General features: G+C 40.1%; 2 protein-coding genes and 1 pseudogene across 7 annotated transcripts in view; 2 read left to right on the forward strand and 1 right to left on the reverse strand.

The window, feature by feature from the left end:
* Window positions 1-35,981: 35,981 nt before the first annotated feature.
* On the reverse strand, window positions 35,982-87,790 carry actr3b (actin related protein 3B). 3 transcript variants are annotated; one of them, XM_051686849.1, is made up of 13 exons: window positions 73,848-73,994; window positions 73,702-73,758; window positions 71,216-71,271; window positions 69,445-69,569; window positions 64,805-64,915; window positions 64,320-64,415; window positions 64,039-64,146; window positions 62,382-62,525; window positions 50,639-50,812; window positions 50,457-50,549; window positions 40,382-40,507; window positions 38,872-38,955; window positions 35,982-37,389 (listed from the first exon to the last, which is right to left on the reverse strand). In XM_051686849.1, exons 2-13 carry the CDS (start codon window positions 73,743-73,745, stop codon window positions 37,294-37,296), a joined length of 1,257 nt encoding a protein of 418 aa, XP_051542809.1. In that variant the 5' UTR covers window positions 73,746-73,758; window positions 73,848-73,994; the 3' UTR covers window positions 35,982-37,293. The 3 variants fall into 3 exon arrangements, 2 of the variants coding, with proteins under 2 accessions (XP_051542809.1, XP_051542810.1); XR_007896006.1 differs by lacking the exon at window positions 35,982-37,389 and having other exon boundaries at window positions 40,382-40,529; XM_051686850.1 differs by lacking the exons at window positions 71,216-71,271; window positions 73,702-73,758; window positions 73,848-73,994 and adding an exon at window positions 87,723-87,790 and having other exon boundaries at window positions 35,984-37,389.
* On the forward strand, window positions 80,345-87,339 carry LOC127434210 (DNA repair protein XRCC2-like; annotated as a pseudogene).
* A 13,882-nt stretch (window positions 87,791-101,672) lies between the features above and the next one.
* Window positions 101,673-144,179, forward strand: part of LOC127434229 (histone-lysine N-methyltransferase 2C-like) — a 255,749-nt gene continuing 213,242 nt past the window's right edge. For 2 of the 4 annotated variants that reach the window (XM_051686800.1, XM_051686802.1), the window contains exons 1-2: window positions 101,674-102,052; window positions 137,276-137,440. In XM_051686800.1, the coding sequence (XP_051542760.1) occupies window positions 137,277-137,440 (164 nt within the window). In that variant the 5' untranslated portion in view covers window positions 101,674-102,052; window position 137,276. Of the gene's footprint in view, window positions 102,053-137,275; window positions 137,441-144,179 lie in introns of all 4 variants that reach the window. The other 2 variants (XM_051686799.1, XM_051686801.1) reach the window with 2 other exon arrangements.

Below are 144,179 nucleotides of genomic sequence, written 5' to 3' on the forward strand. Positions count from 1 at the left end.
TTCCTTATGTCCCCGCTTCTCTGATGTGTTTTTTGGCCACTCTCAAAGGTCTGGTGTTGTCTAATGAGCCCCTCTGGGTGCAGTGTCAGATGCCTGTACAGTATATACTGACCTTATCCACAGGCAGTCAGACCCTACTACTGTGTGTATGTTTTACAAGGACATAGAAATGTGAGCTATAGGACAGCAGTAGCTATATCAAGAACTTGAGCAAATCTACTTCATATGATACAATATGATACATCGGATATCAGATATGATACTTTCCAGTGTTGTAGTACTCGAGACCGGACTCAATCTCGGACTCGGTTTCAAGACCGTATTTTTATGGTCTTGATCTTGTCATGGACTCGGGAGCATTTGCACTCAGTCTTGACTCAGAATCAAACAAGTGCGGGGTCTGACTTTACCCCAAGACTAGTCCAGTCCCTTCAAAATATATAACATGAGCGCTCCGACCTATCTGGAAAACATTTCTCTGACTGACAATATCAGCAATCTTGACGTGTTTCCCATATTTCTGTCGACTGTTTAGAATAAAACTAGTGATGCAAGATTCACGAATGAATCATTCTTTTGAGTTGATTCTTTGCAATGATTTATCCAAGTTAGCAAAATCGATTTGTGATTCAGTCCGATTAATTCAGACTGCTATCTCAATAATTCAGTTGCATTGGTTTATTACTCAGTAAAACAGTATAAGGATATTGAAGAAAACTTTGCTGGATGAAGTGGATGTTCACCTACAATCATTTGAAACAAAAGGCTACATTTCTGAGAGGTAACTTTGAGAAACTTCAACTGGTGCTGTGTCATGTGAATACAGTATGACGTTAAAAAAACAAAAAAAAAAACAAAAAAAAGAATCTAAGATTTCGAGAATAATGTCATTGCATTATTAGAATAAAGTCGAAATGTTTTGAGAATAATCTCATAACATTCATTTTACGAGAATAAAGTCATAGGGTGGGTTGCACCAACCAGGATTAATCTTAATTTAGATTAAATCAAGGTTTATCAAATAATTCTGTTGCACCAAACTTTAAACTTTGTTTGAAAATAATCAGGGTTACATTTAAACCATCATTTTGAGACATGATGCGTTCTTTCAAATCTGGGGTGTGATGGCTCATCTCTGTGGTTGCACAAATAATAAACAATGTCTCGAGTCACAATAGAAACAATACAACAGTTTCTATATTATACAAAATAACTTTTAATATCTGTGGAAAGCACCCTCACACTCCCTGTCTTTCGCTGTCACACACTCTCACATGCAGACACACACCCACATGAGCAACAAACAGAGCCTTCTTGTCAGCGCACCCCTGCGACTTAGTGGGGTTGTAAACGTCTGAGTTACTGGTGTAACCCCTGTTCCCTGATGGAGGGAATGAGACGTTGTGTCAATGTAGTGACACTAGGGGTTTGATCTTGAGAGCCCCAATCACCTTTGCTTAAAATAGAAAAGGCCAATGAGAACTGGCGAGTGGAATTTGCATGCCACTCTCCGCCCCGGACATATGGGTATAAAAGGAGATGGTGTGCACCACTCATACATATTTATGCTGAGGAGCCGATAGAGAGTCCCGGTCATGTCAGCGGCCGGTTCAGCGCCACGGCAGGAGGGACACAACATCTCGTTCCCTCCATCAGGGAACAGGGGTTACACCAGTAACCCAGACGTTCCCTGTCTGTCACTCACTCAACGTTGTGTCGATGTAGTGACACTAGGGGTTCCTATAGGAAACGCCGCAGGCACTGAACCGTGTCACAAGGTATGGAAGAGTGGACACAGGCAAGCTGCTGCGTGCCTTGCAGGGAGCACTCAACCACTTCATGACATTCCAGTGAGTTGGGCAAGGCATATCCCTAGTCCCGTTAAGGGGGGAGGAGGCACTTTCCCAAGGAGGCTACAGGCGGTGGCATTTCCTGAATTTTTTTTATTTTATTTTTTCTCGCTGTTAATCAATTTCCCATTGAGCACCTTCTAGAATAGCACTAGGACATGCTCTTCCCTCTCCAGGAGGGAGGGCACTATGGAGACCACATCCTACCAGAGGGAGGTTAACATGTGGAGAATAGCTCACATAGACTTACCAGCGGGGATGTATGCATATGGAATGATACCACCGGGAGGACCCTATCTACGGAGAGGGTATACAGCAACAGTGGCCGAAGCAGAGCGAAGGTCTGATGAGGGGAAACACAGGGTTCACCTGAGGGGAAACCAAATAGTGGAATGCGTCACACGGGATTACTGAGGGGGGAATCACCACATATGGAGCACTGAGGGGGCATACCACGAGTACTTGGCCTGGTGGCGTCACTCCTCTGCCGAGTTCGTCACCGAACAGTGCTTAAGACTTAAGAGGCATCCAGGGTTCACCAGTTACGGGGAACTGTTGTGGACAAAATAGTGCACATTATCACCTTGAAAAAGGTGAAAGGTGTAAACGCAAGTGGTACACCCAACCGGCTGCCCGGCCTACCTGCTTTTACCTCGTAACACTCGGGATAAAACCTGTTCTATGCGTAGGTTGTAATACCTCACAAAGGTATTGGGTGTATCCCTGCTTGGGTGCAGCTCTGTATATGTCTGCTAGAGAGGCCCCCCTCGCCAGTGCCCAGGAGGACACAACAACTCCAGTGGAGTGCACCCGGACTCCCAAGGGGCACGGCAGGTCTTGCGACTGGTAGGCCAAGGAAATGGCATCCACAATCCAATGGGCCAACCTCTGTTTGGAGACAGCTTTCCCCTTCTGCTGCCCTCCAAAACAGACAAAGAGCTGCTCTGATCATCTGAAGCTCTGCGTGCGGTCCAGATAAATGTGCAGAGCACGAACTGGACATAGCAATGACAAGGCTTGCAGGTTCACCACCTGATCCCGGAAGGGAGTGGTGGGAACTTTGGGCATGTAATCAGGCCGGGGTCTCAGGTCCACGTGAGAGTGTGCCGGCCCAAACTCCAGGCATTCGCTGGTGACAGAGAGTGCCTGTAGGTCCCCCCCCCTTGATGGAAGTGAGCACTACCAGGAGAGCCATCTTCAGTGACAAAGTGCTGAGCTCAGCCTGCTCCAGGGGCTCAAACGGGCTCTCTGTAGGGCAGGTAGGACCACAGAGAGATCCCAAGAGGGAATCAGGCACGGTCTAGGAAGGTTCAACCTCACGCCTTCGAGGAACCTGGTGACCAGGTTGCGCTGTCATGAGGGTCTCCCATCCAGTGTATCATGTTACACTGCCATAGCAGCCACGTACACCTTCAGGGTAGGGGGAGACAGCCGTCTCTCCAGACTTTCCTGTAGGAAAGACAGCACAAACCCGACCACGCACCTCTGTGGGTCTTCCCCATGGGGAGAACACAAGTTCGCGAAGAGACGCCACTTCAAGGCATACAGCCAGCTCGTGGAGGGGCTCTGGCCTGAGTGATCGTATTTCCCACCACTGGCAGAAGCTCTGCTAGGTCTTCCGTGACCCGTCTAGGAGCCAGACGTGGAGGTACCAGAGGTCTGGCTGCGGGGGCCGGAGCGTGCCCTGCCCCTGAGTGAGAAGATCCTGCCTCTGGGGAATGCACCAAGGAGCATTCTGCCAGGAGCATCAGATCTGAGAGCAGAGTCTGGTTGGAACAGTACAGTGCAAGGAACAGGACTTGCTGCCCATCCTCCCTGAATTTGCACAGAGTCTGTGCAAGGAGGCTCACTAGAGGAAACTAGAGCAACTCCACACCAAGAAAAGAGATGCTCACAATAGATCTCGTGAGTGAGCTAGGGTTAGCCAGTCATCAAGATAAGTCAAGGAAGGATCGATACGTGGAAGCACGTGTCCTTCAGGTCGATGGCCGCGAACCAATCCTGATGACAGGAATGAAATGGCAGAAGAGGTTGGATGTGTTGGATAAATTTAAAAAAGACTAAACTGTGTATTGCACATAGTTGCTCAGTGGGGCAATTTAACTGTTCATGAGATGGATAGCCTGACGGACAAAACTGTTCCTGTGCCTGATGGTTCTGGTGCTCAGAGCTCTGAAACGTTGGCCAGAAAGCAACAGTTCAAAAAGGTAGTGGGCAGGGTGAGTGGGGTCCAGAGTGATTTTTCCAGCCTTTTTCCTCACTCTGGAAGTGTATAGTTCTTGAAGGGGGGCAGGGGGCAACCAATAATCCTCTCAGCAGTCCGAACTGTCCTTTGTAGTCTTCTGATGTCTGATTTCGTAGCTGAACTAAACCAGACAGTTATTGAAGTGCAGAGGACAGACTTAATGACTGCTGAGTAAAACTGTATCAGCAGCGCCTGTGGCAGGTTGAATTTCCTCAGCTGGCGAAGGAAGTACAATCTCTGCTGGGCCTTTTTCACAATGGAGTCAATGTGGGTCTCCCACTTCAGGACCTGTGAGATGGTAGTGCCCAGGAACCTGAAAGACTCCACTGCTGCCACAGTGCTGTTTAGAATGGTGAGGGGGGTCAGTGTTTTGAGCGTGTTCAGCTCAAGGTTGTTTTTACTGCACCAGACAGCCAGCTGTTCAACCTTCCTTCTGTATGCAGACTCATCGTCATCTCAGATGAGGCCGATAACAGTGGTGTCATCTGCAAACTTCAGGAGCTTGACAGAGGGGTCCTTGGTGATGCAGTCATTGGTGTAGAGGGAGAAGAGTAGTGGGGAGAGCACACATCCCTGGGGGGCACCAGTGCTGATTGTACAGGTGCTAGAAGTGAGTTTCCCCTGTCTCACAAGCTGCTGCCTGTTCGTCAGAAAGCTGGTAATCCACTGACAGATAGACATGGGAGGGGGTGTAATTTATTCTGGAGTATAGCTGGGATGATGGTGTTGAAAGCTGACCTGAAGTCCACAAAAAGAACCCTTGCATATGTCCCTGGTCTGTCCAGATGTCACAGGATATGATGCAATACCATGTTGACTGCATCATCCACAGACCTGTTTGCTCTATAAGCAAATTTAAGGGGATCTATAAAGGGTCCAGTGATGTTCTTCAGGTGGGCCAATACCAGTCTCTCAAATGATTTCATGACCACAGACATCAGGGCGACAGGTCTGTAGTCATTAAGTCCTGTGATTTTTGGTTTCTTTTGGACAGGAATAATGATTGAGCGTTGAAGATCTATTGAAGATCTGTGTGAAGATGGGGGCCAGCTGGTTAGCACAGGATCGAAGACACTCTGGTGAGACGCCATCTGGGCCTGAAGCCTTCCTCGTCTTTTGTTTCCGAAAGACGCGGTATCACATCATCTTCACAGATCTTAAGTGCAGGTTGAGTAGCTCGAGGGGGGAGGAGGGGGGTTGCAGGAGGTGTTGGTGTTTGTGTGAATTGAAGGTCAGAGTGGGTGTGGGGTGTGAGATTGGGCCTTTCAAATCTGCAGTAGAACACATTCAGATCGTCAGCCAGTAGTTGGTTCCCTACAGGGTTGGGGGTAGGAGTCCTGTAATTTGTGAGTTGTTTCATGCCACTCCACACTGATGCAGGGTCATTAGCTGAAAACTTGTTTTTCAGCTTCTCAGAGTATCTACCTTTAGCCACTCTGATTTCCCTGTTCAGTGTGTTCCTGGCCTGATTGTACAAGACTTTATCCCCACCCCTGTAAGCATCTTCTTTGACCTGACGAAGCTGCCTGAGCTCTGCTGTAAACCACAGTTTGTCGTTGTTGAACTTTAAATAAGTCCTAGAAGGAATGCACATATCCTCACAGAAACTGATATATGATGTAACAGTATATGTGAGCTCATCCAGGTCTGTGGCTGCAGCCTCAAAAACACTCCAATCCGTGCAGTCGAAGCAGGCTTATAGTTCCCGTTCTGCTTCATTGGTCCATCTCTTTACAGTCCTTACTACTGGCTTGGTTGATTTTAATTTCTGCCTGTAGGTTGGAAGAAGATGAACCAGACAGTGATCAGAGAGGTCCAAAGCTGCTCTAGGGACAGAGCGATATGCATCCTTTATTGTTGTGTAGCAATGATCCAGTATGTTCCTGTCTCTGGTGGAGCATGTGATGTGCTGTTTGTATTTGGGCAGTTCACCTGTGTGATTTTCTTTGTTAAAACCCCCAAGAATAATAATAACTGAGTCCGGGTATTGTTGTTTTGTGTCTGTGATTTGATCAGCCAGCTGTTGCAGCGCTGTGTTCACACACACATTTGGCGCGATATACACACTCACCAGAATAAACAAGGAAAACTCCCACGGCGAGTAGAAAGGCTTACAGTTAATAAAGAGCGCTTCCAAATTAGGACAGCACATCCTCTTTAACATTGTTACATTTGTACATTGTTACATTCATTGATATAAAAGCATGTTCTACTGCCTCTCGTTTCCCCCGTTAACTCCGTCATGCGATCCGGGTTTCTGTAAAGCACAAGGCAGCAGAGGTTGAAAAGTCCTTGTTTGTGTGGGTGAGGAGATGTAGTTCGTCCATTTTGTTGTTTTATGGACAAATAATCAAATGTCTTAAGATAAAACCTTGAAAAATGTCTTAAGGTGTGGAAACCGTGGAATAAGTGGAATAATTGACAGACTATCCTGCGAGTTGTGGCTGCATGACCACCTTGGGGTGTGCATTATTTTCCAATAATTCAATGATCCATTGTCAATTAGTCCTTACTTAAAATTAAGTGTTGCAACACTTGAATTAAAATAAAACTTGGATCAACAAACCTTGGATTATCTCTAAACTCTGCTTAAATGAATCCTTATGTTGGACCTCATGTATTCAGATATAAGCAAAGGCAGGCCTGACACAGTCGTAAAACCTGACTGAGGCCCACACACAAAGTCATAAATCTTACTGATAAAAACCATGCCAAAATCAAACAAAGGGAGTCCAAAACAGACTACAAATCCCATGAAGCCTTGCTCACTAAAGGATCTAACTCTCAACTCCTATTGGATGAGGCACATGACAGAACGCCCCTCAACCATGACATCATCGGGAGTAGAAATACCTCTGAGATCCATCTGGGCATTGCTTCCAGCAACTTTGCTCACCGTGTGTAGACACAGCTTATCGCTGCTCTCAGGTGTAGCCTCGTGGCACAAGGAAGTAACGTCCAACTTGAAATTGGGGCCATACAATCTCCATCTTGCTGGACGAGTTGAGATTTCTCAGTGTTCCACGGAACACTCTAACGGATCCGAAGGAGACCGCCGAGCAATCCGCATCTTCATCCCTTTGCCTGCAGAAGTGAAGAGAAAAAAGATTTCTCTTCCCTCTTCAATCAAGTCGACGTCGCCAATGATTTCTCCACCAACCCGCCGAGAATCAGCAGCCATATCACCCGCCGACAGAGCGAGGAAACGGCCTCCCGTCATCACCCGAGCCTCGAGGAAATGAGTCGGAGTCAAACGACGGATGAACACACATTCTACCTGCGTCCTAATGTGATTCAAGTAAGAGGTTGACGTCTGTGCAGAGATAGAGTATTATAGTGTGTTATTCTTGTGTATCAAGGTTATTGCTTGTACAGTTTACGGACCGCCGAGTCCGCTCATTGCTGCTAATAATACTCAAGGTATTACTGTAATGTACTGTTATCACAAATGAGATCTGCTGTGTTGTAGTCCAGCCACATTGGACTGTTGTGTATTTCCGCCATCGCGGGTGAGACCGGCTCACTGAGTTTATCCATTAAAGAACCAAAGACCGTGGGACAGTTTACGAGCTGTCTACCGCATCTCTGAGTGATAAACTAACAGCTGCTTTCTCTCCCACGATTGCGAAACCGGCTTTGGTGCCGCCACTTTATTCTCTCTCTCTCTCTCTCTTGTACTAACCACACACATGCGACCCCTCACAAACATTCTCGTACACACTTTTGGTTAGTACTGTAGATAACTTCGTGATAAAGCTCAGTTTTGTCCCTAAGTTATCGTACAAGCAGAGATGCGGTAAACGGGCAGACACCATTAACCGGCTTCTCTCCGCCCACATTCGCGGCCATATTCTCTGTCCGGAAATTTCGCGTGACGTACTCTCCACGAGAGTCACATCCACCATTTTTTGCGCATCACTCCTTACACACACACACCCTTTCACACACACACCTTCCTCTCGTGTGTTATAGGATTATTTTGGTTACCATATCTAATCATGTCACTGTTTAGTTTGTAGTTGTAAGTCGGAAGTTTATTGACTGCATTGTATTAATTATTAATTGATATTACTGCATAAATAAACTTTGTTATATTTCAAAGAGAAGTGTTTTGGTTTGTTTTGTATACACCTGTGTCAAATGCTGGCAGGGGATGTCAGTGCTCGGATTCAAGCCTTCATTGTTTCCTTTTGAATGTCGATTTTCTTAAGAGAACAATCTAATATTGAGACTGTTATACTGTCTGGTTATTAGTCCCTGATTCCAGGGTGGTGTCCCGGCGATATTAATCCTTATTAATATTCTATTGATTTTGATAATTGATAATTATCTTTGATATTTGTTGAATTTGAAGGATCAATAAGCTAATGTTAATTCTAATCAATGTTCCATTGATTTTAATAATTAATGATTATCTTTGATAATAATTAATATTCTATTGAATTTGATGGTTATCTTTGATTGTTGATGTGAAGGATTAAAAGAGCTAACAGTGATTCAAACCAATATTCTATTGATTTTAATAACTGATAATTATCTTTGATAATCATTAATTATTGCTAATAACCAAACCCGCTCCTGAACGTAGCGCACTACATTTACTGGTGCCCCGTAAGAGGCTTTAATGAGTTAGATTCTATTATTTAATTTAAATATGAATTAATAACTAAAGAAATAATTATTAATTATTTCTGATAGTAACACTGATCTAAACAACCAGTAGAACCTACACTTATTAGTGCAACCCACCCATAAAGTTTCAAGAATAAAGTTGTAGCATTATGAGTTTTAAGTCAAAATATTTTGAAAATAAAGTAAAAAATTACGAGAATAAAGTTGTAGCTTTGTGAGAATAAAGTAGTATATTGCATGAATAAAGTACAAATATTTTGAGATGAAAAAAAAATAGCAAATTAAACAGTGCATTATCATCACAATGGTTGAACGGATGCTGAGCCAGCGGCTTCATTAATGCAAGAAACTGACATGAAGTATTTAGTTAAATTTTACTTTAGGATAGGATTTAACAATAAAGAAATCCTTGGTCTTTTAACGCATCAGTACAGAGTTATTGTTAGTTTCCGGACACTGCAGCAGTTATGTAGGAAATTGAATTTATTCAGAAGAAAGAATCAGACAACAGGTGGTGCTTTTTGTTGTTTTTTGCTCTCAAAGTAATAGTATAACTGAGGGGATGTTGACTTGAACTCTACTCTGATCTCGGCCTGGACTCGGATGAGCTGGTCTTGACTACAACACTGATACTTTCCTTCAAAGAAGAAGATTCTAAACTTTCAAAAAAGATTCTAAGTACTAATCAAATATAAAAATTTGTGACATTGGCCATGTCAGTTCCTTTGTGCAAAAGGTCAGATTTCCTTGATACCTTTTAAGCACACACAATGCTCCTTGGAATCATCATAACAAATACTAATAATTCATGAATTCTCAAATTCACGTTAATTTTTCAATATAACTTTTCACTCAAACTTTTCCTGTTAATATAATTTGTTATAAAACAAAACTATAGTACATTAGAAAAATACAAAATAGATTAATTTTCTCAGGTGGACTTTTGAAAGACACAGTAAATGGGGGATATATGGGACATGTGTAGCCATACTAAGAATAAATATTAGATATTCTTTTAATAAGGAAATCCATTCCTTCAAAGGCATGCCATATAGCATTTCAACAATTACAAGCTATATGCTAATGAACTGAAGTTCAGCTTGTTACAGCGTATTATGTTATTGATGACATGATAATATAAGATACGATATACTTTACATTACATGCTGTGAAATATGTGACTCTATCTGACCTTGAGACAGCTGAAAGTCATGCTAATACAAGATTAAACCTCTTTCAGATTCACTGAAATAATACAGTAGCAAAAAGCCACCCTGTCATGTCAACCTCTATTTCCTTTTTAAGTGGACACATGTACGCAGTCATTAAAATAGTTATGCTTTCATTTTTTACTGAAAAGCTTTGAATAAAAGGTCAGAGATCATACAACTTTCAATATCAAAGATGTGGATTAGATTCAAGGTTTAAATGCAACTCCAGTTTAAAGGGCTTCTATTGCTCAGAGATGTGTTTGAAATGTTTAATGTTTGTGACATTGCTTAAGATGAGTGACACTAACTGCCAATCTAATTGTGTTGAAATATTAGTTCATTATATGTATTTATTTCCTCAAACTACTTTACACAAATAAGATTTGAAAGCTATGGCTGCAGGGATTTGCATTGCATAGCGACTTAACCCTTAGATGGACTCACAGGTCAATTTGACCCGTTTTAACTTTTAACATTGATTTACATCAACTTAACTAAGTTTTCTGCCTGAAACTTCAATGCATCCCCCACAGAAGTGATCTGAACTTGGCAATGTAATTTTTTTAAATTGAATGTATTTATAAACAAAGCTATAAAAAAGGACCTACTTTGTAACTCAAAGTGAATTTGGATACCCAGTTCATATAAAAACTTAAGAGAAAGCTGTAAAATGGTAGAAAAGTTCAAAATGTTATTTATAAGTACATTCATAATTGCACGCACACACATCCCTCCACACACACACACACACACACACACACACACAAATATTTAAAAAAAAATAATCTTTTTTATATGTTCCATTATTATTATTATTATGACTATTGATGATGAAATATTATACATTATACAAATATTATACATTGCAAATGACAACAAGATTACAGCTGTAGTACCTTCAGAGGCCGAGATATTCCAAAAAACATGGGGAAGGGATGGGGCTTCCTTAAAAAGACTGGATGTCTATGGGCGGAGTCACAAAACATGCTGGGGCACCCCCTACCTTTCAGATCTGTATATTTTGATAGAAGGTGATAGAGAGAAGAAAAAAAAATCTAGTCTTTGTTGCTATCTAGTGGAATGATCTAAGACTAAAAGTATGGAGATAAAGCAAACAGAGCCTTTATTACAAGCATTTGAAATTAAAGATAGAAAATGAGTCAATTTGACCCTAGAGTTTTAAAGTAGGTACTTGATCGTTAAGACCATCCAAGGGTTAAATTTCTGTCTGTTCTATAAACAAAGCTTTTGTATGCATAGGCAGAGTGTGTTTAAGGCTGGGGACAACTTAGCTTTCTCCTGGCCAAAGGCATGATGTGGGTATTTATGAATACATATATCGATAGAGAAATCCGATTGCTGCTCCAGCATCATGCTGCTTATAACTGCTGGTCTAGGATCAGTTTCCCCACCTCAAATCCAAACCTTAATTGCTAGTGAGAAGGGAATAGCTGTCTCTAGATCAGTGACTGCTGATAAATTAATCTTACATCATAAAAGAAAATGTCCTCATTTCTGATTTATAATTGTTAAAACAAATATTACATAAAAGGAGTTCATCCAGTTATGTAAAAAATTCCCTTTTTTAATTCCCATAACCCTCCGCTCAGATTGATTACTCACCCACCTGTTTCACATTATCTGTCTATTTAAGTTCCCTGTTTACACGCATTCAAACGTTATTTACCATTACTGTTTTTCCTGTGTTTTGACTCCTGCCTGTTCATCGGATTTCCCAGCCTGCTTGTGTGTTTTTGGACCTATTGTCTGTTTACTGGATTACCCCTCTGTCTCTCTGATTTAGATTCATTCTCTCTCCTTCAACAAGCTTCCTCTGTGATAAAGTACTGCAGTCTGAGAATAAACAAACCAGTGTGTAACTAAAGTACATCAGAGGAAGGGCCTTCCTACACATTCTCAACTTAATAAGACCACTATAAAACACACACACACATTTAAAATTATTTTTAATCAAGCAGGGATTGTTGGTGGTTCTGATGTAGGCTGGCGAGGGACTGGAGGATCACTGCCAACTGGGAGGGCTCCATGGGGCGTACCTCAATGATCCCGGTTTTCGGCACCAGTGTAAGACAGCTTTACAACCGGTGGGAAGGAGAACACAGGGAAGCAAGTTTTTCCTGGCTCAGGTAGGACTTTTAATAGGCCACTTCAGTGCTTTACAACTTTACAAACTCGTCAGCTTCACAGGCACATAGGCATTTAACACATCAGCTTCATAAACATGTAGTCACTTAAACACATCAGCTTCGTAAACATAACAGGTTAAACAGCTTCAGCTTCAGGAGCACCGGGGCCTTCTTTATGCCAGACTCTCTCACCCTCTCTGCTGGTGGTGTGGCTGCTTATATGCCGCTCTCCCCATGCTCACTGGAATTAGTGGCAGGTGTTACACATAATCTAGCTCAGGTGCAAGCACCCTTACCGCTTTCTCTCTCTCCGGACGGACACTCGACCACGCCCCCACTGCCACATATCCCCACCGCCCGACTCAGGCTGGGGAGACATCCGGCCTGTCTACCCCCCCCCCCCCATTTCTGGAAAGGAAGTCGGCGATAGCCATCTGCACCCCCGGTCTGTGTACCACCTTGAACTTAAATGGTTGAAGAGCCAGATACCAACGGGTGATCCCTCTGCTTCTGGATATCGCGTTGCATAGTCCACTAGGACCAATACAAAGTGATCTCCGTGTGCTGACCGCTCTAATGGCCCGACGAGGTCCATTCCAATTCTCTCGAAAGGGACCTTGATCAGTGGAAGAGGGCGCAATGGCACTTTTGGGGTGGCCGGTGGATTCACCAGCTGGTATTCGCAGCATGCCGCACACCACCTGTGGACATCACCGCCAATGTCCGGCCGATAAAAACGGGCTATTACGCGGTTCAGTGTTTTTCTTTCCCCTAGATGACCCGCCATGGGATTATAATGAGCTGCCTGGAACACCATTTCCCGACGGCTCCGCGGTATTAAAAGCTGGGTTGTATCTTCCTTTGTTTGAGCATCCTGCATCACTCTATACAACCACTCATTTATAATTGCAAAATAAGGATATGAAATGGTGACACCCGGCTGGAGTTGTTGACTATCGATCACTCTCACTTGGTCAAAGGCATGCTTGAGGGTTTCGTCTCATGACTGCTTCAAAGGGAAATCCCCTTCGGGAAATCCCCCGAGGACGGGAGGGGCTGCAGCCTCCCCCCCCCACTTCATCCTAAAGTGGAGCAGATGAAGACGGCCCTGACTCCGCCTCCTCTGCCAGAGCATCGCACATCTCACATCTCATTGCTTTAGTGCAGGACCCATCCACGCATATTCCCTTTTATACATTTCTAAATTCAGGCCAATTAGTCCCCAAAATCAGCAGATGGGTGAGGCGGGAACTAACCGCGGCCTCTACTCTATGTTTTGTTCCATGAAATTTAATAACAAGGGTCACTACAGGGTAGTTGTGAATATCCCCATGCACACACTTCACTCTCACCATTTTAGCTGTGCCCAAAGCCTTGTGTTGAACCAAGCATTGGTGGATAGTGGTTTGGTTACAACCCGTGTCCACCAATGCTTGGTGAGTACCCCCCTTGACATTTATCGGTATCCGGTATGCTCCAGCCCGATTGGGGGCAGCCTGTGGAGTGTCGGGGATCCAGACCACCGTTCCCAGCTCCATCACAGGGCATTGATCCCGGAAGTGTCCTGGATCCCCGCAACTCCAGCAGACCAGCCCAGGCCCCATGCCCGCACCTGCATCGGTGGACACTTCCACCTAAGGGGGAGAGCGGCGGGCACTGTAGGGGCAGGGGGGTGTGCCCCCCACCTCGCTCGGGGAACTGGCCGCGGTGGCAGAGCTCCTCGCCTCCGCAGGGCAGGAACGGGCTCTGGAGAGAGAGCAGAGTGGGGGGGACACATAGGGGTAGGGGGAAGAGAGAGAGAGAGAGAATAAGAGTGCTCTTCCGCCCTCGGGTACGCCTCCATATGGTCATCCTCGAGTTGGACAGCTTCCTCCAGCGACGCCGGGCGGTGGCACTGGACCCACTCTGCCATTCCCTTTGGCAGACAAAGGATAAGCTGCTCCAGTACCACTTGATCGATGAATCCCACGACGTCGCGGTTCCCCTCCAGCAGCCATTTCCAGCATGTGTCTCGGAGCCATTGGGAAAAGGCAAACGGGTGGTCGGACTTCCCCAGCTTCAAGGTCCGGAAGAGCTGTCGGTACTGCTCTGGACTTCAACCCACCCGCTGCAGAATGGCCTTCTTCAGGTCATCATTGGCCAGGAGGTTAGCCGCCGGCAGCTGTTGGGCAGCAAGCTGGGCTTCCCCGGACAAGAGCAGAAGGAGTCTGGCCGCCCACTTGTCACGTGGCCAGCTCCAGACCTCAGCCGTCCGCTCAGAAAGGTCGAGGAAAGCCTCCATGTCATCTTCCGCCCCCATCTTCAGGAGCGTGGGTGGGAGCAGGGGGCTACGGTTGTCCGGGGTCGCAGTCAGGGCTTTCTCCTGGCCAAGAAGGCTCCGGATCACATGCCGGTCCTCTGCTTGAGCTTGCAGGATCTCAAAGAAGCGGCGTTCCTGGTCTTGGCGGAGCTCAAGCAGGGATTGTTGGTGGTTCTGATGTAGGCTGGCGAGGGACTGGAGGATCTCTGCCAATTGGGAGGGCTCCATGGGGCATACCTCAATGATCCTGGGTTTCGGCACCAGTGTAAGACAGCTTCACAACTGGCGGGAAGGAGAACACAGGGAAGCAAGTTTTTCCTAGGACTTTTAATATGCCAGTTCAGTGCTTTACAACTTCACAAACTCGTCAGCTTCACAGGCACATAGGCATTTAACACATCAGCTTCATAAACACGTAGTCACTTAAACACATCAGCTTCGTAAACATAACAGGTTAAACAGCTTCAGCTTCAGGAGCTTCTTTGTGCCAGACTCTCTCACCCTCTCTGCTGGTGGTGTGGCTGCTTATATGCCACTCTCCCCATGCTCACTGGAATTAGAGACAGGAGTTACACATAATCTAGCTCAGGTGCGAGCACCCTTCCCACTTTCTCTCTCTCCGGACAGACACTCGACCATGCCCCCGCTGCCACAATAATATATCAGCTCATTATTCACTTGCACTGTTCACCAGAAATGGATTTAATTTACTGGTTGTTTTGTTCTGAAAACTAAAGCATAGGGACAAAGTAATAATATCATGGTACAGCTGTGCTTGAACACTTTAAGAGAAATAAATAATTTTATATAATGAATCACACTGAAATAATACGTTATATTAACAGCCCACCAAAAAATATATTTTTGGTGATTTAGAGTTTTGCTTGCTCACTGCAAAACTCACAGCAACAATGCAAAGGTGTTGTGGATGGTTCCTAGGATGTTGTTATGTGGTTGCTAAGGTTTTCTGAGTGGTTGCCAGCACATTGCTATGCAGTTGGTAGGGTGTTCTTGGTGGTTGCTGATTTTCTAGGTGGTTGATTGGATGTTCTGTGTGGTTGCTAAGCTGTTCTGGATGGTTGCAAGGATGCTCTGTTTGGTTGATGCCATGGTTTGTAGGGAGTTCTGTGTGTTAACTTGCAAGTAGCCAGAACTTTGAATCACATTAAGCCAGCATAAAAGTAATCCATACAACTCCAGTGGTTAAACCATATCTTTTGAAGCGATATGATAGGTGTGGGAAACAGATTAATATTTAAGTCCTTTTTTACTATAAATCTCCACCTCTGACCAGTATGTAGCGATATTCACAAAGAATACGAATAGCCAAACAAAAATAGGAGGATGTGAAAGTGAAAGTGGAGATTTATAGTAAAAAAAAAAAAAAAAAAAAAAAAGGGACTTAAATATTTATCTGTTTCTCACCCACACCTATCATATCGCTTCTGAAGATATAGACTTAACGATGGGAGTCTTATGGATTACTTTATGCTGATTTTATGTGATTTTTTGAAAATGTAAAGGTTTTGTCACCACTGTATGGATCTACAGAGCTGAGAAATTCTTCTAAAAATCTTCATTTGTGTTCTGCAGTAGAAAGAAAGTCATAAACATCTGGGATGGCATGAGGGTTTTTAGGTGAACTATCCCTTTAAAGACACTAACTTTTTACATTTAGATAATGTATGGGGCATAGGAGGCCTTGTGGTGGAGGAAATACACTGTACAGGGCATACCCAGAGAGACAAAAATAGAAAATGTAAGTCTGAATGAACCATATTTTATATTATATAATTTTATATTATGTGAGAATCTACCAAAAATAAACAAAAGCACAGTTTACACCACAACAGTGCAAGCATTTGTTCTCAATATAAACAGCTGACAACTCTATACTAACTCTATAGGCCTATTAGTAATTTTAAAGTGTTGGTTGTCTTTCCATGTGTAGCGGAGTGTGTGTGTGTGTGTGGGGGGGGGGGGGGGTAGGAGGATAAAGCTGTAGCACCAGCAGAGGGGGAGAATGCTGCTGATGCTAATATTTTAGGGAAAACCATTAAAATGTATTGTAATTAACCCAATCAAAAACAGAAAGGGCACACATGTTCGTGGTTCCAAAACAAAAGGACAAGCGACGTGGATACCAAAGTACAAAAATAATTATTCATATTAAGATGCATGTATCAAAAGGTCACTGGACACTCAATCATTTAAAAGTGTGTGGGGGGGGATTTTCTCCCCAATTTGGCATGACCAATTCTCAATGCACTCTAGGTCCTTGTGGTGGCATAGTGACTCGCCTCAATCTGGGTGGTGGAGGATGAATCTCAGTTGCCTCCATGTCTGAGACCATCAATCCACACATCTTATCACATGGCTTGTTGAACGTGTTACTGCAGAGACCTAGCACGCGTGGAGGCTCACGCTGTTCTCCGCGGCATCCACGCACAACTCACCACGCGCCCCACCGAAAGCAAGAACCACATTATAGCAACCAAGAGGAGGTTACCCCAATGTGACTCTACCCACCCTAGCAACCGGGCCAATTGGTTGCTTAGGAAGCCTGACTGGAGTCACTCAGCATGCCCTGGATTCAAACTTGTGAAGCCAGGTGTGGTAGTCAGCATCTTTACTTGCTGCGCTACCCAGGCCCTGCATTTAAAAGTGTATTAAAATTATAAGCACAGGCAATCTGCTGCATGGTTTGCAATAGGCTTTGCACTCAAAAGACAGCCGAAATGAGTATATCTTTGCTTGTGCAACACAGAGGGCGGAGGCTTACCAGAAACAGGTAGGCTAGCTGAGCGTAGCGATTCCCCTATAAAAAGACAGTTCACCCACAGAAGTACACACTCACAAAGCACACAGGTGAATCAGTTGTGAATACACAGCACTCAGCATGTGACAGGGACACCATTACCATTTAGCGGGGAACAGCTAGCCCCCTACACTGGGGCCCTCAGCTCCTGAGAAAAAACTAAGAAAATTAACAAAATAAAAGGATCATAATAAAATAACAAAACCAAGACAAAAACTCTGTACACAGAGCTAACAAACTCAAACAAGGGTTTTAACCAACACAAAACAAAAAGTGTGAAGAGCAAGGGAGAGAGAGGCAGTGCTTTCAGAGCCAGCGACCGAGTTTTAAATAAAAAAAAAACAAAACAAAAAAAAACAAACAGAACTAAACAAAACAGCAGCATTGGAAGTTCAGCCCTGCAGCTTCAATGCAGATAGATGCATTATGGTGAGCAGTTTATTTCTCCTAAAAAGGACAGACAATTACAAGAAGTAAAAAACATTAAATCTGCACATTTTAAATTGCCATTGTATATAACTATTTCACGTACCGGAAATGTTGGAGTGACAGCCATAAACACGGCCGTGAACACACACACAACAAAGGCAAAAACAGACTGGAGGAAGGCAGATGTCAGCCAGTGAAGCTCGGTATGAGCCTCGCACAAACAACCGCTATCACATAAAGAGAAACTAACATTAGCATTGGGTACCAGAGCCAAGTGGTTAGCCTAACATCTAACATAAAGAACAACAACACATACCTTTGGAGCAGAAACGTCCAATACCGGAAGTGGGTGGTCATTAGACAGTGATGCGCATCTAGGTGTCATGAAGCCACCCTAATATACCCCACGAGCGCACGCTGATAGGCTATCAAAACCCACATAATACTGAGGGGCATGATACAATATAAAAGACAGATGCACTGTTCTTATACACACTGCATAATGCAGGTCGCATTAAAGTTCAAATCTATTATACTGTGGCATGGGGCGGCATGGTCATGTGTCTGTCTGCGGGAGAGGGAAAGCAGTAAGGCTCGTCACTTGGGCTGTAATTATTCTAACACCTGTCTCTCATTATAGTGATGGCAGAGGGAGACCTGATAAGGCTTGCCAGAGTGTCAGAGGAGAGAGAGAGTGGCAAGGAACTAATGTCTGGAGGACTGGCAGCAACAGAAAAGACTGCATCTTACAGTTCCATGAGCCCTAGTTTGAGTTGGCCACTGAGAGCCATTTTTCTGTTTTGATCTGTTTGTGTGTGAAGGAAATAAATACCAACCTCAACTGTTCGCTGTCTCCCGACTCTATTGGTCATGAACTTGGAACTTTCACATATACATAAAAGGGAAAGTCAGCATTATACACAACATAACTGAAATGACAAAACCAGTGGAATTATAAAAGACAGCAGTCTATCTTACTACACATGACATGTCAGAGATGATGCCATAGTCTAAATTAATTTCACAAAATTTGACACAAATACGCTGGGATGCTGCTTAAAAAAGCTAAATTGGTGGCGTCATGCGAGGGTTGGATGTGTGAACGATGAGCTCTGTGCACTTTGCTAGTTTTTAATACTTTTTGTATCATAAACCTGTGAAATTCAATACACGCTGCTACATAACTGTTCTAAGAAGTCAACATGTCAAAGGATTAAAAATCCACTTTTGGATTAAGACACTTATGTGCTCAAGCTGATACCTCAGACAGGACTGCAGACCAGGGACTCAATTTGGACAGTGTGGCAGGAGAAATTCGACGGCAACTGGCAAGCATGTCTGTAATGCTGGCAAATGTCGTAGCGGACCTGGAGGATCTTGCTGTTTTTTTTTGTTTTTTTTTATGTGTGCTGGTATGTCCGCTAGAGGCTGGGGTTTGTTTTGTGGAGGAACACACCTTCGATACAGTTTTGTGAATGAATCTACACGTTCTTTGTGTTTATTCTGCCTATTGGCTGGAGTTTGTTTTATAGATTATTTTCTGTTATGTAATTCTGTCTCACAAAATTTTTATAGAAACACCGGACTTGAGCAATCCGACAGCAAAGTTGTCGCGGGGGCTTTCGTAGGCATACATGGACTGTTTGAGTTTAGAGGGATGGACGCCGGTTGGCTCTGTCGTGCGCAGGGTTAATGCACACGTTTTACTTTTCTTTTCTTTTTTTTCTTTTTTTTTGGTTCGGGGGGAAGTTCAGGGTTTGATTGTTGCACTAATGGGGAATGTGGTCTTTATATTTTTATTTTTGACACACAATATATTTTTTCTAACATGTCAAAATGTCAAATGTTATGGATTATCTCTCTCCACGTGGAATGTGAATGGGTTGGGGCACCACATAAGAAGAAGGAAGGTTATTTATTTTCTTAAACATAAGAAATATGATTTAGTGTTTCTTCAAGAAATGCATCTTTCCCTGCAGGAAACTAAAAAATGTGGGAATATATGGGGTGGACATGTTTTCTTTAGTGCTGGCTCAAGTAAGAGCAGGGGATTCATTACACTGATAAGTAAACATCTACAATTAAAATGTCTCAAACAGTTTAAAGATAAATTAGGAAGATTCATTATTGTTTTAGCAGAAATTCAGGGGCAAAGTCTTATTTTTATTCATGATATAATACTGTGAGGAGACTTTAATCTATTGATGGACTCAGTCCTTGATCATAGTGAAACAAAAGTGTACAAGCCCCCTAGAGCAACACTGATGCTTCACAGGAATTTTTTTCATCAGTCTATAAGATTTATTCTAGAAGATATTTAAAAAAATATATTTTATATCTAAGTCCCTCATTTCATCTGTTGTTGATTGCTCAGTTGGAAACATCTTAGTCTCAGATCATGCTCTGGTGAGTTTAGAGGTGTTGCCACATACGGAGAAAAAGAAATCATATAGTTGCCACTTTAATGTATCCCTTTTGCAAAATCCTGATTTCCAACAAATGTTAAAGGCTGAAATCAATGTTTATATGTAGACCAACTGGTCCTCAGAATCCTCTGTGAGCATGGCTTGGGAGGCACTTAAGGCAGTTATTAGGGGCCGGATCATACAGTATGCCTCATTCATCAAAAAATCCAAATCACGAGAACTCGTGGAGTTGGAAGTGAATATTAAAAGTGCAGAGGCAGAGCTGTAGTGCCGAATGTCGTCTGATGGCCTCAGAGCATTGACCCGATTGAAATACAGATATAATACTATTTTGTCACAGAAGGTGGAGTTTTGGCTATTCAGGGCAAGACATTCATACTTTGAGTCGGGGGATAAAGCAGGGAAGCTTTTGGCTAGAAATATAAATCAGAGAGTGTCTTTTTCTACCATTCCTTCAGTGAAATCTGCTGGTGGTGAAATATTTACCTCAGCCATTGATATTAATAATGCTTTTAAAGAAATATATTTTGATCTTTATAGTTCCACGTCTTCATCTACTGATGAAGATATTAGAAACTTTGTGGAACCATTAGAGCTTCCTAAACTGACGACTGAGCAAAAATATTCTCTTGATTCTGAGATAACCTTGGAGGAGCTTGGCGAGGTAAGGCTCCAGGATCAGACGGCTTTGCCGCTGAATTTTTTTAGATCTTATGCTATTAGAACTGACCCCACTTTTGTTAGAAGTTTATATGAAATGATTAAAGAATGGAAAGCTTCCCCAAACCATGACACAAGCCCGGATCAGTCTGACTCATATAAAGGACAAAGATCCAAGTGATTGTTAGAGTTACCATCCAATTTCCCTGATCCAGCTGGACATAAAAATATTGTCAAAAATTCTGGCTAACCAATTAAGGAAAGTTATGATATCAGTTATACATAAAGACCAGGTGGGGTTTATTCGGGGCCGCAGCTCTTCTGATAACATTAGGCGTTTCATCAATATCATGTGGTCAGTGGTGAATGATCAGACTCCGGTCGTTGCCATCTCACTTGACGCCGAAAAGGTGTTTGATATGGTAGAATGGGATTATCTTTTTAAGATTTTGGAAATGTACGGGTTTGGGAGTACATTTATTGGATGGATTAAGTTACTTTATAGACATCCGGTAGTGGTGGTACAAACAAATGGATAATTTCAGATTATTTTATTCTGGATAGGGGCACCCGGCAGGGTTGCCCTCTTTCCCCATTATTGTTCTGTCTTGCCCTGGAACCATTAGCCGCCGCAATAAGAAAGGAGGATGATTTTCCAGGGGTGATGGCGGGAGGTGTGGCGCATAAGCTTTTGCTTTACACAGATGATATTTTATTATTCGTCTCTGACCCAACTAAATCTATGCCTTGCCTCCACAGAATTATTATTTCCTTTTCCAAGTTCTCGGGATATAGAGTTAATTGGTCTAAATCTGAAGCTTTGGCTCTGACAGCATACTGTCCGATAACGGCTTTTCAGCCAGGCAACTTCCAGTGGCCCAAACAGGGCATTAAGTATTTGGGTATTTTGTTTCCAGCAAATTTGTGTGATTTTGTTAGAGTTAATTTTGACCCCTTTATAAAAAGGTTTTCGAGCGATGTGGGCAGGTGGGCTTCATTACATTTATCTATGATTGGGAAGGTTAATGTTATTAAAATGAATAGTATTCCAAAATTCAACTACCTGCTACAGTCAATCCATATAGATGTCCCCCTCTCTTATTTCAAGCAATTTGATAGCATAGCGAAGTCCTTCATTTGGAATGGTAAACATCCTAGATTACATTTTAATAAGTTACATTGGCCGATTGACAAAGGTGGGCTAGGCCTACCCAAGATTTTGTTTTATTATTATGCATTTGGTCTCAGACATCTGGTTCATTGGTCACTTCTACCTGAGAGTGCCCCTCCCTGGTTTTGTATTGAACAGGAAGTTCTTTCCTCTATTTCGTCGTGAGGCATCAGTGTATTACTCCCTGCTAATTCAGAGTCTGGGGGACGGAGCTTCAACCTGTCTCAAGAGGTTATGGGAGAAAGATTTAAACTTAGTATTGGAGGAGGGAGAGTGGGCTAAGATTCTAAAAAACGTCAAGTCTGCATCTAGAGATGCAAGGGTGCGCCTTATGCAATTCAAGATTTTACATCGATTTTATTGGATGCCCTCTAGATTGTACAGGCTTGGTCTTAAAGACACACCCACCTGCTGGCGATGCCAAGCAGAGGATAGAGACATAACCCATATCTTTTGGGGGGGTGTTAAGATCCAGGAGTTTTGGTTGAAAGTTCAGAGTCTTGTATGTGATGTATTGGGCACTCACCTTTCATTTTGCCCCAGACTCTGTATTTTGGGCGATGGGGTGGTCATCGACATTGGGAATAGGCACATAAAGAGTTGGGTCCTAACTAGCATCATGATCGCCAGACAGGTTCTTTTAAGGGGTTGGAGGTCGGCTGGAGCGCCCTCATTTCATGAGTGGTGCTCAGAGATGGGGAGGGTGACGGCCTTTGAAGAAGGGCCATTTAGAAGGGTAGGAAAATCGAATTTGTATATAAAGAAATGGGGCAGATATCTGACATAACTGGACGTGTAAATATTATATATATATATATATATATATATATATATATATATATATATATATATATATATTTATCTTTTTATTTTTATGTGTGGCTATAATCATGTGTATATACTTTTATGTGACCACAGGGATGTTTATTGGGGGTCAGGATGGGGTTGGGGATTGGGAGGGGGAGGGGTGGTTGTGGGATTTAAATGATTGAATGATTCCATATATATTTATGTAATGTTTTTTTTATTTTTATTTTTTTTTTTGCTCTTGTATATATGTTTTGTGGAATCAAAAAAAAAAATTAATTGCAAAAAAACAAAAACAAAAAAAGCTACATTGACAAGGAAACTGATTATCTAGCAACTGAATATAATAGTATGTTAACTTGTCCTATTACAAACTAAGTTTGTCCGGCCAGCTGAATCATCAAAGTCAGACTGGCTTTCAGACACTTGAAGATGGTTTCACTTTGCTTCATTCTTTATCTCTACAGTGTGTTTAATCGAAAGTTGCTGGTATCATCTATGTTGCTGCTTGTTGTGTGTCTCCGCTACGGTCTATTGTCTTTAAAATAACTGCATCACATCTCAGTACTTACATTAATTAATATGAGGGAAAAAGACACCTATAGCGCAGTGAGCGAAAAAGGTTATAAATCAGGTTTGATGTTAGAGATAAAGAAATCAAAGATATATAACCCTGAAAGCCCAGCGCTATCTACACCCATTAAAGTTAGCGATGTATAGCTCCATTCATTAAAACAGGAGTGCCTTTCTCTTCCAGTACTCTCCATCGGAATGGCGCGGGCTGGATCAAACGTATTCAGGGTCCAGTTCACTAGGGTGGGCTGGACTCATGATTAGGTGGGCCAGGGCAAGATCTCAGCTTTCCAACAATACCTAGATTGAGCTTCTAGCCCACTCAGAGGCTGAGATATTTGACGCAAGAATGGGGAAGGTGCGTGGAACCACAAAATACTGAATGTCTATGGACAAGCACGTGGCGAGTGCTCAGCTGCGATAGAGCGCAATTCTGAATATTGTGATTGAAGGTAATAGAGGAAAAAGTATTTTTCCTAGTACTTGCTGCCCTGAAGTGGAATGAACTAACACTTTTTGCAGAGACATAGAGCAGAGTGGGAATCACATGCTTTCAAAGAAAGGACAACAAATAATAATAAAAAAAACAATGTATGTAAACATTTTGTAACAGATTGTAAAAAAAAAAAAAAAATTAAAAAAAACATTTAGGGGTATTCTGTAAAATGAGACCCATATTTTGCAATTAGTCCACTTTATGTGTGTGATGTGAGCTTTTATATTTAGGTGTGAAAAATTGCAGGTGGCAGCCAAAAAATGCAGCCGAGTGTAAGGGGTTAAGAAAAACCTCACTGCTTCAAGTGTAAGAAGGTAGAAGGTAATGTCAAGCAGATGCATGCATGAAGAAGAATACCCATGAAGATATAAATAAATATTAATACCAGCTGATGCTCCCAAGATTTTCCCTTCCACTCCCATTACACATGTACCTCTATTCATACTGTTCTACAGCTGTCAGAGACACAAAGGAAGGTCAGCGAGATATGTGAGCTGTGTCAGTGCCAAGGCTGACTTTGATGTTTAATGTCAGAGGAACCAGTGTCGAAGGCTCTCCTTGGATTCAGTAGGTATCTAAATAACAGCAAAGAAAAAGCACAGCAGGGAGATTTGTGTGATCCTGTGTCTAAGAGTGGCTGTGTCTTGCTGGTAATGTCTGGCGACTCAAGACCCATAAATCTGTGTGATGTGGCACAGCCCTGGATGGAGATTGTCAGCATGTGGTCCATGCATTTCACTGACTTACACTCTAATGAGGCAACCCAAGGTGCTTCAAGTGTTATGAAACCCTTATTTCAGCACCAGGGTCAGTTCTCACCACCAGGGGCAGATTTAGTGATTTGGGGGCCCTAGGCAAACTACAGGAATTGGGCCCTCTTCATTGTTATTATTTTATTTTTATTATTATTATTATTATTATTATTTTATTATTTACTGTGGTATGCCATGAAATTACTTAATCACACAATTTGCTTCGACAACAATCTTTAATTTCTTTCAATACCATAAACTTTGCAAGCTAGGGCAAATCTAATGAAAAGGTTTTAGACTAGTTCTTTCTCAAAGGGGCTCATTGTAGCAGCCTAGCAAATTTTAAACAAAACTTTGTTACCAGATGAACTGAACTACCAGATAAGTCTGTCTCTGTCTCACAAGAGTTCCTTATAGCAGCCAGCCAGCTGCTATATATATTATAGCAAATTTACAATTAAAATGATACAATTAAAAAAAGAGACCACTAATAAGAGTCATCAGTACAGGAATCTTACTACGCTGGTCACGCTGTGTGTTTCGCACTGAAGATTCAAAAGAACCGGCTCATAAGAATCGTTCATTCAGAAATCGGATTACTCTGGTTGTGCTGAAGAACTGACTCATAAGAGTCACTCGTTCAGTAATCAGACTACACTGGTCGTGCTGTGTTTCGCGCTGTAGATTCAAAAGAACCGACTCATAAGGGTCATTCATACAAGAATCGGATTACTCTGGTTTCACTGTGTGTTTTGCGCTATAGATTCAAAAGAACCGACTCATAAGAGTTATTCTTTCAGGAATCAGACTACACTGGTCACGCTGTGTTTCATGCTGTAGATTCAAAAGTATGGACTCATAAGAGTCATTTGTTTGGGAATTGGACTAAACCAAAGTCAGATAACTTGATGGCCATCTATGGAACACTCCCGGGCAGCTATTTAGCATATAAGTACAGCCTTTATCTACTTGAATCGGGAAAGACAGAAATCTCCAAAACAGTTGGTCAAGATTGTGTTTCATGTTGTAGATTCAAAAGAACAGATTAATAAGAGTCATTCCTTTGTGAATCAGATTACACTGGTCGCTCTGTGTGTTTTGTGCTGTAGATTCAAAAGAATAGATTAATAAGTGTCTTTCATTAAGAAATTGGACTACATTGGTCGCGTTGTGGGTTTCACGCTGTGGATTTAGTAGCAGGGCAGCGCTGCTCCTGAACTGCACTGCAGGAAACTGTCAGAGTATTTATGGTGTTGCGTCTGGGTCCGTGGAAAATTGCACGTTCGGGAATTGTTTAACCAAAACATTGTTTTACATTTGGCATAATAGAAAAAGTTCACATCATGAATTATTTTGAGACAGTGTCTTCTCATAGGACAAGGCTATGCAGTCTCATGAATAAATACGAAACACTGCTGATCATGAACTAAAGTGCACAAATCGGTCACGTCCTGTGACATTGACTAAGTGTTGCTTTTAAACCTGGAAGAAGAAAATAGCCCCCAAAATACTTAAATGAACCACTTACCTCTTAAATGTATAAATTATCAATTAATATTAATTACAATTATTAATTAAAGTAACAGATGCCAACATCATGTGCAACACATGCATACCTGTTAACATCTCAAAACATTTGTAAAAAGAGCTGTGTATTGTACTAAAACAACTAGCATGTTATAAACTTCCTCACTCATTCAATTAGTTCTGCTATTTTTAGCTATTTTGTAATAAAGTATAAAAGCTTTTCACTGGTTTTGTCACAATGTTGGGAAGCCAGTTGCCTCAGATCTGCTCTTGAACATATTTTTCAGAAACAAATTGGATTTGTTGCTATTTAAGCCCATTCTAAACATCCAGATGTGTGGTTATAAATTCAGAATTCTGCAATTTAAGAGCTACTAATTTACTAAGATTCACTAACCCTGTAATATATCAATAGTTACCTGTATACAGTCTTCAATTTTTTTTCCATAAGACAGGTTGAAAGCTATCTTGCACTTCCTTTCTGGCAAATGATCATGTATGTAGTTGCAGATAATAGCGTGCTGTTTCAGCATACTGGCATTAGCACTTCAATTCCATTTTCACTGACTGTAGTAAAAGCTGCTGCTTTGAAACAACCATGCTCTACTATTTTGAGCTATTTCATAATTAAGGAATTCAAGTTTTTCCCTGGTTTGCATCTGAATGTTGGGAGTGTTGCCTTTTTAGTTAAATTATGATTCTCAGATCTGCTCTTGAACGTATTTTTCAGAAACAAATTGGATTTGTTGCTATTTTGTGCATTCTAAACATCCAATTTTGTGGTTATGAATTGAATTATGCTGCAAAATGGCAATTTGAGTGCTAGTTAGCAATTCCATAATATTAAATCATTGCTATAGCTGCCTCTGTATAGTCTGCAAAACATTTATCCATAAGATGGGTTGAAAGTTATCTTGGGCTTCCTTTCCAGCAAATGATCTTCTATGTACTACGTATCTCTAGCGTGGTGCTTCAGCATGCATTAGCATTTAATTCAGTAACATGCATAGGTGAATTACGGACCGGGCCAATGCCGCATGTATCATATTTCATACATGACTTTCTAAAGCCTCTACATCATCATCATGATGTGTATGAGATGTCGACTGTCTCCTGGTGAAAGTTTCCATGCTGTACTGGAAGCAGAAGATCTTGTTATATAATTTTCCAAAATAGCAACCATCATGTTTTGATGCACTCATCTTTTTATGTGAAATCTTTGCTGATTTTGATCAAGTAAAATTAACAATAATGTTTATTTTGTTAGTGATATTTCAACATGAGTATTTATTGAATTCAAGCTTAAAATGTCATAATTTTGTAGAAAAAATTGGTTTAAACATGTTTAAAAAATAACATTTTCTGACTATTATTTCATATGTTAGGTTTTATATGGTTAAGCTTTATTCTTTGTATAAAAGGGCTGTCGAACAAAAACGTTTATTATATTCTTCATTGCTATAACTGCATGTTTGCCCTACATTTAAAAAAATAGCTGGGCTTAGGTGGTTGGAATTTTACTTTGTGTGGTTCAAAAGAACTGATTAAACTAGATACATAAAGTTTGTCGAGACACACTATAATGCTGGTCTGACAAAACTTTGTCTGAAAGTTTAAAATAGTTTTAAACGCTTCAAGTCAGAAATTTGTACAGGTTTTATGGTAAGAAAGAAAGAAAGAAAGAAAGAAAGAAGAGAGCATCTTAAAGCAGATTAAAGGGCTTGTGTGTGAGTTTTGACAGCTGAAGTTTGAAATCATGAACATTCCAAAACAGACTCTTACATCATTTAAACATTCTGTCAATGTAATGTAGTCTAGGGGATTTTCAGACACTTTGAAAATGCTTAAATGATGACTTCACAGGGCTTTTCGATGGAAGAATAATAATGGTAGCCAAGCTGTAGGGTCGTTCCAAACTGAATTTCCCAAAAAATTACCAAATGACCATTATTTTTTAACAGTGAAACCACTTGTTTTTAAAAGAAAATTGGCCCTGATTTTCAGTAAGCACAGACTGATTTCAGCTCAATTTTTTAACCTAGTGTCACCGAATGCACAGTATGATCAGACTGTATGAATTAAGAAGTCTGAAATGATTTACTTACTGTGTTTAACGCTGTAGCCTTGGGCAGCCCATAATATGATCCCTCCAAAAGTATTGACGGTCATTTGTCCTGTATACAACCTGGTCTCACAGTGAAAATGTGACTCTATGTACATTTTTGGAAAACTTCTTAAACGTGTCTCCAGGTACAATTCCCTGCAGTTTCCAGGAGAAATTTACTCAAACTGAAAAATGATCCATTTTAATGTTTGTATTACAGACCCACCTACATATATACATTTATTACCGTATGAATATCATGTGCGGTAGCTCACCTGACAGTATGTTGGACTTAGAGTCGGAGGACCAGATCAAGTCCAGCCATGAACTCAAGCTGACACATGACACAAAAAATCAGAGTCATGGAAGCAGCACAAAATGAGGTGGTTGCTTCAGAAAATGTGATTTTTCATTTCGCTTCTGCATTTTAAAACACTAATGGTTAGATTTATTCACTGATAAGGTAAAGATGTCTTTTTTAATGTCTCATATATAAAACACTAAGGTGTTTAAGTTTAAGGTTAGGGAGATCAGTTTTAAAATCTATCTATCTTTATCTATATCTATCTATCTATATATATATATGTAGAGCTGAGGAGGGCGGGGCCGGGCTGGAATGAGACACACCCGGTCCCCAATCAGCCTGATGGGGCGCGCGAGGGATAAAGGCGGCCGGGGACGACAGTTCGAGAGAGAGAGAATTACAGACAGCTGTGCTGTGTTTTTAGTTGTGTGTTTTTGGTTGGGTTTTTGTTTAATAAATTATTATTTAAGTTGTCAAGCCGGTTCTCGCCTCCTCCTTTCCTCTAAACCCCCTTACACTGGTGCCGAAACCCGGGAAGGAGGAGGGATTCCCGTCGCAGAGTCCTCGACACTGCCGTCCACCCAGGGGAGCGCCGCTGCCGTCCGACGGGGGACGGAGTAGCCCGACTACCCGGACGCGGGGAACGGCCGCCGTCCGCGAGGCGAGTGGGGACGGGACTCCACGACCGCCTGGAGCGAGGGAGCCGCTGCCGGGGGCGGAGGAGTGCCCTGCCGTCCCCCGGGAACGCGGAGGGGTCGAGAGAAGACCGCCGTCCGCGGGGGGAGGAGGGAAGTGACTCCCCGACCGCCTGGAGTGGTAGGGCCGCTGCCAGGGGCGGAGGAGAGTCTCCACGGGACGCCGGGAACGCGGAGGGGCGTTCTGTCCGCTGGGGGTCGGAGGTCTGACTCCGGTCCGCCCGGGGAGGAGCGGCTGCAGTCCGCCTGAGAGGGTGGAGTAGTGATCGAGGACCACGCGACGGCGCATCAGAGTACCGGTGAGTTTCTTTTTCTCTCTCTCCTCTCTCTCTCTCTGCCGCTCCGTGTTGGCCTTTCCCTCGCCATTTTGTGTTGTTTTTTCTCCTCCCAGGTCGAGGAAGGCGGGGAGGACCCGCCGGCAGTCGGGGCATAAGGCACGCCCCCCACCCGGAGAGGAAGGGTGGGGGGGATGTACGTCATGCCGGGAGCTCCCCGGCCTGAGGCAACGCCGGGAGGAGTGTAGAGCTGAGGAGGGCGGGGCCGGGCTGGAATGAGACACACCCGGTCCCCAATCAGCCTGATGGGGCGCGCGAGGGATAAAGGCGGCCGGGGACGACAGTTCGAGAGAGAGAGAATTACAGACAGCTGTGCTGTGTTTTTAGTTGTGTGTTTTTGGTTGGGTTTTTGTTTAATAAATTATTATTTAAGTTGTCAAGCCGGTTCTCGCCTCCTCCTTTCCTCTAAACCCCCTTACAATATATATATATATATATATATATATATATATATATATATATATATATATATATATATAAAATTCACCTTTAAACTGAGTCTGAAAACGACACAATTTTCTTGCTTTGGCACCCCAAGGTGGACATTTCTCTAGAAAACTACAGCCAAATGTGTTATAAAGTACGTACATTTTGAATTGCAAAAATGTTGTCATGTTCACGTAAATTTTATAAGACCAGGCTTCCTGTATGGGTATTCAACCTGTATGTATTCATTCAATATTCATTCTTGCCAACATGATCAATAAATGGAGGGCAAATGCTCTTGATGTTGCACTCCTTTAGTGGAGACATAAACAAAACAAATCACAGGTCTGTATGGGTGTTGCCTTTGAAGTAAGCTGCCTATGTAGGCAGTAGACAACAAGACAGCTCATTTGGTTTTGTAACAGAGCTTGAGCGATAAATGTGGAAGAGTATTTCATTTAAAATGCCTTAAAGTAAAGGTCAATATAAATGCCAGAGAACTGGTATGTCTTTTTGTGTACCTGTCGGTCTCTCCAGCCTTACCGGAAAACACCAGTAGGTCTAAAAGACTAAGCCAGTAAATGCCTAAAAAATATTGTAAATGAATTTTCAGCACTGAAAAATGTACCACATTAATTGCATTTTCATTTGATTCCGATAACTCTGGGAAACTGGCCTAACTTTAATTTAATTGGAAGGAAATTTATGCCTTGCATGAAAATGTCTTGCCTTCAAGGAGAATGAGAGAAACACAGATAAAACAGAGCAATCAACTGTAGAGCATAATGAATAGTAAGAACAAAACTCATGAATAAAAATGCAACGACTTATACTAATATATCAGTTGGCAGTGCCTAGGTGGCTCGGCAGTTGTTCTCGCTGCCCTCTCACAATCCTGGCATCCTGGGTCTCAGCACTGTGGGGGCCAGCTGTGCCAGGCGACCCATTTTTGCATTGTGTCAAAATGCCATGCCACTATTTCCCTGGCTGTATCCATGAGATAATCAGTATGTTTTCAATTAATATTTCAGTAATAGCTCTAGCACAGCTTTCTTTGTCTGCTGAATACATTGATTGTGGGTACAAAAATATAATAAATCTTTGCCTTTAGAGTAGAGCTTTTATTCACATTAGCTTGATAAATGCAGATTTAATCTCTGCAGACATCGTTGCTTGGCAAGCAAGGTAGCAGTTCAGTGCTTCTTACTGCAACAACAGTGTTGAACTAAAATACACAGATACTTTGTATTCAAGGGATAAAATAAAGTCTATTTTCTTTTGGACAAAAATAATTTAATAAATTGTCATGGTTACTTGTGTAACCTCCGTTCCCTGATGGAGGGAACGAGACGTTGTGTCGATGTAGTGACACTAGGGGTCACTCTTGGAGCCCAAGACACCTCTGGTCTTTGATTAAAGGCCAATGAAAATTGGCGAGTGGTATTTGCATGCCACTCCCCCGGACATATGGGTATAAAAGGAGCTGGTATGCAACCACTCATTCAGGTTTTATGCTGAGGAGCCGATATAAGGTCCGGCCATTTCAGCGGGTAGTTCAGCATTGTGGCAGGAGGGACACAACATCTCGTTCCCTCCATCAGGGAACGGAGGTTACACAAGTAACCATGACGTTCCCTACCTGTCACTCACTCACTCGACATTGTGTCGATGTAGTGACACTAGGGGTCCCTATACGAATGCCACAATTGGCTGAACTGTGTTACGTGAACTGGCGGTGTGTGGTGGGCAGACTACTGTGTGCCTCATAGCCAGCACACCAGGTCGACACGTAACCTCCCCCAACATAGTTATGAGTGTCGAACGGCCCTTTTTGGGGACAAGTCGACTACCCAAGAGATAGAGACAGGCTTAACCCAGTCGTGGCCTCTTTTCCCCTTCTCTTTTTTCCACTCCCTAAAAAAGAAAGGGGATTATCCGACTGGGCCGCCAGGTCTAGTCGGGGGGTATCCATCCCAAGGGGAAGACACAGCAGAGACCACACCTTGCCCAAAGAGAGGGGAGGATATTTAAGTGGAAGGATACATCACATGGTCTGTCCAACCATGTGGAGAGTCTTCAAGGTAGATCCTGCCCAATGGGGGAGGAGTTACTTCAAACATTGAGACTGGGGCAGAGGGGCTCTGCCGACAGGGAAACGAATTAGCAGAAGAAATATATATCGCATGGGGTTAGCCTTACAGGGAACCGCCACATGCGGAGCACCTACCCCAGAACAGGACCCTTAGTTTGCACGTGTACTGGGCTGGCAGCGAATCTCTCCGAAAACTTGACTGCCACAGGGCTCAGAGGAAGTCAACCAGGGAACAAACTTGTGAACACTACTGGGAATTAATGGCACACGTCTTCAGCTCAAAAGGAGGTGGAAGGCGCTATGTGCAAGCGATACACCCGGCCGGCTATCCCGGGCTTATCCACTTGTGTTGCGTGCCACTACCTGGTACGAAACCAGTTTTACCCGGAGGTTGTAGAACCTTGCAAAGGTGTTGGGTGTTGCCCAGCCCGCTGCTCTGCAAATGTCTGTTAGAGAGGCACCTCTGGCCAGGGCCCAGGAAGCCGCTACACCCCTGGTAGTATGGGCTCATAGCCCTACCGGGGGCGGCATGTCCTGGGCGAGATATGCCATAGTTATGGCGTCAATGCTAAATTCTAAAAATTCTAAAGCTCTGCATGCGATCCAAATAGGTACATAAAGCACGCACCGGACACAGCAACGACAGGGCTGAGTCTGCCTCCTCCTGGGGTAGCGCTTGCAGGTTCACCAGCTGGTCCCTAAAAGGGGTGGTGGGAACCTTGGGTACATAGCCTGGTTGGGGTCTCAGGATCACGTGAGTATAACCCGGACCGAACTCCAGGCACGTTTCGCTGACAGAGAACGCTTGCAGGTCACCTACCCTCTTGATAGAAGTGAGTGCTGTCAGGAGCGCAGTCTTCAAGGAGAGTGCCTTAAGCTCGACTGAGTGCAAAGGCTCAAAGGGGGCTCTCTGTAGACCCTGAAGAATTACAGAGAGGTCCCATGAGGGAATGAGGCGTGGTCTGGAGGGATTCAGCCTCCTGGCGCCACTTAGGTACCTGATGATCAGGTCATGCTTCCCTAAGGACTTACCGTCGACTGTGTCGTGGTGTGCTGCTATGGTGGCAATGTACACCTTCAAGGTGGAAGGTAGAGGGGGCCCTAGCCTGAGTGATCGTGTCTACCACCACAGGTTGTGACATACAACGAGAGCGCAGACCGCCTTGGCGGTTGACATATGCTACCGTTGCTGTGTTGTCTGTCCGAACTAACACGTGCTTGCCCTGGATCAACGGCCGGAACCTCCGCAGGGCGAGCAGAATTGCCAACAACTCGAGGCAGTTGATGTGCCAATGCAGTCGCGGACCCGTCCAGAGGCCGGCGGCTGTGTGCCCATTGCAAACAGCGCCCCAGCCCATTTTGGAGGCGTCTGTCGTGACCACGACGCGCCTGGAGACCAGTTCTAGAGGAACACCTGCCCACAGAAACAAGGTCAGTCCAAGGGCTAAAAAGACGGTGACAGACTGGCGTGATGACCACGCGATGTGTCCCGTGGCGCCATACCCATCTCGGGACTCGAGTCTGGAGCCAGTGCTGAAGTGGCCTCATATGCATCAACCCGAGCGGGGTGACCACCGCCGAGGATGCCATATGCCCCAGGAGCCTCTGAAAAAGTTTCAGTGGAACCGCTGTTTTCTGTTTGAATGCCTTCAAACAGGCCAGCACCAACTGGGCACACTCGTTCGTAAGGCGTGCTGTCAAGGAGACTGATTCCAACTCCAAACCAAGAAAAGAGATGCTCTGAACCGGGAGGAGCTTGCTCTTTTCCCAGTTGACCCGAAGCCCTAGTCGGCTGAGGTGTGAGAGCACCAGGTCCCTGTGTGCGCACATCATGTCTCAAGAGTGAGCCAGGATTAGCCAGTCGTCGAGATAGTTGAGAATGCGAATGCCCACCTCCCTTAACGGGGCAAGGGCAGCCTCTGCGACCTTCGTAAAGACGCGAGGAGACAGGGACAGGCCGAAAGGGAGGACTTTGTACTGATACGCCTGACCCTCGAATGCAAACCGCAGGAAGGGTCTGTGTCGAGGAAGGATCGAGATGTGAAAGTACGCATCCTTCAGGTCTACCGCCATGAACCAATCTTGATGCCGGACGCTCGCCAGAATGTGTTTTTGCATCAGCATCTTGAACGGGAGTCTGTGTAAAGCCCGGTTCAGTACTCGCAGGTCCAAGATTGGCCGCAACCCACCGCCTTTTTTCGGTACGATGAAGTAGGGGCTGTAAAACCCTTTCTTCATCTTGGCTGGAGGGACAGGCTCTATCGCGCCCTTCTGTAGGAGGGTAGCGATCTCCGCGCGCAAGGTGGCAGCATTTTCGCTCTTGACCAACACCTGGTGAACTGAATCGCGTAACCGAGTCGGTCGGTCTGGATCAGCCATCGCGACGGATTGGAAAGCGCGAGCCCTCCACCGGGGGATGGAGTGGTCTTTTTACCAGCTCCAAGTGAGTGGGTTCCTTTGTCCCTGAGTCGCCCGTCTCGGGCGCTTTGAGGACCTCCGTGGGTTCTTAAGCGCAGGCTGTGAGACAGGTGGCGTCTGCTTCCTGCCGGTGCAGGGGTACGCCCTTGGTGACGAGCAGACGGGGTGCGGGATCTTGAGCCACGCTGGGACAGGATGTGCCGGATTGCCTTCTTCTGCTGCTTCACCGCCGAGAACTGCTGGGCAAAGTCCTCGACGGTGTCCCCGAATAGGTCCGCCTGAGAAATGGGGGCAGCAAGGAACCGTGTCTTGTCGGCCTCGCCCATCTCGACCAGGTTGAGCCAAAGGTGGTGCTCCTGGACCACTAATGTGGCCATCGTCCGCCCGAGAGACTGCGCCATGACCTTCGTTGCTCGGAGAGTGAGGTCGGTTGCCGAGCGCAGATCCTGCATCAAATCTGGGGCGGAACTACCCTCGTGCAGTTCTTTCAACGCCTTGGCATGGTGGACCTGCAGGAGAGCCATGGCATGCAGGGTGGAGGCGGCTTGTCCAGCAGCGCTGTAGGCTTTAGCCGTCAGGGACGACGTGAGCCTACAGGGCTTGGACGGGGAGCTTAGGGCGTCCGCGCCAGGTGGCAGCGCTCTGCGGGCATAGGTGCACCGCGAGTGCCTTATCCACCGGGGGAATTGCCATATAGCCCCTGGCCGCCCCGCCATCAAGGGTAGTGAGAGCGGGGGAACTGCGGAATCGGGGCCGGGCAGTAAAAGGTGCCTTCCACGACTTCGTCAGCTCTGCATTTCCGGGTAGAATGACACTGGAGCGGGGCGTGGCTGCTTTGAGCGGCGCCGCGAGCCCAGGAACCAATCATCAAGCCGCGAGGGTTCAGGGGAGAGCAGAGGGTTCCACTCTAACCCGACGCTCGTGGCCGCCTGGGAAAGCATGTCCGTCATTTCGGCATCGGCCTGTGACTGGGCAATCATCCTCGAAGAGGGAAGCCCAGCTGAGGCTTCTGCGTCCGACTGGACAAGCCTGCTCTCCGATGCTTCTTTTCTTACGAAAGCAAGCCGCGACCGCAACGTTGCCATAGTCATGTTCTCACATCCACAAATGCTGCCTCCGTGTGGGTCACACCCAGACACGAAAGACAGCGATCATGACCATCCGAAGTTGAGAGATAACGACCGCAACCAGGAATAACACACAATCGGAAAGGCATCTTTAAAAAGACGTTCCATGTGTGCCGCTCTTTTAGAGAAATATATACTCTTTTAGAGGAGGAAAAGCTCTTTCAGAAAATATACTCTCTTGTTTTTCTGCCGAAGCGCCCAGGGGCGTTCTCTGCAGTGCACCAGTGCAGAGGAGGGAGAAGCTGCTGAAATGCGCCATCAGATCCAGCAGAGGTGAATGAACAGTAGTATTCAGTTCAATGAGCATGACCGTTCGGGTCTGAAGAGAAAATCTGAATGAGTGGTTGCATACCAGCTCCTTTTATATCCATATGTCTGGGGGAGTGGCATGCAAATACCACTCGCCAATTTTCATTGGCCTTTTATCAAAGACCAGAAGTGTCTCGGGCTCCCAAGAGTGACCCCTAGTGTCACTACATCGACACAACGTCGAGTGAGTGATAGATAGGGAACTATTTTCATTTGATCAAGCTATATGACTCCATTTCAGTAAGAATATATACTACTTCAAATGTATAGTTCTGCAGACTGATTGCCCTCAAATCCAAATGTATTCACTTTAATGCAAATGTAAATTCATTCCAAAATAATCCATCATATAATATAGAAAATCTACAAGTATTTACAATTCAATGCCATTCAACTTTTCATTCAATGTTGGCTTTTACGAATCAAAATCAGGCACCTACATGCAAACAGATCACAGCAAAGAAAACTTTTATAGGTATAATTCACCCAAAGATGAAAAAACTGTCCTCATTTCCTTGCCATCATGTCTTTCCAAACCTGTATTATTGTATGATCTGTATGATTTGAAGAATATTCACATTGCCTTTTTCCATACAATAAAAGCATATAGTGGCCTAAGGCTTTCAAGTTTTAAAAAAGTATTTTAAAGCCATATGATAGCTTTATGTGTTGAACAGACTGAAATTTAGGCTGTTATAAGCTACTGCAGCTCTCAAAATGTATTCACAATTGCACATTTTCAAATCAGTGCATTGGGATCTGTGACGTCCAACACTTGAAATACCATCTTTGAATACACATGAACATTAATAAAATATGAAAGCAATGGCAAAAAGAAATATTGTGTTCCTCACACGAAGCTGTTTTATGGCTTCTGAAGACTTGGAATTAGCGCTCGTTTTGCATGGACTGCTTTTACGGTGTATTTATGGTGTTTTTTTGTAAAACAAAAGAGCCACATGAACATTCTTCATTTTGTGTTTCATCTCTTATTGTGTTTGGAATGCAATAAAGTTGAGTAAATAATGACAGAATTTTCATTTGTGTGCGAACTATTCCTTTAAACTACAAGCAAAACACCAAAACTAAGATTTGTTGCAAAGAAAACAGTCACTCATTTATGGCTTCACCTAAGCAGTCTGCAGTCACTGTGCAATTCTTCAATTCCTCTTTCATGCTGCATTTGTAATTTTGAACATTTAGCACTTGCTATTAAAGCACAGGACTCAAGACTCCAGATCATTCCACATAATACCCTTGTGCTGGGCTTTGACATTTTAACTGATAAACAACAATCTTTGTTCCTCCTATTGTAAGTTTGTCAAAGCCTGAATGATTCCTTTTCAAAGAGGAGGGGCAATCAAAGTGTAGTGCAGGGGTGTGTGATGAATCGATTGAATTGATGTCGTGGTCTACAGCGGTGGCCTGCATAACCCAGCACTAGGACATGATGCCAAAGACTGGGTTGTGACGACAGATCCTGGGACCGTATTCTTCGTAGTCCTTCTTAGAGTGGCAGACGTCAAAGAACTCGGGCTATTGAGTGTTAGGAAAGGGAAATTAATTAGTAATAGACAAATATATTAAAAAAGCAAATGGACTGAGATGTAATGTAGACTTGTGAACATCTTAACATGAAAGTGTGTAAAGCATTTTTTGGATAAGAGAGGCTGCAAAATGCCTTAAAGATGAAGTACGTAGTTTTTTTTTCATTGTACCCAGCTTAATATGAAGAGACAACAATAGGTTCAAAATGTCAGCTTTTGGCTCAACCAATGGCACGAGTTTGGGGTGGGAATATCTGTTTTATTGAACCAGTGGGTCAAGGTGTTGGGGGGCGGGGGGGGGGGGGGGGGGGGCGGATCGTGTACATCCTGGGGTTTATGGGCCAGCCAAGCAACTAAATGTGAATGTTAACATATACGGGTGTTTTTAAAACATCAGGCAATTTAATGTACCATGGGTTGATTTTTATTAAAACTAACAGATTTAAAAAAAAATTCTTATTATTATTTGAAGGTCACATTAAAACCGACTTTAAAAAAATTAACCAGACCTTCAACATTTATTTTGGTACTTTTCAAACACCTTTTATGTATAGATTTGACTGTTTTAGCCTTGTCCCAGACCCAGATTTTCAATAGTAAACTACGAAATCCATTATAAAAATACAAATTATGTTTAAAAAATGATAATCTAAACAAAGATTGAAATACACATAAAACATTTCAATATTTATTGTGTGAAAATGATCAGTTTTTCAAGAATTTCAGGAAACAATTTTGCCCCTAATAGTTTTTTTCAAAAGTTAGTGTACTTACTAACCAAATCAACAAGTGTCAGTGAAGAGCATGCTTGAGATTAAATATAAAACCAGTGATGTTTGAAGAAGCAAAGAAAATTCAAGGTAATTATCACTTGTGAGCAGAATATTTTAATTGTAATTTATATTTAAATCTTGCCAAATTATGCAAAAAGTGTAACAATATGATTTAATTGTGTGTTTTTTAGGATACATAAAATATCAGCAATGAAATTAGCCTTAGAAAGACAAAAAAGTCTGCCATTGTATTTCAAAAATGATTAAAATGTCATTTCCATCAGTGTAATTTCCAGTACACAATTCTATGAAACACAATACAGCATTTAAGATGTGCAGGAAATAACACTGTGGTGGGAATTTTCATGATTTTCAGAAAATCTCCTGTGATGCATGTACACACACAAATGTACAATGTTAGTAGACAAATTATATAAACTAGTGAGAGTGTGTGAAAAAAAAAATTTTTTTTTTTTAATGAGACTACTTTCTAGAGGTTCTGGAATTTAAAAAACACCCATCTCCATGTATTATAGACCTCCTTCATGGTCCAAACAATGGCAGATTGATGGAAACCTGTTCGGAAGCATTTATAATTTCTGTACTTCTGTTTGGTGCTGTTAGTGGAGCACATATTACACACTTCACTGTAAAATGTAGGCCTAAACAAAAATGTGTGTGCTATAAAGAAGCCTTACCGTAGAGGCCAACATGGATCCCCCAAACCACACAGCGTATCTCTGCATATGATGAGAAATCACCTGCACCTCCATGGGTTTAGGCTGGAAGGAGAATAACACAGTATTCGAAGGAGAACCATAACAGACAATCACTAAACAGTCGCACCACTTTTGTGTGAGGTATTTCCAGGGGTGGAAAGAGTATTGAAAAATCATTCTCAAATAAAAGTACTGTTACTTCCCAAAAAATGAACTGTGAGTAAAGTAAAAGTACCTGTCCTAAAAACTACTACAAAAGTAGCTCCTTTAAAAGTACTCATGAGTAGGGAGTAGTGAGTATTGGGTTGACCGTTTAGGAACGTATGCACATTAGTGGAGCATACACGCTTGTACCTCAATATGTTTCTTTAAATTAGAGGTAGAATTAATGCTGATATCTTGACTGGCTTGAGCAAACTAAACTCACATGACACGATCAAGCAATTGGCCTTCTTCATTGTGAAAGCATTTTCAGGTTTGGCCGTGGATGTTCAGGTGTTGAACTGCTGCTTGAGAAATCCTCCACATCCATGATGATTAATTGCAGTTAATAACATTTGTTTTATACTTGTTTTTAAAGAACAACATAATACTACTGTAAAGAAAGATGAGTGTATAAAAGGGTGGCAACTCTGCACTCCAGTGTGTTAATGTTGACTGTTCTTGATTTAAAGAAGAAATGAACCAGAAAAAGAAGTGTCAAAGTAGAGCACCGGGTCACACCCATTGATGACGTGAACCAATGGCAGTAAGAAGGTGTTTAGCAGCCGGTATGAAGTTTTCCTGAAAGTTTGCACAGGCAAGCTTTATCGAACCACAACAACAAACTCAAAAGCACCTTCTTTTTGGCCAGATTTTGTTTGAAATGACGTCGCACCCAAACTCTCTTTAATATCACTAGAAGTATATTGGTGCCTTAATGCTGCACAATGCATATTTAAATGTAGTTATTGTCATTCTTTTCAGATTAAACACACGTTTCATCCATCTAAATTAGGCATATTCACAAAAGTTAGCGCTTGTTGCCTGCCAGAATTTATGTTGGTTTTTTGTTTTTTGTGGACAGCATGCAGTTACCGCCCTATTGTTTAAAAGAGACATACAGTCTGTGGACACTTTACATTAATTATGGCAGCATTAATTAATCAAATGACATAGAAGAACATTATAACCCTGCATATTTTTAGAGGCATGATGAAGTCAAGCGTACTTTCTTCATTTTAAAAATGCGATTCAGATATCTCTGGATCACAGTGGCTGACTGATGCTGTATAGTCCCATTAAAGTATGATAGATTGCGGTAGGCTGCTGCATACTCCACAACGTAGCACTCAAATGTGATCCGCAGGACTGGGAATTGCATGTGCACATTATGTTCAATGGGGTGTTTGCGCTGTTACGTGATTTGCATTATTCCTAAATTGGGTGCTAAAACAATGCAGACAACATGTGATGAAATTGTCTCATACAGCCAGTAGTGCCATCTGACCTTAATTCTGCCTCCACTGAGCTCCTCGCTGAGTCTGAGTCTGGCATCCACTACACGCTTCAGATCTCGCTGCAGTCTGCGGCCAAAGTCACGAAACATGGAGGAGCCGCCAGACAGGACTATGTTCTAATACACACACAAACACAAACTTCTCAAATATTTAATTTAATCAAAAAGAGACCCATAGTTCACAAGTGTTAGGTCTCTAAAATATTTTAGCAATATTACATTTTTTATGTAAGTACATACAGTAATATTTAAGGAAACATAATATACACTAAAGTGCATCCAAAACAGTCATGGCATCACATTCATAACATTATAGATTAGGTTATTAAAATCATGGGCAAACGTGCATTTACTGATTATGATTTAAGTTCAGGCATGAAACTCTGCATTGCGCAAGCTGTTAGGTTCTTTGAACTTGTTATCTGTTAGCCAGACGTCTCGCTCACATGTGATATGCTAAGCCAATCTGAGCACATGGTGCAAGCTGATAGGTCCTTTGACATGTAATCTGGTAGCCAATCAACTCTTGTACTCTTTGCAAACTTTGTCTAACATTTGTCTAAATTGTTCAGGTTTGCAGATAAGCCGGTTTCACTGCAACATGCTGCCAGAGTTTTTTTCTGAACATTTTGCTCAGGTGGTTGCTGGGGTTTCAGCTTGAACGGTAAGGTCTGCTTTTGACCATGACACATTTTTAACAAGGTAAGCCTTAGCTAAATCTGGCACTAGCACACATAGCTACCTTAGGTCATTAGTTTAAATACAGTGCATCCAGAAAGTATTCACAGCGCTTCACTTGTTCCACATTTTGTTATGTTACAGCCTTATTCCAAAAAGGATTAAATTCATTATTTTCCTCAAAATTCTACAAACAATACCCCATCATGACAACGTGAAAGAAGTTTGTTTGAAATCTTTGCAAATTTATTAAAAATAAAAAATGAAAAAAATCACTTGTACATAAGTATTCACAGCCTTTGCCATGACACTCAAAATTGAGCTCAGGTGCATCCTGTTTCCACTGATCATCCTTGAGAGGTTTCCACAACTTGATTGGAGTCCACCTGTGGTAAATTCAGTTGACTGGACATGATTTGGAAAGGCACACACCTGTCTATATAAGGTCCCACAGTTAACAGTGCATGTCAGAGCACAAACCAAGCCATGAAGTCCAAGGAATTGTCTGTAGACCTCCGAGACAGGATTGTATCGAGGCACAGATCTGGGGAAGGGTACAGAAAAATTTCTGCAGCATTGAAGGTCCCAGTGAGCACAGTGGCCTCCGTCATCTGTAAATGGAAGAAGTTTGGAACCACCAGGACTCTTCCTAGAGCTGGCCACCTGGCCAAACTGAGCGATCGGGGGAGAAGGGCCTTAGTCAGGTAGGTGACCAAGAACCCGATGGTCACTCTGACAGAGCTCCAGCATTTCTTTGTGGAGAGAGGAGAAACTTCCAGAAGAACAACAATCTCTGCAGCACTCCACCAATCAGGCCTGTATGGTAGAGTGGCCAGACGGAAGCCACTCCTCAGTAAAAGGCACATGACAGCCTGCCTGGAGTTTGCCAAAAGGCACCTGAAGGACTCTCAAACCATGAGAAACAAAGATTGAACTCTTTGGCCTGAATGGCAAGCGTCATATCTGGAGGAAACCAGGCACCACTCATCACCTGGCCAATACCATCCCTACAGTGAAGCATGGTGGTGGCAGCATCATGCTGTGGGGATGTTTTTCAGTGGCAGGAACTGGGAGACTAGTCAGGATCGAGGGAAAGATGAATGCAGCAATGTACAGAGACATCCTTGATGAAAACCTGCTCCAGAGCGCTCTGGACCTCAGACTGGGGCGAAGGTTCATCTTCCAACAGGACAACGACCCTAAGCACACAGCCAAGATAACAAAGGAGTGGCTACGGGACAACTCTGTGAATGTTCTTGAGTGGCCCAGCCAGAGCCCAGACTTGAACCTGATTTAACATCTCTGGAGAGATCTGAAAATGGCTATGCACCTACGCTCCCCATCCAACCTGATGGAGCTTGAGAGGTCCTGCAAAGAAGAATGTGAGAAACTGCCCAAAAATAGGTGTGCCAAGCTTGTAGCATCATACTCAAAAAGACTTGAGGCTGTAATTGGTGCCAAAGGTGCTTCAACAAAGTATTGAGCAAAGGCTGTGAATACTTATGTACATGTGATTTTTTTCTTTTTTTTTTTTTAATACATTTGCAAAGATTTCAAACAAACTTCTTTCACGTTGTCATTATGGGGTATTGTTTGTAGAATTTTGAGGAAAATAATTAATTTAATCCATTTTGGAATAAGGCTGTAACATAACAAAATGTGGAAAAAGTGAAGCGCTGTGAATACTTTCCGGATGCACTGTACATTCATAGTACATAGCTATGCTAATTCACTAGTCAAATAAGCTCTGGGCTTTCCTGGTCCAGGTACATATTATGAGTCAGGTCACAAGCTGTTTAACCCTTAGGGGTCGACGGACGCGCCGGCACGTCCTGCTGGATGTTTTCCTCATAACAGCGGAAACAACTTAAAATACTGATAAGTGTAAGACATCATTAGAAACTATAAAGGGTCTAATTTGTGTACACTCACAATAACAACAAAACCTTGTGCTTTTGTAAAATAAAGAAAATAAACAGGGTGCGCTTTCAGCCATCTCTGTCTCCGCGAGCATCTTTCTGAAACACGTCACAAAAATGAACTGAAACTCCGCGAATACTTATCACACAAACATGAAACATATGTCTAAAGAAAGCTTAAAATGTCTACTTTTAAATAAAACAATTCAAATTTAAAACAAATATTCTCCTGCAATGTAATCTGTATGAAACAAAGTGATGTACAGTTTCTCCTGGCTCAGCTAATTATCGCTAATGTGATCACACCCACCAGCAGAGCGCGCTATTCATACGGCAATGTGCTGAGGCGAACAATGCAAATGGTAAACGCCCCCGAGGCAAGTTTTATATATATATATATATATATAAATAAAATATATTTTAAAATGCAATTTATTCCTGTGATGTAAAGCTGAATTTTCAGCATCATTACTCCAGTCTTCAGTGTCACATGATCCTTCAGAAATCATTCTAATATTCCGATTTGCTGCTCAAGAAACATTTATTATTATTATTAATGTGGAAAACAGTTATGTACATTTTTTTTCAGGATTCTTTGATGGATAGAAAGTTCAAAATAACAGCATTTATCTGAAATAGAAAGCTTTTGTAACATGATACACTACCGTTCAAAAGTTTGGGGTCAGTAAGTATTTTTATTTTATTTTTTTTTTGGGGGGAGGGGGAAATTATATTGATCAAAAGTGACAGTAAAGAAATGTATAATGTTACAAAAGCTTTCTATTTCAGATAAATGCTGTTATTTTGAACTTTCTATTAATCAAAGAATCCTGATTTTTTAATATATATGTGTATATATTGTGTATATGCCCTATATCAGATTTTACATTTTATTCTGTTCCCAGGGGAGAGGTCTTTGTCTCCTCAGGTGTGAATCACATCAATATTCATGATCATTTACGCCTCCTCGCATATGGCCTTTCTAACACTAAAAGTGTCTTACAAAAGTTAAATGACTACATTGTTTTTTGTGAATGAGTGATCAGGATGGGTTTCACATATTTTTGTAGGAAAAACTCTAGGCTACAAGATCCAGTTCTCAAAAGTCTTGTGATCAAATGTTTAGTATGTGTTATATGGCTTTATTTCAGCTACTTTTTTGAAAAATTTTGTTTTTTCAAAAACCACGCATAAACATTATTTTCTCAAAAATACAAACATGTACATACATGTTGTTCACATATTATTGTAGCCCAGTTTGTGCTGAATACAGTGTTATCAGACTTTAGCCATTAATATGTTTTTAAGCAACTGAAAAAAGGCACGTCAAAACTTCTCCAGGGCCCAAAAACACCCTCAGACCCCAGCTAAGCTATTCGGCCAAGCAGGCCCAGACACACATAGAGATATAGTTAATTAGAGTTACGATATTTGACCTAGCTGGCCAAAGCATACTTAACTAGTATACACATGGCTCTTCGGAGAAGCAGAAGTACACAAGTCTTGGTGGTAGATCTGCTTGGTTGTGGGGTTGTGTTTTGCATTATGCATTTGTACAGCTGCCCTGCTTTGTTGGGGGATTGTACGATATGTCCTACATGCTCAAAGCAGCATGTCCACAAGCTTAACTCAGAATGTCTGTGTATGTTCTAGCAGTAGCAAGTCTCTTTACTGCAGCAGAAGCAGCAGCAGCAGCAGCATAGCAGATCTAGTCTGCCAAGACCAAATTCCTATCAATTTGTCATACCCACATTAATATGCTAAATATTTACAAAAGTTGTCATGACTGAAATTTAGTGTTTGCTAAGGCAAGTATCACTATTACTAATGTTCATACTGCACATTTGTTATTTGAACAAACCAGTAAACCTAAGTATTAAACTTTGGCACATAACTTGTCACACACAGTTTGCACTACGGTCATGATGGAATATTATATGGCTAATGCTCTTACTTTTCTAAGCAATCAGACCATGATTTTTACCTGGAAGACAATAAAACAAGTGAAAGAAAGTACTTTGAAGAAAGCACCCAAATCATTTCTTGACACTGCATAGCAACACCATGGCAACCAATTCTATCAAATTGTAGGGCTTTACTGGTTGTTTAGATCAGTGTTACTATCAGAAATAATTAATAATTATTTCTTTAGTTATTAATTAATATTTAAATTAATTAATTGAATCTAACTCATTGAAACCTCATATGGGGCTCCAGTAAATGTAGTGCGCTACGTTTAGGAGCGGGTTTGGTTATTAGCAATAATTAATAATTATCAAAGATAATTATTAATTATTAAAATCAATAGAACATTGATGAAAATCAGTGTTAGCTTTTTTAAATCCTTTAAATCAGCAATTATCAAACATAATCACCAATCATTAACATCGATGAAACATTAATTAAAATTAACATTAGCTTATTGATCATTCAAATTCAACAATCATCAAAGATAATTATCAATTATCAAAAATCAATAGAATATTAATAAGGATTAACATTGAAGGGGCACCACCCTGAAATCAGGGACTAATAACCAGATAAGTATAACAGTCTCAATATTAGATTGTTTTCTTAGGAAAATCGACATCCGAAGAATATCGATTTTCGGGAAAAAAAAACAATGAATGAAGGCTTGAATCCGAGCACTGACATCCCGTCAGCATGACATAGGTGTATGCAAAACAAACCAAAACACTTCTCTTTGTAATATAACAAAGTTTATTTATGCAGTAATATCAATTAATAATTAATACAATGCAGTCAATAAACTTCCGACTTACAACTACAAACTAAACAGTGATATGTTTAGATATGGAAACTAAAATAATCCTATAACACATGAGAGTGTGTGTGTGTGAGAGCAAGTGTGTGTGTGTGTGTGTGTGTGTGTAAGGAGGGACGCGCACAAAATGGCGGACGTGAATCTCGTGGAGAGTGTGTCACGCGAGACTTCCGGCCAGAGAATATGGCCGCGAATGTGGGCGGAGGGAAACAGTCAATGGCGTCTACCAGTTACCGCATGTATCCACTTGTACGATAGCTTAGGGACAAAGCTGAGCTTTATCACGAAGCTATCTACTAGCCAAAAATGTGTCCGAGAATGTTTGTGAGGGATCGCGCGCGCGTGTTGTTAGTACGAGAGAGAGAGAATAAAGTAACGGCCCCAAAGCCGACTTCGCGATCGTGGGAGAGAAAACAGCTGTTAGTTTATCACTCAGAGACGCGGTGGACGGCTCATAAACCGTCCCGCGTTCTTTGATTCTTTATTGGATAAACTCAGTTTGCCAGTCTCACCCGTGATGGCGAAAATGCACAACGGTCCAATGTGGTTGGACCACAATACAGCAAATCAAATTCATGATAATTAATACCCTGAGTATTAATAATGAGCGGACATGGCGGTCCGTAAACTTTAGAAGCAAAAACCTTGGTACACAAGAATAACACACTATAATATTCTATCTCTGCCCAGACGTAAACCTCTTACTTGAATCGTATGAGGATGCAGAATGTGTGTTCATCCGTCCTTTAACTCAGACTCGGTTCCCCGAGGCTCAGGTGATGACGGGAGGCCGTTTCCTCGCTCTGTCGGCAGGCAGTACGGCTGCTGATTCTCGGCGGGCTGGCGGAGAAATCAGCGATGACGACTTGATTGAAGATGGAAGAGAAATCTTTATCTCTTCACTTCTGCAGGCAAACGGATGAAGATGCGGATTGCTCAGTGGTCTCCTTCGGATCCGTTAGAGTGTTCCGTGGAACACAGAGTAATCTCAACTCGTCCAGCGAGATGGAGATTGTATGGCCACAGTTTCAAGTCGGATGTTACTTCCTTGTGCCACGAGGTTGCACCTGAGAGCAGCAATGAGCTGCGTCTACACACGGTGAGCAAAGTTGCTGGAAGCAAATCCCGGAAGCATTTCAGAGGTATTTCTACTCCTGATGATGTCATGGTTGAGGTGCATTCTGTCGTGTTCCTCATCCAATAGGAGCTGAGAGTTCGATCCTTTAGTGAGCAAGGCTTCATTGGATTTGTAGTCTGTTTTGGACTCCCTTTGTTTGATTTTGGCGCGATTTTATCAGTATAATTTTTGACCTGGTATGTGGGGGACTGAGTTAGGTTTTACAACTGTGTTAGGCCTGCCTTTGTCTTCTATCTGAATACATGAGGCCCTACAAAATGTAAACAAATTCGTGACAGTGAACAAGTTAACTCCTTTGGATGAAAGATCTGGTTTCACTGAAGCACACAAGATGCTATTTGGAACATTCTCAAATCATGCTGGATATCATGATCATCAGGTTTTTTTTCATGTCACTGCAAGCTGTCATACATTTTTCAATTTAACTTATAACTCAAACTGTTTTGATAATATAATTTGTAATGAAAAGTGTATATAAAAATAGAGAAATGCAAAATAAAAGCATTTTTACTAGTGGTCTCAGACTTTGGGAGCCCACTGTATAATAAAGCAATATTACTGTAATATTGCTATATTTTCATCTAAGGCCAGCAGAGTTGAATGCTGTGAGTAAATGACCATGAGCTGACCTGAGGTCAGTACTGACACCTTATAACAGGGGATCTACAGGAGCTCTGTGTTTCATCGTTTCAAGGGTCGATCCTTACTTTACAAACCTAAAGAGCGGCATCCTGCTACTTAGATTAGGACATGCTGGTTCAATATCTAGGGAATCAAAGAGGCTTGTCAGTATATGACACACATCCCTCACGCTGGCCTTTTCTATCTTCACTGAGGATGAGATTAAAGGGCGAATGGACTGAGACAGTGGGGTTGAACAGATTTCAATTTGTACCGCAGGCCAAAAAGCTGCGTGTCGCTAGACCTAGGCTGAAGGGGCTGTAGCGCTTAATCTTGTCTGGATAGCCCTGAATGTTTAAGAGAAACAATGGTTGAAGAAAGTAAAATGACTTTTAGTTCATTATTTATGGGCCATTAATTCTGTAATACAAAGGTAAACCAAGATTGAGTTTTGACTAAAATTGACTTGCGTGCAACAATGAACAAGGAGGAAATGTAGACATTATTTTAACCCTTGTGCGTCAATTTAAAAAAATTAAACTCAGAGGACCTTAGAGGACAAAAATGTCAGCATAAAAAACTGCCATAAAAATATTATATATTAATATTATTTTCCACTTTAAATAGATTTCAATTTTAAATTAACATCAGTCCTGATCATAACTTCTAAATATTCATTCATTTTCAGGATTTTAACCCTTTAAATGCCTGTTTGTTTACATAATGCCACTGTTGTTTTTTTACACACACACACACACACACACACACACACACACACACACACATTTCTCAATACACACATACAAAACACACTCTGATATCCATACCAACACACCCACACAATTTTAGCAGCATCATGTATTCAGTTGGCCTGCAGTGCTCTATAATACAGAAAACAGAATATAGGAAAAAAGCAAATATTTGCTCCATAGGCTAAACATGAGTAAAATGGCACCATCTGGTGGAAAATATTAAAAATTTAAATTTTGAAGTCAGGGCTCCGGAATGAAAGCATAATATCATAGAATTCATGATTTTATGCTTTAATGGCACTGAGATCAAATATTGCAGTTTTAATGGGTTGCAATGGGGACATTTTTGTCCTGAAGGTCCCGAGTGTAACTTTATTGTGTACACAGTGCAGCAACAGATGTATTATAGGAACTGAGGTTGAAATATCAAAATTCCCCCAAAAATACACACCTTTGGCAAAATTTATGCTGTTGACATTAATAAAATGATAAAAAAAAAATAAAAAAATGAAAAAGACAAAAATTGCCTGAAGGTTGCACAATGGTTAAATTAGCTGAGTGGAAAAACAAAGACTTCTCTGTGAAAAGTGTTTTAGAAAGTAACTTAAAAATAAAGTAATTAATAATGTAATTACTTTTTGTGTGAAGTAATGAGTAGGGTAATCTGATTAGGTCTACAATTTTAAATAGTTAATTAGTAATGGATACATTTTTGAGTAACATACCCAATGCTGCCTGCGACAGATAGCTTTTGCACAACAGATTCAGAGAAAATGGAGTGAAACTATTTAATAATCCACATATGGCTGGGCAATCAAAATGCATTAAAGCAATTTTTTCCTAGTTCCAGTGTTGGCGTAGTTACTGTGTTTTTGCCTTTGTAGGGCAGAATAGACAAGCTAAAAATTAACTGACAATATTAAAGTGAACATGAAATCAAAATTGACGCTATTTGCTTTCTTCCTACAAATTCCTGGAATTATTGTGCACAATTCATTGGTTCATGTTATTCCAAATAAAATAAAAATGGCTGACTTCATAACTTTTCATCAAAATACAATATCTTGTTCTGGCTCCTGTCATACAGAGACCACTTTTCATGATCCAATCAACTACAATCACATTTGTATTGTTGAATATCCTTCTCCACACAAAAATATGTCAAGTTATGGAAGTAAAACAGTTTTTATATCATAACACTTTTAGAAAAATTTATTGTGACAACATTGCTGTAAAAGGTACACAGTGTAGATGTACCAATCACTGCTCACTGAATTTGTCAGAGGCTTTTGTTGTTGAGTAGTTGGTCTTTGCTGCCAAGAATTTTTGATACTAGAGGAGTATCAAAGCAGTTTCCATTGAAAGTCCAATTCCTTCAATATAGTCTACTCTAGACTTAAAGATTTTCATTTTGTAGACAAATAAATAAGAATAATTTCAATTCACCGTGATGTAGACTTATTAGACATAGCGCTAATTATCACTCTGATTGAATTTGTTAAGATGCTATTTATTTAGGCAGTCTGGAAGATCACAGAATTGATACTGAGGTTATTTCACTGCAGTGTTGCAGGGATCAGTCACAGCTCTCTCTCTCTCTCTCTCTCTCTCTCTCTCTCTCTCTCTATTCCTGACAATGAGTCATTGTGAACATGGTAGATAAACACTGACCCCTGTTGTACAAACAACAGAACTGAACCCAATATACAGATCTGATTTGGCCTCCTTTAATGTAAGTCTATGGGCTGTTTGGCCAATTCTATCGTCCAACAGGCAAAAATTAAAAGCACCTCAACAAGCCACATGATTTGAGCTATCATTCATGTTATAGGACAAGTTACGCACCAAAGTTTAATACTTAGGGTTAGAGTTAGGTTAAGTTAGGGTTAGCTGAAATCCCTAACCCCAAGTATAAGCAATAGTAATAGTGATGCTTGCCTTAAGAAACACCACTAATACTCTTTATTGTAATGTAAAATTACCAGGTTACCAGGAGTACTCAGGGAATGTAACACTCCTTTCCATTGATGTTTGTTTTTTCCATTTCATAATGCATCACCCTGAATAATTAAATAATCCATATCTTTTCTTACATTACATTCCCTAAAAGATCTTGTAGGAATCGGTGGAGTGTGCTAGTAAACAATATGTTGATATGATGGTAATACCGTACCTTGTAAAGGGGTCTTCTGACATCGATAGGGCAATTCTGAATGACTTCATCCACAACATCTGAGATTGGCTGCATGAAGTCTGGGTTGGCAAACTGTGGAGTTAAAAGACCTTTAAAATATACTTTCAAAAGGCCATTCAAGGTGTTCTTGATGAATAATTCAGAAGGTTTGCTTTTTGTACCTCAGGGTGAAAAAATATCTCTGGTCCTAGAAAGCGTTCGTATCCGACATCTATTTGAAATTCATTTTTGCTGATGGTGTTGACTCCCTTGTATTTTTTGATCCATTTGCCAGGGTCCATGTCATATTTGGTGAATTCTTTCACTATGTCAGGACAGACGTAGCAATACCTTTCCTGGGGGAAAACACAGTTGTTGTTTTTTGTGAACCATTATTTGGACATAATTGTGCATTCATGTCGAAACTACCATAATTTAGTGAGTTTTGAACTATGAATTCAATGAAAGCTCAGACTTGACAGTTCTGACATCATATAAATAAAAACAATATGGCAGTGGCCTCAACAGTTAAAGGTAGTAAACAAATTTCTGTTTGATATGCCATTTTATTATGCCATTGATGCCTGGAGCACTTTATTTGTTTTTAAACACTTTGCAAGAACATATAGAGGTGAATTAATGAATTAATGTAGTGCTAAATATTTTTCTTTTATAAACAACAAAACTGTTTTGCCATTAAAAGTGTTGCCATAAAAACAAATAACTTCATGTCCCGAAGACATGAAGAGCTCAGAGTAGAATCTCAGTGTTGCCATGTCGTAATTACACTAATTCCGACATGACGTGAACACAGCATAAATAGAGTATGACATGCATTAGCATAATATTACTGATTTAAATGTTCACTGACTCACTTTGAAACTGTAAGGATGAATTCAACTGTCATGGGATTATTCAGCCCCGGTTTGTTTTGTGTGTCTTCCCTCGTGTTGTTGCGGGTGTGGCATTAATTATGCTGTGGCATTGCTCAGCAACACTTATTACCAGCCGCTGCCTGATTAACAACACTCAACTTACAGAAATAACTCTTTAAATCTCTCAGTCTCCAGTATTCATTCTGAACTCACCTCATTTTACATCATTGACTCTCCACTCACCCCAGTCGTCCTAGGACATTCATGGTTATCCACACACAACCCTCACATTAGCTGGTCTGGTAACACGATTTTGGCTTGGAGTACTTTCTACCATGCTTGTCTTTTGTCTGCGCCTTCCCCTGTTTCTTGTTCTGAGTTGCAGGATGAACCGGTGGATGTTTCCAGAGTTCCCATGGAGTATCACGACCTGAGAGGGGTGTTCAGTAAGTCTCGGGCTGCATCTCTTCCTCCTCATCGTCCCTATGATTGTGCTATAAAGCTTAAATCAGGTACGTTTCCCCCCAAGAGTGTTTTATACTCTCTCTCTGCTCCTGAAAGGGAGGCCATGGAGAAATACATTTCTGATTCTCTGGCAGCCAAGATCATTCGGCCCTCTTCCTCTCCTGCAGGTGCAGGGTTCTTTTTTGTGGATAAGAAGGATGGCTCCCTTTGGCCCTGTATTGACTATCAGAGACTGAATGGCATCACCATTAAGAACACCTACGCTTTACCGTTGATGTCATCAGCCTTCGATCGTCTGCGGGGTGGCAACTTTTTCACGAAATTGGACCTTCGCAATGCTTATCACCTGGTCCACATCAGAGAGGGCGTTGAGTGGAAGACTGCTTTTAACATCCCTAGGGGGCACTTTGAGTATCTGGTTATGCCTTTCGGCTTAGCCAACACCCCCACAGTCTTCCAAGCATTAGTTTATGACTTGCTGAGGGATATCATTAAGCAGTTCATTTTTGTCTACTTGGACGACATTCTGATTTTTTCTCATTCTCTCCAGGAACATGTTCAGCACGTCAGACAGAGTGCTCCAACGGCTGCTAGAGAATGGGCTTTTTGTCAAGGCCAAGAAGTGCGAGTTCCACGCTCGATTGTTAACTTTCTAGGATTCATCGTGTCACCAGAGGGGATTCAGGTAGACCCAGCTAAGATTAAGGCTGTGGTAGATTGGCCAACCCCGGATTCTCGCAAGGCCCTGCAGCGATTCTTGGGTTTTCCCAATTCTTACCTGTGTTTTATTCGCAATTACAGCCAACTAGCTGCACATCTGACAGACCTTACCTCCACCAAGACTGAGTTTTGCTGGTCAAGGGAGGCCGATCTGGCTTTCTCCAAACTCAAGGGCAGCTTTGTTTCGACCCCCATTCTTGTTACCCCTGACCCATCTCGTCAGTTTGTTGTGGAGGTAGATGCGTCAGACGTGGAGGTAGGTGTGGTACTCTCCTAACGGAGTCCCTCCGATGACAAGATCGTTTGTCTCCTGCCGAACGTAATTATGACACTGGTAATCATGAGTTGCTGGCAATCAAGTTAGCCTTGGAGGAGTGGCACCATTGGTTAGAGGGTTCTGGGGTACCTTTCATTGTCTGTACCGATCATAAAAATCTTGAGTACATTCGCTCCGCTAAACGTCTGAACTCCAGACAAGCCCGGTGGGCTCTTTTTTTCGGTTGATTAAACTTTCCCATCTCTTACCTTCCTGGTTCCAAAAACATCAAACCGTACACCTTGTCTCGTATTTTTGACCGTTCCGAGCATCTGATCTCTCCGGAACCTATTGTCCCTACCAAGTTGGTGGTGGTAGTAGACCGGTTCTCAAAGGCAGCACATTTCATTCCTCTACCTAAATGACCTTCTGCTAGAGAGACAGCGACTGCTGTTGTTGACCACGTCTTTCGAATTCATGGCCTCCCGACAGGGGGCCCCAATTTGTTTCCAAATTTTGGAGGGGGCTACTGTCAGTCTTACCTCTGGGTTCCATCCTCAGAGCAATAGGCAGGCTGAGCGAGTTAATCAGGACCTAGAGAGAACTTTACGATGTTTGGCTTCCCACAATCCCTCTTCTTGGAGTCAGCAACTTGCGTGGGTGGAGTACGCACACAACTCTTTGCCAGTTTCATCCATGGGCCTATCTCTCTTTCAGACTAGTTTAGGTTACCAGCCACCTCTATTTCCAGCACTGGAACCCGAAGTCGCAGTCCCCTTTGCACATGCATTTATCCAGAGGTGCCGTCGCACCTGGAAGAGAGCCAGGTGGGACACCGCACTAAGGCCCAAGCCTATCGCCACCGGTCTAAGCCTCCCGTCTACGTTGTTCGTCAAAAGTTGTGGCTTTCTTCTAAGGATATTCCTTTGCGTTCCATCTCCAATAAACTCACTCCCAAATGTATTGGCCCATTTCCTGTTACCAAGATCCTTAGCCCGGTAACAGTCCATATCAAATTGCCTCCAGCATATAGGAGGGTCCATTCCACTTTCCACGTCTCTAAAATTAAGCCTGTTATTTACTCTCTGATAAATCCGCCCATTCCTATTCCTCCACCACCGCATCTCGTAGATGGGGAACCTGCTTATTCGGTCAAGCGTATTCTGGATTCCAGGCGGAGGGGGAAGCCGCACTGGTGGACTGGGAAGGTTACGGTCCGGAGGAGAGAAGTTGGGTCCCTGCATGGGACATGCTTGATCATTCCCTCATTGACAGTTTCCACCAACACCAGGTCATCGGCCCTGAGTGCACAGGGGGCGCATGTAGGGAGGGAGTACTGTCATGGGATTATTCAGCCCCGGTTTGTTTTGTGTGTCTTCCCTCATGTTGTTGCTGAGCAACGCCACACCCACAACGCTTATTACCAGGTGCTGCCTGATTAACATGACACCTGCATGCTATCTCCTTTCCCCTTTATAAGCAGCCCTTTGTGTGAGTTGTGTTTGTCGGATCGTTCTCGTGTGTTGTGCTTTGTATCTCTCATGCTCACCTTAACCTGTTTTCCTGTGCTCCAGTCATATATCTCTCTCACTACCCTCTGCAATTGGTCATCTTTGCCTTCACCATCCCACCTCACTGCAGTCAATGCCTGCCAAGCTTCGTCATCATCATCATCGCCATTTGGATTACTCTTGCTATTGGACTGTCTGCTGTGTTTAACCATTCTTTATTCCATTAAATATAATTTGAACTGTTTCCTGCATCTGGGTCCTCTATTTATCATAACACCACAAAACATGTCAAGAACATTTCCAGCCCATAGCCTGTTTCTCCCCAAAATATAAAGAAATAACAAGAAACTGTATTTTGCTTACTGAAGTCTATTTTATGATTGTTTGCATTGTGACATTATTTTCCTGACACATTTTAAACACATCCCCGATTCTCATTACTGTAATGCATACATACAGGTGCATCTCAATAAATTAGAATGTCGTGGAAAAGTTCATTTATTTCAGTAATTCAACTCAAATTGTGAAACTCGTGTATTAAATAAATTCAATGCACACAGACTGAAGTAGTTTAAGTCTTTGGTTCTTATAATTGTGTTGATTTTGGCTCACATTTAAAAAAAACCCACCAATTCACTATCTCAAAAAATTAGAATATGGTGACATGCCAATCAGCTAATCAACTCAAAACACCTGCAAAGGTTTCCTGAGCCTTCAAAATGGTCTCTCAGTTTGGTTCACTAGGCTACACAATCATGGGGAAGACTGCTGATCTGACAGTTGTCCAGAAGACAATCATTGACACCCTTCACAAGGAGGGTAAGCCACAAACATTCATTGCCAAAGAAGCTGGCTGTTCACAGAGTGCTGTATCCAAGCATGTTAACAGAAAGTTGAGTGGAAGGAAAAAGTGTGGAAGAAAAAGATGCACAACCAACCAAGAGAACTGCAGCCTTATGATTGTCAAGCAAAATCGATTCAAGAATTTGGGTGAACTTCACAAGGTATGGACTGAGGCTGGGGTCAAGGCATCAAGAGCCACCACACACAGACATGTCAAGGAATTTGGCTACAGTTGTCGTATTCCTCTTGTTAAGCCACTCCTGAACCACAGACAACGTCAGAGGCGTCTTACCTGGGCTAAGGAGAAGAAGAACTGGACTGTTGCCAAGTGTTCCAAAGTCCTCTTTTCAGATGAGAGCAAGTTTTGTATTTCATTTGGAAACCAAGGTCCTAGAGTCTGGAGGAAGGGTGGAGAAGCTCATAGCCCAAGTTGCTTGAAGTCCAGTGCTAAGTTTCCACAGTCTGTGATGATTTGGGGTGCAATGTCATCTGCTGGTGTTGGTCCATTGTGTTTTTTGAAAACCAAAGTCACTGCACCCGTTTACCAAGAAAGTTTGGAGCACTTCATGCTTCCTTCTGCTGACCAGCTTTTTAAAGATGCTGATTTCATTTTCCAGCAGGATTTGGCACCTGCCCACACTGCCAAAAGCACCAAAAGTTGGTTAAATGACCATTGTGTTAGTGTGCTTGACTGGCCAGCAAACTCACCAGACCTGAAGCCCATAGAGAATCTATGGGATACTGTCAAGAGGAAAATGAGAAACAAGAGACCAAAAAATGCAGATGAGCTGAAGGCCACTGTCAAAGAAACCTGGGCTTCCATACCACCTCAGCAGTGCCACAAACTGATCACCTGCATGCCACGCCGAATTGAGGCAGTAATTAAAGCAAAAGGAGCCCCTACCAAGTATTGAGTACAGATACATTAAATGAACATACTTTCCAGAAGGCCAACAACTCACTAAAAATGTTTTTTTTTTATTGGTCTTATGATGTATTCTAATTTTTTGAGATGGTGAATTGGTGGGTTTTTGTTAAATGTGAGCCAAAATCATCACAATTAAAAGAACCAAAGACTTAAACTACTTCAGTCTGTGTGCATTGAATTTATTTAATACACGAGTTTCACAATTTTAGTTGAATTACTGAAATAAATGAACTTTTCCACGACATTCTAATTTATTGAGATGCACCTGTATATATATATATATATATATATATAGATATATTTATTTATTTATTTATTTATCCAATTTTTAATGCCCAATGCGCTCTAAGCCCTCTTAGTGGCGCAGTTACTCATCTCAATCCAGGTGACGGAGGACGAATTTCAGTTGCGTCTGAGACCGTCAATACGCGCATCTTATCACATGGCTTGTTGAGCGCGTTACTGCGGAGACCTAGCACATGTGGCACTTCATGCTATTCTCCACGGCATCCACGCACAACTCACCACACGCCCCACGCCCCACTGAGAGCGAACCACATTATAGCAACCACAAGGAGGTTACCCCATGTGACTCTACCCTCCCTAGCAACCAGGCCAATTTGGTTGCTTAGACCTGGCTGGAGTCACTCAGCACACCCTGGATTCGAACTCAAGTCTCCAGGGTTGGTAGTCAGTGTCTTTACTCGCTGAGCTACCCAGGCCCCATAAATATATATTATTAAATACAAATATATTATACACATCTGTAACGATGGTTGGCGCTGGCAATGACAATGCAGACGAAGACGATGATGAAGTGTAGAACCCAAGTACAGTTTTATTAACAAAAGTGAGATCCAAAAACCATAACTTCAAAACAAACATAAACATGAATGACTTGACTAAACTTGACTTGACATAACTTGGCTAGACTATAAAACAAAACATGGAACGCTGTACACCAACAAAGTTACATACACAAACACAATACCTGACAATGGACAATGGTAAACATGAGGGTTAAATACTGGGACATGGGAGAACACATGACAAACATAACCAATGAAAACTAAGAACTCAAAACAAGATAACAAGACAATAAACCAATGAAAACAAGAAGGGAAACATGAAATCACATGACCAGGGGACCACATGACATGAAACAGGAACTAGATTTCAAAATAAAAGACATGAAAGACATGAACCAACAGAATAAACATGACATATCCCCCCTCCTAGGGGTGGCTCCTGACACCCCAAAACATAATTACAAAGTAAAATAGGGAGCTGGGGGGGGGGTCCTTGAGACGTGGCCTGGCAAGACATGGCATGGGGTGTGGCCTGGTGAGACAGGGCATGGAGCATGGCCTGGCGAGACAGGGCGTGGAGCATGGCCTGGCAAGACAGGGCGTGGAGCATGGGACCAGGGCAGAGCCAATGGAAAGTGGGGCCCTGAGAGGCTCGAGGGGCAGAGCCGTGGAAGGTGGGGCCATGAGAGACTTGAGGGGCAACACCAGGGAACTTGGTGCACGAAGAGTAGCCAACGGCTCGAAGGAACATGGTGGAGCCAGAGGTTCGGAGGATCGAGGTATCGCCGAAGGCTTGGAGGACCGAGGTGAAGCTGGGGGATCGGAGGACAGAGGTGGAGCCGGTGGGACTGAGGACCGAGACGGAGCCGTAGGGAAGGAGGTCTCCGGTGAAGCCACAGGCTCGGATTGACGAGGCGAAGCTGTGGGATAGGAGAGCTCAAGCGGAGCCAGGTGACTGACTGACCAAGGCGGAGCTGGAGGAACGAGGGTCCCCGGAGAAGCTGATTGGCCGAAGGACCACGGTGGAGCCGAAGGAACATAGAGCTAAGGTGAAACTGAGGGATCAGAGGACCAAGGCAGAGTCCAGGGCTCGGAGGGTCTAGGCAAAGTCGGAGGATCGGAAGTTCCCCTTGTCTGATCATGAGGAAGCGTCCATAGAGTGGGTACAAGGGCAGGAACTATCTCCAGGTCCAATAGCTCAGATGTGGCAATGACATGGCATGGATCAGACTCAGGCGTGGCTGTGACGTGGCATGGAGCAGGCTCAGGCATGGTTGTGACGTGGCATGGAGCAGGCTCAGGCATGGCTTTGACGTGGCATGGAGCAGGCTCAGGTGTGGCTGTGACGTGGCATGGAGCAGGCTCAGGCGTGGCTGTGACGTGGCATGAAGCAGGCTCAGGCGTGGCTGTGACGTGGCATGGAGCAGGCTCAGGCGTGGCTGTGATGTGGCATGGAGCAGGCTCAGGCGTGGCTGTGACGTGGCATGGAGCAGGCTGAGGCGTTGCTGTGACATGGCATGGAGCAGGCTGAGGCATTGCTGTGACATGGCATGGTGTAGGCTGAAGTGTTGCTGTGACATGACATGGGGCAGACTCAGGATCCGGGGCAAAAGATGGCACTAGCTTAGCGACCATGATGAGGAACTCTGGCTTGGTGGCGATGACGTGGAACTCTGGCTCTGCGGCCATGACGTGGAACTCTGGCTTGGCGGCCATGACGTGGAACTCCGGCTCGGCATCCACCTCCCCCACAGTGAACGTAGAACCAATAATCTGCAGGGCAAGGTCAATATACTGAGCCAGGCTGTGGGTACTCTGACCACCTGGCATCAGAGAAGAGATTGGCTCATTCAGTGCAAAACGGAAAATGTCTTTGAGGGCGACCTCATTAAAGTCCACCTGGTGGGCCAGAGCACAGAAGTCCTCCACATAATCCTCCAGGGGATGATTCCCCTGACATAGGCGTAGGAGTTGGATTGCTGGGTTCATTTTGGTCGTTCAGGTATTCTGTAATGATGGCTGGCGCTGGCAATGACAATGCAGACGAAGACGACGATGAAGTGTAGAACACAAGTGCAGTTTTATTAAAAAAAGTGAGATCCAAAAACAATAACTTCAAAACTTGAACAAAACAAACATAAACATGAGTGACTTGACTAAACTTGACTTGACATAACTTGGCTAGACTATGAAACAAAACATGGAACGCTGTACACCAACAAAGTTACATACACAGTACCTGACAATGGATAATGGCAAACATGAGGGTTAAATACTGGGACATGAGAGAACACATGACAAAGATAACCAATGAACATTAAGAACTCTAAACAAGATAACAAGACAATAAACCAATGAAAACAAGACACATGAACAAGGAGGGAAACATGAAATCACATGACCAGGGGACCACATGACATGAAACAGGAATTAGATTTTCAAAATAAAAGACATGAAAAACATGAACCAACAGAATATACATGACAACATCTTGAGTTAATTATAAAACATTGTAGAATGTGTTCTGCCTTTTAAAATGCTGATTTTTAAAATTTTTTAATTACTGTCAATTTGAATGAGAATCACTTCAGTGTTGAGAATAAAAGAACTACAAACAAACTCTAGAGTAAAATGTACCGTAAAAGCACATTATAGTAGTAAGAATTTGGTGGGGGAAGTGCATGATTGTCATGAAAATAATGTAAAAATGCAGAAAAATCTTAATGGTCCATTTTCTTTATGCAAAATATAATTTCTTTATTTTTCTTTTGATTTGGGGTGAAATATAACCTCATATTTCCCCAAAAATAACAATAATTAATCATAATAATAATAATAATAAAATATTTAGCTTAAAGGAAATGGAGACTATTTCATTATTTATTTTTTTTGCATTGAAACATTATTTTCCTGTGAATTAAACACCCACCAAGTTCTCATTACTGTTATGTAAAAAATAAAGATATAGTCCTACATAAAAATTATAAATAAACTAATTTATAAATCATTGTTGTATGTGTTATAGAGCCTTTAATATGTTATCTAATCTAAATAAAAATGTACTGTAAAACTTTAATAATAATTGGTGGGGGATGTGCTAAATTGTCATGAAAATAATGTTCCAATGCAAAAAAATAACAAAATCAAAATCAGTGCAAAAAAATATTAATGGTCTATTTTCTTCATGTAAAGTATCATTTATGTTTTTTGTTTTCTTTTGATTTAGGGGTAAAATACACCCTAGACAAGTTCTTCTTGAGATACACCCATTCAGTGATTAACAGCCAACCAACACGGAGAGGTTAAAATTCCATACTGCCCATCTAGACAGGAATATACAGGTTCCTTATCGACTTTCCCAATGGAGTAAATATGCCATCAAATACTGACAGCCAGAATATTATCATCTCTATTCACCTTATTCAGCCTTCAGAAGTGATATGATAGGTGTGGGTGAGAAACAATATTTGTCATTTTTTGCTAGACAGCTGGGGGCGATATGCAGAGAAGAATGTGAATCACCAAAAACACAAGAAGAAGAAAGTGAAAGTGATCTGTTTCTCTGTTTCTCATCCACATCTATCACATCGCTTCTGAAGATATTGATTTAACCACTGGAGTCTTATGGATTACTTTTATGCTGACTTATGTTATTTTGTCTAGCTTTAAAATGTTGCCACCCATTCACTTGCATTGTATGGACCCACAGAGCTGAGAAATTCTTCTAAAAATCTTCATTTGAGTTCAGCAGATGAAATAAAGTCATATACATCTGGTGTGTCATGAGGGTGAGTAAATAATGAGAATTGTAATTTTTGGGTGAACTATCCCTTTAAGGGCTCTTGTCAGATCTGGATGAATTTGTCAATAAGAGAGGTTTGGAAACATTTCTAGTAATTATTAAAGTGAAAACGTGAAAATGTCCCACAAAGACATTATATATAATGCTGAAATATAAACCAAAGCAAGATCATGCTTTATTAATGCCTTCTTTCGCTATTTCATACCTTTTAAAGTCCTGTGTGGATTCTTATATCAGTGTAGTTACAGTTTTCAGTGTCAAAAGAATTTAGATCATTAGTTCTGTACAACAGTACCGCCGCTCTCTAAACGCAGAGTACACAGCCTGGGTAGGGCACCCACCCCGGTCATGGAACACTCGCTGTGTCTGAAACTGCCCCCTATTCACTATATAGTGCACTATTTCAGGTGTCTGCCATTTTGTAGGAGTGTCTGAATTCTGAGTGAGCCACTCGTTCCCTATTTTTGTTCACTCATTATTACCCATAATGCACTCTAATTTCAAGTGTACATTTGATGTACACTCAATGACGGTTAATTGCCCACAATCCACCACGAGGAAGACGTACGAGCTGGGAGTTTACTGCTTCCTTCACTCCTGCAATGTTTTATTTCATGCTGAATGTAATAAATTACTTTTTGACAAATCATTACTTGATTAAAATAACATAATAACATATAGAGAGGCAAAACATACAGATACATTTTAAAATGTACTCTTTATTTGATCAAATGTGTTTACTCTTTATATTAACACACAGAAGATATTAAAAATGACAAACAGAATGAAGATTTATTGTATTAATATATTATTTAATAAGAATAACAAGTAAGGCACAAGTATTTTAAAATGTCATATGTGATGTTGTTTCTGCGACAGCCCCAGAGCTCCGACACTCGGTGTATATGTCAGCGTCCGAATTCACTTACTGCTGAGATATAGTGCACTAAATAGTGAATGAGTAAACGATTTCAGACACAGCCACTCTCTTCGCCATACAATCGGCTCGTGCCCACACCCTGCACACCTCGCTGTGCACGCGCAGAAATGCTATCTGTTCGCGCTCCAGTTTTTGATCATGCGAATGGCAGAGCAAAAGACATTTATTTACACTTAACTTGGCTGTTTACATGGATTTATACAGTTAATATGCTTGATGCTGCAGCAATGATTGAGTGACAGTCTGTGACAGCAGCTCAGTGCGCGCAGCTGTGACCTTCCGCTCTCGTAAAAGTCCCATTCAATAATATCTAAAAAAATTACACATTAATTCAAATTAAACCCAGTAATGTAACGACAGGAACACCACCCATTGTAAAGAAGTACAAGTAAAAAAATGTCATTAGAAATGTACTTGAGTGAGAGTAAAAAGTACCTACTTCTAAACCTACTCTAAAAGTAAAATTTTTTTCAAAAGGTTAATCAAGTAAATGTAACGGAGAAAATGTAGTGCGTTACTACCCTCATCTGGCTGCGTGCTAGTTTCTCTGGCGCATAAGGTAAATAATATCTGATTCTTGCCATATCTTACTAATGTTATATTCTCTACACGTGTTAAAGAACACAGAATCTTCAGAGACACATCTGACATTGTAAGATGACAATGAGCTCTTATCAGTCTAAAGTGAATGAGACTTACATGGGAATAAAATATGTATATACAGTATGTATGAGAGAAAATTATCAGAAAGAGATGAGAAAAAGAGAGTTACCCACTTTAACAGCTTTTGCAGTCTCTAGTGACTGTTCTGGTGGAATCCCGACCTCTCTCTCTCTGAGCAGCTGTTGAATGAAGTAGGTGATATCTCTGCCTGCTATAGGGATGTGCTTTATACAGCTGCCAATCACATAACCTTCTGCCTGAGAGATAAAAAATCTCTTTAATAACTTACTGTATATTTGACTCAGGACATGTGGTTTGAGGATACTGTAAACAAGACATATTGTTTCAAACTTCAATGACCAATTCTAGACACTTGTAGATTACTAAATAAAGATGCATGTATCAGTCCGATACTGTGGCAGTTCACCGGTACTACATTAATGTTCACTGTAAACCCTAATGTTGCCATTACTGGAAAAAATCAAGTTGTCTAAATTCAACATTACTTTAAAATGTCAAGACTAAGGCTCATATATGTAATATATCCTTGAACTTATTTTTCTTTTAAATCCAGAGACTTAAGATTTTAAGTGTTAATAGCAATGCTCAATTATTTAGGCTGTATTATTAAGTGACTTAAATTTGAGTCCATTCATTTTAAATTATTAAGTTGAAACAACAAAATTTAAATATAAAATCTAAGTTAAGTCTACTTGCATCTAGTTCCAACTAACTTACATAGTTATGTTCATTCTTTATGAACACCAAATTAAGTGAACTTCATTACACAACTTTTGGAGACACCATTACTCAGTTCAACTGAGGGAACGCGTTTACTCAATCAATTGAGTAAAGTCAACTGATTAGGGTTTTCAGTGTTCCCTTTGTTAAGGGTTTATAAAGGGGTTCATTAATATGTAATAAGTCATTTACAAATGCATTATAAATCATTGATATGCAGTTATAACATGAATATAAATGTCGACTTTTATGCAATACTTGCCAATAGTGAGTATTTTAACTTGCATGTTATAAATGCTTAACAAATATACTTATCCATACAAATATTAATCAAAAACATAAAATTGCCTAATTAATGATTTGTCAGAATGCACCTAAAACAGACTGTTATAGTGAGATTAAATGGAGGTATTCTGTCATTTTGTGTTTTTGTTCATTACTGTAATGTCTTGACTTACTTGTGTTATCACTTTCCTTATCACGCTGATGTCGAAATAATGGTGCTGCTCTGAGTGCTGTCCCAATTTACCTAGTCCTAGTAACATAAAGCCTTCAAAAACACTTTTCAGCTCTTCATGCTCATTCACAGCATATATCATATAATAAAGCCTAATGACCATTAAACCTTACTGAATTTTATGTACATAGGTTTATCATGTTGCCAACTCCTTAAGCAATGCTTAATATGTATTCACTGTACATTAAGGTACATTTTCATAGATTAAGTGTTATTACTTATTTATAACATGTGAGGTAACATGGCTCACTGTTTGGCTATTATAAGTATTGCATGAAAGCTTCCATTATTATTTATGTTGTTATAACCCTATATTATTTACAATGCATTTTTAAATGATTTATTACTCATTAATAAACCCCTTTATTTTTGGTTGTCAAACATTAGTGAAACATGTTCATAGTTCCACCTGTGGATACTCTGCTAAGAGAACTGACTTCATACCTCCACTAATATTTTTAGGCCCCCAAAATATTTTTCGGGGCCACTATATGAATATATGTGTTGTTTACCACTGGTATGGCATGAGTAACTCCATCACCGCTGTCAATCACAATCCCTGTTAGCGTTCGTTCTCCAACTTGCCTTGAAGTCCATGATGCTGCCAGTGCCAAAACAGCCTGAAATTTGGCCATACATATAAATATATTTAGCTTTCTAGGATATTCCATGCAAAGGAAAGCTTATGGCTTGTTTAACTGTGGTTATATTTGTTATATTGTTATATCAAACAAAGCTTCTCTGATATATTATCCACCCATCTGATTGAATGAATTTCAAGATAAACGTTTGCCTGAACAGCGATGTACAGCCCTGGAACGTTGAATGTTTCAAACATGATCTCTGCTAAGTATTCCCTGTTCTCTGGGGTATTCAGAGGCGGCTCTGTCTAAGGGGAAACAGGGGAATATAAAATCAGGATAAACCAAAACAAAAGGCCTTTTGATTAAACAAAATGTACTCTTTTGTAATGTAAAATTTCAGGTACATATAATAGGTGTTCAAATCATCAAATGAAACAGATAAAAGCACACACACAAAAGATCCGTATTGGAAGCATCCTGTTTGTGACATATAAACACTATTGCACTCTGCAAGACAAAGCAGCATAATCTATCATTATGCAAACAATAAATATTTCAGCTGAGAGCTTTATTTATGTATGTGTTTCCCTCATTTCACTATAGGAAGAATCTGTTTCATAAATGACTTTAGCTGAGCCAAACATTCCATACGCCTGTCTTTAGGTTTGAAAATGTACCGTCCACATCAACGTACCATGAGGAAATTATGGTCTTCTGGCTCAGCTCTGAGATATTTGAATATGACCTGCTCCATGAACTTCTCCATGAGGTCCCAGTCTTCAACAATACCATGCCTGATGGGCCACTAGAGTACACAGAGAAAAAGAGCTTTAAATTAATATTGTAAATTATTCTACTCTCATATAGAGTTCCTTGCAAAAGTATTAAACCCTAATTCTCAGAATTAACTATTTTAATGTAAAATTGTTTTAAGAAAATATTCTCATCACAAAAGATATTGAAATATGCTGGTCACATAGTTATACAATCAGACATTTTATCATTTTGTTGCAGCAATAAATCACTCTACAAAACATTTATTTTTGCTAAGTTATTTCATGGCAGTTTCCTGGTGAAATAACCTCTAGAGGCACTACAACATCAATGACTTTTATTCACTTTCACACAAATCACGAGTAAAACGGCAGATTATCAGTTCATAAACACTTTTTATCCTGTTCCTCACACAATGCTATTTTATGACATCTAAACACTTTTACTATAGTGCATGATTTGTTAAGCAATACAATGTAACATTTGTATTACAAAACCAACTACATTTACAAGCTTGTTCGATTGTGATAAAATTGTGCGGTAGCTCAACTGATATGCATTGCACTTGCAATGCAAAGGACCAAGGTACAAGTCCTGAAGAGCATTGGTCGATACGTGAGCCCAAAGTGTCGTACAGGCCCCACAAAATGATGTGGTTGCTTCAACAATTGTGTTTTTCATCTCACATTTGCTTTTATGACACTATCGGTTATGTTTAGGGTAGAGAGGCAGGTTTTGTTGATTTTAAAACTCAATAGAGCATTAACCTTAAAAATCTCATCTGATTAGGAGAACATTTAACTCGCTTTTAGTGCCACACAGTGGACATTTCACCTCAGAACTGCCGTGATACATGTAACAAACCATGTAATATAATTTAGCAATAATGTCGCCACACCACCACTGCTCCACTGGGTACAACATATTTTGACCAATATAAAAATAATATCTCCAACAACTATATACAGTCATACACTGAAAAAAAAGTCCTCGACAGTGTCGCCAAACAGGCCAACATGGGAAATGGGGGCGCCAAGGAACCGTGCCTTGTCGGCTTCTCCCATCTCGACCAGATTGAGCCAAAGGTGGTGCTCCTGGACCACCAAGGTGGACATCGCCCGCCCGAGAGACCGCGCCGTGACCTTCATCGCCCGGAGGGTGAGGTCGGTCGCCGAGCGCAGTTCCTGCATCAATCCCAGGGTGGAACTACCCTCGTGCAGTTCCTTTAGCGCCTTGGCTGGGTGGACTTGCAGGAGAGCCATGGCGTGCAGGGCGGAGGCGGCTTGTCCAGCGGCACCGTAGGCCAAAAGTAGTTTAATACCAAGCAGTCCAAGAGCTCACCAGAGCGACTGCCCTGCAAAGCCCCTGTAGCTGACTTCCACCGGCAGGATCCATGACTTCTATCCATTCCGTTGGCTCTCTAGGATGAGGGCCTGATATTTCTTTAGCTTATGCTCATGTGCCTCCTCCATCCTCTCTTCCCAGTGTACTGTAAGCTTGATAAGTACCACCTGCTTTGTACCTTTAGACCAGAAAACAATATCGGGTCTGAGGCTAGTGTGGGTTATCTTCTCTGGGAATTTGAGCTGCTTCTCAAGGTCTGCCCGCATCTCCCAGTCATGTGTCGTGGCCAGGACCCCTTTGCTCCTCATCTCTGCTGCTGCACTCTCCCCAGACCTAAGGAATTTAATGAAACAGGGCCCCTTAGAAAGTTGTTTTGACTTCTTTCTTGCCTGCTCCACACCGGCAGCCAACTGAGTTAGAATCTGGTTGTCTCGCCACCTAAATTTCCCATTCCCATCAAGATTGGCTGGCCTTCTGTAGAGCGTGCAGCTGGGAATCTCTGCCAGCCCCCATGTATGGAGGCTTGATGGAGTAGGCAGGACATCATACACAGAACACAACAGAAACTTAATCCGGTGTCCTTCCATGCTCCAGATGTCCTGCCAGGTCAGTACCCTCTCTCGCATGGTCTCCCACCTCATCCAGCTGCCTTGCTTGTTCATGGCTACAGCCTTGACATGTTGACTTTCCTCCTCTGCCTTGCAGACCTCCCTCTGCACCATGTCATGCCAGTCCTTAGGATTAGCCTTATTCCAGCTTGCCTTAATAGAGCAACCTAGGCCTTGCCCTGGGCTACTGACTCGACAATTTCAGCATGATGCAGGTGATCCTCCATCTCCCTCAGTGCTCTGCCGGCTGACCACTTGTGACCTGTTCTGACCTCAATGTCTGCCTGACATACTCTTGCATCGTTGCTGACTCGCAGCATCATAGCCTGGTGTTTTTGTTGCCTTGTACTCCTCAACCACTGATGTTACTGGCAGCTGCAACATGTTGCCTGTGCTGTACAGGCCAATGGAGCAGAAGCTTCTGGGGACATCTAGCCATCTTCTCAAGTAGGTGTTCATCTTCCTCTCCAACCCCTTTACAATGGAGATGGGTACCTTGTAAATGAGCAGTGGCCAGAGCAGTCTGGGAAGCACCCCATGTTGGTATCCCCAGGCCTTATCCTTGCCGGGTAGGCCGCACTTCTCCAGAGATGTCATCCAGGTTTCAACTTGAATGTGAAGAAAATGCTCACTCTGCTTGTCGTTGAGTTATGCCCTGTACCATTTCCCCAACCTCTTCACCGGTTTCTCTTGGACCATCGGGATGATCCTCTTTGATCTTAAAACAAAACCGATCCTGGACATGCCCCCTCCTCTGTACCAAACTTCTGGATTTTGCAGGTTTGAACTCCATCCTTGCCCAATCGGTGAGCTCGACCAAGTCCTCCAAAATCCATCTCCCTTCAGGTACTGATTTCGCTGTGATGGTAAGGTCATCCATGAATGCCCTGATAGGCACCTGTTGGATGCCACTTGCCAGTACTGCAACCCAAAGTAACTTCTCTGCTGAATTGACAAGAGGGTTCATCACCGTGGAAAACTGAATCACTGAGATTGTACACCCAGTGACAATGCCCACCTCCAGCCTCTGCCAGTCAATGGTGAAGTTCCAGCAGGTGAAATGCATGTTAAACTTGTCGAAGTAGCACTGTAAGAGCTTCTGGAATCGCTCCAGGACATGGTAATTAATTCCACTAACTTATGGTGTATCGTTCCATAGGCATTGGTGAGATCATGCCACAGAACTGTCAGGTCACTGTGGTTCCTCTTCGCACCCTCAATGATCTTAGAGATTACACTGGTGTGCTCAAGACAACCAGGTACTCTCGGAACTCCCCCTTTTTGAACTGACATGTCCATATACTCATTGTCCAACATGAAAGTGGTCAGCTTCCTTGCCAGAATCCCAAAGAAGATTTTGCCTTCCACACTGAGGAGTGAGATGGTACGGAATTGTTTGATATCTGTGGAGTTTTTTTCCTTAAGGATGAAACATCCCTCAGCAACCAACCAAACCGTCAGCAAGGAAGTTCTTCCTCCACACCACCTTCAGTAACCTCCAGAGTCATCTCCTGAGCCTTTCGCAATACTTGTACCCCTTGTACGGAATGCCATTTGGTCCTAGGGCTGATTTTCCTCTGGCTTTCTTGAGAAAGTTGTTAGCTTCCTGCCAGCTTAGTTCCTCTACTCAGAAGGAAATAGCTGGTTCGGCTGGTTTGATGAGTTTCTCCATCTCCTCCAAGCTGTCCTCCCTTCTGGGGTCACTGTGGACTTGACGAAGGTGCTCCTCCACCTCCTCCTTTGTTGCCTTCAATGCCCCTGATCTTTTGTCATCCAGAAGTTTTGACAGATACGTCTTGGTGAAGCCCACCCTTTCCTTCATCTGTCACTTCCTGTCCCAGCGGTGGCACTCAACTCGGCACAAGATCTTAATGAGCTCCCTTAGGTTGTCTCGGATTTCAGTGAGTGCTGTTTCTCGTCCTCTGTGGCTTCACGGAAAGCCTTCTTTACCCTCTGCAGATTGCCTCTTAGGACTGAGCCATTGTAGGACATTTGCCCTTTGCTCCTAATGTTCATTTGACCTCATAAAAGAAGTACTTTCTTAAAAGTTTTAGTTTTTTGGCAGACTGACTTCTCTTGAAGTATGTTCCTGTATTTTGATACTCCATCCCTGATGATGAAAAGCCACCCCACAGCATGATGTTTCCACCACAATTCATTGCAAGTTGGGTGTTTTTTTATGTGTAGCAGGGCAGGATTAGTTCCCTACATGCCTGGGGCACAGACTCGCATGGACCTAAAGCAGTGAGTTTACTTCTGTTTCCTTTCAGTCATTGCAATTTCTTTTTTGTCCATCTTTGTTATCAGAATCCTTACAGGCATCACACAGTGTATTGCCAACTGCAGGCTGGATGTCTTCTCCCACACACAAACACAGGCAAGATTATTCCGACATGTTCTTTATTGTTTTAGTTTAATTAGTTTTTCAGCTACTGTTTTTTGCTGTGTTTTTAGTTTTATATTTCTTCATGTGGGAATTCTTTAAAGACCCCATGAAATCAAAATGAGAGTTTTGTGATTATAAAACCATGTGTGTTAGTTTTTACACACTAAGCCAAATTAAATATATTTAGAATTTTGCTTTGGTAACAATATCACAACTGATCACCTTGGTTGCATAGTTGGGTTTATCAATGGCTTCATCTCCGATGAAGAAATCAAGATCATCCACACCTTTCATGAGACGTCTCTGTGCCTGATCCCCCACACTCGCTGTCTCTCTGATCGCAATACCTGCCGTGACAACACTATAATCAGCTCTGTGAAGTCAACAAGCACATTTACTACAAAGCTCAACATACATTTTAATATTTCAGCAGTGGTTCTCAACTGGCTTTGATTCCAGATTTAACACTGGTCATCAAGCGGTGACCCAACACATTACCATAAGAGTTTATCATACAAAAGTGAACAATTTTGGTCTCTAAATGGTTTTATGCTCTCAGCAGACATACTGTAGTTGGAACAAATCATATTTATCTTCACTGCAAGTGAACCCAAATTCATAATCTAGGAAATATTTATTTTTAAAGTGCATAGTTTTATTCATGGTTTTCGAAATTGTCTATGTTGCCTAATTTGGCTAGCTTCTACCAGGTTCAACCAAGACAGATGAATTTGCAGCAAAATACTGTGGAGTTTGATTGATGTGAACAACAAAAGATAAAGGAAGCATTTTCTCCTTCTTTATAAAAGTTAATAGGCCAATTTATTTTGCAGTTCTAACTCCGCCCGAAAATGTAGTTAGCTGCATTTAATAATTTTATTTCATCGTTGTTCCATGCTGTCCACGACCAGGGCAGTTTCGTGATAAAGATGTCACTGTTGCGATTTGTTTGTTATGCCATTCTCACCTCAGTTCAGAGGATTTCGTTGAAGGCTCTGCATTCTTCAGATTTATTGTGTTGGTTAAACTGCAATGTTTCATTATACTTATAAATAAATATAAAGTTTAGTAACTTTATACTATCAAATTGATATTTTAGATTTAACCCTATTTTAGATCTAGACCCAACCTAACCCCACCCCTAAACCTGACCACTTATAAAACGTGTAATAGGCAGGTAAATTTAGTCACCATTTGTTACATTACACTATAATATAGATATTATTAAACACCTAACCTCACCCCTACACCTATACGTAATAAATTCTCAACAATATAAAAGATGTAACAAGCATATCTGCAAAACAGTAGTCACACAACTACAATTTATAAAAAGAAAAAAGGTTTTAATCACTGAAAATCTTCCTCTCCATGAATGCACTCACATCTCATTCAAAAATATACATTTTAATATTCGCATGTCCCAATCAGTCACATGACATGCAAGCACCAATGGCATTTGACATCACTGATGTCAAAGCAGTCAAACTGCTTGTTGAGGTGGCAATTTTTGAATTTATAAATAAGAGCTGGTTGGGATCTGACTGTTATGGCAGATGGGAACGCAGATCATTAAATAAAGACTTTAGGTTGGATCTGTGACACAAAGTGGTCACACTGCATTGTAAGATCTGGAATACAGTGTACAAATACACAGATTATTTTTAAGATCATTTATCATTACAGAACTGTGACTTACTTGTTGAGAAACGACAGTATTTGAGTATCCTTTGACAAAAGTAATAAAACCAAAAAGAGTTATTATAAAGGAAAGACTGCTCTTAAGAGGCTCTGAGCAGATATTGAGGTTACAGCATTGGTGAATTGAGAGTTTTATAATAGCTTTAAATAGAGGTTCCCTGAGGCAAAGTTTAATTAAAATCCTGATCCAAATATCATATCCTGAAACTGAGTGCTGGACAGCATGCAGTATTAGTCTGGCCTGATCGGCCCTGCTGTGCTATTAAATCTATTAAAGTGTCAGACAGCTCACAGGACGGCATGATGAACTGCGGCTCTGTGTTTCCTGCATAGCCAATCTTAGTGTACCTGAAGAAGAAAAATGAACAACATAATAATAAATTAGATATATGAGGATGACTGTGTTACAGTTTATTTTTATTTTTCAGCATTTCCAGTAATTACATATCTATCTATCTATCTATGTAGTTGTCCATCCATCCATCTATCTATCCATCATCCATATCCATCCATCCATCTAGCCATCCATCCATCCATCTATGGTCTGTCAATATGTCTGTCTGTCAATATACAGTTGTGCTCAAAAGTTTGTATACCCTGGCAGAAATTGTGAAATTTTGGCACTGATTTTGAAAATATTACTGATCATGCAAAAAAACTGTCTTTTATATAAGAATAGTGATCATATGAAGCCATTAATTATCACATAGTTATTTGGCTCCTTTTTAAATCATAATAATAACAGAAATCACCCAAATGGCCCTGATCAAAAGTTTACATACCCTTGAATGTTTGGCCTTGTTACAGACACACAAGGTGACACACACAGGTTTAAATGGCAATTAAAGGTTAATTTCCCACACCTGTGGCTTTTAAAATTGCAATTAGTGTCTGTATATAAATAGTCAATGAGTTTGTTAGCTCTCACATGGATGCACTGAACAGGCTAGATACTGAGCCATGGGGAGCAGAAAAGAACTGTCAAAAGACCTGCGTAACAAGGTAATGGAACTTTATAAAGATGGAAAAGGATATAAAAAGATATCCAAAGCCTTGAAAATGCCAGTCAGTACTGTTCAATCACTTATTAAGAAGTGGAAAATTTGGGGATCTCTTGATACCAAGCCAAGGTCAGGTAGACCAAGAAAGATTTCAGCCACAACTGCCAGAAGAATTGTTCAGGATACAAAGAAAAACCCACAGGTAACCTCAGGAGAAATACAGGCTTCTCTGGAAAAAGACGGTGTGGTTGTTTCAAGGAGCACAATACGACGGTACTTGAACAAAAATGAGCTGCATGGTCGAGTTGCCAGAAAGAAGCCTTTACTGCGCCAGTGCCACAAAAAAGCCCGGTTACAATATGCCCAACAACACCCTCACAGCTTCTGGCACAAGGTAATTTGGAGTGACGAGACCAAAATCGAGCTTTATGGTCACAACCATAAGTGCTATGTTTGGAGAGGGGTCAACAAGGCCTATAGTGTAAAGAATACCATCCCCACTGTGAAGCATGGTGGTGGCTCACTGATGTTTTGGGAGGGTATGAGCTCTAAAGGCATGGGGAATCTTGTGAAAATTGATGGCAAGATGAATGCAGCATGTTATCATTAAATACTGGCAGACAACTTGCATTCTTCTGCACGAAAGCTGCGCATGGGACGCTCTTGGACTTTCCAGCACGACAATGACCCTAAGCACAAGGCCAAGTTGACCCTCCAGTGGTTACAGCAGAAAAAGTTGAAGGTTCTGGAGTGGCCATCACAGTCTCCTGACCTTAATATCATCGAGCCACTCTGGGGAGATCTCAAACGTGCGGTTCATGCAAGACGACCAAATACTTTGCATGAACTGGAGGCATTTTGCCAAGACGAATGGGCAGCTATACCACCTGCAAGAATTTGGGGCCTCATAGACAACTATTACAAAAGACTGCACGCTGTCATTGATGCTAAAGGGGGCAATACACAGTATTAAGAACTAAGGGTATGCAGACTTTTGAACAGGGGTCATTTCATTTTTTCTTTGTTGCCATGTTTTGTTTTATGATTGTGCCATTCTGTTATAACCTACAGTTGAATATGAATCCCATAAGAAATAAAAGAAATGTGTTTTGCCTGCTCACTCATGTTTTCTTTACAAATGGTACATATATTACCAATTCTCCAAGGGTATGCAAACTTTTGAGCACAACTGTATCTGTCTGTCTGTCTGTCTGTCTATCTAGCCGTCCATCCATCTATTTATCTATCCGTCCTTCCGTCCGTCTGTCTGTCTGTCTGTCTATCTATCAATCTATCGTCTGTCAATATGTCTGTCTGTCAATATATCTGTCTGTCTGTCTGTCCGTCTATCAATCTATCTATCCATCTGTCAGTCAGTCAGTCAGTCTATCTATCCGTCCGTCCTCCGTCTGTCCGTCCTTCCGTCTGCTCGCCTGTCTGTCTGTCTTTCGGTCTGTCTGTCTGTCTGTCTGTCTGTCTGTCTATCACTACATGCATGCTTTCACCTTAATCCATGACACATAAGTGGAACATACATAATAGCTGTGACAAATGACTCAGATGAGCAAAACAGTGATGGTACTGTGATACTGTGTTTTTCTCTTTTTTTCTTCAGATTTATTGTTTTTATATCTGTTTCCATTTATAGATACAAAAGGTTTGAAAACAGCAACAACAACAATGTATAATAATTTCTAAAACTTTATTCTTAATAAGTGTATAAAATGAAACTGCAAGAATGTGAATGTTGCCAGTGAGTGACAGTAAATAAACTCACCCTGTCCCGCAGTCGATCACACAGGGAGGCGGTCGCACTGCCATCACAAACACTTCACTACATACACAAACACAACCGCATGTCACAACGAAAACAACGTCACCTACATACGAAACATGTGTCGTGTGTAGGCCTGTCAGGTTTACCTTTTCTGCAGGGTGAAATATCCTCTATGTCATGCACCGTTATTTTTCGCGTCTACTTCCCGAGTCAAAGGAAATGCAAAAATAGAAACATATGCTGGAGTGGATCCACTCGCGCTGCCTCATCACAGTCCTGAGCTGTCAGCGAATTTATCAATCCTACTATGGTTAAGAATATAATTAATATTCATGAACCAAACGTTCGCCATAGGAGGATTATCAGGCAACGTAATCATGACCTACTTAATAATCATGAGTCAAGCCTTTGCCATTGGAAGATTGTCGGGGAACGACAGCATCGCACAATGAATAATTATGAGCCAAGCCTTCGCACATGAAAATGATCAACGTCAACATGTCATTGTTCATATTTTTGAGCTGAAGGTTTTTGCCATAGTAGGATTCGTAATTTCGTGAGCTGGAAAAGTGTCTGTAAGTTCGTGGCGCATTATTGTTTACTTTCTTACTTTTTTACGTAGGGGATAATTTGTTCAGATTCAGCTCAAGGCAATCTATCGCTCTCTATATAAATATACATTTGCTCTTATTCGCTCTAAGTTAATGTTGAAGAAAATGTGTAATTATATTTCATTAAAGTTCGGATTGTTTAGTATGAAATAAAGCTGTCCTAAACGAGGGGTATGTGACATATATTCATAAATTGAATATATTATCAATGAACGTTTGAGAAATAGGCCTATACTGTAATATCTGGAGTATCAGCTGATCTCAGTATAAACTATATAGAGAATTTAGTAAGTGAGACTCTAGATGGCAGTCTATCATAACTTTATAGTCCCACTCTAGTGTTTTTAAAGGATTGTGTACCTGTCCTAAACAGTATATAATAAATATTATAATTATGTTAATTAAATATATTGCTGTTACCTCTTTAAAATGTTAGTTATTTCAGTTCCATGTTGTGAAAACAAAGAAACAAGCAAATAAGCAAACAAACAAAAAACTTTTTGAAGTTTTGAAGTTTGATTTTTTTTTAAATATGCTAATTGTAAAGCGACACTGACCTTGGGAAAGGTGCTATATAAAAATAAATTTCTTCTTCTTCTTCTTCTTAAAAAACAACACAAATAAAGTTTCCCTCAAAAATGATATTTCATATTTCAGTAGGATTTTTTATTATTATTTTTGTTTGCATTGGTTTCCATTACAGATATGTATTGGTTCCTCGTGGTATCCACTAGACCACCAATAGAAGCCAACACATTATTTCCATTTGAAACATATACAATTCCCAGTATAAACTTTAAAACCATTACTGTAATATAATTTCTGTGAGGGTTTCTGTGTTTTTATTTTTGTTTTGTTTTTTTGTCAGCAGGGTTCTTTTGAATAATTATTATTGTTCTAATAATAGTTATTAGTTATATCTAATAATATTATTATTATTGTATATTTTGTTTAGTATTAGAGTCATTTGTTTTAAATCATTATATTAATGTAATGCAGAAACAGTGGTCAGATAAAACTAGTGGAGCATTTGCATCTTTGCATCTATTATCTCTATTATTAATATATATATATATATATATATATATATATATATATATATATATATATATATATATATATATATATATGGAATAAAATAATAAAAGGTGAACCTAAAAATGATGTCAAAACATTACACACAAAGAAGTCTAATTTCCGTCAATATATCATATATTATATGTCTGTAAAATACTGCAAATTTCATTCTGAAAGGCTATTATTACTTGTCCTATAAAGTACAAAAATAAATATTTAGAGATATTTGTCATTGTGCTTTCAATATGCACGTGCTGATAGGACTCTTATTTTGAAGAGTAGTCAGTGTTTATTTACCAGAAAATAGAATTTCTGAAAAAATAGCCTGTAAAGAACTGACATGACAGCGCATGACAGAATGGCAGAAAATGCTGCACAGGTACAAACATGACATAAATCTGCAAGCAGTAAGGCGTAACATTTTAATTAAGAATTTTAATGTTTAATCAAGTACCCACTGAAGGAATGAAAACATCACAAATGACAGCAGATTACTAAAACTATATAGTTTCATTTTAGATGATCATAAGCAGTTTCTTAACAAGGTCCGTATTGATGCGGAAGCACAAGCCCTTTTTATGGTTTTGAGTGAGCCTTCAGATTTTGGGTGAGATCTCTTCAGTGGATCGGTTGAACAGTTCACAAAAATTGGTCCGATCCAGTTGTGGAGTTCAACTCACTGTCTCCAATAAATTAGCAGCTCATTGGATGGGAAGATTATCAGTGCATGAATAGTGACTTCATTTTTTAGTCCATTCCTCACACAAAGACTTGTATGGACCACTTTTGTGACATTTTTAAGGTGTCATTTTGGAGCCTGACAGCTCCAGTCTTTACTCAGTTTCATTATATGGAAAAAGAGTGGGCAGGATATATATATATATAAAAAATAAATAAAAAAAATAAAAAAAAAATCCATCTTTTGTGGTCTACTGAAGAAAGAAAGTGGGTTTGGAACAACATGAGGGTGAAGGTAAACAATGACAGAAGTTTTTTGGGATGAATGATTCCCTGAAGTAGGGATGTTAATGATTAATTTTCATTAATAATTTGATCGAATAAGCTTATTGATCATCTATTAATTTCAAGACAAATGCATTTTTAATTATGTCAGCAGACGTTAATAAAGCTGTATATACAGTCATCCGCCGCTGCGTGCTTCATGTCATGTCTTATTCGCTTCATACAGTTCACAGAAGAAGAGCCCTACAAATGCACAGTCAGAGATGAAGTGTAAACAATGTTGGAGCGCTCCTCTATGAATGAACTTTTTTTCTCCCCAATTTGGAATGCCCAATTCCCAATGCGCTCTAAGTCCTCGTGGTGGCGTAGTGACTCGCCTCAATCCGGGTGGCGGAGGACGAATCTCAGTTGCCTCCATGTCTGAGACCGTCAATCCGCACATCTTATCACGTGGTTTATTGAGTGCGTTACCGCGGAGACGAAGCGCGTGTAGAGGCTTCACGTTATTCTCCACGGCATCCACGTACAACTCACCACATGCCCCACGGAGAGCAAGAACCATATTATAGTGACCACGAGGAAGTTACCCCATGTGACTCTACCCTCCTTATCAACCGGGCCAATTTGGTTGCTTAGGAGACCTGGCTGGAGTCACTCAGCATGGCCTGGATTCGAACTTGCGACTCCAGGGGTGGTAGTCAGCGTCAATACAAGCTGAGCTACCCAGGCCCCCCTCTATAAATTAACATTAACATTTTCTGCACACCGTGAAAGTACAACATGACAACAAGCACTGTTGATCTACTTGTTCATTTCATGTTATTTATATGTTATATGTTAATTACAATTACATCAGCGATTGCTGTGAAAGCACGAAGGCACATTCAGCTGACATCACACTATCACCTGAGAAGCAGTATGTTAAGTACTGTGTTTACGCAGCTTGTTATGATTTGACATAATTTCTAATAAAAAAATATGTACAAAGGTCCGAAATATCCCACGATCCACAACGTGAAATTTTAATGAACTCAAATATGTATCGAGTGATATATAGAAATTATTTTGAACAGTAACTTATTAACAGTAATTAAACAATTCACAAATTCGTAACATTGCCTAAATGTATTAAGGCACACTGAAAAAAGATTCCCTATCGATTCGATTCACTTGACATTGCCGTAAGCACTATGGGGAAGTGTCCTTTAGGAACATGACCTTGTTGAAACCCTTATACAATCATCTGCTGGGCAATGGTGTCTGAGCCCCACCCCTTTAGGCACACATTAAACCTGTATAAGCGGGCACTCGATCACCATTTCTTCAGAATTTTCTTTCTTCAAGACTGCGAACTTCATCTTCGTCTTGGAACACTTTCTGCTTCGCCATTGATATACACTTACAGCAGACGGAACTTCTCAGCGAGACGCGGACAGGACGACTCGTCGCTCCCCTGTGTGTTCTGGTGAAGAGTGCTCCGCATCACCGTCAAAGACATTCTCTGTGAACAGGTTCTTCTCTTCAGATGCTCGTTGTTGATGAACGCGGCACTCGTGTGGCAGCCGTGCAGTGCATAAAATCATGCAGAAATGGGTCACGAGCTTCAGTTAATGTTCACATCAAAGGGCTGCACACCGTGAAGGGCTCCAGACTGAGACTAAAATGGTCGCAAATGCTACCAAAAATAATTGATTGCGACAATAATTTAAAATCTAGTCACCATTGGCGACAGTCTGGTTGTGTGCGTTCATATGCAGTTTCATCAGATCTTTAGAGCGCCTTTCACCCTTTCTTTTGATATGAGCTCGCAGCTCACAACAAACACAGCACGAGAGAGTCATGACCAAATGACTCTTTTGAACCGGGTCTTTTTCATGAATCACCCGAAAAGAACTGAGAGTGTGAACTCAGAAGCTCAGGTTAGCAGTTTGAATCAGAGTCACTTTCTCAGCGAATCATCCGTCAGTGTGTTCACAACTGGGAGCGCAGACATTTCAAAATAGAAGTCCCATGTGTATTTCGAGCTTCTTTATAATTAAAAGTCTGCACCACTTTATATATATGTATTTTTTACAAATATACAAATAAATGTATTTAAATTTACAAATACATTTATTTATTTGTGATGTGAGATCCAGCTTTTGATACTTAGGATCATTGAGTGACTCATACACAACTATTACACAAGGTGCAAACATTCATTGATGCTCAAGAAGGCAACACACTACTATATGCATTCTGTGCTTTATGTAAATATCTACTTATGTAGATTCTGAAGGGCAGTACTAAATAACAAAAAAAAATTATCTCTTATATTTGTATAAATTATGAAAGGGGTGTGAACATTGATGAACGTATCTTCTCAACTATATATACTATTTATTAAACCTCCGATTAATGGGTTATCAGCTGTCTTCCTTTTCTTCTGCTTTCTATCTTGTTTCTGAACAACAATCTAAATCGAGCAATTATATGATTTGGCAACTAAAAACAGCCTTTTGGCTCCTTAATGTTTCAGTTAAGGAGTCAATGGCTCCTAAGTAATTTTTTTTTAGTCTGGAGCCCTGCATCAACCATCAGAATGGGGGAAAAATGTTATCTCAGTGATTTGGACCGTGGCATGATTGTTGGTACCAGATCGGCTGGTTTGAGTATTTCTGTAACTGCTGATCTCCTGGGATTTTCATGCACAACAGTCTATAGAATTTACTCTGAATGGTGCCAAAAATAAAAAACATCCAATGAGTGGCAGTTCTGTGGATGGAAATGCCTTGTTGATGAGAGAGGTCAACAGAGAATGGCCTGACTGGTTTGAACTGACAAAGTCTACGGTAACTCAGATAACTGCTCTGTACAGTTGTGGTGAGAAGAATATCATTTCAGAATACTATTCTGAGATGTGTGTTGGCACTGTTTTGGTGGCACGAGGGGGACCTACACAATATTAGGCAGGTGGTTTTTATGCTGTGGCTGATCGGTGTAATATTGACTAAAAGATCCGCTTGCATGATATGTGTCTTTCTAAAGATGTCGTTTCGCAAGTGTTTTCTGAGCGAGAGCTGTGTTCACTGTCTGGGCTGCACCCAAGCATGAGCAGCTCTCATGGAGACAGACTGCCTCACACTGCGAGGGCATGAATCTCCAGACGTTGCTCTCTAGGATCGACCTCGTTCTGAGGGAAGGTACTCGTGCCCTTCCACCTGCCCCTTCTGTGTTAAGTCCCGAGGGACCACATGAGGAGGAACGGTGGGGCAGTGAGTTTGAGCTGGAAGTCTTAGAGGAGGACCTCGTGCTGGCGCAAGCCCTGCGAGCCTCCCGAACTTCCGATCTAACGTTCTTGCTTGTGCAATATGCGCGTGATGAGCTCCGGCCCTCTATTGGAGGGTACGGCCTGATTACGTTTGGCGGCTCTGACGATGAGGATGATGCTGTGTCACTCGCAGCTTTGGGAGAGTGACTCACGGAGGATGTTGCTGTCTCTTTCCTCAGTGAGGTTGAAGAGCATGCACACACCACGGACAAGTAGCTTCTTCGCGTCGGTGGTTGAAGAGCTCGGTCTTGAGTGGTACCCTCCAAAAGAACCAGAAAAGTCTCACCTGGATGAATAGTTTTTGCAAACTGGCCGTCGTCAACAGGTGGTCCGGAGGAGCACACCATTCTTCCCTGAGGTCCATGCGGAACTCACAAAAACCTGGTGTGCACCTTACTCTTTGTGCTTTCAGGTCGGAGGTGCTGCCGTCCTCACTAAAGTAGACCACGCCGATTAATAAAGGCTATTCAAAACTTCCTCCTGTAGAACAGGCGGTTGCAGCTCACCTCTACCATAATACTGCCATGGGATGGAAATCCCGCTCTGCCCGCACTTCCAAGCCGTGTTGATTGAGATCCTCACTGGCTGGAAGAGCTTATACCGCAGTGGGCCAAGCTGGTTCAGCACTCCACAATATGTTGGTGCTCCTGGTTTTTTTAAGCAAAGCTTCTTCAACAAATGAATGAGCAAGACTCCAGAGCTGTTCAAAAAGCTCTGCACCGCTACAGATTTGGCACTGCGAGCCACAAAAGCTACCGCTCAGGCCATTGGCCAAACGATGAGCAACCTGTTGGTTTTGGATCGGCATATTTGGCTAACTCTCACAGAGATGCGTGATGCAGAGACAGCCGACCTGCTCAACACCCCGGTATCGCCCGACAGTCTCTTTGACACCGTAGAAAGCTTTTCAGAGCATTTCAACACGGTGCAAAAGCAATATCAAGCATTAAAACACTTTCTACTAAAGAGAAGTAGCACTTCCCCTTTCACGGCATGCTCCCAATCTAATTTTGGTCAGCGCTCAGCAATGAATTAATTTCTTGCTGCCCCAGCGCGGCCGAAAGCTACTAATGAGCCATCAGTGAAGCCACGCAAGCTGTGGCCCAAGTGTAAGCACCTGCCATCTCAGCACGTAAACACACAGACGAAAAAACTCCGCCAAGTAACAGAAACTTTACTGATATGCCTAGCCCTGTGAAGAGGAGCCCAGAGCTCACTGTTATTCACGCCCCAGAGCCGAAGAAGGCTCGATTAGAGGCACACAGTGTTTCTCCCCCTCTTCCCCATTACTGTTCATGGGGAACGGAACATTGTTCAAAATGTTGCTTCTGTGTGCATTACTCAAACAGAGATTGTTCTCGCAAAAGAGAAAAAAGCAGCCATTGTACAAACACTGGACATTCACACATTCTAAGAAAACATGCATCCTGCATGTTATGCTCAACCACTTCCTATGCTGAGCAGTGCTTTATCACCTATAGCAATGAATCAATAAACGTGCTGTCCCGCTACACGGGCGTGTCAGACTGGGTGCTAAAAACTATTGAGCACTGTTATACGATTCAGTTTGTACACCGGCCATCCCGGTGTTGCTCGCAGAGATTCACAGTCTCCTCATAAAAAACGCGATAGAGACTGTCCCAGACTGCGACACACACAGTGGGGTTTACAGCCGTTATTTTCTCATTCCGAAGAAAGACGCCGGGATTCGGCCCATTCTAGATCTGAGGCACTTGAATCGCATGCTTGCGAAGCACCCATTCAGATTGTTAACTCAGAAACAGATCTTATTGCACATCAGTCCTCAGGAGTGGTTTGCGTCAATAGATCAGAAGGATGCATATTTTCATGTACCAACTGCACCACTTCACAAGCGGTTTCTGAGATTCATGTTCGAGAGTACTACGTATAATTTCAAAGTACTTCCTTTTGGTCTGTCTCTGGCTCCCCGTATGTTCACGAAATGTATCGATGCGGCACTCTCCCAATTGAAAATGAACGGTGTGTGTGTTTTGAATAACCTTGACGAATAGTTATTACTATCCCAATCAGAGGCACTACTGAGTGAACACAGAGACTTGCTGCTTTGCCATCTGAAAAATCTGTCTGGCTGCTCAGGCACCATGGACAGCACCAGCCTTCTACCAAAAGGGTGTTATACTGGGTCATATTTTCAGAAGTGGTGACCACAGATGCATCCAACACAGGTTGGGGCGCGGTGTGTGACGGACGCCCGACTTTCAGCACCTGGACAGGTGCGAAACAGGCGTGGCATATCAATCACCTAGAACTACTTGCTGTCTTTCTAGCTTTGAGAGCTTTTCATTCAGACATTATGAATCACTACATGCTGATTCGTTTGGATAGCATAACAGTAATTCTCCCAAGGCGGACTCCAATCGCACCAATTAATGAGCATGACACAACGCCGCCTCCAATGGAGCGGGCGTCATCTCCTCTCATTGCATGAGACACATGTCCTGGGCCATCTGAATTTCATAGTGAATCTGTTGTCACACCAGCGAGCATTACCAGGGGAATGGAGACTTCATCCTCATACAGTGATGAGGATTTGGGAAATATTCGGCAAAGTGGAAGTCAACCTATTCGCCTCTGCGGAGAATGCCCACTGTCCCCTTTTGTACTCCATGTCCCAAGCCCCGTTGGGAGTGGATGTATTGGCTCACAAATGGCAGGCAAAATGCAAGTATGCGTTTCCCCCGGTGCACCTCCTTCATTCTGTCATAATCAAAGTCCAAGAGGACATGGAATCAGTTCTGTTAATTGTGCTGAAATGGCCCAATCAATCCTAGTTTCCGGAGATGATAGAAATACTAGACGGCCCTCCATGGGAAATACCGCTGAGGAGGGACTTCTCTCTCAAGCACAAGGCACGATTTGGCATCCCCAACCAGAGCTGTGGAACCTATACGTGTGGCCTCTGAACGGAGCACATCTGACGGGCCAGAATTGGCTCAGTCTGTGAACAATGGAGGATAGCTTGTCATTTAAATGACATTAAACCTATAAAAGGCTATGCACCTAAGGTTTTATCAATGCCTTTCAGGTCTCAGGGGGTTCGTTCAAAAGCCTTCTTTTTTCCACCATTTAATTAGAAGGAAGAACAATCTATGTTATGCCTCGTGAGGGCATTGCATACATGTGTTGAGTGCACCCGTCAGCTTAGGCTGTCGGATCAGCGCTTTATTTGTTATGGAGAATGCACAAAAGGAATGTCCGTCTCCAAACAAAGGGTCTCTCACTGGATGGTTGATGCGATGGCCCTCGGTTACGAATCACAGGGCGCAAATTGCCCTATTGCCGTCAAAGTGCAGTCACCCAGAGGCATGGCCTCTTCATGGGTGTGCACAAACGGTGTGCCTTTTCAGGACATATGTTTGGCAGCAGGACGGTCCTCACAAACCACGTTCGCGAGATTTTATAACCTGGACGTGGCATTCATATCCTCACAAGTCCTCTATGAATAGAGTGCTTCTTACATTCAAGAGGGTGAGCCTAAGCCCTTATAATGGGTGGGCTACCGACTATAATCAACACAGCCGCCTGATTACGTGCTGTTGAACTGCCCACTGCCCAAACAAACTTGTGCCCTTTTTAGGGCTGAAACGATTAGTCGACGTTATCAAAAATTGTATAAATAAAAAATTGTCGACAAAAATTTCCATTGTCGAATAGCCATTTGATATCATTTAATGTAACGTGAGATCAGATATGAAACTAATGATGGCGCACGAGAGCAGCACCTCCTGACTGAGGAGAAGAAAATGCTCCAGATGCACTCCAAACTTTCCAAACAGCTTCAGGTGATGTAGATCGCAAAGTATGAGGAAATTATACAAAAATATTTTTTTTTACTGAATTAAACTTAATAAAAAGTCATTTTTTCCACCTTTAATTCAGTGAATGTCATTTAGAGGTATTTTTAAAAGATTATTTTGTCCTCTTTAAGTACTGGCTTCCCCATCATTTTACACAACCACCTGCATACAGACAGTTGTAAATTTCCCATCAAGTCACAAGTACTTTCATTGTAATAAAACTTCCTTTCATAAACAGTTAGTTCATACTATATGACTAAATAGTTCATATATTCATTCTAAGTTCTCCCTTCCTGGCTCACCATGAGGGTTATTCACTTGCGGTATACTCATGTCGGACGCCGTCCCACAGGACTGCGGCGTCATACTCTTTCAAGTACCATAAGTAATAAAACCTACTTTTCCAACTATGTTGTGAAAGGGTTAATAAAACATACTGTGTATGTCTATATGGTTCATATAAATTCCAGACTGCGTTAATTCCCATCTGGCATCTGCCATGTGGGACTATCCATATACACTTTAATATGACTTATAATTATAAGTCATGTTATAACTCTGGAAGTGTAATGTCATGTAGTGCGGCATGTGAACTGAATCGATAGGGAACGTCTCCGATTACACATGTAACCTCGGTTCTCTGAGATGAAGGGAATGAGGCATTGCCAAAGCTGGCCGCACTACTACTTCAGAGTTTCATAATCGAGTGACTCACTCTTGTCCCTCAGTCAGAAAATTCTGAAGAAATGGTAACTGAGTGGCCGCTCTTATAGGTGTAATGTGCACTTAAAGGGGCAGGGCTCAAACACCATTGCCAATCTGAGAATTGTGTAAGGGTTTCAACAAGGTCATGTAAGGACACTTCCTCTTAGTGCGCAATGTACAGCAATGTCTTGTTCCTTTCATGTCAGGGAACCGAGGTTACATGTTTGGGAGGTTTACGAGGACATTTGTTTAGGTTATTATGCTATAAATGTGGTTTATGAGGACATTGTGTCCCCATAATTCAAATCGCTTAAACACACTAGATGTTTTTTTGAAAATGTAAAAATGCAGAAAGTTTTTTGTGAGGGTTAGGTTTAGTGGTAGGGTTAGGGTTAGGGGATAAAATCTACAGTTCGTACAGTATAAAAATCATTATGTCTATGGAGAGTCCTCATAAGGATAGTTGCACCAGCGTGTGTGTGTGTGTGTATATATACTGTATATGTTTTGGGAAATACCCCATTTCTGTGTATGATAATGTTTATGGGTAATTAATTCATTAAAAAAATAAAAGAATGTTTTATTAAATTATTTCATTCTTCTTCCTTAAATGGTTAGTTCACCCAAAATGAAAATTCACTCACCCTCATGCCATCCCAGATGTGTATGACTTTTTCTTCTGCAGAACACAAACTAATATTTCAGCTCTGTTGGTCCATTTAATGCAAGTGAATGGTGCGCAGAACTTTGAAGCTCCAAAAAGGAGATAAAGTCAGCTTAAAAGTAATCCATAAGACTCCAGTGGTTTAATCAATGTCTTCTGAAGCGAAACGATAGGTGTGGGTGAGAACAGACCAAAATATAACTCCTTTTTCACTGTACATCTTGCCATTGCAGTCTCTAGGCATGACCATGATTTCAAGCTCGATTATACTTCCTAGTGCTTGACGCATGCGCAGATAGATGGCATGGTGTAATCAAGCTTGAAATCATGATCACCAAGGAGACTGCTGTCAAGATTAAAAGGAGTTACATTTGGTCTGTTCTCACCCAAAACCGATTAGATTACTTCAGAAGACATTGTTTTAACCACTGGAGTCTTATGGATTACTTTTATGCTGCCTTTATGTGCTAATTGGAGCTACAAAGGTCTGGTCACCATTCACTTGCATTGTGAGAATCTACAGAGCTGAAATATTCCTCTAAAAATCTTCATTTGTGTTCTGCAGAAGAAAGAAAGTCAAACACATCTGGGATGGCATGAAGGTGAGTAAATGATGAGAGAATTTTCATTTTTGGGTTAACTATGCCTTTAAACCTCACAGATCCTGCATAGCAGAATTGTAAAATTTGGAGGGGATTTCAAACTGGGGTTTAAAACTGGTTGAAAATCATGAGATTAATCACTGCAAGAAATAAAAACAAATCTACATTTGATTTTATGATAGAAAATATTTCGACAACTTTAGCTACTACCTTTAGTTTGTTCAGTGGGAGTTATAAGGCCATTTTCTCCAGCTTCTTTAGGAACAATATTTATTCTAAAAAAGAACTTTACAAAAACTGTACATTTGAATTTAATTGAACATGTTTCACTTCAGGTTTAACATTAATGGTGAAAATAAGATAAATACATGGTGAACTTAATACAAAAGAAATTTATTTACTTTGATAATATTTTGCAGATAATAATTGAATAATTTATTTTGGCTTTAGTACAAGAACAATATAAAATATTTAATTTTGCTAACATGTCTTTATAATACCACTTACTATTTTTTTTCCTCACTCAGTAATGTGTGTGTACAGTATATACTGCTGCATGACAATATAAAGCTGTCTTTATTTTTTGGAAGGGTGACCCTTGTGAGGGCATCATCACAACTGGGAGTCCTTGGCATCAAAAAGTTTGAAAACTCCTGGTTTTCAGCAATTAAACAATACCAATTCTTTGATTATAAATGGCAAAACACACACACACAAACTGCATATTGAATGTCACAGCTTGCTCAAATCATAAAATAGTCAAGAAAAATGTGAAAAAATCAAGATTTTCCCATAGATTGCCATTGTTTTCCGAAGTCACCCCAAATTCACCACAAAAAGTCTTCCTAAAAACACGTTTCAAAGAGGAAAAAGAAAATACATCATCAATCTTTATGGTTGGGTCTCTGATGGTTAAAGTATTAAATTTCCTTAAATTCTGATTCGAAATACAAATTCAAATTCTGCAGTTAAAACAGCATTGTCATTTCAATTCTGAATGTTGCAAAACTCTAGTTCATCCATACTGGCGACACTGTGGAGTTTCATGGCACAGAGGCCACAGGTAAGACTGAAACCTTGTACCACCTTATCACCCGCTGTATCGTGCCCGTGCAGAGTGGAGGTCTGGGGTTGGGGGTGATCTTCATCGACACAGACTACCACTTTGAAATGCTGAGGTTAATGAGCATCCTCGAGGGACGTTTGACTGAAGACTCAAAGGAGGGTGATGGGTCTGAGAATGAGCCTGAGGAGAGAGTACGCTTATGCCTGTTCAGTCTTTCTGTAGTGCACTGCAACAGCTTGCTACAGCTGCTCTTCATCCTTCACTACCTGGAGAACACTGTCTACAGCCACCCCTCCCTCGGTCTCCTGGTCATCGACAGCATCTCCGCCTTCTACTGGGTGGACCGTTTCAATTGCGGCAAGAGTACGGTTTGTCAGGAGGCTAACCTGAGAAAGTGCGCCGAATTGCTGGGAAAACTGCGGCATTGTGATTTTCGTCACCACTCACGCCATCATGAGGAACTACGGAGCTGCAGCTGATCCTGATGTGTATGACTCAACATCTTTCCGCAGGTGCAGGGGGACCGATAGCGCTACAGACTTTGACAAGCGATATATGTGCAGAGCATGGCAGAGAATGGTAACTCACAGGCTGCTGTTCACTAAAAGCCCTGTTTCAAAAGACAACAAGCAGGTTTTCTCAGCTTCTTGCACCTGCATAATGACAAAAGGTGTCAAAAGATGCTCGTTTTATATCACGGAAGATGGTGATACAGTTACAAGATTTTGTAATGTGAGCATTGACTCAAACTCTCTGAATGAATTAGAGACTGCATTCTTTTCAGCTTTCGCACAATTATGAGAATTTATAGCCATGATTTCCTGGCTTGGCAGAAGAAAATAAGAGGAAATAAAGGGGCCTCTTGTGGTCAATCATTGTGTTTAATGATAAATCCATTACTTTTTCACTTTACTTAATCAGAATAAAATAAAACAGTTGCTGTGGATTATTAAATGTTTCAAAATAAAATGATTTTATTATGTGCATTACATGTAATACACAACACGATCTCATTAAAAGTCATACTATTCTGTACGATTTGAGAAAAACAGTCCAAAAACATTCAACTTTATGACCAACCAATGACAAGAACTGCCCTTGTGTTGTTGTAAACGCAGATACTTGTTCCATGTGACAGAAAACGCATTTTGAGGCAAACCTAAAAAGAAATTGAAACACCTTACCTTTGCTTTAAACATCTAAAAAGCCCTGATAAGCAGCACGGAAAAAGAGAAGCATCCGTGTTTTGAACGTGCATTTGTTAGTTATAATACTTCTGCATTTTGAATGCGCGATCATGAGCTATTTACTTATTTTTAACTCTAAACCAAACCCTTCCTAAACCTAACCATAAAGTGGAACCCCTTACCATGTTTTTAATTGTTTTTGTTTTGGTTTTGTGTACCATGGAAGATTGAAAATATTCCGTTTTAGAAGGAGATGATGGAAGCAGATTAGTTGGTGTGAAAGTCATACATTTTTGGACTATTTCACCATCTTGTACAAATTAGTTTGAATTATTGTACAGTAAAACTGTGTTAATAATACACATTATCAATACAATACAATACAATTTGTATTTAGCTGTGCTTGGTAAGGCAAGCATCTGCAGAGTCCCTTAGAAAAAAGGGAGGAGATTTATTTTCCGAAATGGTTATGCGTTCTTTTGCAGTTATTTTGGGTTCCCTCACAATATCTTTATCCAATGGAAATGAACCATGGTTTTACTACTGTAACTATAGTTGAATTATGTTATTTGTTGTAAAACCATAGCAACCACAAAATGTATCATGCTTTTACCTCTTACCTGTAACTATATTTCAACTATAGGGTATATTGTAACAAAAATGGTTACTACTACAGCCATGCTTACTGCAGTTTTTACACCAAAGCTATGGTAACAAAAATCATAATCATAGTAACACCATGGTTAATTTGTGGTGCAAATATGGCTTTTTAAACCATGGTTTCCACCAAAAAAGTAGTAACCATTTTTGTAGAAAGAATGATCATTTTTAAAACCATGGTACATGAAGCAAAAATTAATCAGGGGTTTACTATAGTAAAAACCAACCATTGTTTGTTTTTTTATTTTTTTTATTTTTATTTTTTGGCAGAATGATTATGATTTTTATTACCATAGTTTTGGTTTTCCTGTATTACTACAGTTTAACAACAAATATCAAGGTTAAAATTGGTTACTGTATTAAAACCATCTTAAGTGATGGATAAAGCAAGGGAACCCAAAGTAATTGCGAGGAAATGCAAAACTATCCTGTTAAATAAATTCCCTCCCTGTTCTTCAAAGGGCTCCGTAAACATCACTACTGGTATTGCTCATACCTGTGCTAAACTGTTGAATTTAACTCCTGCATGTTACTCGCACCATTTATGCTATGGACTTGATTGATACCTTGAATTGTGCGGCTTGTTGAGAGGAGGTTATTACTATTAATATTACTTTATTAAATGATCAGCCTTGTGTTATAATATGTCACTTTAAGGCAGAACCATGCACAGACAATTTTAGGGGCCTTAAAAAAACAACATCATAAACATAAAAAAGGGTAACTCCCCGCCCCCCATTTACAAGTATACAAACAGAACAACATTCAAAAACCAAAAGGGTAGCCTACTAGACAGCAAATAAATAAGCATGATTTAGAGTTAAAAAAGTACTTAAATATTTATCTTTTTCACACCAAAAGTGATCGTGTCGCTTTAGAAGACATTTAACAGCTGAAGTCGTATGGATGACATTTATGCTAACTGTCTGTGATTTTTGGAGCTTCAAAAGAGAAATCTACATTCTCTTGCATTTTAAGTGAGCTGACATATTTTCCTTTTTTACTTCAAATCTGTTCCGGGGACAAAAGAAAGTCAAACACACATGGGATATCATGAGGGTGAGTAAATGGTGAGTGAATTTTCACTTTTATGCATTTGATAAATGAATAAAAGTAAAATAATTTATTTTCACCCAGAAGGGCAGTGGCCTGGGCTACTGTGGCCACACACTGTGCACATCAGAATCAGAATGAGCCTTATTGCCAAGTATGCTTACACATACAAGGAATTTGTCTTGGTGACAGAAGCTTCCAGTGCACAAACAATACAGCAACAAGACAGAGATAATAATAATAGATATAGAATAAAAATAAAAGTGAATAGAAAATAAAATATATATGGAAATAGAAATACACAGTAGGACAATATATACAGTATATATATATATATATATATATATATATATATATATATATATATATATATATACTCAAATACAAATCTGTTATATACAGCAGCAAGGGAATGGCAGATGAGGTGTGGTATGTTGGATACATATAAATAGACTAAGCTGTGTATTACACATTAATTATTGCTCAATGGGGCAGTTTTAACTGTTCATGAGATGGATAGCTTGAGGGGAAAAAACTGTACCTGTGCCTGATGGTTCTAGTGCTCAGTGCTCTGTAGCACCTGCCAGAAGGCAACAGTTCAAAAAGGAAGTGGGCTGGGTGAGTGGGGTTCAGAGTGATTTTTCCAATCTTTTTCCTCATTCTGGAAGTGTACAGTTCTTGAAGGGTGGGCAGGGGGCAACCAAGAATCCGCTCAGCAGTCTGAACTGTCCTTTGTAGTCTTCTGATATCCGATTTCGTAGCTGCACCAAACCAGAAAGTTACTGAAGTGGGCCTTTTTCACAGTGGAGTCAATGTGGGTCTCCCACTTCAGGTCCTGTGAGATGATAGTGCCCAGGGACCTGAATGACTACTGCTGCCACAGTGCAGAATGGTGAGGGGGTCCAATGTTGGGGTGTTCCGTTTTGAGCAGATTCAGCTCCAGGTTGTTTTGTCTACACCAGTGAGCCAGCTGTTCAACCTCCCTTCTGTATACAGACTCATCGTCATCTTGGATGAGGCCGATGACAGTGGTGTCATCTGCAAACTTCAGGAGCTTGACAGAGGGGTTCTTGGCGGTGCAGTCATTTGTATACAGGGAGAAGAGTAGTGGGGAGAGTACACATCCCTGAGGGGCACCAGTGCTGATTGTACATGTGCTGGAAGTAAATTTCCCCTGCCTCACTAGCTGCTGCCTGTCCGTCAGAAATCTGGTGATCCACTGACAGATAGACGTGGGAACAGAGAGTTGGTGTAATTTAGTCTGGAGAATAGCTGGAATGATGGTGTTGAAAGCTGAATTGAATTCCACAAAAAGGATCCTTGCATATGTCTCTGGTCTGTCCAGATGTTGCAGGATCTGATGCAATCCCATGTTGACTGCATCATCCACAGACCTGTTTGCTCGATAAGCAAATTGAAGGGGATCTAGAAAATGTCCAGTGATGTCCTTCAGGTGGGCCAAAACCAGTCTCTCAAATGACTTCATGACCACAGACATCAGAGCGACGGGTCTGTAGAAATTAAGTTCTGTGATTTTGGGTTTCTTGGGACAGGAATGATGATAGAGCGTTTGAAGCAGCATGGGACTTCACACTGCTCCAGTGATCTATTGAAGATCAATGTGAAGATGGGGGCCAGCTGGTTAGCACAAGATTTTAGACAAGTGGGTGAGACACCATCTGGGCCCTGTGCTTTCCTTGTCTTTTGTTTTTGGAAGACACGGCACACCCCCTGTTCACAGATCTTAAGTGCAGGTTGAGTAGCAGGAGGAGGGAGGAGGGGGGGTTGCAGGAGGTGTTGATTTTTGTGTGAAGTGAAGGTCAGAGCAGGTGTGGGGTGTGAGACTGGGCCTTTCAAATCTACAGTAGAACACATTCAGGTCATCAGCCAGTTGTTGGTCCACTACAGTGTTGGGGGTAGGAGTCCTGTAGTTAGTAAGTTGTTTCAGGCCACTCCACACTGATGCAGGGTCGTTAGCTGAAAACTTGTTTTTCAGCTCATCAGAATAGCTCCTTTTAACCACTCTAATTTCCTAATTCAGTGTGTTCCTGGCCTGATTGTACAAGACTTTATCCCCAACTCTGTAACCATCCTCTTTAGCCTGACGAAGCTGCCTGAGCTCTGCTGTAAACCACGGTTTGTCATTGTTGTATGTTAGATAAGTCTTAGTAGGAATGCACATATCCTCACAGAAACTGATATATGATGTCACAGTATCTGTGAGCTTGTCCAGATTGGTGTCTGCAGCCTCAAATACACTCCAATCAGTGCAGTCATAGCAGGCTTGTAGTTCCAGCTCTGCTTCATTGGTCCATCTCTTTACAGTCCTTACTACTGGCTTGGTTGATTTTAATTTCTGCCTGTAGCTTGGAAGAAGATGAACCAGACAGTGATCAGAGAGTCCCAGAGCTGCTCAAAGGACAGAGCGATATGCATCCTTTATTGTTGTATAGCAGTGATTAAGTATATTTCTGTCTCTGGTGGGGCATGTAATGTGCTGTTTGTATTTGGGCAGTTCACATATGAGGTTTGCTTTATTAAAATCCCCAAGAATAATAATAACTGAGTCCGGGTGTTGTTGTTCCGTGTCTGTGATTTGATCAGCCAGCTGATGCAGTGCTGCGTTCACGCACACATGTGGAGGAATATAAACACTCACCAGAATAAACGAGGAAAACTTTCGTGGCGAGTAGAAAGGCTTACAGTTAATAAAAAGCGCTTCCAAATTAGGACAGCCCATCTTCTTTAATGTTGTAACATCTGTACACCAACTTTAATTGATGTAAAGCATGTTCCACCACCTCTCGTTTTCCCCGATAAATCCGTGATGCAATCCGCAATGAACAGCTGAAAGGCCGGCAGATGTAACGCGCTGTCCGGAATGGCTTCACTCAGCCAGGTTTCTGTGAAGCACAAGGCAGCAGAGGTTGAAAAGTCCTTGTTTGTACAGATGAGGAGATGTAGTTCATCCATTTTGTTAGGAAGAGAGTGGAGATTCAATAGATCCCTGCATTATGGAAGTCAAATACGTTGCAAATGTCATTTTGAAGTGTTGACTTTGATTTTATGCTATAATCTTGCCTGTAGATTCGAGATTTGTAAATATTTTTTATTTTTTTTATTTATTTTTTTCAGAAAAAAAAAAAAAACTGAATAATTAGGCCATGAATAAGTTGTTTTCACTCAGAATTTGCGGATGAATACTTGCCCTTTCTTCACAATCAAAGCAACTAGAATTTATGGGAATAGAGAATAATATCCTCACACTAAATACGTTTATTTGTATGTTGTGTGTTTGAACTTGGTACTGACTGATGTGCACATATATTTTTGTAATGTATTTTAATACTGTGAAAATGCAAAGGATCTGTTAATTGAAAGTGTAATAATTCATTTATGAATGAATAAAGTTTTCTATTAAAAGTCAGGGTTTCCACAGTCATACCAAAAAAATAAAAAAATAAATACATACAATTTTTTTACAGTAAATTTATTTTATTTTTCTAGAGTAAACCCTGCTCTCAAGCATAACGATTTTTGACTTTTGAGTGAATCATTCTTTTGACTCTGTTCTTTTCATTGCATCAGTCAACCGGGTTCAGAAATCTTTCTGAATGATTCATTTGGAAATTGTTCTGAATCAAATACATATATATATATATATACTGGCGGCCAAAAGTTTGGAATAATGAACAGATTTAGCTGTTTTGGAAGGAAATTGGTACTTTAATTCACCAAAGTGGCATTCAACTGATCACAATGTATAGTCAGGATATTACTGATGTACAAAACAGCACCATCACTATTTGAAAAAAGTCATTTTTGATCAAATCTAAACAGGCCCCATTTCTAGCAGCCATCATTCCAACACCTTATCCTTGAGTAATCATGCTAAATTGCTAATTTGGTACTAGAAAATCACTTGCCATTATATCAAACACAGTTGAAAGCTATTTGGTTCGTTAAATGAAGCTTAACATTGTCTTGCAATAGACTGGCATGTCTTAAGGTCAATATTAGGTGGGTCACGTGATGCCATGCAAGAAGCAGACGTGTGAGCGACGAGCTCTGTGCACTTTGCTAAATTTTTAATTATTCTTATGTTATAATCTGGTGAAACTCGATACACCCAGTTACACATTTGCTATTTGAGGTAAAACATGGCAAAGAAGTCAAAATCATCGGGCTCTGGAGACATTAAAAGACACTTAAGTGTTCAGGATGAAAGCCCGACAGACCTACAGACCGGGGACTCGATTTGGATGGCGCGGCGGGAGAAGGAATTCAGCGTCAGTTGTCCAACATGTCGGTGATGCTGACGAAGGTTCTTGCTGAGTTGGAGGATCTCGCTGTAATACGTTGATCAATTGCGGCGATGGAAATAAAATTCTCTGAGTTAGTTACAAGAGTGTCAGATGCTGAGAAACGAATAGATTATTTGGAGTCTTCGGAGGGGGAATTAACCGCTAATCCGCCTGCGACCAAAGTTGATTTGGAACATCTCCTTGAAAAGCTTGAAGATCTTGAGAATAGAAGCTGCAGGAATAACGTCAGAATTGTCGGAATTCCCGAGCATGAGGAGGGCAGAGATATGGTGAAATTCCTAGACGAGTTCTTCCCGAGTCTGCTCGACATAACAGGCCACATACTGGAAATCGAGCAAGCTCCCAGAGTCCCTGCTCGGAGATCTGCTGAGGGAGACAGGTCCTGATCGATTCTGGCCAAATTTCTGAGGTCATCCGATAAAGATCTCGTGTTGCGCCAGGCGAGGAGCAAAGGAAAGCTTTCTTGGAAGAATCATAATATTTTCTTCTTCCCGGACTTTGCGAGTTCGACAAGAGAGAAACGCGAAGGGTTCAAGGAATGTAAGAAACTCTTACACCAGAGAAAGATCTCGTTTGCTCTGATGTTTCCAGCCAAACTGAGTATAGAAACGAAGGACGGTCGCACAGTATTTACATCTCCCAATCAGGCAATGTCTTTTATTGAATCAATGGGTGAGTAAACCATTGGGTGTTTCTCATGTGAGTGGGTCGACTCGCTATACTTACTCTTGAGGAAGCTGGGCGACATTTTGGTTTCTTTTTGCATTGGCTCCTCCTAGCGGCTGGAGCTTGTTTTGTGAATAACACTTTCCTTAAAGAAACTTTTGCATTGACGGAAGATTACTTTTGCATTGAAGTTCCTGGTCATTTTGAGAGTGGACACTATAGATGACCGCAAAATATCTACATGCTCACACAAAGGATGTCTTTTATAAAGTTGACAGATTGAGTAAGTCATGGTATATATAGATTTATGTGGCCTCTGAGTGAATTGACTCGACCATCCAGGGAAACGGGATGTTGGTTTTGTTTCTTTTTGTGTTGGCTCCGCCTAGCGGCTGGAGCTTGTTCTGTTTACGGGACATTGGAATGATTATGTCATCCGCTGAACTCATAACAGCTGGCTCACTGAACATTTGTTTGTCTATCCGTGAAACTGAACGGTTTTATATCAGCTGAAATTTACTTTGTGGAGGATCACACCTTTAAAACAGTTCTGTGAATTAATCTACATGTTCTGTGTTCATTCTTCCTTTTGGCTGGGGGTTATTTTACAAATTTGTGAGGCAAAATTGAGTAATCCGATGGCAAAGTTGTCGTGGGGGCTCGTGGGCGTTCATGGACCTTTTGAGTGCAGAGGGATTGTCGCCGGTTGGCGCTCTCGTGCGCGGGGTTAATGTGCACGTTTTTCTTTTTGTTTGTTTGTTTTGTTCGGGGGGAAGTTCGGGGTTTGATTGTTTCACTAATGGGGAATGTGGTCTGTATAATTTTGTTTTTGACACATAGTTTATTTATTTTTATCATATCAATATGTCAGTTGTTAATATGAGTGTACTATCTCTCTCCACATGGAATGTACAGTAAATGGGTTGGGGCACCCCATAAAAAGAAGGAAGGTTATTACTTTTCTTAAACGTAAGAAATATGATATAGTGTTTCTTCAAGAAACACATCTCTCCCCGCAGAAAGCGGAAAAATTTGGGAAGATATGGAGTGGACATGTTTTTTTTAGTGTTGGCTCAAGTAAGAGCAAGGGAGTCATTATATTGATAAATAAACATTTACAATTCAAATGTCTCAAACAGATTAAAGATAAATTAGGAAGAATCATTATTGTTTTAGCTGAAATTCAGGGGCAAAGATTGATTTTGGCTAATACGTACGCACCCAACGCTGATGATCAGGGCTTTTTTATAGATCTTGAAGGGATGCTGCAAGCCGCTGACACCGCTCATGATATAATATTGGGAGGAGACTTTAATCTTTTGATGGACTCAGTCCTTGATCATAGTGAAGCAAAAGTGTGTAAACCCCCTTGAGCAACATTGACGCTTCACAGGATGTGTAACAATCTTGGCCTTATAGATATTTGGAGACTTTTGAACCCATCTGGTAGGGACTATACATTTTTTTCATCAGTTCATAAGATTTATTCCAGAATAGATTTTTTTTTTTATATCCAAATCCCTCATTTCATCTGTTGTTGATTGCTCAATTGGAAATATCTTAGTCTCGGATCACGCCTAGTGAGTTTAGAGATGTTGCTATATACAGAGAAAAAGAAATCATATGGTTGGTGCCTTAATGTATCCCTTTTGCAAAATCCTGAATTCCAACAAATGTTAAAGACTGAAATCAGTGTTTATATGGAGATCAAATGGTTCTCAGTATCCACTGTGGGCGTGGCTTGGGAGGCACTTAAGGTGGTTCTTAGGGGTCGGATCATACAGTATGCCTCATTCACCAAAAAATCCAAAGCACGAGAACTCGTGGAGTTGGAAGGAAATATTAAAAATGCAGAAGCAGAGCTGAAGCGCTGAATGTCATCTGATGGCCTCAGAGAATTGACTCTGAGATTGAAATACAGATATAATACTGTTTTGTTGCGGAAAGTGAAGTTTTGGTTATTCAGGGCAAGACAGTCATACTTTGAGTCGGGGGACAAAGCAGGAAAACTTTTGGCTAGATATATAAAGCAGAGAGCGTCTTTTTCTACCATTCCCTCAGTGAAATCTGCTGGTGGTGAAATATTTACCTCGGCCATTGATATTAATAATGCTTTTAAAGAATTCTATCTTGATCTTTATGGTTCCACATCTTCTTCTACTGATAAAGATATTAGAAACTTTGTAAACTGACGACTGAGCAAAAAAATTATCTTGATTCTGAGATAACCTTGGAGGAGCTTCCTGTAGGCGAGGTTATTAAGGCCCTACCTACTTTAATTTCAGATTATTTTACTCTGGATAGGGGCACCTGGCAGGGTTGCCCTCTTTCCCCATTATTGTTCTGTCTTGCCCTGGAACCATTAGCAGCCGCAATAAGAAAGGAGGATGATTTTCCAGGGGTGGTGGCGGGAGGTGTGGCGCATAAGCTTCTGCTTTACGCAGATGATATTTTATTATTTGTCTCTGACCCCAGTAGATCTATGCCTTGCCTCCACAGAATTATGAATTCCTTTTCTAAGTTTTCAGGATATAGAGTCAACTGGTCTAAATCTGAAGCTTTGGCTCTGACAGCGTACTGTCCAGTAACGGCTTTCCAGCCGGGTGCTTTCCAGTGGCCCAAAGAGGGCATTAAGTATTTGGGTATTTATTTCAAGCAAATTTGTGTGATTTAGTTAGAGTTAATTTTGACCCCATAATAAAATGGTTTTCGAGCGATGTGGGCAGGTGGGCTTCATTACATTTATCAATGATTGGGAAGGTTAATGTTATTCAAATTAATTGTATTCCAAAATTCAATTACTTACTGCAGTCTCTCCCTGTAAATGTCCCCCTCTCTTATTTGAAGCAATTTGATAGCATAGCAAAGTCCTTCATTTGGAATGGTAAGCGTCCCAGATTACATTTCAATAAGTTACATAGGCCGATTGACAAAGGTGGATTAGGCCTACCCAAGATTTTGTTTTATTATTATGCATTCGGTCTTAGACATTTGGCTCATTGCTCGCTTCCACCTGAGAGAGCCCCTCCCTGGTTATGTATTGAAAAGGAAGTTCTTGTCCCTATCTCGCCACTGCAAAGCCTTTCAATTAAACTATCTGGAGAGGTTAAGTCGCACTCTGTTATTTTGCATTTGCACTTGATATGGACAAAAGTGTCCAGAGTGTTTAATTCTGACATTTATTTAAATGTAGCCTCTAGCATATGGCTGAACCCTGAATTATGTATTGATAAGTTCCTTTTCTGTTGGTCGGATTGGAATGTGAGGGGGGTTAATACACTTGGTGACCTATATGAGAGTGGAGTATTGAGACCTTTTGAAAATTTGGTTCAACAATTTGGCATTCCCAGATCTCTGTTTTATAGATATTTACAGCTACGCCACCTACTCTGCACTGTTTTTGGGAGTGGCACCCCCCCCCCCCCCAAGTGTGGCAGATACTCTGGGAGTGGTGATTGCTGCTTTTGGGAAGGGTCATGAGGCATCAGTGAATTACTCCCTGCTAATTCAGACTCTGGGGGACAGAACTTTGAATTCTCTCAAAAAATTATGGGAGAAAGATCTAAACTTGACATTGGAGGAGGGGGTGTGGGCTAGGATCCTAAAAAATGTCAAGTCTGCATCTAGAGATGCAGGGGTTTGCCTTATGCAATTTAAGATTTTACATAAATTTTATTGGACCCCCTCCAGATTCTGTAGGCTTGGTCTTAAAGACACACCCACCTGCTGGCGATGTCAATCAGAGGTTGGAGACATAACTCATGTTTTTTGGGGGTGTGTTGAGATCCAGGAGTTTTGGTTGAAAGTTCAGAGTCTTATACGTGATGTATTGGGCACTCGGCTTTCACTTTTTTTTAATATATATATATATTTATGACCACTGGGGTGAGTGTTTGTGTCAGGTGGGGGTGTTCGGGGGAAGGGTTTAATTGTATAATTTGATTCCACATTTTCTGCTATGTTTATGTAATTTGTTGAATGGAATCAATAAAAATTGTTAATATAAAAAAAAGGTCAATATTAGGTAAAAAATGGCAAAAAAGCAACAGCTTTCTCTAAAAAACTCATCAGTCAATCATTGTTTTGAGGAATGAAGGCTATACAATGCTTGAAATAGCCAAAAAACTGAAGATTTCATACAAAGGTGTAAACTACAGTCTTCAAAGACAAAGGACAACTGACTCTAACAAGGACAGAAAGAGATGTGGAAGGCCAGATGTACAACTAAACAAGAGGATAAGTACATCAGAGTCTCTAGTTTGAGAAATAGATGCCTCACATGTCCTCAGCTGACAGCTTCATTGAATTCTACCCGCTCAACACCAGTTTCATGTACAACAGTAAAGAGAAGACTCAGGGGTGCAGACCTTATGGGAAGAATTGCAAAGAAAAAGCCACTTTTGAAACAGAAAAACAAAAAGAAAAGGTTAGAGTGGGCAAAGAAACACAGACATTGGACAACAGAGAATTGGAAAAGAGTGTTATGGATCTTAAACCCATTGAGCTTTTGTGGGATCAGCTAGACTGTAAGGTGTGTGAGAAGTGCCCGACAAGACAGACACATCTATGACAAGTGCTACAGGAAGTGTGGAGTGAAATGTCACCTGAGTATCTGGACAAACTGACAGCTGGAATGCCAAGGATCTGCAAAGCTGTCATTGCTGCACGTGGAGGATTTTTTGATGAGAACTCTTTGAAGTAGTGTAAGAAGTTCTGAATTTTTTTTTCAAATTGTAAAAGTAATTTTTCATGTTATTAATGTCCTGACTATACTTCGTGATCAGTTGATTGCCACTTTGGTGAATAAAAGTACCAATTTCTTTCTATTAGAGCAAAATCTGTACATTATTCCAAAATTTTGGCTGCCAGTGTATGTATTTATATATATATATATATATATATATATATATATATATATTATTCAGTAATCACAAATGTCTGAAAAGGTCATGAAAAAATTAATTGGAATTCACTGGGCAAAAAGTGTGGGAACCCTGAAATGTTTACTATGGCATGTACTAATCTAGCACAGATATTATTTATTGGGCCAAAACAACTTTGGTTGTTTTGGGAACTAATACTGGAGGTATACAATTTTGCCATATTTCCACATTTTTTTTTCCTTCCAGGAATATTGCTTTCCATGTTATGATTAATTTTATGCTTCACAGAAGACAACTTCTTTAATTTTCACCTTAAAGCAGCACGTTTACTGTTTCTATCTAAATTGCAATATAGATGGCTAAAATTATTGGAGAACTTTGTTTACAACCAAAAATGTCTAACAAAAGATCACTGTCTTTATTGAAATTGTGTAATAATTTCAATTGTTGTTCCGTTGTTTAGCGCTGATCTGGATGGACAGTGTAGTAGTTTATTGTTCTTTTGTTTAATTAATATATTAACTTTTTTTTTAACCAAGTTGTGGTTGTGAATATTCAAAAGATTCTGTATTGTAACAATATCCCTTAGAAGGCTCTGAAGTGTTTGTTGAACCAGTGTTAAAATGATAATATATTACTAACTTTATTTGTTTAACACAGGATACCCTTTTATAAATATTGCCAGTCTCATGCGTGCAAACACACACACACACACACACACACACACACACACACACATACACTCAGTATGGATCATTGAGTGAGCGGGAAAGAGGAAACGTGTGGAAGCGTGCTGATGAAAGCATGAGTGAGACACTGTCTTTTCAAACACTGCTGCTTCTTTCAGGCCCCTGCAGCGGCTCATTTCCTCCTGCACCTGCACGGCTCTGGACATCTGCCCTACAATCCTGCACCTTTAATGAGGGGAAAACAACACACACAATCACACATGCACAAATAAAACACTACACAGTGAGTGTGATTTCTTTACCATTGATTCATGTTCCACAGTTACATGGAAAGTTGAACATCATTCTGAGGACAAAAGATTCACTGATATCTAAATGGAACAATAAAACGTCTTTTAATAGAATAAAAACATTAAAACGGCAAAAATTAATAAATAGGCAATGTCCATCATAAACACAATACAGAAACTTAAGTAAAAAGTTGGTCAAAATAAGACTTCGTAATCTCATATTTTGACTTTTTTGAAAGATCTGGCTAGATAATTGTCAAGTTGCGATAATTTGCATAACCCAATAATAATAATGGTTAATCTCCTTAACTAGCTTTGGACTTTTGTGCATTTAACTTTCATGTTTTGTATGTACTTCTTTTCTGTTTTCTTTATAACCAATCTTTTTAAGCGTGATTATGTTTTTTGTTTTCATATTTAACTGAAATTATTATTATTATTGCTTTTGGTATGAATAATGTATACAGAATAATGGCTGTTGAGGTTGGAAATGGTTAATGGGGTTTTCATTTTAGTTTTAATTATTGCATTTATTTAAAATTGTCAGAATAAAAGCAACATATTTACATGTTGACTTTATAAATGAAAATTGAAAAATAAGATATAAAGGTTATAGGAAATAAATTATGTCACGATTTTTGCATTAACATTAAGAAAATGACTTGGAAAAAAAGAATTTGCAGTTTCTTTTTCGCTTTTGCCTTTTCATTGTAATAATGGCAGTCTTGCCTCAAGATTGCGGTGAAAATGGAATGCCAAATCAATTACATTTCAGTTTTTAATTTGACAGGGACGATGCATGATTACTGGGAAAATGAAAATGTATTTGTTTATTTTTATTGGCACATGCTTTGCAGACACTGTGGAAATGAAATGGTTAATGGGGGGTTCATTTTTATCATTTTAATTCTTTATTTAAAATTGGCAGGATAAAGCTCCATAAAGCGTGGAAGAATAAAAAAGAAGTAAAAAAAAAAAATGCACATGTAACTCTACAACAACTTACACACACACACACACACACACACACACACACACACACACACACACACACACACACACACACACACACACAAAGCGAAAGTAAAGAGTTTACAAGCTGTACACACATCCAATAATTGACTGAGCGGTTTTGAAATGCATACTTTTTCAGACATGTAAGAGATGTGAATATATTTGCTAACAGAGATATGTCCTGATCAAAGGCCCGAGTCTTTTTGTATGCTGACACGCGATGAGGGACTCGCCCCAGTCAGTTTGTGAACTCCAGTTCCGCGTTTCACCATCTACCGCTGACGAACTGAAGAGACTTTTTACTCAGCGCGTCCCGATGAATCACTCCGCAGGGTCAGTGGGACTTTAAAATGTATCTCTGCACAGTTTTCACTTCAAATAACACACAGTTTTAGCACATAGCGCCTCATATTTTCGTTTTGTAAATGTTCTATGCAAGTTGTGCTCAATTTAAAACAGTAATATTGTCTTAAATGTTAACATGGGTCTATTTGTCCGATGCGCTGACAGGCGGTGTTTCGGTCTCTCTTAAACATGGCCACCATGATGGAGTATACGCTACAACTTTAAAATTCATATAATCGAGGAAAACTATGTTTCTTTCACCGAAATGAGGAATGTTTCGACCTGAAATAGCGTACCGAACGCCTAATCCACATGCGAGCTTTGGGAAAAGTTTCTTCTTGGATTACACACTGAATTAAGTTGGCTGGAAGCTGGAAAGGAAAAGAGAATTGCATCAAATCCGTAAGCACTCATTTCACGCGCCGTTCTCTCGTGTTTGTCTGTGTGTGGATGTTTAAATGTGCATGTTTGTGTCCAAAGCGGTTTATTGGGATGTTTTGAGTGAAAAGTAAGTGTTGTTTTGGTTTTCCAGCGGAACGTGGTGATAGTTTGAGCCTGTGTGAGTGTGAAGAGTAACGTTGACATTTTGAAACGTTGTAACAACGTAACAGAAACATTATCACGGTGCCATGTATATTGACAGATTGTTATGAAGTAACTCGTCTGACAGCATACACGTATCATTCCTCGGGCTTCTTTAACTAGCGTGTGATGCCTGCTTAAACCTCTAAAGAAACTAAACTAATACATGTCTTACTGGACTATACAGTTAATGGAGGAAGTACTTAGAGAAACACTTATCTGGAGCATAAGACACGTCATTTGCTTTCAGTCCAGAGTGTTTAGTAAGCGTCACACTGACGTTTGTTGTCATAAAGTTGTGTTGTTTCACATGAGTCCAGCCATCTTGCTCGTCAAATTAAGAGCTGATATACTTTATAACCAACTAGTTTATCTGAATCCAGCCGACTTTATTCCCAGGGTGAACCTGCTGCTGTGGCATGTTGGTTGTGTAACTAACACCTCTCACTGTCTTCAGCACCTGTAACTTCCCTTCTGAATGTTGCGAGTGCTTCTAAACACAGAAGTTCGTAAGTACAGGAGTTAGGACGTTGAAAAATATGCTTTTTTTTTCTTTTCTTTTTTTGTCATTCTGTTATTCATCTAAAACTATTTCAAACATCAATTTTCAAGTGTTTTAGGACTATTTAAAGTCCACATGAAATCAAAATTGACTTTCTTAATGCATGTTGGTATTATGCACAACTCGTTAGTGCAAGTTGTTTCAAAGAAATACATATGTCTTTGTAATCCTTCAAAATGTAATTACTAAAGCTGTCAATTGATAGATTTTTTTAAATCGAATTTATTCTGACATGTTGATTAATTAATGCAATTAATCGCCAATGGGTCAATGATGTGTTGACGTTTTTTTAATATTTTTTTTAAATTATTATTCAGATCTATTAAATTATTCAATACATTACAAATGAAATTCCATTTTACATTTACGAGAGAGAAAAAAACAACTTTTAAGTGGCTCTTCAGCATAAAACCGTTCTAACAGTTTTCAGGGTGCGGTGTCAAGTTTCAACACATTCAAAATATATACACAGTATATTAAAATGAATAAATGTCTATTTTTCCAGCCTGTTTTATTAGTATTTATTTATCACCCCTTATTTATTTTAGGTACAGTTCCTATATATTATTATTTACACAGGGCAATTATACTATTTATCAAATATACTTTTATTACGTATCCTATTTTAATGGGGATATCATTTATTACAGTTGACAGTTACATGAACAAACAAGGTTTGAACATCAACCGTAACAAGATCAAACTGAAATTCATGACGTTTTAATACTTCTGTGTACAAATTTGAAGGCTGTTTATTGGATCAATACAGGTAAACGTCATATTATGCGACTATGCATCACTTTACGGAGAGCTTACGACCTACTAGCTAAGTCTTGCCTTAAGGACAGGTGGTGCAACTAGATTAAGCACTGACTTAGTTACAAACTAACTAGTAGTTACTAAGCTCTTAGTGTGAACTTTATGTCCCAATTTAAATGAGACCTTATGCACAGCTGGTGCAGCCCTACACGGGAAATCAGCAGTTACAGAAATTCTCAAAACCAGGCCATTCTAAACTAAATGTAAGAGCAGTGCAGATATGTTGAGAGCTATCTGTCGCTTTACATTTAATATTGTGACTTTACATATTTTAGCCAGCAGGTGGCGGCAAAAGACACTTTGTATGTGTAATATAAGCCAGTTAGTTGATGTGAAGTGATTCAGCGTCACTCAGTGTTTACATTTCAACAGCATTCCATGATTGTTTGTATTACTACTATTCTACTAAAGCTAGGAAATAGCTTTAAACGGCTTTATACCAACAACTTCAGCATTAAGGCTCAACACAGCTGAGAGACACAACAGACTGATTAATTAAACAAACTAAAGGTGCTTTCCTCTTACCGGAGTTTTTACATTGGAGAGGACATACTGTTCATAATGGCGGATATTGCGGATTCTATAGTGAAAGACTCTTGCGCACTGGCTACCGCAAAATAGAGAGGAATACCTCTGCTTGTATGGCTATTTTTCCACTGAGAAAATAGGATGAATTTCACCAAAATGACATTATCTTCAGAAAGCTGACTAACAGACTACAGCAATCATGCTATATGGCTCTAAATCAGCAGTGCTGTGATTGCCTGCAGCTGAATCACAGCAGTGCTGATGTAGGTCCATATCACACTCTTGCTCGTGTGATATTGCTTATACATAAATATAATATATGTGTATGTATGACAAGAATGCAAAACAACTGAAACAAGCAAATGAGCTCGCTAGCGAGCAGATCAAGAAAAGAAAACTGATTTCTCTACAAGCTGCAGCATGTTAATATTTGGCGGGGGGAAAAAATCACTTAAGATCCGTAACGTTGTTTATAAAAAAAAAAAAGTGATACAAAGGCAAAGATGCCACAATATTAGAGATACAAGAGAAATCATGTAAGATTAAATGAAAAGGCAATAATAATAAAAAGAAAGAAAATTCAGCAAGTTGGAGTACATGATGTTAGGGGTGGGCGGTATACCGGTAGACATGATTAATTGGTAGAAATTTGGCAACTGGTATACATTTTGAATTATCGTCTATATCGCGGTTACGCAAAACCGCCACCATGTGCAAAAAATGTGCACTTCATTCTTGGTGTGTAACTGTGTATCTTGGCACGGTACATCACAGTTCAAAAATGTGACTATACATCGAGGAGATTGGACAGTTTTGTATTATTATTATTATTATTTAATCTATCTGTATCCAATACGCGCAACATCCTACTTCTACGTAACGATGCCATACACATGGAAATCGCTTCAATGCACACAAGGAGCTCTAAAATGCGATTTCTAGTTGAATCTGCGACAACTGAAAGTGAAACCATGTAAGTGAATGTAATACAGGGTATAGGAGAGAGAAGCGCCTTTTTAGCCGGCAGGGATTTGATGTCGTCTTATGTGCGAGAGAAAATTAGGCTACGTTCACACAGTCAGTGTTTGACAACCGTATTTACTTACAGGTGTGAGTCTTGAAATATCTTGTTCATACAACAGTTTACAGTAGCAGTTCGAATACTGTCTGTATGAACGAACAACTGAAGTCAAGCCTGTATTCTAACAGCTGTAACCATAGTGACAGTGACTAAAGTAAATATCAAAGATGACGACGTCCATAACATTGGCATGTCTTATCACAATTGATGTCGCTTTATTAAACAAGTCCAATCGAGGCGCAAGTTCATCCATCAGATCATAATAAACCAACAACAGCTTTGAATGCTTTTTAACCGTGTGCAGATCGCAGCTTTTGTGTCATGGAAATCGGCAGCTGAATCTTCAGATGACAAGCAGCTAATATCGCCATCTACGTGAGTTAATGAAACCCCACATAAAACACATGAGACACGCGTATACAGTGCAGCGTGGCTCTCACATTAAATGATATGACTGACAACTAGTTGTCCAGTATGGTTCCGTTCACACAGCGCAGGTTTGCCGAAAATGCGGTTGTGAGTCCTGAAAATTGTGTCAGTTTGGTTGTCATGATGTTTAATGATAGTGTCATATTAATCTAGTATAGATAATGCTGAATATATATAATGATGCTATGCTATGTCAAATGTCATGTCTGATTTGATTTCATCAGCACATTTGAGTAAGGTTTTAAGTAGGGATATTATTTAACTGTATAAGCATGCACTTCCGTTAAATATGTATTTTTGAAAAGAATATTTAGATGTAATCAGAGACCATAGTATTTTAGAAAATACAGCTTTAATTTAAAATATTTAAAATGCTTGTAATCAGGGACAGTGTGTATGCAGCATATCTAACATTATTCCATATTTTTGGCAAAACTAATTATTAGCTAATATTTCCATTTGGTGTCACCATTGCCCTGTTCTAGGCTGATTTTTAATACCAGTGCATCTCTGTTGGATCATATAGCACTTTTAATAATATGATATAAGATTTTGGTTATATCGCCAATCCCTACATGATTATGACAGTCCATGTCAGATTAGAGAATTTTTAAAGGGGATGCATCAATACATGTTTACATGTTAAGAAAACCCATATGAGAAAAAAGATGAAACTGCAAATGAAATACACTTCCTCACTGCTGGAAAGGGATTTCCTCCTAAAGGTACTTCAGTGTTTAATGCCCATGGTCAAAACGGCTTTATGTGCTTTAGCGCCACCAGTTGCAGATGACATTTTTAAAATCAATAAATATTGTATTTATTGAATCATTATTATTATTTTTGTTTTAAATCCTATAAACATTTTTCACAAATTTGTGAAACTAACATGGACTCAAAGATTGCATTTCTATGAACTTGACACGTGTGTTTTAAACTAGATTTTAAGACGACTTCACTTTTTTATCACCTCATACAACCTTATTTCTCAGTGACCCACATATCATTATTTGCTAAAAAAGGCCCCCAAATAAAATATTTGAAATTAATGTCACAAAATAATATAAATAAATATAAATAAATTATCTTGGGCCTATTATAAATATTTCAGATATTCAGATTGAAATATATTGCTTAGAGCCCAACCGATATGGGATTTTTGAGACCGATACCGATTTTAGAGGGGGAAAATTCACAGATTAGTGATATGGTGGCCGATATAGTTAATTTTTGAGCTGGAATGAAAACAGACCTTTTCTATGTGGATTTTTCACAGGTTTTGCACTGATATGACTATGCAAAGGTACTCAGAAGTTACTTTCTTAAATATTTTTATCAAAGAATATTTGACATTATTATTATACATTGTCAGCAAATTCTAGAAATGAACACTGAGAAAATAAAGAATAAATAAAAATAAAATAAATAGCTAAATAAACATCAGTACTGTATGTTTAGTATCAGTCAAATGCTGATCATTAAAATAAAGAATGAATAAATACAATAAATAGCTAAATAAACATCAGTACTGTTTAGTAACAGTCAAATGCTGACCATTAAAATAAAGAATAAATAAAAATACAATAAATAGCTAAATAAACATACTAAACAGTACTGATTAGTCAAATGCTGACTATATTAATACTGCCAGTGAAACAAGAAGCATTTACACCTGCCGAGACAAGAGATAAACTGTGGCAGTGGTGTTACACCGTATTCTGCTATACAACTTCAGTGGAAAACCAGTATTTTAAATATTAAATTTTATAAATGCAACGATTGGAATTGTTCGGTTGAAGGGGGTACCAAACTGCGAATCCTGGACAAAACAGTTTGGTGAATACATGTTTACACATTAGCTTCCACTCAGCTGACAAGCAATGAAAGTAGCTATGTGGTTAGCTAGTTAGCTATAAGCTCGTTGCCACGGAGAGTAAAAGATGGACTTTCTTTACTTTCCAGCATTGTCTCATCAACTAACAACATAGTGTGAAATGAACACTCATCAGACACAATCCACCACTGCACCGTTGTCTGCTGAACTGCAAAAAGATGCTCTGATGCTTAAGTTCAGTCTGCTACATTACTTACTGCACTGACAAACTATAGCTGGCTAATATAGCAAACAGATGTGATAAACATGAGTGACATGGTTGTCAGGGACAGGGTTAACGTTATATTAGTTATATTGAAAAGGGAAAATGATGGGGTCATTGTTTATTAACTTTCCAGTATGTATTTCACAAACTAGTTAGCAATTTACCGAGAAGACACTGCTTAATTCTGCACTGTCTGCAGAACCACCGTCTGCTCAGCTCTGTAAATAGTGGAGTCGGAGCGCGCTCTGCTGGACAAACTACGTAATGACACAAATTCTTAAGCATTGTTTTCTGCATTATATGTTCTAAAAATTTATGTTTTCGGATCTGCACATATCTGTAAATATATACACCGATACCAATATATTGGTGAAAGGCTAATATCGGCCGATAATATTGGCCGACCAATATATCGGTCAGGCACTAATATTGCTTTATTGTGGCAGATGAGAAAAGCATGGATTAGATAATAGAAAAAGTGACTTTAGAAGTCAATATTATGTTTGTTTTATTCCTATATCATTGAACATCAGCCTACAGTTTAGTTTTGCAGTTGAGTACATCAATCTGTTCTGTTCTTACTGGGTGCGTTCTTGCATTTTGGAGCATCTTTCTAGTTTTCAGTGGAAAAATGCTGCGTTTTTAGGATGCTGTGTCAGGTTAGAAAGAGTTGAAACTTTGAAAATTACTTCATGATATCCCTGCATTCTGTTGTGCTTTGTCTAGCTGTTATAAACGCATCCTCTTATTCTGTGGCTGCGCTGTTTGTGAGGTTTGTTGAGGTGTGCTGACTGCCCCCTGCTGACGCAGTGTGTAGAAACACATGTACTTCATGCTTGAATTACTCCTATAGTAGTAAAGTACTTAGTTTTAGTATGGTATTTACGTACTGGTCAGGCTGCATGAATAATTGTTAACTTTTTAACATGTTATTTTATTACAGCCCTATTAAATCGACAGCCCTAGTAATAACTTGCTCTCCCTCTATCTAAAATGACTTTCCTTTTTGGCTAATGTCACCAAGCTGTCTTATTTTTCAGCCCCTCCCCTCCAACTAACTGTCACATAAAGACACAACTTTTCACAATCCAAAAAAGATAAATGATGATTATAAATGGTGAAACACTAAAATATACACTTTCCATCATACATAAAAATAAATTGAATGTATAGTCACAATGTTGAATAAATACAAGTTCATGTCCATGTTTTTTGTCACCTTCCCAAAGCCTCTTATTGCTTGTTCTAATCTGCAGTAGTGGTGCACCCATCTGGAAATTTGAGGCCGATGCCGATTTTTAAACACTGAGATCGGCCGATACCGATTTCAGATTTGTCTTTTTAAAGTGCCCTTTGATACACTTTTACAAGTTATATGCTGCAGTTATGTTTATGCCCCACAATGCAAAATTACATTCAATTTACACAAATTGTGAAATGTTAAAATTAATTTGAATAGAAAGTTACGAATAGTTCTGTTATCACTATTAAATATCAATGTGACATACTGGCAACCAGTAAACAATGCGAGAGCATCGCACACAGCAGAAATACGATCAAAAATAAGAGAAATATACAATACTACTACAAGCTCCAAAACTGCTTTAGTGAGAACTCATTAGACATTACACATTTTTAAAACAAACCAGCATAGTCATCTAAATAACAGCATGTCTGAAAGTGTAAATTCGCAAATGCTTAGTTATTTGCCAGTAACTCACCCTCCAGTGGCGGCAATGTTATGCTTCAAGGGCTGAGCAAGTGCTCATTCATAAGAGTGACAGCGTGTGATTTTGTGCATGCATCAATAAAAAAATAAAATAAATAAAAATACAAGACTGGCCCTGAATCTAGGCACGATTTAGATCAGCGGCCAACTGATCGGAGCACCCCTAATCTACAGCTCCTAAAAGTGGTCAGCTAATGCTCATAAATGTAGGAGACCAATTTTCACTTTAGGTGGATTAATGAGCCACAGGAGAATTGGTTAAATTTAGCTACATCAATGGCCATCTCTCCAAAGCTTTTCAGATCTGTCATATTCATCACAGTCTCCCAGAGCCAAGCAGCTTGGCCGAAGAGAATCGGCTCATAAATGAAATCTCTGCTAAGGAAAATGGCCTGGAAAGCAAAAATTTCCTTTCAGTGTTGGTGCATGTCTCAAAAATGACTACAGCACTAAGAAGTGTGCTTGTTTCAGTATAGAGCTTTCACGTGATTTACCAACGTGATCTCATGAGAATTCTTATGTATTCTTACATAAAGTTTGGTTCAAGCAAACATACATTATTTTACATTTGCAAAGACACTGAAACGTACAATATTTAAATATTGACAGCATCTAAACATGATCATTACGTATTAACACCTATAGAAATGTACAAATGTTTACGTGTACTGTTTGGATAGATTACTATAGAATAATTCATAGAATGAATCCGTTAATTACATTTAATGTATAATCAATGAGATGAGTATATTTAACACAGCTGACATTATAATATGATATTTTAACGGTTTCATTCAGTTCTGTGTGATTTCTGCTGCCCCATACAACGTTTTAAAGGATTATATCACTTTAACCAAGACTAAACTTTAAAATGTTCAAATGAATAAAAACTCTGTAATTGTTTAATCATTTATTAAGCATTTAATTTTAATGTTTGTTTGCCATGGGACACAAAAGGAGTTTTCAGAATATGCCAAAAAACAAAATAAACCACAAAAAGCACCATAAAACAAGAACATGAATCCATACATTTATTCTCTATAATCCTTTCTTCAGATTGACCCAAATTCAAGTCTTTTGTTCAACGCCATCCGCCGCATCCATCCGCCGCAGCACCGTCGTGCCCGCCATAACCATCAACCTGCGTTGGTTTCTTTTTCAATATTAAAAAAATTGGCAGATTGTAAGTATAAATGTAAGTTAATAGACCTGCTGCTGTCTAGTGTGTCATTATAATAATCAAACAACCATAACAAGAAAACAAGAAATCACTCACTGCTCTTGACTGGGTAATTTTAGTATCTTTAAAAAGTATTCATGTATTATAATCATGCAGTAAAGATCAGTAGTAGTTTTATGTTGAATTTCATTCTCAGAATCAGAATCAGCTTTATTGCCAAGTATGCTTACACATACAAGGAATTTGTCTTGGTGACAGGAGCTTCCAGTACACAACAATACAAAAACAGCAACAAGACTTTTAAAAAAAATTTTTTTTTTTTTTTTAAATAAATATCGAAAATAAAGTATATATAGAATACACAATAGCTATCTATCTATCTATCTATCTATCTATATATATATATATATATATATATATATATATATATATATATATATAATGTATGTATATATATAATGTATGTATATATATATATTAGGGATGTGCGCTATGACTAATTTGACTGTCATTTAAACAGAAGTTTTGTAACCGACTAGTCTAAAGAGAAACCAACCTTCAGAAAACAGTAAAAAAAAAAAAAAAAATTGTTTATGCGATGCATTTAAAATACTTAAATCTATTCCAAATCCGAAGCTAAATTCCACTAAAAAGGGGCATTTATCTGCGACGTGCTCGCCTTGAATTATGATCATTGTACATTAAATATAGAACATGACATGCATTCACTGAATCAACATTAGTGAATATTTAACAGGCATATTTCTTGAAAACAATTGAATGAATAGTGCAGGATCAATTGAACAACCCTAAAAGCCTGTTCTAAATGGAAATCACCAAGTAAAAGTTACTTAACATATTAAAACAGTCAGGACATTGTTGAAAATAATTAACAGGTAGTCTAAGCCAAATCTATGAGAGAAAACAAATGCGCTGAAAAGTTGCGTGTATTTCACGATGTGCAGTCATGCATTAGCCATTGATCTAATATGACAGCTGTTCATTAAAGAACGTTAACCAATAACAGTTACGATGTAAAAAAAAAAGTAGCTATAGAATAGAAAAAATAGGCCTGTGATGTAGTCTACAATAAACCTAAAGTATTCTAAACATGACGTGCACACAGAATCAAAGATAGTTTAACACGTTAAGCTGTTGGCACCTCATTGAAAATAGCCTTATTAATCAGCAAATTAAAAAATTGCATACCTAGTCTAAAACAGTCATTTTCTAGGCTACTTACTCAAAAGCATAATTTTTTGATGAGCAAAATTAACACGTCAACATGGTCCGGTGAAAGACGGGACTTGATTCACCCGAGGTGGCTATCCTGCGCTTGAAAAAGCCCGAACAGCAGAAAAATAACATACAAGCATGCACAGATTTAAAGAAGACTCAAATGTGAAAACATGCGTAGGGACTTTCAAACGTTTGGAAAGCCGATTCCCGCACCACCACCGAAGTGTTTTCATAACTACTTTGCTGAGTTTGCTTGTCTACTTTGCTGGAGTTCGTAAGAGGATATTTTTCGGCGTGCACCGCGAGTGAAGGAAGAAGCTCGTGCAGCATGAGGTGAAATTAAACTCTGTATCTGCTCCAGATATCCTCTTTTTTTAAATAATATTTATATTATTATTTCTATTTAAAATATGTAACATTAATATGAGTGCAGCCTCTGTAAAAATATAAAGCCAAAGGTACATGTGTAAAAATGATGATCAGTTTAATGGGGGGAAATATTAACTGACTAGTAATTCCAGTGTCGACTAGCAGCATCAGAACCGTTTAGTCGACTAGTCTCATACATCCCTAACATATATATATATATATATATATGTATATAATCACACACACACACATACACATACATAGTGCAAATCTAAATACAAATCTGTTATATACAATGCAAGGGAATGTAATGGCAGAAGAGGTTGGATGTGTTGGATAATATAAAAAGACTAAGCTGTGTATTGCACATTAATTATTGCTCAGTGGGGCAGTTTTAACTGTTCATGAGATGGATAGCCTGAGGGAAAAATCTGTTCCTGTGCCTGACGGTTCTGGTGCTCAGAGCTCTGAAGTGTTGGCCAGAAGGCAACGGTTCAAAAAGGTAGTGGGCAGGGTGAGTAGGGTCCAGAGTGATTTTTCCAGCCTTTTTCCTCACTCTGGAAGTGTACAGTTCTTGAAGGGAGGACAGGGGGCAACCAGTAATCCTCTCAGCAGTCTGAATTGTCCTTTGTAGTCTTCTGATATCCGATTTCGTAGCTGAACCAAACCAGACAGATATTGAAGTGCAGAGGACAGACTCAATGACTGCTGAGTAGAACTGTATCAGCAGCACCTGTGGCAGGTTGAATTTCCTCAACTGGCAAAGGAACTACAAACTCTGCTGGGCCTTTTTCACACTGGAGTCAATGTGGGTCTCCCACTTCAGGTCCTGTGAGATGGTAGTGCCCAGGAACCTGAATGACTCCACTGCTGCCACAGTGCTGTTTAGAATGGTGAGGGGGGACAGTGTTGGGGTGTTCCTCCTAAAGTCCACAATCATCTCCACCGTTTTGAGCGTGTTCAGCTCAAGGTTGTCTTGACTGCACCAGACAGCCAGCTTTTTAACCTCCCTTCTGTATACCGACTCGTCGTCATCTCGGATGAGACCGATGACAGTGGTGTCATCTGCAAACTTCAGGAGCTAGACAGAGGGGTCCTTGGCGATGCAGTCGTTGGTGTAGAGGGAGAAGAGTAGTGGGGAGAGCACACATCCCTGGGGGTCACCAGTGCTGATTGTACAGGTGCTGGAAGTGAATTTCCCCATCTCACAAGCTGCCGCCTGTCCATCAGAAAGCTGGTAATCCACTGACAGATAGACATGGGAACAGAGAGTTGGTGTAATTTATTCTGGAGTATAGCTGGGATGATGGTGTTGAAAGCCAAACTGAAGTCCACAAAAAGGATCCTTGCATATGTCCCTGGTCTGTCCAGATGTTGCAGGATTTGATGCAATCCCATGTTGACTGCATCATCCACAGACCTGTTTGCTCGATAAGCAAATTGAAGGGGATCAAGAATGGGTCCAGTGATGTCCTTCAGGTGGGCCAACACCAGTCTCTCAAATGATTTCATGACCACAGACGTCAGGGCGACAGGTCTGTAGTCATTAAGTCCTGTGATTTTTGGTTTCTTTGGGATGGGGATGATAGTGGAGCATTTGAAGCAGCATGGGACTTCACACTGCTCCAGTGATCTATTGAAGAGCTGTGTGAAGATGGGGATCAGCTGGTTATCACAGGATCTAAGACATGCAGGTGAAACGCCATCTGGGCCCTGTGCTTTCCTTATCCTTTGTTTTCGAAAGTCACGGCACACATCATCTTCACAGATCTTAAGTGCAGGTTGAGTAGCAGGAGGGGGGAGGAGGGGGGTTGAAGGAGGTGTTGGTGTTTGTGTGAAGTGAAGGTCAGAGCGGGTGTGGTTTGTGAGATTGGGCCTTTCAAATCTACAGTAGAACACATTCAGGTCGTCAGCCAGTTGTTGGTCCACCACAGGGTTGGGGGTAGGAGTCCTGTAATTTGTAAGTTGTTTCATGCCACTCCACACTGATGCAGGGTCATTAGCTGAAAAAAATGTTTCAGCTTCTCAGAGTATCTTCTTTTAGCCACTCTGATTTCCTTGTTCAGTGTGTCCCTGGCCTGATTGTACAAGACTTTATCCCCACCCCTGTAAGCATCCTCTTTGGCCTGACGAAGCTCCTTGAATTCTGCTGCAAGCCACGGTTTGTTGTTGTTAAATGTTAAATAAGTCCTAGTAGGGATGCACATATCCTCACAGAAACTGATATATGATGCCACAGTATCTTTGAACTCGTCCAGATTGGTGTCTGCAGCCACAAAACACTCCAATCAGTGCAGTCAGAGCAGGCTTGTAGTTCCAGCTCTGCTTCATTGGTCCATCTCGTGACAGACCTTACTACAGACTTAGCAGATTTTAGTTTCTGTCTGTAGTTTGGAAGAAGTTGAACCAGACAGTGATCAGAGAGTCCCAGAGCTGCTCTAGGGACTGAGCGATATGCATCCTTTATTGTTGTGTAACAATGATCCAGTATGTTCCTGTCTCTGGTGGGGTATGTAATGTGTTGTTTGTATTTGGGCAGTTCACGTGTGAGGTTTGCGTTAAAATCCCCAAGAATAATAATAACTGAGTCTGGGTATTGTTTTTCTGTGTCTGTGATCTGATCAGCCAGCTGTTGCAGCACGGCATTCAAACACGCGTTTGGCGCGATGTAAACACTCACCAGAATAAACGAGGAAAACTCTCGCAGCGAGTAGAAAGGCTTACAGTTAATAAAGAGCACTTCGAAATTAGGACAGCACATCTTTAACGTTGTTAGATATGTACACCAACTTTCATTGATGTAAAACATGTTCCTCCTCCCTCTCGTTTTCCCCGTTAACTCCGCAATGTGATCCGCTCTGAACAGCTGGAAGCCCGGCAGATGTGAAGCTGTGAAGCACAAGGCAGCAGAGGTTGAAAAGTCCTTGTTTGTGTGAGGAGATGTAGTTCGTCCGTTTTGTTAGGAAGAGAGCGGAAATTTGCTAGATGAATACTCGGCAGCGCTGTTTGAAAGCCGCGCCGACGGAGCTTGACCAGCGCGCCTGCTCGTCTCCCTCGCCTGCACGTCTACCTCACCTGCATCTCTTGAACAGCACAGCCGCGCCTCCAACCAAAATGTCCAGCAAAATGTCTGAATATTCAAAAACCAGGAAAAGATTGACTGGTATATGCTGTGTAATGTTCAGCAGTTCGTCTCTGGTAAAACTGACTGGAAAAAGATTACTAAACACAGGACAAACAAACAAAAACTACAAAACAATAGGAGCGCTCCACACCAAGGTGGCCATCCGCGGCGCCATCATGATGTAAAAAAAATGTTTACTTGAATACTTGATAGCCTACTGCTGTTAAAAACGTTTAAAGCTGTTAAAAAGAGCACTGAATTTTTTTTTAATTTATATTTTCCGTTCTATTATTTTTAATCTATTTCTATTCATTGCTGTTTTTATTGTTATTTTATTACTGTCTGTTTACTAGTCTTGAATAATTACTTAAGAACTTGAAACCATTCTTCCCTAATTAACATATTAGTTAGTGTTATTATTTGTTGTGGTTTTGAAGCTGGTATTGAGAATAGTCTAATTTCACTACCGACTACTGAAATGTTGCTATTGTGATAATGTGTAGTCTTTATTGTACATGGTAGATCTTGCTGCAATAACATGATGAAAAAGTAGATCTCATTCCATAGAAGTGTGAGCACCCCTGCTGTTAATGATGATGATGGAGGCTTTCCTTTATTTGACTACCATACGTGACATAAAATAATTATCATATGACAATAGACTCCTCCCCTACCCAGTGCAGTTTACATTTCTGTTGCAGAGAATTGAGTTGATTGCATTCCTGCACACTATTAGGTTGGGCATCGGTCATACTTTTAGAGAAATATACAACATAAACTTTAACATGTTACTTGATGCTTGTAATTTAAATGTCCTTTTTTCTCTCCGGACAAGTATCTTTATCTCGGACAATTGAATGACCACTTAACATGTCCGGAGGATAAGCACATGACAATGCTTAATGTTGAGCCCTGTACTGATTACTGTAATTGGTAGCTGAGTTATATATTACTGTAAAATATTTAATTGTACAGTAACTAGCTGTAAATATCCCTTCCATTATTTTTTATATTTTATTGTTATTATAGACAATTTATTAATAATAAAGAAAACACTTTTTTTTTTTATTTATTGGAGCAGGACAAGAACAAGGGAACTGGATCATGACATACAGTAAAACATTAAAGCGATAGTTCACCTAAAAATGAAAATTCTCTCATCATTTATTCACCCTCATGTATCCCAGATGTGTATGACTTTCTTTCTTTTGCAGAACACAAATGAAGATTTTTAGAAGGATATTTCAGCTCTTTAGGTTCATATAATATAAGTGAATGGTAGCTCCAAAAATCACAATCACAAGGCAGTATAAAAGTAATCCATAAGACTCCAGTGGTTAAATCCATGTCTTCAGCAGCTATATTATAGGTGTGGGTGAGAAACTTTTCCTTTTTTTTTTTTGAAATCTCCACCTTTGACCAACCCCAACCAGTAGGTGGTGCACAAAGAATGTGAACCACCAAAAAACAAAAGAAGATGAATCTAGAAGTGAAAGTTGAGATTTAACCACTGGAGTCGTATGAATTACTTTTGTTTCTTTATGTGATTTTTGGAGCTACAAAATTCTGGTCACCATTCACTTGCATTGTATGGCCCTACAGAGCTGAAATATTCTTCTAAAAATCTTTGTGTGTGTTCTGCTGAAGAAAGAAAGTCATACACATCATTTTTGGGTGAACTATCCCTATAAGTAAAAGACTACACGACATATACAGCAATTAAAAAGGTAACAAGGATAAAAATGTACAAATTGAAGGAGAAGTCGTCATCAGTCAGTGCAGGGCCACCAGAATCAAATGAACACTGAAAGAAAATAATATTTGATCAGTGTTAATGTTAAGTCATGAAGTCATCACATAAAAAACTCCTAAAAATTTACATTAACTGTGTGGCCGTTCACATAAGATGCGTTCTTCTGCCCAAAACAGCAAGATGGAGTGCAACGCAATAGTGAACACATGGGTCTCATTTAACATTAACGCAACTATCACTACGCAAGAAAAAGCAGCGAAAAGAGGGCCTCGCGACGCATTTTGAAGCATTGAACCACTTTCAACTGACGATCCTTCTTAAAAACGCAACCCTCACAAAGCAAGAAAAAAAAATACAGCGAGATGCGACGCAATGACTAAAAACATACCAACACTTAAAAATAAGGCAGATGGAAAACAAGAACGCGTCCTCTGTGAACAGCCCCAAAGTAAACTTTATCCTTTCAATAACATTAGAGTTTTCTTATTTCTTTATAAACATTTCTCTTGAATTATCATCATATTACTACTTGTACTTAATTTGATGTTTTTCACTCGGATTCCTTAGGACTCTGCTCTGCTCAAATGCAGCTTTCCCTCAGACAGGTGCACAAGGCGTCGGGGTTGTTTCTGAGGTAAAGTTCACCTTCCCCTGTCGGGGGTGGAGGGAGGCCAAGAGAGAGACAAAGCCAACATTACAGTTCATTATCATTACAAATATACAGTTTATCTTACTACCAATACCAAATGTTAGAATTTAGAATATTATAGAGGCAAGTTTCATCGTTAAACTTACCTGCAGTTGTCTCTGTGTGTACTCCATAATAAAAGCTGACGGTGGAGGTGCTGATGGCACATTTTTTTCTCTAGAAATGCTCTGAGATCAAACGGAGTCTGCCTATGTCCGTGTTAATGCAAATAATTACCAGGATTTATGAAAAAAAAAAAAAGAGAATGAACACAGAAAGATGTAAACCCCTCAAGAAAAGACGTGGGTTTCGCGCCGATATACATCTGCAATAATTTGCTGTATTTAGTTACACTTTTTATCTAATTTATACAGTAACAAAGTAATTTACTGTTATTAATGAGTGATGTCACAGAAATTATCCATGATGCAATGCATATTGCAGTTAAATACTGTATGATTATACTATAGTAATTTACTGGTCATTTTACAGTTATTTATCCTATAAACAACAGTAAGGGTTAACAATGTGTTTTATATGCTTAATAAATAGTTATGGTTAGGTGTAGGTGTGGGATTAGCTACTGTACATTAATTTACATTTTACATGTTTTTATATTGTTGAAATGTGGTTATGTTTAGAGGTTGTGGTAGGGTTAAGGGATCTAAAATATCTATAAAACAGTAAAAATGTACAAATATATTTATAATTGTTTTGTGTATTCAAATATACTTGTAATGTATTTGTCAATATTGTACATTTCTAAAGCTGTAAATACATAAAACATTTTATGTTTTAGATGCCTTCAAACGTCCATATTGTACGTTTTAGTGACTATTCAAATGTACAAACGTAAGTTTAATTGTTACAAATATTAACGTACAAATAGCTACATATATTATTGAGATCAGGGTAGATTTACTGATGGCTAGAATGACAGTCACACTTTCTGCAGTGACACTTGCAATCATTTTTTCCCCCCATGGAACATAAAAGGTGATTTCTTTTTTTTAAGAATGCTCACACTGCTCTTCTCCATAGTGACCACATCTGTCAAGCTCCAAAAAGGACAAATACACCACAGAGAAAAAAATACAATAAAAAAAGCATACAGGCTTACATGAGAGTAAGTAAATAATGGCAGAATTTTCAATTTATTGGCGGACTACTCCTTCAATGTCAAGTCCATCACTCAAGCTTGTGCTGTTTCAAGTTTCAAGTTGCTGTTTTGTCACATTAGTCTCAGTGAGAAGTTACTCACACTAGTGTCTGGTGAAGGATTGACTTGCCCTAGCATGCTCAGTTTACCGTGATCTACCAGCGTTACCTGGAATGAAGTCTGCGTTTAGTAGCGCCGGGTATAATGTGGTAGCAGTCACCGAATGGATGGTATAGTTCTTCAGTGTTTAACGCAGCATTTCTGGTCCATTGAATTTAATCCATTTAAATAGGCAATGCGTTATTTAAATGCATTATGGCAATGCCAGTTTAAATAGAAAGTAGGATTTTAATGCTATTGGCTTGCTTTATAAATGTTGGCAAATTATTATTATAATTTTTTTAATAATGGGGAGTTTACATCATCAGTACAGTATTATTCATGATTTTATTCATGGGTTGATTTACAGACTGCCCCCATAACAGCTTCCCATAATTTCTCATGTGATAAAGTCCATAATCTGATTATGAATGCATTAACTTAGTATGTGAGTGTTTGCGTATGTTATTGTCAGCCTACTTTACAATATCAATATCTTGTTCATGGATCAGATTTATAAAATACAACAGATGGATATACTATTAATGTTCTAATCATTCATTTCTAATCATTTACTGCTATTATATATGATATCAGTCCTTAGAGGCTCAGCTTTTGAAGACCCAATGAAAATAAAATTGAGGTAAAAAAGACTTTTGTGGCTGTTAGGCCATGGCAGTTACATTTTGTGTGAGTGGTTCACCCAGAAATGATAATTCAGCCATTATTACTCATTCTCATGTTGCTCCAAACCCACATGACTTTCTTTCTTCTGTAAAAAAAAAAATATTCACATGGCTTTTGACTAACAAAAAGTGACTCTGAACTGTCAAGTTCCTAAAAGCACCAACAAACAACAGTAGCTTAAACAAACAGATGATGTGACTCATGCACTATATTCCAAGCCATAAGATGGGGGTCCCTTGGTGTTTTTAATTGCATGTCGGTCTCGCAGTCTTTTTTATCATTCCATTTTGGTAGGCCTCTCACCTCGGGCCTTAGGGCGGCTGCCCATCCTGCCCTCCATGTAGTTATGCAACTGGATCAGATCAATGTATTGGTCTAAATTCACTTTTAGCAGATAAACACATTTATAATGTACAGACTTTCTCTTCTTGAGAAAAAAAAAAAATGAAATACCAAAATATATTGTCAACACATCTTGCACTAGATGTTTTTTTATCAAAATGTGCAAGAACCGGTTCTCAGTTCCCAACACTAATTGCCAGGGCATTGCTTTGTGGTTTAGGGCTCGGGCCCTTCTTCAGTGTCAGTCAGTGGGATAAAAAAAAATTCTGTTTTATCATCGGACAAGCAAAAAGTTTCTCTACAAACCTGTATGATTTGAGGTGTCATTCATGACTGCAGCACAAACGATGCAGGACAAATTACTAGAAATGTCATAAAATATCGATATGTTGATTATTGATCGGCACGTTATTTCTTCAACACATTTTTAAGGCTTCGATATTATTAACATTGTTGCTGACATTTTAATTAGAAGCCTAATTTGTGTGCTTTCCTATTCACTGTCAATTAGGCTCCTGTTTAATGTAGTCTGGTGTAATAGCTTTGAGAGACCACAAATGTCACTTCAGAAGACATTAATTAATCCACTGGAGTCTTATGGATTACTTCTATGTTTCCTTTATGTGCTTTTTGGAGTTAAAAAAATATGGCACCCATTGACTTGCATTGTATGGACACATAGAGCTGAAATATTCTTCTAAAAATCCTCATTGTGTTCTGATGAAAGTCGTACACTGGGATGGCATGAGGGTGAGTAAATGATGAGAGAATTTTCATTTTTGGGTGAACTAATCCTTTAAATATTAATTAGGCCATTTCCTGTAAAATACAATCACCACTGGGCCTCTTCTATTAAAATGAATGTAAGAAACCCAACGGTCAATGGATGTGGAAAGGAAGTCCAGCCCTACAGGTAAAAAAAAACAATCATCTTTTAGATACAGACATCGCCCGTCAATCAACTCAGAATGCACATGCGCATTAGCTATACAAGCGGGAAAATTGCGTTTTTAGCATAATATGAGCTAAAGAATCACAATTTATAATATCCTTATTGTTAGCCAAGTAGTGTATTAATTTTCAAAGTGTAGTATCGTCCGAAAAGGAACACTTGACGTTTTAATCCTACACGGAAGCGTTCGCCATTTAACAGCTGACGGAAGTGGCGTTTCAAGCGCACGCGATGTGTTGCTGCTAGCTTTAGTGCATTAGCCAACAATAGTTCAACACTTGCATCTGAAATAATGTACATATACATACAGCGTGGTGTGATGGTAAAGCATTCAGCTCACATTTGTAAGGCACTGTCTTTTTTACTGAAAGCTTTTCTAGTTTACAAATTTACAACTGTTTTCTCAGACCAGCAGCGCAGCCAGATAACGCTGCCCCTTCCAGTACGAGTGCATGAAGTGTCCAACTTTCCACATTCTGTTTTGATGGTTGAAAAAGTGCATCATCCGGGTACTCGTAATACACTTTGTTGCATTTTCATTGTAAACATACTACTTGCATTACTTGCACTACAAAATGACGTAGAATAGTGCAGAAGTGTGCAGTATGGGACACCTAATATGGGCATATATATTCATTTTTTGAAACTCCTTTTATGGCAAAAACATGGTTACTTTCCATAGTTACTACAATATTACAAAAAAAAGTACTGCCCTGTCCTCGTAGAAATTAGTGTATTTTAAAAACAAAACAAAAAACAATTGAATTCACATGGTAAAACATCCAATAATGTGTTTTTGTAGTGCTTTCACAAGGCTCCAGACTGCGACTAAGTGGTTGCATTTTGCGACCATTTTTCCTTACAGTGCGATTAAACTTTGCAAGAGGTCGCACTGGTGCAACTACTGTACAAAGTTGGTCGACTCTCTGATTATGCGCTTTTGTTTTTAGTTGCGTATGTGAAATATCAAATGGCAAACGTTCCAAAAACGAAATGAAACTGCTCTACCTGGATCAGTCACAGTGGCTCAATGGACAGATCAGCACAGAGCACATGTGATTACATGTGGACCGGTTTCGAGCTCTCAGCTGTGCAGATCTTCATAAACAGTGCTGCGAGAAGCGCGGGCTTGGTCGCACTTTCAGCATTGATTTATTTGTTTTAAATCTCTATGAAAACCCCTAATGTGTCGGTGATTAAACTAGTTTAAAAAAAAGGCTTTGTCTTCAGATGACTGTATTTTAATCAGTAAGATCCTGATGAAAGGAAACCTTGAAAGAACTTCTAGCTCATTCCTGCTGTCAGAGTATTTTAATTTAGCCCAACATAAAAAAGGTGTTAACGTTTTACAGCTTACATTTGTAATATCAGTAAATTGACAAAATTTCAAAATCAATGCTTTACTGTTAAGTGGGCATTTCATTGGGGAAAAAATTGCATTTTTATTGGAAATGTACTTATTTTTAATATTATTCATTTTTGTCCATATAATTTTCATTATATAGATAAGAACACAAATGTCCATATGCAGCTTTCAGTTAGTAAATAAATTACGTTCAATAAAAACATATGTGGCTCCGCTTTCTGGTGTCATTTTAGTGTAGGAAAAAAGCTGTAAAAACGCTTGGTGACAGAATCACTTTGGATGAAAATCAGCATTTGTGATGATTTGCAGCTGTGTGTGATGAAAATGTTCAGATCAGCTTGATGTCTTGTCAGTCCTTTAGTAAAAGAAGCTCATCGGTTACTTAATGGGAACACAAGACCCAGCCTCAGCGACAGAACGATTTTTTTTCTAACCATTTTGATAAGCTTTTCCGTTGCTTGAATCATTGACTCAGCAGGGTGTCCCGATGGTCAAGTGATTAATGACCTCCTGCTAAGAGATTTTAATGCGCACTTCATCTCCCTCCGATTGGCCGACGATTATGTTAATGAAGCTGAAACCTGAAAATCACTGGAAAAATCTGCAAGCTGGGCACCGGCTTAAGGGTGAATAGAATTTACACATCACTCCTATTTGTTTTTTCGTTAGCATTTTTTTTTCTCCCCACTCTAAGTCCTTGTGGTGGCGTAGTGACTCACCCCAATCTGGGTGTCGGAGGACGAATCTCAGTTGCCTCCACGTCTGAGACCGTCAATCCATGCATCTTATCACGTGGCTTGTTGAGCGCATTACCACAGAGACCTAGTGCGTGTGGAGGCTTCACGCTATTCTCCGCGGCATCCACAGCAACTCACCATGTGACCCACAGAGAGCGAGAACCACATTATAGTGACCACAAGGAGGTTACCCCATGTGACTCTACCCTCCCTAGCAACCGGGCCAATTTGGTTGCTTAGGAGACCTGGCTGGAGATTTGTTAGCATTTTCCATACTTTCCCAACTTTTTCAGAATTGAGTTGTAAAAGAAATTCTCTCTCAGCAAATGCTGTTAATTAGACAGGAAACCTTCTAGTTTTATACATTACGAAAAATTGTTTTTCATCATTTCGGTCACAGTTTACCATTATCTTTTAAAGGTGCACAAATTCCATGTATTCCATCAATCTATATGATGTCTTGAAATTGCATATATTTTATTGCACATATACACTATTATTTTTTGTACTTTATTATGTACACCACCTTATTCATACAATTATCTAATCATCCAGTCCTGTGGCAGCAGTGCATAAAATCATGCAAATATGGGTCAGGAGCTTCAGTTAATGTACGCATTAACCATCAGAATGGGAAAAATTGTGATCTCTACCGTGGCATAATTTTTGGTGCTAGATGGGCTGGTTTGAGTATTTCTGTGACAGCTGATCTCCTGGGATTTTCACACACAACAGTCTCTAGAATTTACTCCAAATGGTGGCAAAAACAAAAAACATCCAGTGAGCGGCAGTTCTGCAGATGGAAATGCCTTGTTGATGAGAGAGGTCAACAGAGAATGGCCAGACTGGTTTGAGCTGACAGAAAGGCTATGATAACTCAGATAACCCTTCTGTACAATTATTATCAGAAGAAGAACATCTCAGAATGCACAACACATTGAGGCGGATGGGCTACAACAGCAGAAGACCATGTTGGGTTCCACTTCTGTCAGTCAAGAACTGAAAGCTGAGGCTGCAGTGGGCACAGGATCACCAATACTGGACAGCCAAATTTCATAATCATGACAGCCCTATTTACATTGAAATGTAGATCATCTGCTTAAACTGTCTCTTTAAGAATAGCGGCAGTTTAGCAAGCATCTCTCAGAAGTGATTTGGTTGAGCGGATATTAAGGAGAGTTGAGTTGAATTACTTCTTTACCGCATCCGTGCTATGTGTGATTTTAAAATTAAATGTTAATTTTATTTTATTTTTTATCAACAGCTGACTGTAAAGCAAGTGTATTATTGTTAATGAATAAGATTACTATAAGAAGAAAACTAGCAATTTAAAAATAAAATAAAAAAATGGTTGTTTACAAAAATCTAAACAAAGCGAAAACTAAAGTGAAACCGTAAATGTGCACTACAATATTAACAAAAAAAAAACAACAACAACAGAATCATGGAAAAAATTACTTTAGTTTTCATATTTTTAATAATTGTTGAGTGATCTGATTTAAATGGTCTCTCAAGCCTGATTTCTTATGGTTTCCTCATAAAAAAAAATTATAAAAAAAGAGCATCTGTCTGATCAACATGTAAATACAACAGTTCACCTGCATGCTTGATGTTTAGAGGCATGTAAATTTAGGGGAGGCGCTCTGGATGACAACAAAATAAACATATAGCATGTGAGAAACCCCTGATGGCAAATAATGGCGCTGCCGTCTCGGAAGACATTTGAGCATGAAAGAAATAGAGCGTCATTTAGTTGACCTCAAACAAAACTTCTGAATATATTTAATTCCTTGAACTTTGTAAACCCGGGCTAAAACCGACTACTTGTGCTCTGTTGCTGACCGTCTCTCATAAGACCCGTGTGATTCCAGTCCATGTTGCTGAAAAATGCTTAGGACATGTCAGAGGAATTTCACCAAAATGTGTCGGCAATGGAACATTTAGAGCACATTTTATTCATGTCAGCAAGTGCTGCAGTATAATGTGTTGTTGAGAATATGACAAATAAAACTTTTAACAAACTTTTGTGGTATTATTTTGAGCATGAGTAGTTTCTGATTGTGTCATCACAGGTAGATAATATTGATAACATTGTTAATATTGTCCTTTATTCTAACATTATTAAATGCATTAGATATCATTAATTAACCAAGAACAATATTAAACATGCAATATTTTCATAGCATTAATCTTGGGCAATGTTCATTTTTAAATTTACATTTGTTCATTATAGTGCATGTCAGTTCATAATGCATTAAAGCAAAATCACATTTGCAATTGTGCTGTATGTAATCACAGCAGTGCTGATTTAGGGCCATACGGCAAAAATTGCGAGTGTGATATTGCTTTTATCCAACAGTTCAAAGAACAAGTAAATAAAAAATTAAAAAAGATAAACTATCACAATAAAGACTGTCACAATAAAAGCACATTTTTGCATGGAACTACTTTCTTACGCCATGGATCAGAATCTGCTGTTGTTAGTTCAAAAGATGCGCAATAACCTTCGTTACTAGTTCAAAAATTTCACTTAAGAACAAGGAACAACTGCTTAGGCTGTTTCTTATAAGTCATTTGAGAAACAGGGATATATGTGTGTGTGTGTGTGTGTGTATGTTTGAGAGAGAGAGAGAGACAGGTAGAGAGAGATTGAGCATGTGTGATTACCTGAGTCTGTCATGACTCCCAAGCATTAATATAGTGTTAGTCAGCTTGCTGAAGATAATGGAAATTATGGTCAAATACATCCTATTTCCTCTGCGTAAAAATAGCCAGTCGAGGAGAGGTCCCCTGTGAGTATTTCACAGTAGCCGTTGAGCAAGAGCAATTCACTATAGAAAACATTCTCTCATCCGCCATGTTGATTACATCTCCTTCCAACTCAAAAACTCTGGTATCAGATAAGCGCCCTGAGTATGTGTGATTACTCCATCAGATGTGTTTCTCAGCTGTGATAAACTTTAATGCTGAAGCTGTTCCCAGGTGTAGTAGTAATCCGAGCGATCATGGAGTGAGAGACAATGCCTATGACTTCAAAGAAATCGCTCGCTGACTGACTCGATGCACATCAAACTTAACTGGCTCATAACATATAAAAATGGTCTTTTGTCGCCACCTGCCAGAGATGGGGGCTCAAGTTAGAGACTCGGACTCGAGTTGTGCTTGTCACATTTTAATAGACTCCAGACTCGACCTAAAATGACTTCAGACTTGACTTGACACAAATGACTCGTGTTTCAAAAATGTCTCAAGTCTTTTAACCTTAACTAAGGAAGAATTTGTGTTTTATTTGTATGGTTTATTTGCTACACATTTCCCCATGTGTCATGATCGATCGGACTCTTATCATAGAATTGATGTCTGTATTTCCGCATAAACCCTGAAATATGATGAGTCTCATTAAATATAAAACACTGTGCTCACATTTGGTTGTGCCCTCAGAAGCAGAAACTTCAGGAAGAACACATTCTCAAAGGTTAGTCACATTAATTAACACACAAAGCTAGCTAATATTGTACTGTCGAAAACATTGGGTAGTGTAGCTACATAGCTCATTAGGATTGCCGACACTGACCAGAGGTTGTGTCAATTTAAACCTAGCGCTTTTATTAATGTTTTCGTAGTATATGTGCTGCCTCTCCTCCCCTCTCTCTGTCTGTGTGTGTGTGAGAAAGAGAGAGATTTGTCCCGTATTTTAGCGTCTTGCGATCAGCATGCGTCCAGTTTTTTGTGGACTAAAAACAGCTGGCAAATTTTTGTCAAAATTATACCTAATGATATGGCTGGGCAATAAATCGATATCGATATTTATAAAAAAAAAAAAATATTTAAAAAATTATATCGATGATAAACTGATGATAAATGATACATGATTTGAATACACAAATAGTATAATATATAATTGTATCTATGATATATAATTAGGGATGGGACGATATATGAAATTTCGATATTACGCAAACCAAAAAAATTATGAATCATATCGAGGAAAAACTAAATATTTCGAAATTTGCATCATTGTTTTCTGTCCATGTGATCATAAATGAAATAACACGTCAAAAATTAATCTCTCCATCAATTGATTTTACCCCCACTGGGCTTTTTTTACCCCCACTGGGCTGTTTACAGGGTTCACACAAGGTCCCTGAAGTGCATTAAGTGCTCGAGTGTAGCTTTTAGAAATGTAAGTACTGGAATACCTGGAAAATTGCTTTTGTTGAAAAGTGCTTGAGATTAAAACGGACCATTTCTTCCGTGTAATGTGTCCGTCAAAGATGAGAGCCACACATTTCATTGAATAATGCGTCTTTAAATATCCTTTCTGTTCTTTACAATCAGAAAAAGTAAAAAGAAATATTAATTTTAATCACAAATAGCACATATGTGCTAAAAAAACTGAGACCTCTCTCGTTAATAAATGAACCGGAACACCTGTGCATATACTATATACTATATGTGCAGTTGAAGTAAGAAATTTACATACACCTTAGCCAAATACATTTAACCCTCAGGGGTCGATGGACACGCCAGCGCATCCTGCTGGATTTTTTCCTCATAACAGTGGAAACAACTTATAATTCTCTGTCATTTTTGGGCATAGAGATAAGTGTAAGACATCATTAGAGACTATAAAGGGTCTACTTTTATTTGTGTACACTCACAATAACAACAAAACTGCTATGTAATCTGTATGAAACAAAGCGATGTACAGTTTCTCCTGGCTCAGTTAATTATTGCTAATGTGATCCCACCCACACGCAGATGGCGCTATTCATACGGTAATGTGCTGAGGCGATCAATGCAAATGGTAAATGCCCCCGAGGCAAGTTTTATATATACAGGTGCATCTCAATAAATTAGAATGTCGTGGAAAAGTTCATTTATTTCAGTAATTCAACTCAAATTGTGAAACTCGTGTATTAAATAAATTCAATGCACACAGACTGAAGTAGTTTAAGTCTTTGGTTCTTTTAATTGTGATGATTTTGGGCTCACATTTAACAAAGACCCACCAATTCACTATCTCAAAAAATTAGAATATGGTGACATGCCAATCAGCTAATCAACTCAAAACACCTGCAAAGGTTTCCTGAGCCTTCAAAATGGTCTCTCAGTTTGGTTCACTAGGCTACACAATCATGGGGAAGACTGCTGATCTGACAGTTGTCCAGAAGACAATCATTGACACCCTTCACAAGGAGGGTAAGCCACAAACATTCATTGCCAAAGAAGCTGGCTGTTCACAGAGTGCTGTATCCAAGCCTGTTAACAGAAAGTTGAGTGGAAGGAAAAAGTGTGGAAGAAAAAGATGCACAACCAACCAAGAGAACCGCAGCCTTATGATTGTCAAGCAAAATCGATTCAAGAATTTGGGTGAACTTCATAAGGAATGGACTGAGGCTGGGGTCAAGGCATCAAGAGCCACCACACACAGACATGTCAAGGAATTTGGCTACAGTTGTCATATTCCTTTTGTTAAGCCACTCCTGAACCACAGACAACGTCAGAGGCGTCTTACCTGGGCTAAGGAGAAGAAGAACTGGACTGTTGCCCAGTGGTCCAAAGTCCTATTTTCAGATGAGAGCAAGTTTTGTATTTCATTTGGAAACCAAGGTCCTAGAGTCTGGAGGAATGGTGGAGAAGCTCATAGCCCAAGTTGCTTGAAGTCCAGTGTTAAGTTTCCACAGTCTGTGATGATTTGGGGTGCAATGTCATCTGCTGGTGTTGGTCCATTGTGTTTTTTGAAAACCAAAGTCACTGCACCCGTTTACCAATACATTTTGGAGCACTTCATGCTTCCTTCTGCTGACCAGCTTTTTAAAGATGCTGATTTCACTTTCCAGCAGGATTTGGCACCTGCCCACACTGCCAAAAGCAGCAAAAGTTGGTTAAATGACACCGATGGTGTTGGTGTGCTTGACTGGCCAGCAAACTCACCAGACCTGAACCCCATAGAGAATCTATGGGGTATTGTCAAGAGGAAAATGAGAAACAAGAGACCAAAAAATGCAGATGAGCTGAAGGCCACTGTCAAAGAAAACTGGGCTTCCATACCACCTCAGCAGTGCCACAAACTGATCACCTCCATGCCACGCTGAATTGAGGCAGTAATTAAAGCAAAAGGAGCCCCTACCAAGTATTGAGTACATATACAGTAAATGAACATACTTTCCAGAAGGCCAACAATTCACTAAAAATGTTTTTTTTATTGGTCTTATGATGTATTCTAATTTTTTGAGATAGTGAATTGGTGGGTTTTTGTTAAATGTGAGCCAAAATCATCACAATTAAAAGAACCAAAGACTTAAACTACTTCAGTCTGTGTGTATTGAATTTATTTAATACACGAGTTTCACAATTTGAGTTGAATTACTGAAATAAATGAACTTTTCCACGACATTCTAATTTATTGAGATGCACCTGTGTATATATATACAGTGCATCCAGAAAGTATTCACAGCGCTTCACTTTTTCCACATTTTGTTATGTTACAGCCTTATTCCAAAATGGATTAAATTCATTATTTTCCTCAAAATTCTACAAACAATACCCCATAATGACAACGTGAAAAGTTTGTTTGAAATCTTTGCAAATTGATTAAAAATAAAAATGAAAAAACTCACATGTACATAATTATTCACAGCCTTTGCCATGACACTCAAAATTGAGCTCAGGTGCATCCTGTTTCCACTGATCATCCTTGAGATGTTTCTACAACTTGATTGGAGTACACCTGTGGTAAATTCAGTTGATTGGACATGATTTGGAAAGGCACACACCTGTCTATATAAGGTCCCACAGTTAACAGTGCATGACAGAGCACAAACCAAGCCATGAAGTCCAAGGAATTGTCTGTAGACCTCCGAGACAGGATTGTATTGAGGCACAGATCTGGAGAAGGGTACAGAAAAATTTCTGCAGCATTGAAGGTCCCAGTGAGCACAGTGGCCTCCATCATCTGTAAATGGAAAAAGTTTGGAACCACCAGGACTCTTCCTAGAGCTGGCCGCCTGGCCAAACTGAGCGATCGGGGGAGAAGGGCCTTAGTCAGGGAGGTGACCAAGAACCCGATGGTCACTCTGACAGAGCTCCAGCATTTCTCTGTAGAGGGAGGTGAACCTTCAAGAAGAACAACCATCTCTGCAGCACTCCACCAATCAGGCCTGTATGGTAGAGTGGCCAGACGGAAGCCACTCCTCAGTAAAAGGCACATGACAGCCTGCCTGGAGTTTGCCAAAAGGCACCTGAAGGACTCTCAGACCATGAGAAACAAAGATTGAACTCTTTGGCCTGAATGGCAAGCGTCATATCTGGAGGAAACCAGGCACCGCTCATCACCTGGCCAATACCATCCCTACAGTGAAGCATGGTAGTGGCAGCATCATGCTGTGGGGATGTTTTTCAGCAGCAGGAACTGGGAGACTAGTCAGGATCGAGGGAAAGATGAATGCAGCAATGTACAGAGACATCCTTGATGAAAACCTGCTCCAGAGCACTCTGGACCTCAGACTGGGGCGAAGGTTCATCTTCCAACAGGACAACGACCCTAAGCTGGGACAACTCTGTGAATGTCCTTGAGTGGCCCAGCCAGAGCCCAGACTTGAACCTGATTTAACATCTCTGGAGAGATCTGAAAATGGCTGTGCACCGACGCTCCCCATCCAACCTGATGGAGCTTGAGAGGTCCTGCAAAGAAGAATGGGAGAAACTGCCCAAAAATAGGTGTGCCAAGCTTGTAGAATCATACTCAAAAAGACTTGAGGCTGTAATTGGTGCCAAAGGTGCTTCAACAAAGTATTGAGCAAAGGCTGTGAATACTTATGTACATGTGATTTTATTTTTTTTATTTTTTTATAAATTTGCAAAGATTTCAAACAAACTTCTTTCACGTTGTCATTATGGGGTATTGTTTGTAGAATTTTGAGGAAAATAATGAATTTAATCCATTTTGGAATAAGGCTGTAACATAACAAAATGTGGAAAAAGTGAAGCGCTGTGAATACTTTCCGGATGCACTGTGTGTGTGTGTGTGTGTGTGTGTGTGTGTGTGTGTGTGTGTATGTATATATGTATATATATATATTTATTATTATTATTATTATTATTTTTTTTTTTTAATGCAGTTTATTCCTGTGATCAAAGCTGAATTTTCAGCATCATTACTCCAGTCTTCAGTGTCACATGATCCTTCAGAAATCATTCTAATATGCTGATTTGCTATTCAAGAAACCTTTATTATCAATGTTGAAAACAGTTGTGTACAATTTTTTTCAGGATTCTTTGATGAATAGAAAGTTCAAAATAACAGCATTTATCTGAAATATAAATCTTTTGTAACATTGTACACTACCGTTCAAAAGTTTGGAGTCAGTAAGAATTTTTTTTTTTAAAGAAATTAATACTTTTATTCAGCATGGATGCATTATATTGATCAAAAGTGACAATAAAGACATACAAAAAGCTTTTTAAAAAAAAGCAATTACAAAAGCTTTCTATTTCAGATAAATGCTGTTATTTTGAACTTTCTATTCATCAAAGAATCCTGATTTTTTTTTATATATATATATATTGTGTATATGCCATATATCAGATATTACATTTTATTCTGTTCCCAGGGATGGGGTCTTTGTCTCCTCAGGTGTGAATCACATCAGTATTCATGATCATTCACGCCTCCTCGCATATGGCCTTTCTAACACTAAAAGTGTCTTACAAAAGTTAAATGACTATATTGTTTTGTATGAATGAGTGATCAGGATGGTTTTCACATCATTTTGTAGGAAAAACTCTAGGCTACAAAAGTCTTGTGAACAAATGTTTAGTATGTGTTATATGGCCTTATTTCAGTGACTTTTTTGAAAATTTTAGTTTTTTCAAAAACCAGGCATAAACGTTATTTTCTCAAAAATACAAACATGTACATACATATTGCTCACATATTATTGTAGCCCAGTTTGTGCTGAATACAGTATTTTCAGACTTTAGCCATTAATATGTTTTTAAACAACTGAAAAAAAGCACAAATGTCAAGGCATGTCAAAACTTCTCCAGGGCCCAAAACACCCTCAGACCCCAGAGGGTTAAACTCAGTTTTTCACAATTCCTGACATTAATTTTGTCCCATTCCTTCAGACAAAACTGGTGTAACTGAGTCAGGTTTGTAGGCCTCCTTGCTCGCACACGCTTTTTCAGTTCTGCCCACAAATTTTCTGTCAGATGGTGGTCAGGACTTTGTGATGGCCACTCAGATACCTTGACTTTGTTGTCCTTGAGCCATTTTGACACAACTTTGGAGGTATGCCTGGGGTCATTGTCCATTTGGAAGACTCATTTTTGACTGAGCTTTAACTTCATGTCTGATGTCTTTAGATGTTGCTTCAATGTATCCACGTAATTGTCCTTGCTCATGATGCCATCTATTTTCTGAAGTGCACCAGTCCCTCCTGCAGCAAAGCACCCCCACAACATGATGCTGCCACCCCCATGCTTCACGGTTGGGATGGTGTTCTTCGGCTTGCAAGCCTCACCCTTTTTCCTCCAAACATAATGATGGTCATTATGGCCAAAAAGTTAAATTTTTGTTTCATCAGACCAGAGGAAATTTCTCCAAAAAGTAAGATCTTTGTCCCCATGTGCACTTGCAAACTGTGGTCTGACTTATTATGGCAGTTTCGGAGCATTGGCTTCTTCCTTGCTGAGCAGCCTTTCAGGTTATGTTGATATAGGACACGTTTTACTGTGGATATAGATACTTGTCTACCTGTTTCCTCCAGCATCTTCACAAGGTCCTTTGTTGTTGTTCAGGGATTGATTTGCACTTTTCGCACCAAACTACGTTCATCTCTAGGAGACAGAATGTGTCTCCTTCCTGAGCGGTATGATGGCTGTGTGGTCCTATGGTGTTTATACTTGTGTACTATTGTTTGTAAAGATGAACGTGGTACCTTCAGGCATTTGGAAATTGCTCCCAAGGATGAACCAGACTTGTGGAGGTCCACAATTCTTTTCTGAGGTTTTGGCTGATTTCTTTTGATTTTCCCATGATGTCAGGCAAAGAGGAATGGAGTTTGAAGGTAGGTCTTAAAATAAACTCAGCAAAAAAGAAAAGTCCCTTTTTCAGGACACTGTATTTTAAAGATAATTTTGTACAAATCCAAATAACTTTTACAGATCTTTATCATAAAGGGTTTAAACAATGTTTTCCATGTTTGTTCAATGAACCATAAACAATTAATGAACATGCACCTGTGGAACGGTCGTTAAGACACTAACAGCTTACAGACGGTAGGCAATTAAGGTCACAGTTATAAAAAACTTAGGACACTAAAGAGACCTTTCTACTGACTCTGAAAAACACCAAAAGAAAGATGCCCAGGGTCCCTGCTCATCTGCGTGAACGTGCCTTAGGCATGCTGCATGGAGGCATGAGGACTGCAGATGTGGCCAGGGCAATAAATTGCAATGTCTGTACTGTGAGACACCTAAGACAGCACTACAGGGAGACAGAAAGGACAGCTGATCATCCTCACAGTGGCAGACCACGTATAACAACACCTGCACAAGATCGGTACATCCGAATATCACACCTGCGGGACAGGTACAGAATGGCAACAACAACTGCCCGAGTTACACCAGGAATGCACAATCCCTCCAATCCCTCCAGACTGTCTGCAATAGGCTGAGAGAGGCTGGACTGAGGGCTTGTAGGCCTGTTGTACGGCTGGTCCTTACCAGACATCACTGTCAACAATGTCACCTTTGGGCACAAACACATCTTCACTGGACCAGACAGGACTGGCAAAAAGTGCTCTTCACTGATGAGTCGCGGTTTTGTCTCACCAGGGGTGATGGTCGGACTCATGTTTATCGTCGAAGGAATGAGCGTTACTCCGAGGCTTGTACTCTGGAGCAGGATCGATTTGGAGGTGGAGGGTCCATCATGGTCTGGGGTCGTTTGTCACAGCATTATTGGACTGAGCTTGTTGTCATTGCAGACAATCTCAACGCTGTGCGTTACAGGGAAGACATCCTCCTCCCTCATATGGTACCCTTCCTGCAGGCTCATCCTGACATGACCCTGAAGCATGACAATGCCACCAGCCATACTGCTCGTTCTGTGTGTGATTTCCTGCAAGACAGGAATGTCAGTGTTCTGCCATGGCCAGCGAGGAGCCCAGATCTCAATCCCACTGAGATTGGGTTCAAGTCCGGGCTCTGGCTGGGCCACTCGAGGACATTTACCGAGTTGTCCCTAAGCCACACTTGCGTTGTCTTGGCTGTGTGCTGAGGGTCGTTGTCCTGTTGGAAGGTAAACCTTCGGCCCAGTCCAAGGTCCTTAGCACTCTGTACCAGGTTTTCATTAAGGATATCTCTGTATTTTGCTGCATGCTTCACCGTTGGTATAGTATTGTGCAGGTGATGAGCGGTGCCTGGTTTCCTCCAGACATTGCACTTGGAATTGAGGCCAAACAGTTAAATCTTCGCTTCATCAGACCAGAGAATCTTGTTTCTCACAGTCTGAGAGTCCTTTAGGTGCTTTTTTGCAAATTCCAAGTGGGCTATCATGTGTCTTGCACTGAGGAGAGGCTTCCGTCTGGTCACTCTGCCATAAAGCCCAGATCGGTGGAGTGCTGCAATGATGGTTGTCCTTCTGCAAGTTTCTACCATCTCCACACATGATCTCTGGAGCTCAATCAGAGTGACCATTGGGTTCTTGGTCACCTCTCATACCAAAGCTCTTCTCCCACATTTGCTCAATTTGGCCAGGTGGAAAAGCTGTTTTGAAAACAAAGTTTATTTTTCCAATTCCATTCGGTGACGATAGTTTCAGAAATGACATACTTTAGCTTTAAGCAGGTGTTAACAGTGTTAACAGGACTCTTGTGTTATAAGTAGTAGGGCTGTCAAATAAAAATTCTAATTTTGAATATTTGTTGAATTTAATAAAACAAAAATGCACATTTGAATGTTGAAACTGTGTATTCAAATTTTTGATGTGTGCTAAGCACTGACGGTGACTTCAGATCGATCGCATTCTTGCGCTAAAAAAGGTTAGACACAGCGCAACAAATACAGTTTAACAGAAAGCAGGTGTCTCAGTATGCTTTTAAAAGTTATTTTTAATTAGACAAAACAGCGTTCCTGCACGAGACGCTGAATAAACAAAATCAAAGCGAAACAAAGACTTACAGTTGGTGGAGGTCTTTGGCCATTGCATCTTGCTCTCTTATAAGCGTTTCTCAGATTGAGCAATGAGTTTTTTAAACACTTTGTCAGGAAAGATGTTCAGCTTGGAAATATGTGTCTTGAGATCCTTGCTTTCGGTTCCAGTCTGTTGTGTTTCGTCTGTTTGAACAGCACCTGGCCTGGGCTTCACCACCGAGTTCAGCCGAGTACCACTGCTATCTGTGAATATTGCTACTCTACATACACTGTAATGAATAAAAAACAATGTTGTATTTCGCTGTTATTATGAAGTTTGAGTCAGGGGTAGTATAATGTGGCATCAGTAAGTGTAACACCATGTGAACTGTATTGAAGCATTACCCCCCACCCCCATTTTTCTTTTGACTTAACATTTGAAAATATGGACCTGCTAAAACTTGTAATTTATTTTATGCACATTAGTTGAAAATGAAATATTTTTTTATTATTATTTTTTTTAAGAGCCAGGATAGGAATGTTCTATGCAATAATATAGCGATGCTGTATGGTTTATGTATTTAATGCGCCCTCTTTAGGACTAAGGAAACAACGTCAATTAAAAAAATATTATTAGAATTTTGAAAATATTTAAGATAAAAATTCAAACTTAGTTTCTCTGCCCAGCTGACAGCCCTAATACGTAGGGATAATGCACAGTCATAGGTTGGGGTTAGTTTAGATTTGGATTGTAACTTTTAGTGGCCAGGCATATTTGGACTTACACAAATGTGCAATTAGGCCTAGTGAATGTAGAGCACTATGAATGTAAATAACATGCTCAGTGCATGTTAGCACAACAAACTCGAGCATGTTTGTTGACAGTGAACATGAGGGAATGTGCGTATATAAAGTACAGAACCGCTCTGAAAACACTGTACCATAAGCCTCACGTGTGCTTTGAATATGTGTTATGCATGCACACAGCGCCACGTGTACAGAAAGTGCAGCAAGCCACACGTAGTCTTTTTATTTACAGGTCAAATCTCATTTTCGATTTTATTTCAATTAATCATTTAGCCCTGATGATAACACCTTTCTGGCTGCTCTCTAGCAATACTTTAAGATTTTGTAATCAAGAGTTAAATTTGCATCGTATTGGAAATTCTTTGGTACTTGAAAATGTTCTGTTAAATTTTGTTTTAAAGAAATATTCCAGGTTACCTCAACCTCATCTGTGTGTGTTTCTCGTGATGAAACATTATGACGTCAAACCTCAAACCTTTTTGTGTTAACTAAAAAAAATAATTTAAAAAAAAAAAAAAAACTGTTAATTACACTTACAGTGGAAGACTGGTCCGAGGGATTCTGAAGGGTTTAAAAGCAAAAATGTGCAGCTCGTAATTTTTTTCTTATTTCTTCTCAAAAATGTGTTAATTGAGGTGTAAAGTTGTCTAAATCTTACTCTAAAGGTGGGACTTATTTCTGAGCCAGAAATGAACTGATTTTTCATTACTTAAGTATTATTTCTGTTGCTGGATTTTGCTGGATGTTAACATTACCTGATTAGTTGGATAGTTGAGTCACATCACTTCCTGATGTTCTTGCATGGATACCAAGCAAAAATCAGTGGGATCTGAGTTTATTTAAAAAAAAAAAAAAAAAAAAAAATGGCTTATCTTGAGTTTGTATAGCTTTGTACAGACAGGTTTAGTAAGTGTTCTATCATACCAGTCTCTTGCTAACACATGTAAGTTTTAAGTATTAGGGTTATTGAAGCCATAGATCTGTCAATAGAGCTTAAATTGTATTTAACCCAGAATATTCCTTTAAGATGGTGTTATTAAGATTGGTGTTACCAGTCGTAGGAACTGTTAGTCCTTTCTCAGTTCACTGCTCAGAGGAAAAACTCCACATTCTCCCATTTACATCTGCTGACATTGTCTCCATCTTTGTACAGAATGTCATCAGAGGATAAGAGTCTGGATCCCTCTGACCAAGGACCATCTCCTCCCCTGAGCAGTGCTGGGGCTACGCCCTCAGGGAGCCCGGCCCCCTCAGATAAACGCCCACGGGGCCGGCTGCGCAAGGATGCTGCCTCTGTCACACCCAAGTCAAAAAGGAAGTAAGTGCATCTCTGGTTCCCATTTGACGCTGTTTGCATATGACGACACACCTGCTGTCTACTTTGCATTTTACTCTAGACTTTGTGTTTCTTAAAGTAGGTTAAATACAAATTTTTACTTGTTAGTTGTTTAAAATCATGTACACTCTCATCCGGTGAAGAATCCAGTCATACCAGTGGCCAAGAAAAAGCAGTTTTATTTTATATGGGGTGGGTTGCTCCCCATGGTGGCTGCTATGTTGAGATCACACACACACACACACACACACACACACACAAACTCTGTCATCATGAGTTAAGGTGCTGATATTTATTCTCACCACAGTACGGCTGAACTGTTTGTTATGATTTGTCCGTGAATCAGATTGAATCAATAAGGTTTACAACCAGGAAAGATCATGAGATTTATGGTGATACATGTGGTTAGTTAATACTGTTATAAGATTATGATGACCTGATAATCCCCTCCCCCCTCTGTTTTTAATAAGCACATTTTTCCAATGTGCTTATCTGCCCAACTCCCCTATGCCCATTTAAACTATTCATAAAGCCCAGTGAACTATTTAATCATTGAGGAGTTTAATGGATTATGAAACCTTCCAGATAAATCATGGGATTAGGGTTAGATTTGCATTGTTTTACTCAATCTCTTGCTCTGTTCTAAAACCTGAGCTGCTTTGCTGTTAGGGCTGTCATGATTATGAAATTTGGCAGACGATTAATTGTCAAACAAATAATTGCAATCATGACGATTAATTGTAGGGCTTTCATGATTAATTTTCATATAAATTGTAATATTTCTTAAGGTGCATGTGTGCCTCATACACCTTAAGAAGTCATTTGACATATTTAGCTTCAAACATATAAATCAAGTAATACAATAGGTATATGATATTGTTTAAAGGCTTTAAAAACTTGTGAATGACTTGGAAAAAAAAAATTTAAATATCAAAATATGTCTCTCATTTTGGTCAACTTTAATTTTGGTCAATTTAAATATACACTGTTTTTTGGAACTCATATATATTTTTTTATTTTATAAAAAAATAAAAAATAAATTTGTAATATATTTTTATTATATTATATTACATATTATTAGGCTATGTTATGCAATAGTACAATATTTCTGTCACTTTCACCTGCTCTATGATTAAACCCATGAGCCCTTATTTCTCAATTCCTGAAGTTCGATTTGAGCATGTTGCCACACTATAGAAATGCAGTACTTTAATATAAGCATAACTTTTGAATCTATTGTTTTCATTATTTAATGAAATATATTTCTAATGAACATTTATCTCGCTATGTCCACAATGCTTTGAGATAGACTTAACCACATTCTGCCTGATGCCTGTTTCACACTGCACAGCAATGGCATACACACTGCAGTGTTTCCTACAGAATTCTGCCTTTGCAAAATATATAATTATTAAAAAAAAACATGTATTTATATTTTTAATTTAATATATAGCTATTTTTATAGAAATTTGTAAATTATTTTATGTATTTGTATTTTGTTTTAATTTTTACATTTTTGTTTTGAGTGATTCATTTAAAGAACCGGCTCTTAACATTCATTTGTCCGTAGACTGGACTACACAGATCGTGCTGTATGTTTCTTTTGAGTGCAGCCAGCGAACTTAACGCAATAGAAGGACATTTTGTTTTGGTGTTATTTTGCACTACGCAATCTTTTTATCTCGTGGCATTCAATTCAGACTGCAAGCTCACATCTCGGGTAAAATATTATTTATTTTGCCATTGCGCTGGAGATTCACAGCGGTGTGGAAAAAACTGGTGTAGGCGAGCTGCAGTGTAATTACAACTTTTAAAATAGGTGGTGAAAAAATATGCACCACTTATGCACTGCTTTCACGTGTGGTGTGAAGCAGCCTTTAAAATTTTACCAAAATGTGAATCTTTTGGAAAAGCCTTTTCTTGGGGAGCACACCTAAGATGCCTTAAAATGCTTCTCGGACAGCTCTCTAGGTTTTAGAACAGAGCGCATGTGTATTTGTGCTGGAGCCGGTGAGATGGCAGTATTATGAAGTATTCTGCTGCACCTGGAAGAGGCTCATGAGTGTCCTGAGGTGCATTAGTGTGGAGGTACACAAGATACTGCTCAGAGGACAGCATTTTTTTTTTTTTTTTTGTTGTTGTTGTTTTCTTTTTTTTTATTTTTTTTTTTTTGCAGAGTTGATTTTTGCTCAAGAAATATTTCTGCTAGCGCACAGCATGAAGCATGTGGATGGAGAATTTCAGACTGGGCAATGAATTTCAAAAAACATTTTATAATTTTTTTTCTCCCCAATTTGGAATGCCCAATTCCCAATGCACTCTTACGTCCTCATGGTGGCGTAGTGACTCGCCTCAATCCAGATGGCGGAGGACGAATCTCAGTTGGCTTGTTGAGTACGTTACCGCGGAGACCTAGCTCATGTGGAGGCTTCACGCTTTTCTCCGCGGCATCCACGCACAACTCACCACACGCCCCACTGAGAGCGAGAACCATATTATGGTGACCACGAGGACGTTAACCCAACGTGACTCTATCCTTCCTAGCAACTGGGCCAATTGGTTGCTTAGGAAGCCTGACTGGATTCACTCAGCACGCCCTGGATTCGAACTCACGACTCCAGGTGTGGTAGTCAGCATCTTTACTTGCTGAGCTAACCAGGCCGCTTCAATTTATTGTTAAGTTTAAAACAAGTCATAAAATGTCACTGGTTCAAGAGCATTTTTTTCGAGCACATATGCAGGTGCAGAAATGCATCGTCAACAAGGATTAACTGAAATAACAATCTCATAACTCGTAATAATTTGTACTAGATGGTGTAATCATAAGATATTGTACTGATTGTCTCGTATGAAGAGGTATGACTAATTCCCATAAAGACCAACCAATCAAACAGAATTTCAAGAAGAACTTTTAAATCTCGTTTGATTTTCTTTATGATTTTGCCATGTCATACTATTAGACAACTTGTCATAAGGTCGGGTTATCTTCTGAAACAGGATGTGCCAATACAGAATTGCAGTATTCTGTAAAATTTCTACTAAGTCTAACTAGATTTAGATTTTTGTCCTATCATATAATCCTATGTTTACGTCTTGATTGAGAATCCTACCGATGTACTTGACAGGTAGCTGCGATCTTCCTAACTAAGTGGGTATTCCCCTTGAACAAAACGATGCACAAAATAGTACCAGCCCAGGAACCTGCCCCTGAACCATGTCGGTGGGAAAGGGCTTAGAGATAATTATCATCACAGTAATTAATTCTTCTAATTCTACAAAGAATAGCCGCTGTTCTTGATGAAGCACAGGTTCCCATAGAAGATAGACTTGGGATTTCTTTTGAACTACTTTAGTGAGGGCCTTTGCTGAGTATTAATTCTGTGATGGGAATATGGGGCCTTCTCTTGGAGATCAAGTGTTGGCCCTCAAATAAACAGTGCAGATATAGGGCAGATTAGTCCGGCACCTGATACTTCAGGTACAGCCCTCTGTGGACCTTCACACCATGTTGACACCATTAGTCATGTGTCTCAGTACACACAATCAAACTACAAACAAGTCAAAGAGAGCCCTCGATTTCAAAGTGATTGTATTGTTACCTGGCACCACCAGAAGGACCAAAGCCTTTTCATTAAATGGAGGGGAGAAAATTTAGCCTAACTTAATAGCTGAACTGTTGTTAAAGAGTAGACTCAAATGCTTTATACTTGGGAAGTTTGCACCAAAAAAAGGTGTTTTAAAAAATGCATAGTCAAACTTTTTCCTGACAGAAATAAGGGTTGTTGATTTGTGTAATGTGTCTTGAAGGAATAGACAACCCCCCAAAAAAGTCTCTCATCTTTTATTCACCCTCATGTAGTTCCATACCCATATGACTTTCTTTCTCCTAATGAAACATAAAAGGAGATGTTAGGCAGAATGTCCAAGCTTCTCGTTCCAGACAACGCAAGTGGAAAAAAACACAAATCTCATGAAAGTAGTTCATTTGACTCTGAAGTCTGGTGATAGTTTTGGGGAAAAAGAGCAGCTTGGACTTTCTGCAAAACATCTCATTTATTTTTTCACAAAGAAAGAAAATAATATCAGAACAACATGAGGTCAGTGAATGATGACAAAATGCTAATTTTGGGGTATTTTATTCCTTTTATGAGATGTCCAATGCAGGTTTTTATTTAAATGGTAGATATTATAATCACGTGTGTTCAACTTTGGGTTTTGAAGTACACTAGGTAGATATTCTGTATGGACACAGCAAAAAGGCTTTGTTCATTTAATTTGGCTTGTCAGGCCTTATATTACACGTGTGTTTGATGAAATAGAGAATTTGGATGTCGCATCATAGATAATTATTCGATATTTAATCTAAATGCAATTCCAGCTGTTGAGAAACCAGATAATAGAGGAACTGAATGGTTTTTATCTGGAGTGCTGAATTTGACCGTCCTTTATACTGAAAGTTGCCCTGTCCCATCTCGCTCCCTGTGTTGTGAATAAGTATAGTGTGAACACAAATTCAGGCACTAGCAAAGGTGTTGATCCACTACACATTGGGGGCACTCATGACTCAGTTACCTGCAACACAATAACGAGGTTTAATGCATTAAAACGCAGCTGACGGTTACACTATATAAAAGACACCATCTTAAATTTTTGTTGTAGATATTAAAAAGGACAGTGTTATCATGAAAGAGAAATTTTGAAGTGGTGTGTTTTTAGTCTTCATCTAACAACTCTTGTACTTAGGGCTGTCACGATTATGAAATTTGACTGACGATTAATTGTCTCTCTTAGGACTTTCATGAATAATTGTCATATAAATTGTCATATTTCTTAAGGTGTATGTGTGCTTCATACATATTAAGAAGTCATTTTTGCATATTTAACTTCATATATGTCTAAATCAAATAATAAAATAGGGAAATATGATTTCTTTTTAAGGCTTTAAAAAACTTATGAATGACATGAATTTTTTTTTAAAATTCTAAATGTCTAAATACTTTATGTCTCTCTTTTTGGTCTTTAATTTTGGTAAATTTTACATTTACAAGTGCATCTCAATAAATTAGAATGTCGTGGAAAAGTTCATTTATTTCAGTAATTCAACTCAAATTGTGAAACTCGTGTATTAAATAAATTCAATGCACACAGACTGAAGTAGTTTAAGTCTTTGGTTCTTTTAATTGTGATGATTTTGGCTCACATTTAACAAAAACCCACCAATTCACTATCTCAAAAAATTAGAATACATCATAAGACCAATAAAAAAACATTTTTAGTGAATTGTTGGCCTTCTGGAAAGTATGTTCATTTACTGTATATGTACTCAATACTTGGTAGGGGCTCTTTTGCTTTAATTACTGCCTCAATTCAGCGTGGCATGGAGGTGATCAGTTTGTGGCACTGCTGAGGTGGTATGGAAGCCCAGGTTTCTTTGACAGTGGCCTTCAGCTCATCTGCATTTTTTGGTCTCTTGTTTCTCATTTTCCTCTTGACAATACCCCATAGATTCTCTATGGGGTTCAGGTCTGGTGAGTTTGCTGGCCAGTCAAGCACACCAACACCATGGTCATTTAACCAACTTTTGGTGCTTTTGGCAGTGTGGGCAGGTGCCAAATCCTGCTGGAAAATAAAATCAGCATCTTTAAAAAGCTGGTCAGCAGAAGGAAGCATGAAGTGCTCCAAAATTTCTTGGTAAACGGGTGCAGTGACTTTGGTTTTCAAAAAACACAATGGACCAACACCAGCAGATGACATTGCACCCCAAATCATCACAGACTGTGGAAATTTAACACTGGACTTCAAGCAACTTGGGCTATGAGCTTCTCCACCCTTCCTCCAGACTCTAGGACCTTGGTTTTCAAATGAAATACAAAACTTGCTCTCATCTGAAAAGAGGACTTTGGACCACTGGGCAACAGTCCAGTTCTTCTTCTCCTTAGCCCAGGTAAGACACCTCTGACGTTGTCTGTGGTTCAGGAGTGGCTTAACAAGAGGAATACGACAACTGTAGCCAAATTCCTTGACACGTCTGTGTGTGGTGGCTCTTGATGCCTTGACCCCAGCCTCAGTCCATTCCTTGTGAAGTTCACCCAAATTCTTGAATCGATTTTGCTTGACAATCGTAAGGCTGCGGTTCTCTCGGTTGGTTGTGCATCTTTTTCTTCCACACTTTTTCCTTCCACTCAACTTTCTGTTAACATGCTTGGATACAGCACTCTGTGAACAGCCAGCTTCTTTGGCAATGAATGTTTGTGGCTTACCCTCCTTGTGAAGGGTGTCAGTGATTGTCTTCTGGACAATTGTCAGATCAGCAGTCTTCCCCATGATTGTGTAGCCTAGTGAACCAAACTGAGAGACCATTTTGAAGGCTCAGGAAACCTTTGCAGGTGTTTTGAGTTGATTAGCTGATTGGCATGTCAAAATATTCTAATTTTTTGAGATAGTGAATTGGTGGGTTTTTGTTAAATGTGAGCCAAAATCATCACAATTAAAAGAACCAAAGACTTAAACTACTTCAGTCTGTGTGCATTGAATTTATTTAATACACAAGTTTCACAATTTGAGTTGAATTGCTGAAATAAATGAACTTTTCCACGACATTGTAATTTATTGAGATGCACCTGTACACTTGCTTTTGGAACTGATTTGTACTATTTTTGTGTATTTTTCATACTAAATTGTTTTAGATCTTCAAACGAGATGTAACATAAAACAAAGGCAA

This window comes from Myxocyprinus asiaticus, chromosome 44 (genome assembly GCF_019703515.2).
Source record: "Myxocyprinus asiaticus isolate MX2 ecotype Aquarium Trade chromosome 44, UBuf_Myxa_2, whole genome shotgun sequence".
Lineage (NCBI taxonomy): Eukaryota > Metazoa > Chordata > Actinopteri > Cypriniformes > Catostomidae > Myxocyprinus > Myxocyprinus asiaticus.

Excerpts from the sequence above, each read along its gene's own strand:
- actr3b (XM_051686849.1), bottom strand. The coding sequence starts at position 73,745 with ATGGCAGTGCGACCGCCTCCCTGTGTGATCGACTGCGGGACAGG. Across the intron at positions 64,147-64,319 it reads GGCTGTACATCGCTGTTCAG|GCTGTTTTGGCACTGGCAGC; the intron begins GCAAACGTTTAT and ends GCCAAATTTCAG. Across the intron at positions 62,526-64,038 it reads TTACTCATGCCATACCAGTG|GCAGAAGGTTATGTGATTGG; the intron begins GTAAACAACACA and ends TTTATCTCTCAG.